The following is a 113,908-nucleotide window of genomic DNA, read 5'->3' on the forward strand; positions in this document are numbered from 1 at the left end:
GATGCCTTTTCTAGCCTCTTTACACCGACTTTACTCATCTGCTTTGGTTAAACTGATTAGAGACTGTCAACATCATATAAATTGTGGGGTTAAGTTACTGTTATAGATTGGATATGATAAATTCTCTTACACAATTCAAATCTCATGTTCCCACTAGAAGAGTACATAGGAAAGTACTATTGCACAGTTTTTAAACATCCTCATCCTCATTTATAGTGCTTTGATATTAGTTACTGCTCAGTCTGTTTCGTTCAATTTCCAGCAGTTAATTAGTCCTATATAAGCAGGGCCATATTAACAGCATCATAGGCCTGGTGCTGAGGATTTTGGTGGGCCTTTTTACGGAAACAAAATGAAAATGCAAAAATGTTTTGCTAAAACAAATTAAATATACTCTCACCAGTAATATCAGCCGTGCAGCCTTTGAGCAGCAGCAACACCCCCAATACCACCTGCTATGCGGTCTCTCAACAGCAGCAACATAGGAGACCACATTTCCAAACTGCCATTCAGGGAGAACCCCCCCTTCCCAAAAAAAAAAGAGGGGGGATGTAGTCTCGGGTTGATGGGGAAATAGGTGGCGGGGGGTGATTTTTCAGGCAAATGGCACTTAGCACTTAAAATCATCCTGACGCTATGCTTGATATGGCGTCGGGATGATCAAATTCCATTATTTCTATTACTACATTGTAATATGTAGTGAAATAGTTCAACTCACCATGATGCATTATCAGTGGGAACCTTAGCTTGTCACTTCCCACCAGATGCAGTGTGTCGCTTGCCACCATTGCCTGCTGCCAGATGCCACCCGCAGCCTGCCACCAGATACAGTGTGCCACTTGCCACCAGATACAATGTGCCACTTGCCATCAGCATGCCACCAGATACAGTGTGCCACTTGCCACCAGCAGCCTGTCACCAGATACAGTGTGCCACTGGCAGCCTGCCACCAGATACAGTGTGCCACTTGCCACCAGATACAGTGTGCCACAAGATACAGTGCCACTAGCAGCCTGCCACCAGATACAGTGTGCCACTTGCCACCAGATACAGTGTGCCACTTGCCACCAGCAACCTGACACCAGATACGGTGTGCCACTTGTCACAAGCAGCATGCCAGATAGTGTGTCACTTGCTACCAGCAGCATGCCACCAGATTAAAGCGGGATTCCACCCTAAAGTGGAACCTCCGCTGATCGGAACCCCCCCCCTCCGGTGTCACAATTGACACCTTTCAGGGGGGAGGGGGGTGGAGATACCTGTCAAAGTATTTTCACCCACTTCCGGGCATAGACTCCCACGGGAGTCTACGCCATTTCCTGCCCTGCCGCGCTGTCTGCTGGGACACACACGGGTCCCAGTGACAGCGCAGAGATTTCCTATTGCGCGGCGCAGCTCGCGCATGCGCAGTAGGGAACCGGGAAATGAAGCCGATTCGCTTTACTTCCTGATTCCCTCACTTCGAATGGCGGCGGCAGCAGCCGAGGCACGAGCGGTCGATCGGCCTCGGCATCGCTGGAACCCGGGACAGGTGAGTGTCCATTTATTAAAAGTCAGCAGCTGTAGTATTTATAGCTGCTGGCTTTTAATATTTTTTTGGGGCGGAATCCCTCTTTAAGTGTGCCACTTGCCACCAGCAGTCTGCCACCAGATACAGTGTACCACTTGTCACAAGCAGCCTGCCACCAGATAGTGTGCCACTTGCCACCAGCAGCCTGCCACCAGCAGCATGCCACTTGCCACCAGCAACCTGCCACCAGATACGGTGTGCCACTTGTCACAAGCAGCATGCCAGATAGTGTGCCACTTGCTACCAGCAGCATGCCACCAGATACAGTGTGCCACTTGCCAACAGCAGCCTGCCACCAGTTACAGTGTGCCACTTGCCACAAGCAGCCTGCCACCAGTTACAGTGTGCCACTTGTCACAAGCAGCATGCCAGATAGTGTGCCACTTGCTACCAGCAGCATGCCACCAGATACAGTGTGCCACTTGCCAACAACAGCCTGCCACCAGTTACAGTGTGCCACTTGCCACAAGCAGCCTGCCACCAGTTACAGTGTGCCACTTGCCACAAGCAGCCTGCCACCAGTTACAGTGTGCCACTTGCCACAAGCAGCCTGCCACCAGTTACAGTGTGCCACTTGCCACAAGCAGCATGCCAGATATAGTGTGCCACTTGCCACAAGCAGCATGCCAGATATAGTGTGCCACTTGCCACAAGCAGCATGCCAGATACAGTGTGACACTTGCCACCAGCAGCATGTCACCAGATACAGTGTGCCACTTGCCACAAGCAGCCTTCCACCAGATACAGTGTGCCACTTGCCACAAGCCGCCTTCCACCAGATACAGTGTGCCACTTGCCACAAGCCGCCTTCCACCAGATACAGTGTGCCACTTGCCACAAGCAGCCTGCCACCAGATACAGTGTGCTACTTGCCATCAGCAGCCTGCCACCAGCAGCAGTGTACCACCAGATACAGTGTGCCACTTGCCACAAGCAGCATGCCAGATACAGTGTACCACTTGACACAAGCAACATGCCACCAGATACAGTGTGCCATTTGCCACAAGCAGCCTGCCATCAGATACAGTGTGCCACTTGCCACAAGCAGCATGCCAGTTACAATGTGCCACTTGCCACCAGATACAGTGTGCCACTTACCACCAGCAGCCTGTCACCAGATACAGTGTGCCACTTGCCACCAGCAGTGTGCCACCAGATACAGTGTGCCACTTGCCACCAGCAGTGTGCCATCAGCAGCCTTCCACCAGATAGTGTGCTACTTGCCACCAGCAGCAGTGTGCCACCAGCAGCCTTCCACAAGATAGTGTGCTACTTGCCATCAGCTGCCTGCCACCAGATACAGTGTGCCACTTGCCACCAGCATGCAACCAGATACAGTGTGCCACTCGCCACCCACAGCCTGTCACCAGATACAGTGTGCCACTTACCACCAGCAGCCTGCCACTGCCTCCAAGACTCTGCCCAGATGGATAGAAGAGACAGGGCCTGCATAGTCAATCAAATCCCTGGAGCCCCCACCCCTCCTGAGCTGGGATGGTATGGCTGTATGTATGTATGTCAGGAGTTTTGTTTAGACCAAGTTGTACAGGGTTGTGTGTGCAAGCTTTTGGGCTCACACTGGTGTGCTGCAGTTGGCTGCACTGCTCATGTATCTGCAGTTTTAGCTGCAGTCCTATTGATTTATATCAGGTTGCAGGTTTTTGCTGCATTTTCTGACAGTGTGCCAAAGATGCAGCATGCAGGAATTTTGGTGCGCTTTCAGAAAATGCAGAAAAAACAAACAACCTAATAGAAATCTATAGGACTGTGGGTAAAATGCAGGAAAACTGTGGATACACCAGCAATGGGCCAAAACACAGCAAATCAGTGTGAACCACCTAAAAGCACAAGGGACCACCAAGCACTGCCACAGGCTGATGACACAATTCTAAACACTTTGGCTGCAGTTATAACAGCTACTGCTGGAGAAAAAAGTTAAAAACGAGGGAAAGGGATATAAGAGTCCAGTCACTGAGCTCACATTTGAATGGTCCCTGGAGGCTCATCACTCAGAGATATCCTGTTCACCTTCTATCTGCCGGTGTTTCCCACCCACACGGCTCCATCACTGCACAGACTTCACAGAGGGGGAGGGGAAAGGCAGAGCCGACTCAGCCTCTTCCATTTGTGTAGGGGGGGAACTGTGCACTGTGACATTGTAATAACCACAGTGAGCAAACACAGATGCAGCCAGACACCCCTACATTTACGCATACTTCTCCTGTCCCATAGAAGTTTATGGACAGGAAAAAAAAAATCGGGCTTATGCTGCTGGCTGGGTGGGCCTATTTTAAGGCAGGGGCCTGGAGCTGCAGCTCCATCAGCCCCTATGTTAATCCGGCCCTGTATATAAGGTTTTCCAATGCAGAACTCCCCTCCCCCCTCATCACACCCGTAGGACTACGGTTATTAGGATTTGTTTTCGGTTATCCTGCTCTGAGGAGACCAATGAACTAGTATCATCCTCTGTATGATACCTAGAAACAGTCAAGCTAGGCTATGTTTAAATGAGATATAAGGTGTAAAGGTGGTCCAACAAGGCCCAAGGAAAATCGGAAAGCATTATTAATATTTTTTTTTTCTTGCATTTTTTTTATTTATTTATTTATTTTTGCATTTTTTAAGCCATCATAGGTAAAATTGGCCTTTAATTTTAATTTCAGTATTAGTGTTATAGTATACCACTTTAGTGGAATCATCATAATGGTTATGTCTCGTTCTTATGGATGAAATACTAGAAAACTTTATTGAATTACATTACAGTCAAGACATTAAGTGAGACTCGCATTTTATAATTGTTAGTTTTGCATTATTACTTGTGCTGTTTTCCTAGTTAGTGCTTAGGTATGGCTATTTTACTTCCAGCACTTGATAAGTCCATCCCAGGATTCTACCTTAAACTATCCCCACCTATCCTCACGCCCACTGGAATGTGGCTGTGAGAGATTGTTATATTTCTTCCACCGTTGTGGATATACTAAGGAACGTGTATGGGTTTATACATAGGTATAGTACCAATACAATTAGACACTACACAAGTAGTTGGGAGATACTAGTTTGGTTCAAGAAAGCCCAAAATACTCCGACTGCACTAGAATTATTTTATTACATTATTTTTATTTTATTTTTTATTTTATTTTGTAATTTTATTTATTTATTTATTTATTTTTATTTATTTTTCTTTTTTTTCCTGTTCTGTACTTGTCTTCTTAGGTTAAGATAATCTTTAATATTAAGGTTAAAGTACACCAAAGACACCTTATTAATGGTATATTGGTAAGGACATTCTGGTGTGGCAAATATTTCTAATTTTACACTGTCTATTCCATACACCCACTAATATTTCCTGTTAGTTGTTCTATATATAATAGGATTCAGAGCTGGGGTTTCTAGTTCTTTCCAAAGAAGTATAAGTTTATATAGGCGTGATACTGCTATGCTTTATAAATTTACAATTTATTTATTTATTTATTTTTATGTGAGAACATCTCAGTATTTTTATTTGCAGATTCCACAAAACAAGTCTCTACTCGCATACACCATGTCCTGATTTGCGTCACTCTTGTAGTTGCTTGGGTTTATTATCATAATTAGATATTTATTACTTCCACACCCATGCCAAATACATGACCGGTATCAACACAAATTTTCCTTAGTTTCTCATATTTACACCTTTATAGGCATTTGGCATTGATAACAGCGGATTACCATGTCACTCATTCTCCTGTTCTCCGTGAGGTTTTATCCAACCCCCACACAGTAGCTTGGACCAGAGTTGGCCTGTGTTATGTAGGCTTTCTCTGGCCTTGCTCTGTACTTCGCCGATTTTACACAGGTCTTGGGTAGACCCCATAACCTGCTCGGTTATTGCTTCAGACCTTTCCCCACATTACACCATCTTAGCCTTATCACATAACCTGGTCTATTCCCCTTCCCCCTTTCCCCTATTGCCAAAGTTAATCCAAAAAGAAAGCTACTAATCAAAACATACAATGTCTCTTGCAGGAAGGCACGGCCCTCCTCCCCAGGTCAAGCTATATTCTTTAAACATAAGGGGTCTTAACACTCCAGAAAAAAAGATCTCAGTTGTTTATGTTACTAAGAAAAGCTAAAGCGGACATTGTATACCTCCAAGAAACACATTTTAGATCAGATAATATCCCCAAACTTTTCAATCCAGAGTATCCAACAGTATTTCATGCCACTAATCCAGACTCCAAATCAAAGGGAGTATCTATTCTGATATCTAAAAAATGCCCATTGCAGATCCAAGATACTTTGATTGATACTAATGCAAGATATATTTTTTTAAAGGCAAATTGCATTACAAACTCATTACTTTGGCCAATTTGTACGCCCCTAACAAACAACACGTTCCTTATTTCCGCGATGCCTTACAAAACCTTAGTACATTTCGCGCAGGCATGCTCATTGTCGGGGGTGATTTCAATTTGGCCTTGAACCCCTCACTTGATACGTCCTCAGGTGCCTCCTCTATCACACACAGGGCTCTTCGGGCTATAAAAACACAGCTATCTAACCTGGAGTTACACGATACTTGGCGCACATTGAACCCTAACTGTAAAGATTTCACTTTCTATTCCCCTCCGCATCGTAGATACACAAGAATAGACTACTTCTTCTTATCACAACCAGATTTGGATCTACTTCATCAAGCTACAATTGACCCAATGGTAATTTCAGATCATCACCCTATTTCTGTCACAATCACATTTTTTACATCCAACACTAGACAATCAATCTGGCGAATGAATAGCTCTATTTTAACGGATCCAGTAAATGTAAAGCGTATAAATGATCGCTTGTTGCAGTATTTTCAGGAGAATGATTCCTCCGAAATTACCCCGGTTACCCTTTGGGCGGCACATAAGTGTGTCATACGGGGAGAACTAATTTCTATAAACGCTCAATGTCAAAAAGCTAGACAAGCTCTGATATCCACATTATCGGTTAAAATTCATTCCCTGGAAAGACAGCATAAACAATCATTGGCTGATCAAACTTTTCAAGAGTTATTAAAAACTAGGTAAGAACTTCCAGAAGAACTAGGGAAATCCATACGTCGCAAATATGCCCTATCACAAAAAACCTTCTATGAGTTTGGGAATAAATCCAGCAAATTTCTAGCTAAAGCCCTGCAATCTAAAAAAGAAAATACTACCATTCATTACATAACGGACCCCAAAGGGAATAAAATAGAATCATCCAGTGGAATTGCAAATCAATTTAAACAATTTTTTTCTAAACTTTACAACATACAATCCCATTCGCAGACAGGCTCAAACAAGGACAGGATAAGATTAATACAAGATTTCCTTACACAATATGGTCCACACCCTATCACTGAAGAGGAGGCAGATGATTTAGATAAACCTCTTACCAGGGAAGAAACGCTGGAAGCCCTCAAAATTATGAAGCCAAACAAAAGCCCTGGCCCAGATGGCCTTCCAGTTAGTTACTATAAAACATTCACTGAAGTTCTCATACCAAGGTTCTTAGAGACCTTTAATTCCCTAGATACCCTCTCAGATAAAAATAAAGATCTTTTAGAAGCCCATATAGTTATGATACCAAAACCAAATAAAGATTCATCTATAGTTTCTAACTACAGGCCCATTTCTTTAATAAATGTTGATGTGAAACTTTATGCAAAAATTTTAGCTAATCGTATACTTCCTCTACTGTCCTCTTTGATTTCTCTGGACCAAGTGAGATTTGTCCCAGGCAGAGAAGCTAGGGACAATACCTTGAAGGCACTCAATATTCATCATTGGCTGACATCTTCCAACACTCCTGCGTTTTTCCTTTCCCTCGATGCGGAGAAAGCGTTCGACAGAGTGGCCTGGGACTATATGACGGAAGTCTTACGCAAAATAGGTTTCAAGGAACGCATGATGAACTATATCTTAACCTTATATTCATCCCCAACAGCAAAAATCAGAGTTAATGGTCTTCTTTCGGATGCTTTCTCCGTGTCGAATGGAACTAGACAGGGTTGTCCCTTATCCTCCCTTATATTTATACTAACCATGGAACCTATTCTAAGCAAAATTAGAGCCAACAGAGATATTAAAGGAGTTGAAATAGCAAATACTCATTACAAATTAGCGGCTTACGCAGATGATATTCTTCTTTTTCTTACTGATCCCATCATAACAATTCCAAACTTATTGAAGGATTTTGACCTTTTCAAAAAAATCTACAACCTCCAAATAAATTTATCCAAATCGAAAGCACTCAACATTTCTCTGTCAGATTCCATTGTATCGCAATGTCAGTCCAATTTCCCGTTTGGCTGGGATGCATCAGCCATAACCTACCTAGAGATACAATTACCATCAAAACTACCTGATCTTTACAATAAGAATTTCGCCCCCATTTTAAAAACCATACAGAAGAACCTTCAAGACTGGAACAAAGGCAATTTTTCCTGGTTTGGTAGGGCAGTGATTATAAAAATGAATGTACTCCCTAGACTCTTATATTTACTCCAAACACTTCCTATAAAACTACCGCCAGCTTTCTTCTCCACATACAAAAGATTATGTTTAAAATTTATCTGGGCAGAGAAACCATCACGGGTCAAATGGGGTAAGCTAGTGTCCCCAAAATTGAAGGGGGGAATAGGTCTTCCAGATATTCAAAAGTATTACTGGGCTTGTCATCTGACTAGAATATTAGATTGGCATTTACATCACAAGACAAAGGCCTGGATAGGTATGGAAGAAGCTGTCCTCCATTTACCAATGTCTTATTTACCATGGATCAATCCACAAAAATTAACACATGAGGTCAGATCACATCCTCTAATAGCTCCCACGTTACAAATCTTCCATTCAGTTCGCAAGAAGCTACACATTGCCTCAGTTCCGGGCCCACTAACCCCAATTGACCAGAATCCGGACTTCCCTCCTGGTATTTCGCCTAAATCCGATGCTGACATATCTGCAGTGGAACCCATGAGAGCTAAATCCTTCTATCACAATGGTCAGGTATTATCTTTTCAAGAAATTTTAGCTCGTTTCCCTGGAATGAAGATTCCTTTCTTTAAATACCTTCAAATAAGACATTTTTTGCAAAGCTCTAACTCCCAATCTCTGTGGTATAGAGACCATACGCCGTTTGAAAACTTATGCTCCAAAACAGACCCTCAAAGACACCTCATTTCATTTACCTATTCTTTAATGTTCCCAGATGCTTCTTTCTCAAATGACACCACATGTAAGAAATGGGTTAAAGAACTGTCCTTGGATTTAACACATGAGGACTGGCAAAACATATACACACACATACATTCAGGCTCCCTAAATGTTACCGCTCAAGAAAATGGATACAAATTATACTCTAGATGGTATAGAACGCCTGACCGAATTCACAAATTCCATTCTACTATCCCTCCCACATGTTGGTGATGTAATCTAGCGCACGGTTCTCTTCTCCACATATGGTGGGATTGTCCTTTAATCCAACCATATTGGAAGGAAGTCCATAAGCTCATCACTAAAATCACAACCTATACCCCAGACTACACGCCAGCTCAATACCTCCTGCATCATACATCTATTCCGCAATCGACTTATAAAAGATCCCTCACATTACATCTTATAAATACAGCAAAGCTTTGCGTCCCCGTTCATTGGCGTTCTTCCTCTCCCCCCACTATTTCTGAATGGCTCCGCAGAGTAGAGAAAATAGCTGAAATGGAGGGCTTGATCTCTCAAGCGAAAGATACTCATACTAAATTTTATAAAACGTGGTCATTTTGGTCACATTTTAAGTGCTCGACTACATATAACACCCTAATATCTGTCCCTGTTTAGCTTGACCTGGGGACCCCAACATAATATAATAGAATAAATTACATTTCACTGCTTTTATATAGCAGCTTGTACTCAATTCTGGATACTAATCCCTTATAAGGTAGACAACCATGTTGGTTGTAGCTCAGATTAAAGCCATACAGACCACTACCTTATATATAGTCTGATGTTAGGACTCAAATTATTTTCGCGCACAGTTTGATCCCATTAGGGGTGCGTGAGATAATATGGAATTTACAGATTCATTGTTACTCTAGTTTGTTACACCTTTTTTTGGTTTCTTATGAGATATAGGTATGCGACTAATATGACTCCATATATACGCATGTGTTGTTTAAATCAATTTTATCCAGCTTGGAGTAATTTCATCTATATGATAGATATTTACAAGTGTGTTTTTTTTTTTTTTGTTTAATTTTTTTTTTTTTATTGATCTATGCATTTCTATCTTATGCCAAATATCAATTCATATTGTTGCTTTATTTTCAAATTCTGTATTTCATAATTACAATAATATTCAGATTTATGTTTTACTATGTGTATGTAACATGCAATCTTTGTTTTATCAATAATAATCAATAAAAACATTGAAACACAAATAATATACTGCATATTTCAGTACTATTTAGGCAATTATATCGTGCTCTAAACATTATTTCCATGTGCAATTCTCCAGGTTTTAGCAGGGTAAGCCCTTGTACACATGGTCGGACATTCAGATCACCAAATCCGTCGGATAATATCTGACAGATTTTGTCTGAAACTGGTGTTGCCTACACACGGTCGGACAAAGTTGTCGGAATTTCCGGTCGACAAGAACATGGTGACATAAGCCGCGTATGACGGGACTATAAAAGGGAAGTTTAGCACCACGTGCTGCACCCTTTGGGCTCCTTCTGCTGATCTCGTGTTTATCGCGTGTTAGTAGAAGTTTGATTAGGGACGATTCGCACTTTTCATACTTGTGCTTCAGATCGTTACTGCTCTACAGCAGTGCTTATTGTCAGCTCGTTTCTGGTTTTCAGTTCGTTCTTTCAGGCCTTGCTGTTTATCGTTGCTTTCTGTTAGTCCGTTCTGACCAGCCAACCATATTGAAGCCATGTTTCGTGTACATACTTGTCGTGGAGTTTGCGCTGTGCAGGGGCTTGGTGTTGGGCTTTTAGCTTTGACACAAGCCCAGTCCATGAACAGGGCGAGGAGGAGTTCATGGAGCAAGAATTGGTTGCATTTTTTTTTTTTATCAATGACTTTCAATGACTGTTCTCTGTATTACGGGGAGCTGACAATTCATTATTGCCGCGAGTGCTTTTAAATGACTTTTTTTGGAAAGGGGCGTGGCTGGATGTGTGACGTGGGAGAGTGAGATATGAACGGAGGAGCGTGTGTATCTCCTCTCTGCCGTGCTTGGTGTACCTGACCGGACTAGAGACTGCCGGAGATAGCCAGAGACTGCCGGGCGGCCGGAGCGGGCTGTAGCCCGAGTGGTATGGCGTGGCATTAGGAGCGGCTGTAGTGGCTGAATCGGCGGCTTTTCTCTCTTTCCCCCCCCCCCTTGTGCTGTGAGCAGCTGCCCGAATGGGATGAGCACTGTGCAGGAGGGGAGAATCTGAAGCTATGACATGAGAAGCTATGATAGGCTGGGTAAAGCCATTAGGATTGCTAATCCATCCACACAGATCCATCCATCTGTGCTTTGATGGCAGCAGTGGCAGAGTCAAGTGGTGAGAGCAAACATGGAGGAAAAGGCTATGAATATAGGTGATGTGTGAGAGGGTATAACTGGGGCTCATTGGACTAGTGAGTGACTTTCTATACATTAAAAAAAAAGAAAAAAGAGGGGACATATCTGCTATCCAGAGAAAGGGGTGTGAGCAGGAGCTGTGGGAAAAATCCAAACTGTTTGAAATCAGGACAAAGTAATTATCACAAGTCTCTTTGTATTGTTCCTCTATTCAATTCAAATGAAATACTAGGGTTGCGAAAGCACTTGCGACTTGGATAAACACATCTATTCCAGGGCTATAACAATCATAATTAGAGATGGACGAGCTTCCGCTGGGACGTTTCCTGAACGCGAACCACGAACGCGGCCGAAAGTTTGCGAACCGCAAAGTTCGCGGCAGGCCCCATTGACTTCAATGGCAGGCGAACTTTAAAAGTCCTACAGGTCATATTTCCAGCCACAAAATAATTACTAGCTGTGCACACATAGTCCCACCACATGGCCACTGACATAACACATGTATGAGGTGAATCTGGGATCGACAACTACAAGCATTCTTTTTTTATATGTGAAATTTTGACAATTCAGGACTCAGTAGTGCATGAAGGCAATGGAGGAGAGGAAAGGTCAGGGTAGGCTATGACGAGGGTGCAGGAGATGATCACCAGCACCGTGATATAGAGCACTGACACCAGCACCGTGATATAGAGCACCGACACCAGCACTGTGATATAAAGCAGTGCACCAGAACCCTATATATTGTACACCTATACCAGTCCTTACAAGGACCTTTGTGGACCAAGTAGCTAGTGATTTTCAGACTGTACCTCAGTCCCTACACTGATAAAGGACTGCTGCAGAATAGGGCAGCAGTCAAGTATAATATTCTTTCTATATTTGGAAGAAAGTATATTATACGTGTACAACCCTATATACTGTACACCTATACCAGTCCTTAAAAGGACCTTTGTGGACCTAATAGTAATAGCTAGCTAGTGATTAAACTAACTGTCCCTGCTGCACACAGCATCCTGTCCCTCCCTGCACTGACAAAAGACAGTCTGCTGCAATCACCAGCACAGCAGTGCACTCAACCCTATATACTGTACTACACCTATAACATACCAGTCCTTAAAAGGACTTTTGTGGACCTAATAGCTAGCGATTTGTGTCACTACAGTCTCTCCCTGCTCCACACAGCGTCCTGTCCCGACACTGAAATAAGACAAAATGTAAAATGGCCGCCAGATCAGGTCTATTTATAAGGTGGGGGAATGTCCAATTGTCCATGTGCTGAAATGTCTCTATTGACTGTCCTGTACCCCATGATAGATGTGTCATCATGGGTCAAAGTTCTTTCACACTGTAAACACATATGTCCGCCGGGCGAACAGCAGCAATAGTCCGCCGATCGGGCGAATCGCGAACACGCAAAATTCGCCACGAAACAACCGCCAGGGGCGAACAGTTCGGCCATCCCTAATCATAATTTAATACCAGTGAATATTTCCGGGACATTTTATGCTCCTGAAAATCGCCAGGGCCGCTATAAGCAGTAAATTGCAGGACAATTTTTTTGTGACTGGGGATAAGGGGCCATCCAGGTCTTGCGCTTTTAAAAACAGGACAAACCGTGAAAAGTAGCTCTCACGCCTTACTATTTGGATGCTGTCCGAGGCCTTGTTGGACATTATTCAGTAGTTTGGCCCTCTCCCTGCTCCTTTTTTATTTTTTTGTGGCCTCTGCGGCTGTAGTCTGGACATTACATTGCTACTTTGCAAATTTATAGCATTGAAACACTTTTGTGCTACTTCCGTATTTTGGAATTGCTAAAGTTGTTAAAGGTCGCAGACATCGCAGACCTCTGCACAATATCCCCCTTTTTTTCTTTTTCCTTTGCTGAAAAATAGGTGCTGGTTCAGCACTTGTTTATCAACGTAAGCAATATGACTAGAAAGAGGGGAGAGGAGCAACCACATCAGGAGAATACCGGGTTACAAACAGCACGTTCGGTGAAAGAGACGGAAAAGGGAAGCCAGGCTGCAGCGGCCGCAGCAGCTAATCTTAAAAGGTTTGCTCATACCCTGGAAAATTCTCCTAATAAAGAGCCTCAGCAGCCAAATGTAAAGGCTCAATCCTCTCAGGATAGAAAAAGCCAAGGTAAAGCGCAGGGCCAGAAAAGTTCTGCATCAATAGGGATAAAAATGACAGGTAATAATAAGACAGTAAGTGGGAGCTCAGTGGTTGAACCAAACCCTCACACCCCTTTAGCAGAACAGGAAGAACCGTCACTAAAGGATATGCTTACCGCTGTTAATGCATGCAAGAGTTCACTGAACAGTCTATGTGAACAAATTGGGGGAATAAAGGAGGAACTGCTCTTGCTGGGCCAACAACTGCAGAAAACCACTGAAAGGACCACGGCCTTAGAAAGATTGAGTTTAATGTAAGATTACTTTTTCCCTTTAAACAGGAAATTAAATCAATACCAGAACAAATGGCTCTTAAGATTTCAAAATTGGATGAAATGGAAAACAGGGTACGTAGGAGTAATTTTACGAGTGGTGGGACTTCCTGAGGGGCGTGAAGGGCCCCATCCTGTTGAGTTCCTGGACAAGTGGATTAAAGAGGAGGCTATTTTTTCGCCTTTGTTCGCTATAGAGAGAGCACACAGAGTTCCAGCCAGAGCTCCACCAATCGGTGAGCATCTCCGGTCAATGCTCTTAAAGTCTTTTAATTATAAGGATAAGGAAACTCTTTTGAGAAAAGCCAGGGAGAAGGTGAATATTTTTTTCAAAGGTGTCAAGATATCATTTTACCCAGATTATTCTCCAATGTTACAAAAATGAATAACAGAGTTTATAGTGATTAAACATTCCTTGCAGAAACATAAAATCATGTACGCTTTACTGTACCCAGCCCGTTTGCGCATAACAGCTCTGGGGGGGGGGACAATTTTTTGATTCAACAGCTGAGGCGGCAAGATGGCTTGAGTAGAATAAGAAGAATCTACAGGATGTAGAACTTTAAGTGTAATATGGTTGGACTTTAGGATCAATTTCAGGGGGAGGGGGGAGATATATGTGTGGTGACACTATAATGTATGGGGCAGGTAATGCACATGCCAGATTGTTGTTTTGGATGGTTTGGTGGTGGGGGGGTGGCGGTTGGAAAGGGATGAATAAGAATAATCTAATAATGTTATGTAAGGCACCGGGGTGGTATCAGGGGATGGATGGGGGGTTAGGTTGGAGAAAAGCCATGCATTAAACCCTTGGGGCGAGCCTAGGTAGGCACGGGTTTGGGAGGTGGGGGTTGTGAGTGGGTGGAGAAGGTTGGATTGTGCAAAGGGGGAGGGGGGATGGAGATGGGGGGGGTACTTCAACCACATTAACATGAATGCACAGGATTGTCATAAGGAAAAAAAAAAATGATTTTTTTGATGTATCACAAAATGGGATCGGTATAATAATTCACTTGGTTGGTCACTTACTGGTGAAAGACATTCAGGTTTTTGGAGAAATATTTTCAAGTGGGTATAATTTGTTACTAAGGGAGGTGGGTTGCTCCCCAATCTTTGGTTGTCATTGTCTGCTAAGCCAGGAATATAACAGAATCCCTGCTGACACAATCTAGTACAGGGGTCTTCAAACTACGGCCCTCCAGTTGTTCAGGAACTACAATTCCCATCATGCCTAGTCATGTCTGTGAATGTCAGAGTTTTACAATGCCTCATGGGATGTGTAGTTCCGCAACAGCTGGAGAGGCCGTAGTTTGAGGATCCCTGATCTAGTAGTTTGAATATAGCCTCCTGGAATATCAGGGGGCTCGGGAACCCAGCTAAAAAATGGCTGTTTTCTCAATTATGGAGAAAAGTCGGGTGGACCTAGTTTGTCTACAGGACACACATCTAACAAAAGATACTATGGGGGGTCTTTATAGCAAGAAATTTTGTTTCCAATACCATATGGTTTATTCCTCCTACTGGAGGGAAGTGAGCATAATGGTCAGAACCGAGACGTGCTTTTCTCCTCAGAGAGCCATAATAGACAAGGATGGGCATTATGTTTTTGTGTTTATGGAAAATATTTATATCCCACCACCCTTTAAAATGGAGATCTTATTCAGTCTGGCAGAATTTTTGGAAGATAAAGAGGGTATACCAGTTATTGCGGTGGGGGATTTTAATGAAGTCCTCAATAAGAGAAAAGATAGGTTTCCACCCGGAATTCAATCAGATAAGGTCCCTGAGGGCCGTTTGGCCCAATTTATGGAAGAAGTGGGTATGTGTGATATCTGGAGAACTCGGAACCCAACCATGCAGCAGTATTCATGTTTTTCCAGCTCATATAATACACTATCAAGAATTGACATGGCGTTTGGAAGTGGCGAGGCGCTACAGCTAGTAAAAGGCATAGTTTACGCCCCAAGGAGAGTGTCGGATCATTCACCTCTAATATTAACAATCCAAGTTGAGGATAAAAACCTGCAAAGGGAGTGGAAAAAAAGTCAATTTTTCCTGGAGTTAATGGGGGAATCAACTGAGGTAAATGCAAAATTAAAAGAGTTTGTAACTTTAAATGAGGGGACAACACCAATAGGGGTGGTATGGGACACGTTAAAGGCATTTATCAGAGGGTTAATAATACAGCAGGTGGCAGGGATTAAGAGAAGCTCTAGGAAATGGGAAGAGAGTATTAGAGGAGAAGTGGTAGAGGCTGAAAAACAATACGTGGAAGATCCAACCCCTGAAAAACTGGAGAGATGGCTTAGGCCGCGTACACACGGGCGGACTGTATGGCCTACTTAGTCTGTCATACAGTTCGACAGACAATCCGTCCTACTTTCGAATGAACGGACTTGACCACACACGGATAGCCATACAGTCTGCCGAAAGCTTGCGCGATGACGTGTACAGCCCGTTCGACGGGACTAGAAAAGCCAGTATCCAATAGCTTTCTTTTTCGTACTTGCTTCTGGGCATGCGTCATTCTTAGTCCGTCGAACTAGCATACTGACGAGCGGACTGTCCGCTGAAACCAAAGTACGACGGGCAAAATTTCAAAAATTCCGAAATACTTAGTAGGACGGACTGCACGCTGAAAAAGTCCGCTGAAGCCCACACACGAGTGGACTGTCCGCTGAAATGTGTTTTGACGGACTAAGTAGGCCATACAGTCCGCCCATGTGTACGCGGCCTTAGAAGCCAGCAGAGATATAGAAATGTTGTTTATGAGAAAGGTTGAGAACAAGCGCCTCTTTCAGCGACAATCGGCTTTCGCTTATGGGGAGAGTGCAGGCCGTATGCTTGCTAGGTTGGTTAAAACCAACAACTCCCTGTCAGGGATAGTAGTGATCAGGATGCCGGGGGGGGGGGAGATTTCCTCTTGGACCCCTGAAATTCTGAAATAATTTAGGCATTATTATACAAAGTTATACAAATCCAGGCTAAGAGGGGGGGGGGATGGATAGATTCTTTAGGGGGGTAGAGGTACCAACACTTTCAGAACAAGCGAAAGAGGAACTAGAGAGCCCCATATCCTTGGAGGAACTACAAAGTGCTGTGGCCGGGATGGCCAATCAGAAGTCCCCGAGGCCAGACGGTCTTCCGATGGAGATTTATAGGCGGTATGGGGAGGTGTTGCTCCCAGAACTATTGAAGGTGTTAGAGGATGTGGCAATAGGAAGGAGGATGCCTATTTTGATGTCAGAAGCCACAATCGTATTGCCAAAAGAAGGGAAAGATCATATGGAAACCTCATCATACAGGTCAATATCATTGCTGTGCTCCGATGCTAAAATACACGCAAGAGTATTGGCAGCAAGGGTGAATAAGCATATACAAAAACTTATACACCCAGATCAATCTGGGTTTATATCGAATAGGTCTACCAGCGCCAATATCAGGAGAGTGTATCTGAATTTGCAGATTCCAATGTTAAATATGGGTTCACGGCCATAGTATCTCTAGATGCCCCTAAAGCTTTTGATAGCTTGGAGTGGGGTTACTTAAGGCGAGTTCTGGAGATATTTGGGTTCAGACCTACCTTTGTGGGCTGGGCAAAAGCACTTTATAGGGCCCCTAAAGCTAAAATAAAGATCAATAACGCATATTAGCGGGGCTAATTCCTGCAATAAAACTAGAGTATATGGGAGAGGTTGCAGCGTCGTGGCACCAGCACCATTGCCTAAGGCCCAATTTTTCTGCCCCTGTTTAACAGGGGCATTTAATTACAATTTTTGATGCAATGCTTTGCAGCAGGGCTAATTCCTGCAATAAAACTAGAGTATATGGGAGAGGTTGCAGCGTCGTGGCACCAGCACCAGTGCCTAAGGCCCAATTTTTCTGCCCCTGTTTAACAGGGACATGTAATTACAATTCTTGATATAATATTTCACAGGAGGGCCCCTTCCTGTGCCCACCCAGAGTAACTGTGAGGACTTATAGTGTTGTGGCACCAGCACCACAACCACCAAAGGTCAATTTTTCTACCACTGTTCAACAATGGCATGTAATTACAATTCTTGATATAATCGTTCACCGCAGAGCGCTCCAGCGCCCACCAAAAGTCACTTTGAGGGCTTACAATGTTGTGGCAAAACCAACACCTTGTTCCGCCATTTCTGCAGAGCATATAGGGCAGGCCCCTACTTTCAAACATCCAACTTACAAACATCTCCTACTTGCAAATGGAAGGAGACAACAGCAAGTGAGATGAAAAAAGATGGACGACAAAACAAATTATACAGGGGTGATAACCCTTCCCTATGTTTTCCAAAAAGCTTAAAAATGGATTTTTTGACTGGAGCTACACTTTAAAAATGTACCAGTTGAAAATTACAAACAGATTCAACTTAACACAACAAACCTACACAGTCCCTGTCTTGTTTGCACCGCCTGTATACTGCTGTTCTGAGTATATAGGGCCTGGGGGCCACACGCATTTCCTTTTTTTTAATATGGGTACGGGGTTCCCTTAATATGCGTACAAGACCCAAAGGGGCTGGTAATGGGCAGGGAGGGCTACCATTTTTCTCAATGATTTTCAACCATATTGCAGGAACCAGATATAACATTAAAACCGCAAGCAGTTTTAAATGATATTATTTCCGTTAAATGTAATTTTGTGCAGGGACTGTTCTAAACACGGGAAACACGTGGCACTTCACAGGCATACTACAGACACCCCCCAGGCACCATATTTAAAGGAATATTTCACTTTTTTTTTTCACTTTAATCGTCATTAAAATCAGTGCTCCCGCCAAAACGGCCATTTTTAAAAACATTTCAGGCATTGACCCATGTCCCCTGGGGCAGGAGTCAGGTCCCCAAACCCTTTTTAGGACAGTATCTTGCATATTAGCCGTTAAAATTAGCACTTTTCATTTCGAACGTTCGAGTCCCATAGACTTCAATGGGGTTCTAAAGTTCGTACGAATTTGGGGTCCGTTCGAAAGTTCTGGTGCGAACTGAACAGGGGGGTGTTCGGCTTATCCCTACTTATAGCCATTTATTTGTAAAAAAAATTAATTCCAAGAAAAAAGCACATAAAATGAAGCCGGTACGCCAAGCTGCACTCCACCCGCGCTCCATCACGATAGCGCAAGTGACATGTCACGCACTATGTAACTCAATGCATTTCATCAGCATGTCTGACATCATCAGGGGTCATGTGACCCCCTGATGATGTCAGACATGCTGACGAAACGTGTTGGATTCCGTAGTGCGTGACACGTCACTTCCACTATCGTGTTGGAGCGGCGGGTGGAGCGCAGTTTTTTTATTGCAGTTTAGTGTAAATACGAGATATGAGGTCTTTTTGACCCCAGATCTCATATTTAAGAGGTCCTGCCATGCTTTTTTTCTAACACAAGGGATGTTTACATTCCTTGTAATAGGAATAAAAGTGACACCATAAAAAAAAAGAACATTGTAAAAATAAAAAATAAAAGGTAAAATAAATAAGACATTTTATTATTTGTTTTAAACGCGCCCCGCCCCGCCGAGCTTGTGTGCAGAAGCAAATGCATACGTGAGTAGCACCCGCATATGAAAACGGTGTTCAAACCACTTATGTGAGGTATCGGCGAGATCGGTAGAGCGAGAGCAATAACTCAAAACATGCAACCTGTAGAATTTTTTAAACGTCGCCTAAGGAGATTTTTAAGAGTAATGCCGTGTACACACGGTCGGAATTCTGGCCAGAAAAAGACAGATGAGAGCTTTTCATCGGAAAATGCGACCGTGTGTACGCTCCATCGGAATTTAGCTGTCCGAATTTCCGCCAGCCAAAAATTTATAGCATGTTCTCAATTTTCCAGACGGAAAAACTTCTATCGGTAATTCCCAACGTGTGTATGCAATTCCGACACTCCAAAAAATCACGCATGCTCACATTCAACTACGAGATGGGAGCTATTGGCTACTGGCTATTGAACTTCCTTTTTCTAGTTCCGTTGTATCTGCTGTACGTCACCGCGTTCTAAACTATCAGTGTCATGCTTATGCAATAGTTTGCTTACCTGTTCCCATGTGTTCATCTAGAGACCAGCCGACCCTCACCTGTCTGCTTTTGTAATCCATCCTCTGGCATGACTCCACCCTAGCTCCTATCAGGGAGCTCTATATTAATCTGTGCACTGCAGGCCAACGCTGCTGATCAACCTTTGTGTGTTAGCTTCCTGTTACCTGCCGTGTGCTCTTCTGTTGTTCCGTTACCAACTTTGGCGTGTCCTTGACTATCCCTGTTTGCCTGTGATCCTGACCTTTTGGCGTGTCCCTGACTATTCCTGTCTGCTTGTGGCCCCCGACCTTGGCTTTGTCCCTCACTATCCCTATCCTCCTGTTGCCTACTGTGGGTGTGAACTGGGGGACCCTGGGGGTCGCGACCTGGAGCCAGTTGAAGCCAAGTCCATCCTCACCACTAGAGGTGCTGGTGAACATCTGCTGGCTCTTAGACTCCGCGCCCCAGGGAATCTTACACTCTAACCCCAGTGGGATCTGTCCCCCATCTGCAGCAGTCAGCCGTAGGGTCCACAACCTTGCGGTGCACTCCTGATCCCTACGGTGTGCATCTGTCACCTCGCCTCAAGGTGACCCTACAATACGAATTTGGTGTCACCGTGTGTAGGCAAGACAGCTTGAGAGGAATTCCGTCGGGAATACCATCAGAGCTTCTTCCGATGAGAATTCTGATCGTGTGTACGCGGCATCAAAGTTTGTCACCGTTCCACGAGCTGCACAATTTTGAAGCGTGACATGTTGGGTATCAATTTACTTGGCGTAACATCATCTTTCACAATCTAAAAAAAAAAAATGACCTAACTTTACTGTTGCCTTATTTTTAAATTCAAAAAAGTCTATTTTTTCCAGAAAAGGTGCGCTTGTAAGACCGCTGCGCAAAAACAGTGTGACAGAAAGTGTTGCAAAGACCGCCATTATATTCTCTAGGGTGTTAGAATTTTTTTTTAATAATTTTTGGAGGTTCTAAGTAATTTTCTAGCAAAAAAAAAATGTTTTTAACTTGTGAACAACAAATGTCAAAAAGAAGATTTTCTTTCACTTTCTCTTTTGCCTCTGAATAAAACAGAAGAGATGTATGATGAGAACAATCATTTAGTGTACGGAGCTCAGGGTGAGAAGCCATAGAAAATCAGCCGGCTAGGCGAACAGTAAGAATCTGAGAAGCCACTGTAAGTAATATGAACTGTATTTGTATTTAACAGATTTATTTGAAAGAAACTGTTGAGTTAAAATAACGCAGCTTATAGACGAAGCCAAACAAAACAAAAGACAGTGAGTGTTAAGTGAGGTGCCGACTATAAGAAAATTGGGCAAACAATCGTCCGATTTTCCTCGTTGGTTCACAAGTTGCAATCGAGGGAAGGAAATATTGGGGTTGAGTTACTAAAACTGGAAAGTGCAAAATCTGGTGCAGCTGTGCATGGTAGCCAAACAGCTTCTTACTTCAGCTTGTTCAATTAACCACTTCAATACCAGGCACTTAAACACCTTCCTGCCCAGACCAATTTTGAGCTTTCAGCGCTGTCGCACTTTGAATGACAATTGCGCGGTCATGCTACACTGTACCCAAATGAAATTTTTATCATTTTTTTTCCCACAAATAGAGCTTTCTTTTGGTGGTATTTGATCACCTCTACGGTTTTTATTTTTTGCGCTACAAATAAAAAAATACCGAAAATTTTGAAAAAAAAAAATGTTTTTTTTTTGTTTCAGTTTTAAAACTTTGTAAATAAGTACGTTTTCTCCTTCACTGATGGGCACTGATGGGGCTACACTGATGGGCACTGATAAGGTGGCACTGATGGGCACCAATGTGGCACCAATGAAGTGGCACTGATAGGCGGAACTGATGGGCGACACGGATGGGCGACACGGATGGGCAACACGGACGGACACTGATAGGTGGCACAAATTGGCACTGATAGCTGGCACGGATGGGCGGCACGGATGGGCGGCACGGATGGGCATGGATAGGCGGCACAGGTGGGCATGGATAGGCAGCACAGGTGGGCATGGATAGGCGGCACAGGTGGGCATGGATAGGCGGCACAGGTGGGCATGGATAGGCGGCACAGGTGGGCACTCATAGGCGGCACAGGTGGGCACTCAGGCGGCACAGGTGGGCACTCAGGCGGCACAGGTGGGCACTCATAGACGGCACAGGTGGGCACTCATAGGCGGCATCGGTGTTATAGTAATGGATGCCAATCAGTGCCAAACAATAATGCATGCCAATCAGTGATGCCCATTGTGGGCACTGATTGACATCCATTATGGGCACTGATTGGCACCCATTGTGCTGACTGGCATCCCTGGTGGTCTAGGGAGGATTATGGATTTTATTACCTTTTCCCTGGTGGTCTAGTGGTGTCCCTGGTGGTCCAGTGTGAGCATCCTCGGGGGGGCTGTGCTGATAATCGATCAGCACAGACCCCCCCTGTCAGAGGAGCAGCCGATCGGCTCTCCTCTACTCGCGCCTGACAGACGCGAGTGAGGGAAAGCCGATCACCGGCTCTTCCCATTTACACTGTGATCAGCCGTGATTGGACACGGCTGATCACATGGTAAAGAGTCTCCGTCGGAGACTCTTTACCGAGATCGTAGTTGCCGGGTGTCAAACTGACACCCCGCAACAACGATCGCCGCGATGCACGCCCCCGGGGGCGCGCAGCGGCTCATAATCCTAATCACGTCATATGACGTCCGGTTAGGATTATGAAACCACTTTGCCGCCGTCAATTCCCTATAGGGCGGGCGGCAAGTGGTTAAAGTGATTGTAAAGCTTCATGTTTTAAAAAACAAAAAAACAAAACAAACATATCATACCTTCCTCCACTGTGCAGCTCATTTTGCACAGAGTGGCCCTGATCCTCCTCTTCTGGGATCCCCCAGCGGCCCTCGCGGCTCCTCCCTGCATCAGAGAACCCCCTAGGAGAAGCACCGAGGGGGGTTAACTTGCGGGCATGCTCCCGAGTCCAGAATTTGCGTCCACAGACATGAATGCAGGACTCTGCCCCACCCCCCCCCCGGCGCCAGGCGTCATTGGATTTCATTGACAGCCAATGACTCCACTGCTATCAATCTATCCAATCAAGAGCTGGGACCTCATGCAGAGAGGGAGAGCATGTCTCCGCCGAGTGAATGAAGGGGCTCAGGTAACTAAAGCTGGGGGGGGGGGGGTGGTCACTGCCAGAAGTTTTTTCACCTCAATGCATAGGATGCATTAATGTGAAAAAAACATGAACCTTTACAACCTCTTTAAGCTTTGACAAAAAATCTAGAAGCTGATTGGTTTCTATGAAGAGCTACACCAGACTTTGCACCCTCTAGTTTTAGTAAATCTACCCCAATATCCGACAATTCTTGTAAGAGAAAGTCTTTTTTTTGTTGCTGTTGTTGTTGTTTATTGTTTCTGAAGATGCACAGGATTTCCCTTTCCGATTTTATTTATACGAAAATGGAACACATTAAAAGAAAAATAGTTTGTTCTGTTCTCATGCAGGAAAAATTTTGGCGTTTGGCCCTTCGGAATTTTTTTTTTGCTTGGCACATCCGAATCGGCTGTCGAAATTTGTGTACACACTATCAGAAAATCGTACGATCGTTCCTCAGACCAAAAAGTTTTCCTGATTTTCTTATGTTGTGTACAAGTCTTTAGAATGCTTGCATTATTTTTATTATTATTATACAGGATTTATATAGCGCCAACAATTTACGCAGTGCTTTAACAATATAAAAGGAGACAATATAGTTACAATACAATAAAATACAAGAGGATTAAGAGAATCCTGCTCAGAAGAGCTTACAATCGAATAAGCATTAGAAAAAAGGTGCGTCACCGGTGCAAAAAGAAAACAAATATATAGTTTGTGACTTTATGGAAGATATTATATTAAAAATATCAGAAATATAAGATCTGCTGCAGTTATAAATGCCCTACCAATATTGGGGGGGGGGGGGGGTAATATTGCGGTAAAAGTGTAGCTGCATTGATCCTAAAGTGATTATATATCTTACCACAAAAACGTGAACAATTTTTATCTGTGATTCATAAACAATTGTTAATAAATTCAATGATAAAAACTATATATATATATATATATATATATATATATATATATATATATATATATATATATATATATATATATATATATATATATAAAATCGTTTTTGTGAAGAGAATAAATATAAAAACATGTATTTATTTTTCATTTTTTTGTTTATTTTTATCTTTTTTTTTGTATTTACATTTTATTTTTTATAACTTTAGTTTCTGTAGATATACACACACATATATATTTATTTATTTATTTTCCCCTTACATTTTACTTTTCCTAAAGGCCATAAATAAGAATTACGGTGTAGTCTAAATAGATACATTTGCAATATTGATAACATATAGCGATAAATCAACAAAAGGGATTTGGTTTTTAAAGTTTTAATGATTTAGTCCCTTTTGGATGCAAGCATATGTGCAATTATGTAATGGTTTAAATGAGAAACAAATGAGTATCAGTGGGAGAAATAAGTTCTGGTTCCATTTGTAAATATAACAAGGGGCAAAGAGGAAATTACTACGTCTAGGAAAAGGTGTCAGTAACTAAAATGGTGGACACACTTCTGGCATGGGCATAACACCAGTAAATAAGATGGTGGCGTACTTCCGGTTTTCCTAGAGAATCGATTGGTTAATCAATTGCCAGTAAAGGCATGAATACCAAAATAAAGATGGCGGCTCCAGGTTCCCGGTGACGGATGATTGTATGCGAAACGCGTAGAGGATTCTGGGTAAATGCCAACCCAACTCGCACCAGATCGAGGCTTGGACTGCACGACAAACCCGGGAGAAGGAACGGCAGTAGTTAGCCCCAAAAATACACTGCTGGAAAGACTTAGTGCCGGTCTAAAAGGCACTGGATTTGTGAATGCACATTTTATATATTTTCCTTATTGATTTAATAAATTTTAATGCATGTTGAGCATTGATGGATGTCTGCTTTTTATGAGATACCAAGACAAGTGTTGGTCATCTTCCTTTAAAAAAGTAATTAGTTAAGTTACAAATCACTTCTCCCAAAAAGTAATTGCGTTAGTAACTCGGTTACTACATTGGAAAAGTAATTAGTTACTCAGCAAAGTAACTAACTTTTTTTTAATATTCTAAAGACGGGATTAGCGAAGGAAGTGAATGTCGCCAGCCCCATCAACGAGATTGACACCTCGCGAGCCCGTCGCCTGGTATGGATTTAAAGGGGAACCCCTAGACCGAAAAAACGGCACGGAGGTCCCCCAAAGTCCATAGCAGATCCTTATCCGAGCGAGCAGCCCGGTCGGTCAGGAAAGGGGGTGGGGACAAACAAGCGCCCCCCCCTCCTGAACTGCACCAGGCCGCGTGCCCTCAACATGGGTGGGTGCTTTGGGGAAGGGAAGCCCTGCGGCCCCCGCACCCCAAAGCACCTTGTCCCCATGTTGATGAGGACAAGGGCCTCTTCCCAACAACCCTGGCTGCGGGCGGGGGGGGTTTATCAGAATCCAGGAGTCCCCTTTAATAAGGGGGCCCCCAGATTCTGGCCCCCTACCCTATGTGAATGAGTATGGTGTACGATGTACCCCTACCCATTCACCTGGGGAAAAAAGTGTTAATAAAAAAAAAACACAACACAGGTACTTTGTTAGACACAAGTACTTTATTAGACAGCTCCGGGGGTCTTCTTCTGACTTTGGGGGTCTTCTCGCCGGGCTCCTCTGCTATCTTCTGCTCTTTTACCACTAGCTCTTTTACTAGCGGAGGAGCCCGGCTTTCTCCTTCGTCGCTGCCAATGTCTGGGGATCTTCTTCTCACTTCGGGGGTCTTGTCCCGCTCTTCACTTCTTCTGCGGAGCCTCCGCTATCTTCTTACAGCTTTTTTACTAGCGTTGGCCCGGTCTTATCGCTGCCGCTTGTTGCTGTCGCCGCCTTCTTCTTCCTTCTGATGTTGACATGACGATCTCTCCGGCCGTAATGGCAGGGACACTTTGTGCGGCGACTTATATAGGCATAAGGGGTGGGGTTATCGGGTGATGTCACATGGTGACCCTGCCCCTTATGATGTCACAGTCCCAGGGGATGCTGGGACTGTGACATCATAAGGGGCGGGGTCACCGTGTGACATCACCCGATCACCCATTATGCCTATATAAATCGCTGCACAACGCGTCCCTGCCATTACGTCCAGCGAGAGTGTCATGTCAACATCGGAAGGAAGAAGAAGAAGAATAATAAGAAGGTGGCGGCGACAGCAACAAGCGACAGCGACAAGACCGGGCCAACGCTAGTAAAAGAGCTGTAAGAAGATAGCGGAGGCCCGGCAGAAGAAGTGAAGAGCGGGACAAGACCCCCGAAGGTGGAAGAAGACCCCCGAAGTCGGAAGAAAACCTCCGGACGGTGGCGGTGATGAAGGAGAAAGCCGGGCTCCTCTGCTAGTAAAAGAGCTAGCGGTAAAAGAGCAGAAAATAGTGGAGGAGCCCGCCGAGAAGACCCCCGAAGTCGGTAGAAGACCCCCGGAACTGTCTAATAAAGTACTTTAAAAAACTGTTTTTTTTATTAGCACTTTTTTCCCCAGGTGAATGGGTAGGGGTACATTGTACCCCATACTCATTCACATAGGGTAGGGGGCTGGAATCTGGGGGCCCCCTTATTAAAGGGGGCTCCCGGATTCTGATAAGCCCCCCACCCGCAGACCCCGACAACCAACGACCAGGGTTCTTGGGAAGAGGCCTTTGTCCTCATCAACATGGTGCTTTGGGCCCCCCTTCCCCAAAGCACACCCCATATTGAGGGCATGTGGACTAGTACGATTCAGGAGGGGGGGGGCGCTCGCTCATCCACACCCCCTTTCCTAACCAGCCGGGCTGCATGCTCAGATAAGGGTCTGCTATGGACTTTGGGGGGACCCCATGCCATTTATTTCAGCTTAGGGGTTCCCCTTTAAATCCATACCAGGCGACGGGGCTCGCGAGGTGTCAATCTCGCCGATGGAGGCGGCGACATTCACTTTCTTCGCTAGTCCCGTCTACCTGGAGTGATGTTCAAAATGAACAGACTTTACTCTGTGTGTGGGCAAGTCCGTTCATAGATATAAGGAGTAACTATTGACAACCAATTTGGGAAATGTGGAGTGGAGCGGTTAACCCAGCATAAAGCAAAGGCGGAATTTATTTTGATTTCATTTCAGAAGGTGGTGGTGTTTCACCAATTGGTGAAAAGTTTCCTAATCACGGATGTGAATTTGTGCACGTAGGATTCAAACAAGAAAAATTGTTTACGTTTTTGTGTTAAGATATATAATCATTTTAGGATCAGCTACACTTTTACCGCATGAATGCTTGCATTGACAGTTATTTGAGGTTTTCAGTATATGATTCAACTGCAAACTTTCTGTTTCTTTTGAGAATTAAAGAGGAAGTTGGGACTTTGCAAGACCTTGCTGCTATTGTGTTTATCCGGGGTCTCCAAACTGCAGCCCGGGGGCCAGATGTGGCCCTTTGCCTGCCTTTATCTGGCTCTTGGGGCACTTATTCATCTCACTGATATGAGACACTAAAATTTAGCTTGTACAGCATTTGTGAATATATTGTAATGTTTTAGGTTATTGTTTTCTACTGAACTCTGATAAATTCTGTATATTGAGTATTTTTTTTTTTCTTTAATCAGATTGTATTTATTAGAAAAATATTTGTTTTGTATAAATTAAAGACATATATACAAATGACAATATATTTGCTTTTCATATGCAATAGTCTTATTCAAATCTTGGATCCAGTCAGATATTGTCGGTGGAGAGACTGAAACCCATTTAATAATAATCATACTTTTGGCAATAAACGAGTACTTTTATTGAATGCAGTTAAGAAACAGGAGAACAAAATACTATAGATAGTAAAGTAAATAAAACACTTGTGGAATGACTGCCACCCCAAACAGTCATCGTCAAATGTAAATCAGTGGCGGCTGGTGGTAATTTTTTTGGGGGGGCAGCCGCACCCACAACACCCCCCGGTCCAGTCGGTTGGGTCAGGAGCACTTACCCCATCTCTGGCGGGCATCGATTTACCCAGACGACAGGTGGTGGGCATCACAGTTGGCTTCCCCATCTTTCCTCGGGGATCATGGTTGGCTTACCCCTCTCCTGCTCTCCACGGGGATCACAGCGGCTTCCCCCTCCCCTGCTCTCTACAGGCATCATGGCGGCTCCCCCTTCCCCTACTCTCCACGGGCATCATGGCGGCTTCCCCTTCCCCTGCTCTCCATGGGCATCATGGCGGCTCCCTCTTTACCTACTCTACACTGGCATCGTGGTGGCTTCCCCTGCTCTCTGTGGGCATCACAGCGGCTTCCCCTGCTCTCCGCGGGGACCACAGTGGCTTCCCCTTCCCCTGCAGGCATCACAGTGGCTTCCGCTTCCGCTGTTCTCTGCAGGCATCACAGTGGCCTCCCCTGCTTTCTGCAGGCATTATGGCGGCTTCCCCTTCAACTGCTCTCCATGAGATCTATTGCTATTGCCAGAGGTCTATTTTTGTTGGGAATGACCTATTTGTTCCGGGGGGTGGGGGGGGGGTTCTTGTTGCTGGGGCATGTGCAAGATTCCAATCGAACAAATTCCTGTAAATGGCAAGATGTAAATGGATGCTGTAGGAATGAGCGTTTGGAGACTGGTATAAGTCAAAGTATTTATCACCAGCACACCGTGGGTCTTTGGAATACTGTCTGAATGATTATTTAGGTGATCACATCGCAATGGTAAAGTGCAACGCCTGGGGACCATGCGGGACCGCTTTGTCAGATTCTATCTGTCACCTGCTGGTGATGTATTGTTGCTGGTGTTCAATGTTGCTGGGGGGTTATTGTTAGAGGGGTATATTGTCTATGGGGGAAATTATTGTTGCAGGGAAGAATCTGTTGTTGTTGGGAAAAATATTGTTGTGGGGGGGGTCTATTGTTACTGGGAAGGGGGGCTATCTATTGTTGTTGGGGGTGATCTCTTGTTGCTGGAAGGGATCTATTATAGCTGGAGGGGTCTATTGTTGTTGGTAAGAATCCATTGTTGCTGGGTGGGGGATCCTTTTGTTGCTGGAAACTGCTTCCTCTCTTTCCTGATCAGGTTTCAGCATCTTCACATGAAAGGTTCTTTTGATCCTTTCACCTGAACATTGGGCGACTAAGTAAGTGATATTGCAGAGCTGTTCTATAATCTTATAAGTCTGCTTTTATCACTCCATTTGGCCTGTTCCAGTTTAGGGTCATGCCATTTGGGATGAAAAAGCATCCACCACTTTCCAGCGATAGATTTCAGGATTTTACCTGCTGCCATCTAGATGACATTTCCATTTACAGTAACACCTGGGAATACCACCTCGGCCACATAGGGATAGTATTAGAGCAAATAAGGGGGGGCAGGACTGACTGTTAAACTGGAAAAATGCAAAATCGGTATGTCTGAAGTTCAATACCTGTAAGAACGGGTGGGGTATGGTAAACAGAGACCTGAGCCCACTAAATTTGTAACAGTAGCCAATTGGCCCATGCCATGTAACAAGACTCAAGTGTTAGCCTTTATAGATACTTCCGGGTACTATCGTAAGTTTGGCCCTAATTATAGCGCCATCTCCAAGCCCCTGACTGACCTGACTCATTAGAGTCTTCCCCAACAAGTCCTATGGTCCCCGGAGTGTGAGGCAGCTTTCCAACAACTTAAAAAAACGCTGATCCAGGAACAGGTATTAGCAGCTCCTGACCCTTGACTAAAGCCTTGAGGGCTTTAGTCAAGGTAGAGGGAATTATGAATAGTTCCAAATACCAGTCAATATTGGCAGAACACCTTCAGGCTTCTGCTAGAAAGCTGAACATGAAGAGGAACTTCATCTTTCAGCATGATAATGACCCAAAGCGTACATCCAAATCGCCGCCTTCCCATTTGTCTCTGCCACCTTCCTGCCTCCTCCCCCCAAACATTGAGCATCAGCCAATACTGCTAGACTGTTTGTCTCCACTGCCTTCCCACCACCCTCAAACATTGAGCACCAGCCGCCACTGCTAGATTGTTACTTTAAGCCAGTGGCAGAGTGGGAAAAATGCTGTGTGCCTGGCTATGTGTGCTTTCATTGGGAGGAAAGGGCTCAAGTTCACAAGTGGCTTCTTAGGGGGTGTGCTACACACAGCTTACTGATCAATTAAACCTACAGTATCTAAGGGGCCAGTGGCCAACTCCCGAGCCTAAAAATAAGCCTCTGAGGCCGCGTACACACGGGCGGACTGTTCGTCAAACAGTTTGAGAAACAGTCCGCTCAAAATTAGCATGAACGGACTTGGCCACACACGACGAACGAACAGTCCGCTGAAACCTTGCGCGATGACATATACAGCACGTACGACGGGATGAGAAATTCGACGTCCTATACACTGCAATGCAACCTTCGCTGTGAAAATCCTTTCTGAGCATGCGCGCAACTTAGTTTGTCGAACAAGCCTACACACGAGCGGACTGTCCGCTGAAACCAAGTTTCAGCGGACAGTTTTTCGGAAATTCCGAAAAACTTGGTTCAGCAGACTGTTCGCTGAAACTGTCCGCTGAAGCCCACACACGAGCGGACTGTCCGCTGAAACACTGTTCAGCGGACAAAGTTGAGCGAATAGTCCGCCCGTGTGTACGCGGCCTAAGCGTGTCCCAAGAAAGCATACACCCCACCCAACTTAAGGAGGCTGAGAAACCTGTGGTCTACAGGCCAATTAAAAATGTACACTCATGCCCCCAGAACCTGAAAAACGTGCCAGGGCCAACATGACTAAAGCGTACCGAATTATGACAAACAGGCCAAACATAAGTAGGATCGAGAAAAACAGATGAGGAGACTTGGCACTTCCCAAGCCAATTAAAAACTAACATCTCAACCCACTAAGACCTAAAAATAAATAGGTAAATGCTGCAGTGGCGAACGAGACCTAACAATCTGAGGAAATGAGCGATAAAGAGAACGAAACACCAGCAAAACCTGACCTACCTTCGACCATGAAACTCTTTACCTTAAAGTGGAAGTAAACCCATCGATTTAAACAGTTAAAAAAAAAAAAAAGGCATGCTGGGAATGCTAACTGCACATTGGCTGTGCTCTCAACCAAACTATCAAACCATCCAATGGCTGGTGTCATAACTGATCACATGTGCAGCACCATAGCAGTTGAAGGTTAAACAGAGGCAAAGATGGCAGCTTCCTTGGCTGAAAACGATAGGGGAGTTTACTTCCACTTTAAACGTACAAGGCTTCATTTCAGGGTCTGGAGCCCAATGCCCACCCTGAAATGAAATGTACGAATGGGACTGAAAACGTGTCAGACCTTTGAACCAAAAACGAGCATCTGAAGCAGAGCAAATAATACTACGTAACCTTACCTACGAGACCTGAAAACGTCAGGCAACCGAGCGACTGTTACAGCATGATGCATGATCGTGACATGACGTGACTAAAGGAGGAGACCTTGCCACTGCACAAGTCGATTTAAAACGAAACATCTCAAACCGTTGACACCTACAAACATGGTGGGTGATTCCGCAGTGGTGTGACTACCCTCCTAAAATCCCATTAGGCCTGAGAAATGATAATGACACCTGTACGTGCAAGACCTTACCCAACCCAAACCGGCCTCCCCTTGTGCATCCAACACCAAGGAAAACCTGTGTGCTCCCAGGAGTGGAACTCGCACCCCAGTTGTGGGTGACCAATCTCATGACACTTACTGAAACACACTGAAACAGAAACACAGATTTGGCGAGATGTAAGCACCTTGGTCAACGTCCTACAACTACAGATGTATGCATAAAAACCCGCAGAGACATGTTTGAAAGAAATCGTGTAAATATCGAGACGCAGACTGCACACACAAGCCCGACACCCCTTCCCGCCACCCCCTGCCTGCCCACATACATGACAGAGTGGTGCCCACAGGGAAAGCCATGTGCGACAAAACCGCACCGATGCACCTGCAGCACCACCTGTCAGAAAGTGGACACCAGCCCTCACCTAATCCCCACCTGCGCTGACATGTGTGTCACAAGTCCCCTCCCCCGCAGAGACATGTGTGGCACAAGTCCCATCCCTCCCTCTTACAAGCACCAACTCCCCCTCTCTATAAATAAATGAGCAGCCCCCACCAATCCTGACAACTCCCCCCCCCCCCCCTTTGGCGTCAGCCCATGCTATACCTGTCCTGTGCTTTTCATCGTAGTATATTCCGATTGTGTGTATGCCCCATTCGAATTTGATGTAAAAAATTCTGACGGACCAAGAAAGAGAGCATGTTCCAAATTTTAAATCGGGAAAACCGCTCGTCTGTCTTACAATAAAAATATTTTCCAAAAAAAAAAAATTTCAAGCAGCTCAGTGTCTGCTCCTTCAAGTCTTTATGCTTTTTTTCAGTATAGGCTTAGTTAAAGAGGGAGTAAAGCCAGTTTCAAAAAACACTTACATTCCCGGCATGCCGGAAATGCTAACTTTCACATTGTTTGTGCTCTCAACCAAACTTTCAAACCATCCAATGGCTGGTGTCATAACTGATCACATGTGCAGCATTATGGCAGTTGAAAAATTATTAGAGGCCAAGATGGCGGCTTCCTTGATTGAAAACGATAGGAGGGTTTACTTCCACTTTAAAGAAGTAGCAATTCAGTTTTCAAAAACTTTACAAACTATAAAAATAGCTGATAAGTTTCTGAATTTATCTGACATTCACAAATATGGAGAAACGTTGTATTCTTCCTTTTCAGATTTGTCACAATGTCAGACCGAAGAGAAAGCACAACAGACGCCAACATTGACACAAGCAGAGAATTAATCACAAATTTCAGCTTCAATGACTGCAAGTTGGGCAATCAGGGCTATAATCGGGTTCTGCTGCAGCTGTTTGGTTTGCCGGGTAATGGCAAGTCATCCTTCATCAATTCCTGTATATTTGTTCTTGGAGAGAGAAAAACGTTTGAGAATTGGGCAAAAGAAGCAAAATCAATGGGTGGAAGCCCCACATGTAGAATTCCCCATAAGCTCACAGAGACCATAACAATGGTTGACAACCGTGGAATGCCGACATTGGCCGATCATGAGACTGGAGAAATTTAAGCTCAGCTCGGTAAGTACATTGTAAAAACTGTGCAGTAAAGTGTATCTAAACCCAAGAGCAAAATGTAATATATTGTAGCTAATCAGCCCTTTAACCACTTTAACCACTTTGACCACTGGGCACTTAAACCCCCTTCCTAACCAGACCAATTTTCAGCTTTCGGTGCGCTCACATTTTGAATGACAATTACAGTATTTATCGGCGTATAACACACACCACAAGTTCAGGAGGGAAATTTTAAGGAAAAAACTTACATTTAAATGCCCATCAATGCAGCCTTATCAGTGTCCATCTGCAGCCTTGTCCATCATTGCACCCTTGCCCAGTGTCCATCTGCAGCCTTGTCCATCATTGCACCCTTGCCCAGCATCCATCTGCAGCCTTGTCCATCATTGCACCCTTGCCCAGCGTCCATCTGCAGCCTTGCCCAGTGTCTTTGCAGCATTGCCCAATCTCTTTGCAGCATTGCCCAGCCTCATTGCAGGCTGATTATTTAAAATTGGCGCCGATCTCCGCTGACTGTAAGCAGAGGAGCGAGCGCCGCCAACATACACAAAGCTGAGTGTACTCGGCTAGGCTCAGCCCCATCTCACAGTCCCGCCCTATGATGGACATAACACAGGTCCAATGGTGGGACTGGGCAAGGCTGTGAACGGAGCCGGGCGCCACCGAGATACACATAGCCGAGTTTACTCGGCTAGGCTCGGCTCCGCTCACAGTCACACCCAGTCCCTGTGTTATGTCTATCATAGGACGGGTCTGGGCGCAACTGTGAGCGGAGCTGAGAGGAGCCAAGCATACTCGGCTATGTGTATCTCGACGGAGCTCAATTCCCAGCTCACAATCAGCGGGGGATCGGCGGGGATCAGCGTATAACACGTACCCACAATTTTCCCCTGATTTTAAGGGGTAAAAAGTGCGTGTTATACGCCGATAAATACGATACTCAGTCATACAACACTGCACCCATATGAAATGTTAGTTCTTTTTTTTTACACAAATAGAGCTTTCTTTTGGTGGTATTTAATCACCGCTGGGTTTTTTATTTTTTTGCACTATAAATCAAAAAATACTGAAAATTCGGTAAAAAAAAAAAAGTCTTTGTTTCTGTTAAAATTGAGCAAATTAGTAATTTTTCTTCATAAATTTGGACCAAAATTTATACTGCTACATATCTTTGGTAAAAATAATCAAAATTGGTGTATATTATTTGGTCGGTGAGAAAGTTATAGGGTCTACAAGCTATGGTGCCAATCTCTGAAAATTGATCACACCTGAAGGACTGACGTCACTTCCGCCCTGAAATGGTATGGAGACGGATGGGGGCCATCTTCAACTCACTCGTCTCCATGTCACTGACACAAGAGGATCCAATCACCTCTGCCCCTGCCGACAGCTCCGGAGCGCGGTGGGTGCCATCTTTCCCTCACTCATCTCCATACCTAACACGGAAGAGGACATGATGAGGGTCGTAGCTCGGTGACATGAGGATGAGCTCACAGTGTTCCTCCTCACTTCTTGTTAGAGGCACTGAGCTCAATGGACAGCTGGGAGCCTTGGACCAATGGTAAAGTACCATTGGTCCAAGCTGTCCAGTAAAAATGCTGCAGTGGAGGCACCCCTCTCACTGCAGTGTCATAGAAGGGGGCGTGTGTCTAAAAGACAAATACTTCCTTCCAGCCCAGCCCTCTTAAAGCGTTTGTTAACCCCCCCAAAAAATAATGTATTCTGCTCCTTTTAAGCAGGTTATATGACACAGTGCTTGTCCTGTGCCATTTGGCCCCCTGTAACACCTTATTTTTTTAAACACTTTTTTTTTCATGAATTAAAAAAAAAACACTGTTAGTCTAATGTGAAAAATGATGTTACGCCAAGTCACGCTTTAAAATTGCGCACACTTGTGGAATGGCGCAAAACTTCAGTATTTAACCACTTCAAAAGCAGGCACTTACGCACCTTCCTACACTATACTCAAACACATTTTTTATCCTTTTGTCCCCACAAATAGAGCTTCCTTTTGGTGGTATTTTATCACCTCTGCGATTAAAAAAAGACCAAAAATTTTCTTTGTTTCTGTAAATTTTTTTGTAAATAACAAAGTTTACTTCTTCAATGATGGGCACTGATATGGCTGCACTGATGGGCACCGATGAGGTGGCACTGATGGGCACTGATGATGGGCACTGATGAGGGGGCACTGATGGGCACTGATAATGGGCACTGATAGGCGGCACACGATGGGCACTGATAGGTGGCAACCATAGGCAGCACTGATGGGCACTCATAGGCGGAACTGATGGGCACTCATACGCGGGAGTGATGGTTACTTATCGGTGGCACTGATGGGTACATATGGGTGGCACTGATAGGTGGAACAAATGGGCACTGATGGTCACTGATAGGTGGGCACTTATGGGCATGGGTGGGCACTGAGAGGTGGCACTGATGGACACTGATGGGTGACACTGATGGGTGGCATTGCTAGGCATCACTTGTTTGATCTGGACCATGATGTTCCCAGTCAGTGCCTATTTGTGGGCACTGATTGGCATCTATTGTGCCCCATCAGGAGAGCCGCCAATCGGCTCTCCTGTACTCATGTCTGTCAGAGGAAAAGCTGATCACCGGCTCTTCCCGTTTACATTGTGATCAGCCGTGATTGGACACAGCTGATCAAGTGGAGGCTCTTTACGGAGATCGATGTAGAGGGTGTGTCAGACTGACACACCGCACCGCCAAACGCTGTGATGCACGCCCCCATGGCTTTTATCCTGCAGGACGTCATATGACGCCCAGTTTGGATAACTAAACCACCGCCCGGCCGTCATTCTGCTATAGGCCGGGCGGGAAGTGGTTAAAAATCTCCATAGGTAACGCTTTCGATTTTTTTTACAGGTTACATGTTTAGAGTTACAGGGGAGGTCTAGAATTATTGATCTCGCTCTGACGATCGCGGCATATGTAACCTGTGTGTATCCGGCTCTGATGGCAGCCAGTGCCTCACCAGCCGCTCACGTCACCGCACGTCCCCGGTTCCTTGTGTTTGTCCTATGCAGCTGTGCTTCAGCTTCTGAGTTTTCCTCCACTTTAGCTCTCAGGGATTATTAGATTTTTGGCCGTGTAGAGAAAATACAAGTACAATTTCCTTCTGAAACTTTACAGCTGTTTGAAAATAAATGATGATTTCTTTGTAGGGAATTTGGTGCCGCTTGATGAAGAGGTTGAATGGTGTAAAGACTATCAGAAAAATTTGAACAGAATATTGGAGCTGAACGTAGACTCTGAATTTGGAAAATCGGATTTCATTGTGCCGATCTTTGTACACAGGTAAGTAGAACAAGTCAGGAAAGAATGAACAATTTTTTTTTTCATGTGCCTTATGCCCCATACACGGAAATTCCGCCAGCAAAAGTCCAATGAGAGCTTTTGATCGGAAAATGCGACCGTGTGTACGCTCCACCTGACTTTTTCTGGCGGAATTTCGGCCAGCAAAAGATTGAGAGCAGGTTCTAAATTTTTCAGTCGGAAAAAGTTCCGATGGAAAATTTCGATCGTCTGTACAAATTCCGACACGCAAAATTCCTACCCATGCTCGGAAACAATTTGACGCATGCTCGGAAAGCATTGAACTTCATTTTTCCGGCTCATCGTAGTGTTGTATGTCTTGGCGGTCGAAAGTTCAGAGAACTTTTGTGTGACCGTGTGTGGGCAAGACAGCTTGAGCGGAATTCCGTCGGAATTTCCATCGGAAAAACCATCAGAGAATTTTCCCAACCAAAATTCCGATCGTGTGTATGGGGCATTAGAAGGGGTACAGTATGTAGATGCACTAGGACACTGTACAATTCTGGAACAGTATTAGAGTAGTGACATGGCCGGCCAAGGTTGTATTTATATATCTACATCTGCAACCTCTTGAAACTATTTAAAGTCGAACTACAGTATATTAGTATCACATGAAAAATACTTAATATATATATTTTTTTATTATTGAAACCAATTAAAAACATATAAGAACATGAAAACTGTTTGAAAATTTTCATAGAATGCACATACACTATGTCAAAAGTATTGGGACACCTGCCTTTACACTCTCATGAACTTTAATGGCATAAAGCTGTTATAGCTACAAAGGGCGGAGCTAACTCAATATTGAACCCTACGGACTAAGACTGGGATGTCATTAAAGTTCATGTGCGTGTAAAGGCAGGTGTCCCAATACTTTTGGCAATATAGTATATTTATAAACCTCCACATGCTCTATCCTTACCCCTATTGATCAGCTATATTGGCTTATCATTCTGTCATCTTGAGTAGTACATTACCAGACTCAAAGAAAAATAGTGTTATAAAGATACTCATCGCTCACTGAAATTAGGATAGTTCTACAAATTCTTTCATCTTCAACCTTTTTTAACCTCTTCACATACACACTATAGCCGAAAGATGTCCATGGGACTCGGCTGATCGACAAATCTCAGTAAAGGGCCAATCCTGGGCCATTTGCCACGTGATCAGCTGCCAGCCAATGACAGCTGATCACATGATGTAAACAGAAGCTCGGTAATTTTTTTTCCCCTCATGCTAACAGTATGAGGGGAACAAAATAAGACAGTTACTGGCTTTTGTAAACCTGACATCAGTCCCTCACACTGACAGTCACTGCTGTTAAGCAGTGCCCACCACTGCCACCTACCGGTGCTCACCAGTGCCACCTAACAGTGCACTGCTCACCAGTGCTGCCACACAGTGCCCATCAGTGTCTCATCATCAGTGCCACATATCAGAGCCACCTATCAGTTCTGCCTCATCAGTGCCTTCTGATCAGTGTCCATCAGTGCTACCTCATCAGTGCTACTTATCAGTGCCACCTTATTTGTGCCCATCAGTGCAGTCCCATCAGTGCAGCCTCTCAGTGACCATCAGTGCAGCCTCATCAGCGCCTATCAGTGCCACCTATCAATGCCACCTTACAGTGCCACCTCTCAGTAGTGCCTAGCAGTGGCCATCAAGGCCACCTATCAGTTCCGCCTCATCAGTTCCTCCTGATCAGTGTCCACCATTGCTGCCTCATCAGTGCTACCTTTCAGTGGCGCTTTATCAGTGCCGCCTCATCAGGGCACATCAATGAAGTAAAAAAATTACCTGTTTGCAAAATTTAATAAGAAACTCTGAAAACCAATGTCAGTTCAGGCACTGCATCATCCCGACCACAGAGTCTGGATCCGTCATGTGCCTGGACTGACACCCGCCTCAGCCTCTATGCAAGCTGCTGAAAGCCTGGAATGGCCGCTCTTGCCTCCTTCACAGCTCGGCGCTCCAGTGAGCGAGGAGGGGGCAGAGTAGAGAGCTGTGACTGACAGTCTGCAGCTCTCTGCTCACGAAGCTGTGAAAACTGAGTGATCGGCAGTGTTTGATCGCTCAGTTCTCAGTGTAGAGGCACTGGGTGACAGATGCAGCATCGGATCGTCCCAGTGCATGATGGGACGGTGACGTCACAAGGACGTCACAGGGGCGTCACACGGCGCACCCAGTATTACACCAGGAGAGCGCATCGAGACAATATAGGAGGAAGAACAGAGGGACACAATTAACAACACAACCAGTGATCTCCCCCCTCCTCAGCCTAGTAGGCAACAAACTATAGTAGAAGTAGACTGTCCGGCTCCTACCCAGTTCTAGAGGCCAATGTGATCAGCTCTTTCAACTAACACGTTGAGTTCAGAATCAAACAAACCAAGAATAGCCTTTACATATATCCTGGGAGATATTGTGGATAAATATTACTGTCCCATTTTAAGTAATCCAAGATATAGTTTCTCAGTCACGCTGTGCCTAAAACTGACTCCTGTCACAACAGCCATACAGGAGAAGGCATCCAGCTAGACACCACATCTGCATGGGTCGGACCGCTGTCTCCTATGGCAACAATCTTGCAGTTTCTAACAAAGGTTGCAGTGAACTTCTTCTACAATCTCCTATTGTAGATCTTCACTTAACTGAGCTCCCAGTCTTTCACTAGACTAACCAATCCACTTGCCACTGGATCCTCAAGCATGACCCCAGCTTCCCTGCTGGGTCCCTAGATTGGCACTCGGATACTCTTCAAGCGTCACCCCGCTGGCCTGCTTGGTCCCTGGCTTGGCGCACAATACTGCTCTGCAAGCATCACCTCCACTGGCTGGGTCCTTGGCTTGGCACTCGCTGATGTGTTCCCACTTCTTCACCATCCCCGGTTAGTGAGAAGACTGCTCCGGTACTTGCTTCAGTTACTCACCGTGGTCCCTTAGTGGCGACAGCTTCCCTTCTACCTCCGACCACAACAGGTTCTACGACCGGTAGCACCATTACTTCTGCTTGGACTGCAAGCCGCAATCCCAACCCTGCCCTTCTCTCTTGCTTCTGGATAAGCCCTCAGACAGCCTAGCTGCCAGATGTGCCCAGGATAGACCTCAGGCTTCTGGCATAGCAGCCCGGGGCAGCACAACACACGTCCACCCGGACAGCTGTCCAGGTGGCACAGAACCCGGATCACCTGACTCCACCCAAATAAATAGGCTCTCCCAACACGCCAAGGGATCCAAGGAATTCCCTGGCCATTGGCTGAGATACCCTATCTATTCCTAATCTGTCCTTGCAATGCCCTTGTCTTATCTGATGTCAACATCTACAATGCACCCAGTAACAGAAGAGAGAAGTGCAGCAATTCCAGAATTAGAGAGGGATCAAATGATCTTCTAACAATTGGCCAAGGCGACTACTGCCTGGCAACTGAATTGAATAGCAATCCTGCCTAAAGATCAGGGTGCTACAGAAGTATTTGTGTTGCATGCGCGGCCCTCTCATATGATAAAGATTCTCACATACACTATAAAGCAAGCAGGCATTGGCAAGCCAGTATTACCTGTTTTTCATAAAATAATAGTCTTATACTAAGAATATAGAAATGATATCAATGTTGATATGTACATGATAATGGGATTTTTATATACAGCTTACCTGTAAAATCCTTTTCTTGAGAGTACATCACGGGACACAGGAGCTTCATTACATAGTGGGTTATATAGGCACCTCTGGTGATTGGACACTGGTTGACCCTAATTAAAGAGAATTCCTCCCCTATATAACCCCTCCCATCTGGGAGGCACCTCAGTTTTGTAGCAAAGCAATAAGAAACCACGTAAAACCCAAGAGGGACGGGAGCCTTGTGTCCCGTGATGTACTCTCAAGAAAAGGATTTTACAGGTAAGCTGTATATAAAAATCCCATTTTCTTGATCATACATCACGGGACACAGGAGCTTCATTACATAGTGGGATGTCCCATAGCAATGCTCAGGTTGAGGGGAGGGAGACACAGATCATAAACATAGACCGCCAGGGACCTGAGGACCTAAACTGCAGCCTGCAGTACACTGCGCCCGAAGGTGATATCCTCTTGCCCTCTGACATCCACCTGATAGAATCTGGTGAATGTGTGGACTGATGACCAAGTCGCAGCCTTACAGATCTGAGCCAGGGAGGCCTGGTGATGCACTGCCCAAGAAGCACTGACAGCCCTAGTAGAGTGCGCTTTCACCTGAAAAGGAGGAATCTTCCCCTTTAAGCCATAGGCCTGAGAAATAACTTGTCTGATCCACCTTGAGAGAGTGGACTTTGACGCTGCCTGACCCTTTCTGGGGCCTTCCGGCAGAATAAATAAACAATCAGTTTTCCTTATCTGAGAAGTTGCCTGAAGATAAACACTGATTGCTCTAACCACATCCAAAGTGTGTAAAGACTCTTCCTCTGTGGACTGAGGGTCCGGAAAAAAGGATGGTAGGATTACATCCTGATTCAAATGGAAACCCGAAACCACCTTAGGTAGAAAGGACCTGTTGGGGCGCATAACCACCCGGTCCTTATGGATAATTAAGTACGGCTCTTTACTGGAAAGAGCTGCCAACTCTGATACTCTTCTAGCCGTGGATATGGCTACTAAGAAGACCAGCTTTTTAGTTAGGAGAGCTAAAGAAGCCAGATGCAAAGGTTCAAATGGTTGCCCCTGTAAGGCCGAGAGAACCAAATTCAGATCCCATGGGCATACCGGAGGTTTAACTGGCGTTTTTTTCCGCGTAGCCCCTTGGATAAAAGCCCGTACCAGGGAATGTGATGCAAGCGGTTTTTGAAAAAAATACCGACAGGGCTGAAATCTGCACTTTGATAGTGCTTATGGCCAAATTCATTTCTAGGCCTGACTGGAGAAAGGCCAAGATTCTGTTAATGACATACTTTCTAGGATGCCATTTCCTGAGTTCACACCAGGAAACATATGTCCTCCAGATCTTGTAATAAATACGCCTGGAGGCCGGCTTTCTGGCATTCACCAGAGTAGAAAGGACTGGCCCCGAAAGGCCACGGTCTCTCAGAATGTGGGTCTCAGCAGCCAAACCGTCAAATTCAGACTGCGTAAAGCAGGATGGTAGATTGCATCCTTGCAGAGGCCTTGAGTGGAACTGGGCGAATGGGACGGCCTCGAAGGAGGCGACCATCTTTCCCAATAGTCTCATGCACAACCGAATGGAGGAAGATCTTCTGCCCAGAATCTGACGTACCAGATCTCCAATGGCCAAGGCCTTTAGCCATGGAAGAAACACCCTGCCCTGAGCGGTGTCGATAATCATACCTAGGTATTCCAACCTGGTAGTCGGTTGTAGGAACGACTTTTCTAGGTTTATAATCCAACCTAGGCATTGTAGATGTTCTAGCGTTTTGGTGACGCTGCGACTTAGGAACGCTGCAGTTCTCTCCACGAGAAGCAAGTCGTCTAGATAGGCCATGACGGCTATACCCTGAACTCTTAAGATTGCTAAGAGGGGGTCCAGAATCTTTGTGAAGACTCGAGGGGCTGTAGCAAGCCCGAACGGCAAGGCCACAAATTGAAAATGGCGCCGCTCTACCGCGAACCTTAGAAATTTCTGGTGTGCGGGAAAAATTGGCACATGGAGATATGCATCCTTGATATCTATTGATGCCATGAACTCTCCCCCTTGCAGGGAGGAGACCACAGTGCGGATTGACTGCATTCGGAAGGTCTGGATGTGTAAAAACCGGTTCAGATCCTTCAGATCCAGGATAGGTCTGACACTTCCATTTGGTTTTGGAACGGTGAAGAGATTTGAATAAAACCCTGAACCCTGATCTTTCGGGCTCACTTCTACTATCACACCCTGGGATAGTAATTGATCTAAGGCCAGGAATAGCGGTTTTTGCCTTACTGGATCCCTGGGGATCCTTGACCTTAGGAAACGAGAAGGTGGAATCTCCTGAAACTCTAGCTTGTAGCCCAGAGATACTGAAGAGATCACCCACTTGTCCTGGATCTCTTCCCGCCAGGCGCCTGCAAACTGCAGGAGCCTTCCCCCCACTCTGCCGAGCGGGGGCGCCCCTTCACAAGGAGGTTTTGGGGCTCTGCTTGGCAGGCTTTCGCCCCCAAGTCTTTTTCTGTCCCTGGGCTCGGCCTTGAGCCTTTCTAGTAGAGGAGGACTGAGAAGGCCGTCGCCACTGTTTAGAGCTTGATGCTTCGGGAGAGAGAGCACGCCTAAATGAAGGACGCTTGCTCCTTTTGACTGGAAGGAGAGTAGACTTACCTCCTGAAATATTTTGGATGAATTTATCTAATTCTTCCCCAAACAAACGCTCCCCTTTAAACGGGAACCCAGTCAAATGCTTTTTGCATGACAGCTCAGCAGCCCAATTCTTTAGCCATAGGGCCCTACGCATGTGAACCAACATGAGGGACAAACGTGATGCTTGTTGGACAGAATCCAAAATCGCATCAATTATGAAACACAGGATGTGAGGCAATTCTGCATAATTTTCTACTTCCTCACTGGGAAGGAGCCCAAACATCTGTTTAACCTGTTCCTTGAGGAACTGACACAACCCCACGGCTGCGACTGTAGGTTGCACCACAGCGCCAGCTATGGAAAAGGAGGTTTTTAATAAGGTTTCCAGCCTTTTATCAGTTGGATCCTTGAATACCTGCGCATTATCCAAAGGACAAGTTAGGTTTTTATTCACACAAGAAACAGCCGCATCGACAGATGGGACCCCCCACTTCTTGGTGAAACTTTCCTCCACAGGATAATGCATGGAAAACCTTTTGGGAGGAGTAAACAGTTTATCGGGATGTCCCCAATCCTCATACATCAATTTATCCATTAAAGGATGAATTGGGAAGGAATAGGCAGTCTGTGGGGCTTTCCTGACTCCCAGGGAAGAAACAGAGGATGTAGCGACTTCAGCAGCAGGCATTCTGAATGTGGTACGCACCAATTCAGTATAATACTGCACCTGCTTTCTGAGTGCCTGGGAGGAGGGGACTGTCTCCTCTTCCTCTGACTCATCCGACTGCTCATGATCCCTATCCAAAGATAGGGATCCCTCCTCATTTTCAGAAAAACTATCCGAGAGAGGGATTTCAGCAGAGGGAGGGGATCTACCCCTTTTCCTGCTATCTTTTAGGGAAGCAGAAATAAAATTCATGATTCTCCCTTCAAAACCCTCCAATGTAGCCCTAAGGGAGTCTTCAGTGACATAAACCGGGGCTGCGACATTAGGAGAGGCTGCAAAACCTGACAGGTGCACTGACTCGTCTTGAGAGGCTGGCTCCAGTCTTGCAGAGGGGGATGGTAATTTACAGGCACTTTTGGAACCCCTGGACCTAGGCGGTGACTTGCCAGTGCTCTTATTACCTCCCCCTGAGACCCTCTTACGAGGAGACATAGTACTAAGCTACAAAGCAGAGGTACTAGTACAAGTGCGATCACTGTTGCGCTTAAAGTCTCACAATAAATAAATATATGCTTAAACTGCACAACCTGACGCTGAGTAGGTGTCTTAAGGTTTGCCTGGATCCAATCCCCACGGATGCTTACTGCCCACAGCTCCTGTGTCTCCAGTTACAGTCCCCTGACGCTCTGGGCTTTTAAAACTGCCGCTTGGCGCCTGCGCAGTACAGCGCCGTGCACACAAACGTGCACGGCTCGCAACCACACCCCCCCTCCTCCATAAGGCCGGGAGCGCGCCCGGCACGCGTGCACGCGCCCGCGAGCGTGCACGAGGACAGCGGAATCCGGGGGGGGAGGAGAACCCAAAATGGAGCAGCGTGGGACCCCTGAACTACGTGGGACCCCTGTTTACCTTCATCTGTGGCAGGGACTGCAATGGAGACGTGAGTAGCTGGAGAAACCAGGCTTTCACTGAGCGTGTTGTATTGAAAGGCATGTAAGTATGCATCAGGCTGCTCTTACTCCCTCTAGTGGTGGAAACCAGGTAAGACATACAACTACTCACAATGAAGAAATCCATTCATATATTTTAAATATACAGGATATCTTCCCTTACCTGTCCCCGCCGCAGGAATTGCTGAAGCAGACCAATTCCAGCCTTCACCCATCACGGCGGGTATTGCTAGCCAACCTTCAGGTATATCTGGGGCTCTTATGAAAAGAACCTCCCACCTGGGCCATGTAGAAAGCTCTGCCAGAAACTTTCGGGCGCTCTGTATAAACAGTACCCCAAGTCTGGTTTTCCCAGAGCCCAGTCTTCCAATGGAGAGGACTTACAGGCAAAACCTTGCTTCTTCGGCAGACGAGGCCCGGGTACCATACCATCTTGGGAGTCAAATATCGGCCCGAGGTATGGATCCGGTTTGTTGTAGCCCTTCGGCCCTCGCAGGGACCTGCATAGAGCTAAGTTTTACGTGACCATCACCCAGACACTGGCGAAAAAACTGAGGTGCCTCCCAGATGGGAGGGGTTATATAGGGGAGGAATTCTCTTTAATTAGGGTCAACCAGTGTCCAATCACCAGAGGTGCCTATATAATCCACTATGTAATGAAGCTCCTGTGTCCCGTGATGTATGATCAAGAAATATAAGTTTATACTCATAACATAAGCATTCAAATTTGTTAAAACCAATTGTGTACCAATAAACACATTTTATTGTTTTATTTACTTGTGTAGTGTAAGCAACAAGATCCCACGGGAGCTAAATGAATACTATAGGATTATGTTGGAAAACGCACGAAAACTAACAGCTATGGTGTCTCAGCAGAGCTATTTGCTTTCAATAACAAAACGCAGAAAATGCTGTCACTTGCTAAATTGGACTTCTTTTCCTCATGCTAGAGAACTGAGAATTAGTAGTTATAACATATATTCTTTGCACACAAGTGTACTCTACCATATAACATTTCTCTCCAGGGGTTAGGAAAATCCTCCCTCTCTCTGTTCATACTGCTTACTGGAAGGATTGCGGGCAACGAGGCGCATTCCTCCATATTTGGTGGGAGTGCCCCAAGTTGCAGCCCTATTGGCTAGACATCAGGACACAAATGAAAGCAATCTTAGAACTTGAGCTACCTGACTCCCCATTGGAGCTTCTGCTGCATGTCCCCCCTCCCCAACCCTCCCAGCCATTACCGTAAATCAGTACTGCCATAACTTTTGAATGTGGCTAGGCGACAGATTCCAGTTTACTGGAAATCCGCTCAAATTCCAAGTTGGGAAGAATGGATACGTTAACAATATTATGGCTGCGGAGGAATGGATGGCAACATGTAGGGGTAGACATGACACGTTCTAAAGCAAGGTTCCCAACTGCTGGCCCTCTGATGTGGCCCGCCACGTCTTTCTCTGAAATGGCGGGTCGGCAAGCCCAGATCGTGGGTTCCCGACCCGCCATCTCCGAGCATCAGTGCAAAGAATGGAGCCACCGCTAGAGGAAGCAAAGCTTCCTGTATAGTGCTGGCTTCTTCACAGGTGGAGTGATACTAAATGTACTCCACCTGTGACAGGAAGCATTGGCTCTGATCTCTACTCCAGCTGTATGCTTCTGTCACACTGATGCTCGGGGAATGGGATGGCGGGTTGAGACACGGGAACTAGGGATGAGCTTGATGTTCGGGTCGAATATGAGTTTTACTTGAACATCGGGTGTTCGCCCGTTCACTGAATATCGAATATTATGGTGAGTTTGCAGGAAATTCAAGCACCCACGGAACACCCCATAATGCACTGTGAGATCACAGTGCATTGCTGTATGATGATTGGCCAAAGAATGCACCTGACCTGCATGCTTTGGCCAATCCCAGCACCCTCTGCCAAGAGAGCCAAAATTGGCCAAAGGCAGGGTGCTTTGGTCAGTTATAGCTCAGGGGGACTTAGTCCACACCCCACACTATATAAGGCTGCCTGCCTGGCAGCCCTGTGTAGTGTTGTTGGTGTGGACAGAGAGATAGCTTGATTTAGATTAAGCAGGCAGGTTATTCAGTTAGCGTCAGTGTATTTACTATATATATATATATATATATATATATATATATATATATATATATATATACATACAGTCAGTCTAATATATATACAGTATCTCACGAAGGTGAGTAGACCTCTCACATTTTTGTAAATATTTTATTATATCTTTTCATGTGACAACACTGAAGAAATTACACTTTGCTACAATGTAAAGTAGTGAGTGTACAGCTTGTATAACAGTGTAAATTTGTTGTCCCCTCAAAATAACTCAACACACAGCCATTAATGCCTAAGCTGCTGGCAAAAAAGTGAGTACACCCCTAATTGAAAATGTCCATATTGAGCCCAATTAGCCATTTTTACTTACCAGGGTCATGTGACTCGTTATGGTTACAAGATCTTAGGTGTGAATAGGGAGCAGTTTTGTTAAATTTGGTGTTATTGCTCTCTATCTCTCGTACTGGTTACTGGAAGTTCAACATGGCAAAGAACTCTCTGAGGATCTGAAAAAAAGAATTATTGCTCTACATAAAGATGGCCTAGGCTATAAGAAGATTGCCAAGACCCTGAAACTGAGCTGCAGCACGGTGGCCAAGACCAAACAGAGGTTTAACAGGACAGGTTACACTCAGAACAGGCCTCGTCATGGTTGACCAAAGAAGTTGAGGTCACGTGCTCAGCGAGTGCTGCCAGCATTACTGCAGAGGTTGAAGGGGTGGGGGGTCAGCCTGTTAGTGCTCAGACCATATGCCACACACTGCATCAAATTGGTCTGCATGGCTTATATCACAGAAGGAAGCCTCTTCTAAAGATGATGCACAAGAAAGCCCTCAAACAGTTTGCCGAAGGACATTGATTACTGATTATTGGAACCCTGTCCTGTGGTCTGATGAGACCAAGATAAACTTATTTGGTTCAGATGGTGTCAAGCGTGTGTGGGGGCAACCAGGTGAGGAGTACAAAGACAAGTGTGTCTTGCCTACAGTCCAGCATGGTGGTGGGAGTGTCATGGTCTGGGGCTGCATGAGTGCTGCCGGCACTGGGGAGCTACAGATCATTGAGGGAACCATGAATGCCAACATGTACTGTGACATACTGAAGCAGAGCATGATCCCCTCCCTTCGGAGACTGGGCCGCAGGGCAGATTTCTAACATGATAACAACCCCAAACACACCTCCAAGGTGACCACTGCCTTGCTAAAGAAGCTGAGGGTAATGGTGATGGACTGGCCAAGCTTGTCTCCAGAACTAAACCCTATGGAGCATCTATGGGGCATTCTCGAACGGAAGGTGGAGGAGTGCAAGGTCTCTAACATCCACCAGCTCTGTGATGTCATCATGGAGGAGTGGAAGAGGACTCAAGTGGCAACCTGTGAAGCTCTGGTGACCTCCATGCCCATGAGGGTTAAGGCAGTGCTGGAAAATAATGGTGGCCACACAAGTTTTTTACACTTTAAGCCCAATCTGGACATTTTCATGGGGTATACTCACTTTTGTTGCCAGCGGTTTAGACATTAATGGCTGTGTGTTGAGTTATTTTGAGGGGACAGCACATGTACACTGTTATACAAGCTGTACACTCACTACTTTACATTGTAGACAAGTGTAATTTCTTCAGTGTTGTCACATGAACAGATAAAATACAATAATTACAAAAATGTGAGGGGGTGTATTCACTTTTGTTTGATACTGTATATATACTCTGCATCCAGTCAGTGTAGCCTAGAGATCTACATTCTACAGTGCATTCTGTGGTGTACTATTTCTAATCTACTTCAGACAATGTATTTGATATACTGTGTATATATACCGTAGTGCAGTTGCTATTACTTTTCTGGTGGTGTACACAGTACACAATACAGTGCAGCTGTAGTGCAGATGCTACTCCTTTTCTGGTGGTGTACACAGCACACAATACAGTGCAGCCATAGTGCAGTTGCTACCATTTTTCTGGTGGTGTAGCTTAAGGGCAGCCACCCTACTGCATCACACCGCAGAGCTCTGCAGGTGCAGGGCAGTGCTGACTCCCCGCTGATTTTGAAAAGTTCCTTGGTGTGGGAAGTTTTTGACACGTGTGCAGCAGATCGCACCTTTGCTGTTTGCAACCTATATCTGAAGCGGATCAACCGTGGCCAGAACAGCAGCCACTTGGGCACCACATGCTTGACCAGACATATGACGACCTCCCATGCAGTCCGTTGGCAACAGTACTTGAAAGACTCACATCAAATAAAAAGACAGACTTCTCCTTGCTCCTCATCTGGGATCTCCAACCCCACTATACCTCCGGTCCTCTAAAAAACCTGCACTGAGAGGAATGAAGGTATAGCAATAGGTGTCCTAAGTACTTGCAGCCAGTCTGCTTGCCACCAATCTGCTCAGTACACCTTCATCTGATTTTAGCAGGCAAATTTCCCTACTCCAGTTGCTAAACCGTAAAAAGAAATTCTGTCCCAGCTATCCACATGCTCAGCATCTGAATGCTAGCTTGGCCAAATTGCTAGCACTGGAACTGCTGCCTTTTTGTGAATTTGTGGAATGTGCTGTACCTCAGTGGCAGGTTCCAAAATGCCATTTCTTTTAACGGAAGGCCATTCTGGCTCTCTACCAGCATGTGGAAGGCAATGTTTTGACTCGTTGGACTGGTCGGTCAGCAGTAAGGTGCATATTATCGCTACACGGTCTAGCAGGCATGGGCAGGGACGTTACCTTTCCTTCATGGTGCACTGGGTAACTCTGCTGGCAGCTGGGAAGGATGCAGGACAGGGTTCAGTATTGTTGGAGCTTTTTCCACCACCACGCCTCCAAAATGCTAGCAGTCATTCTGCCACAGCTCTCTCCTCCGCCCCCTCCTCTTCTTCTTCCTCTATGGCCTCTTCTTCAGATTTCTCCTTTGAACCAGCAGTGCTCCTTAAGCAGTCAAGGGCCTACACAAGCACTTAGGCAAAAAGATGCCATGCAGTCCTTGAGTTGGTCTACTTAGGGGACAGGAGCCACACTGAGGCAGAGATTCTGTCAGCTCTGCAGGGGCAGGCTCAGAGGTGGTTGACGCCATGCCAGCTTCAGCCAGGAATGGTTGTATGCAACAATGGCACCAACCTTCTCTCCTCCCTCTGACAGGGACACTTGACCCATGTATCATTTTTGGCATGTCCTGAATTTGGTGGTGCAACGGTTCTTGAGCAGGTACCCAGGCCTACAGGATCTCCTGAGGCAGGCCAGAAAAGTCTGTGGTCATTTCCGCCAGTGTTCGGCTGGATGACATTCAAAGGGAATGCAACCTGCCCACCAACTGCCTCATTTGTGACATGCCCACCAGGTGGAACTCAACGTTGACAATGCTGCAGCAGCTGCACTTGCAGCAGAGGGCCATCAATGAGTACCTGTGTGAATATGGCACCAGGACAGGGTCAAGGGAGCTTGGCTTTTTTTCACCACGCCAGTGGCTATTGATTAGGGATGAGCTTCGTGTTCGAGTCGAACGTACGTTCGACTCGAACATTGGCTGTTCGTCCGTTCGGTGAAATCCGAACTCTTGGTCCGTTCGCGTCAAAATTCGTGTGGCGCGCACGGCCCACAATGCACTGCGATGGCGCAGTGCATTGCTGGCTCATGATTGGCCAAGCATGCACTGTGACCCCGCATGCTTGGCCAATCGCAGCGTCAGCAGCGAGGAGAGCCATGATTGGCCACAGGCATCCTGCCTGTGGCCAATCATAGCTCAGGCTGTGTAGTGCACGCCCCAAACTATATAAGGTCGACTTTGAGGTGGCCTTGTGTAGTGTGTTGGCATCTGAAGCAGTGGGTGTTCTGTGTACCTTCCACACAGTACACACCGATCGTTTTTGGCTGATTTCCTATCTTGCTGTTGTGTAGTGGTTATTGTCTGTGCCCTGACCGCAGTATACACCACTATATTCACCTCACCTATATAGCTAGTGATCTATCTTTAACCACTTAACAACCGCCCATTGCCGATTAACGGCTTCAGGGCGGTTGTTTAACTCTGAGAGGCCGTTAATTAACGGCCTCCCAGAATTCTGCTCTCGCGTGCCCCCTGGGGCGCACACTCGAGAGCATCCATGACCGCCGGGTCCACAGGACCCGGCGCATCACGGATCACGGTAAACGGCCGCTCGTCGCGGCCGTTTACCACGTGATCGCTCCGTCAAATGACGGAGTGATCACTTGTAAACAAACAATGTTATGACGCCGGTTCCTCCCTCCCCTCTCTGTACCGATCGGTACAGCGGAGGGGAAAGAGATCGGTGTCAGCAGCGATGTGGGCTGCATCTGCAGGGCCCACATCGCTGCTCACCGAATTTAACCCCTCAATTCCCTGCCAATACTCTGCAATACCAGTGCATACTCTGCAGTACCCTGCCATTACTCTGCAGTACCCCCCATTACTCTGCAGTACCCTGCCATTACTCTGCAGTACCCCCCATTACTCTGCAGTACCCTGCCATTACTCTGCAGTACTCCCCAATACTCTGCAGTACCCGCCATTACTCTGCAGTACCCCGCCATTACTCTGCAGTGCAGTACCCTGCCATTACTCTGCAGTACTCCCCAATACTCTGCAGTACCCTGCCATTACTCTGCAGTACCCCGCCAATACCCCGCCAATACTCTGCAATACCCTGCCATAAATTGCCATACCCAGCCATACTCGGAGATACCCAGCCATACTCGGTGATACCCTGAAATACCCAGCCATAGACGCCCCCCACCCCTCACCGCCCTCCGGTGCTTCTACCAACTCGCCAGTACGATCAAAGCCAGAATCTTTTTTTTATTTTTTATTTCAGGCTTCCCAGCCTAGAGGTGAGATGTGGGGTCATATTGACCCCCAGATTTCACTGTAAAGAGGACCTGTCACCCCATATTCCTATTACAAGGGATGTTTACATTCCTTGTAATAGGAATAAAAGTGATCAAAAATATATTTTTGGGGAAAAAAATGTCAAACTAAAATAAATAAAGTAAAATGAACAATAAAAAAAAAAAAATAATTTAAAGCGCCCATGTCCCCATGTGCTCGCATGCAGAAGCGAACGCATGCGTAAGCCCCGCCCACATATGAAACCGGTGTTCAAACCACACATGTGAGGTATCGCCGAGAACGTTAGAGTGAGAGAAATAATTCTAGTCCTAGACCTCCTCTGCAACTCAAAACATATAACCAGTAAAAAAAAAAATTAAAGCGTCGCCTATGGGGATTTTTTAAGTAGCGACATTTGGCGCCATTCCACGGGCATGTGCAATTTTGAAGAGTGACATGTTTGATATCTATTTACTATTATAACTTCATCTTTCACTTTATGCAAAAACTGGGCTAACTTTACTGTTTTTTGTGTTTGTTTTTTAAGCACAAAAACTGAAAACTTATATCAAATACTTACCGTAATTTTCCTTTCCTGATAGGCTCCATGGCAGCATACGTGTGGGTAGCCCCGCCTCCACGATTACCCAATAGGACCCAACTCCCATAAATCTTTGCTCCCGGCTACTATCAGGCCGCGTACACACGGGCGGACTGTTCGCCCAACTTTGTCCGCTGAACAGTGTTTGGGCGGACAGTCCGCTCGTGTGTGGGCTTTCAGCGGACAGTTTCAGCGGACAGTTTGACAAACAAGGTTTTTCGGAAATTCCGTAAAACTGTCCGCTGAAACCTTGTTTGAGCGAACAGTCCGCCCGTGTGTAGGCTTGTTCGACAAACTAAGTTCCGCGCATGCTCAGAAGGGCTTAACACGCCGAAAGTTATAATGCAGTGTATAGGACGTCGTATTTTTCGTCCCGTCGTACGTGCCGTTCACGTCATCGCGCACGGTTTCAGCAAACTGTTCGTTCGTCGTGTGTGGCCATGTCCGTCCATGCTGATTTTGAGCGGACTGTTTGCCGAAACTGTTTGACAGACAAAGTTGGGCGAACAGTCCGCGCGTGTGTACGCGGCCTCAGTGTTCCGTAACTAGCCAACTCCAGACATTTGGGAGGGAACTCCTGCTGCCATGGAGCCTATCAGGAAAGGAAAATTACGGTAAGTATTTGATATAAATTTTCCGTTTTCCTGAAAGGCTCCATGGCAGCATACGTGTGGGAAATAACTCGCCAAACACACCTGGGTGGGCAAAATGTCGAGCAAAGAACAAAAGTTTATTTAGCATTGTCAACCGACAAAACTTGCAAACCAAAATTAACAGAAGACAGAGCCGCTGGCTCTACACAGTAATGAGAAACAAAGGTATTAATGGAAGACCAAGAGGCTGCTCTGCAAATAACTTCAGGCGCCACATGACGAGAAGCTGCCCATGACGTTGAAATACTCCGTGTTGAATGAGCCGTTAATGCCTCAGGAGGAGCCAAGCCCTTTGCTCTGTATGCCCTCTGAATGATCTGAACGATCCAGGTAGAGATAGATCTAGCCGAAGCTCGCAATCCTTTATTCTTGCCATGAGGGAGAACAAAAAGAAATTTTGTTTGTCTAAAAGGAGCTGTGACTTCCAAATATTGTTTAAGCACGTGTCCTACGTCCAGAGGATGAACATCCTGACTCTCTGAGTTTTTGAAAGTGGGAAGCACAATTTCCTGATTCTCATGGAAGACCGAGGTTACTTTGGGATTCGATCCCAACATAGGAATCAATACTGCCCTGTCTGGAAAGAAAGTCAGAAAAGGTTCCTCCGAACCTAGATTCCTAATCTCAGAAACTCTCTTGGCTGAGGTTATAGCTACCAAGAAGATGGTCTTGAGAGTGAGATCCCTTATGGACAGAGGCTCTGTAGAATCCTTTCCAAGGTTTGAAAGAAAATCCAGCACTAAAGGGAGGTCCCATTTAGGAAATCTTGGTTTTCTTTGGGGTCTGAGCCTGATAGCTCCCTTGAAAAATTGTCGTACCAGTGCATGGTTTGCCCCAGAAATACCCGTAAAGGCTGAAATAGCCGACACTTGGACTCTCAATGAACTGATAGCTAAAGGTAAATCAAGGCCTGTTTGGAGAAAGCTTAGTATGTCTTGTACTGTTGGAGAACTGCAAGAATTTTCTCTGGAGGACATATGGGCTGAAAACTTGGACCATATGCGCTCATATACCCTATTAGTACTCCCGCGTCTGGAATTGCGAAGGGTTGGAATGACTTCTTCCGGACAACCAAGAGCTTCTAGCCTTTCCCTCTCAAAAACCATATCTTGAGGTGCAGACATGATGGGCATGGATGTAACCTTGTGCCTTGAGATAGCAAATCCGGCCTGAGAGGCAGGGGAACTGGCTCTTGATAACTGAGGAGCAGCAGTAGAGGGAACCAAGGTCTGTTGGGCCAGAATGGAATCACTGTGAGAATCTCCACCTTCTCTGTCCTGAGCCTCCGAAGGAACTGCAGGATCACCGTAACTGGAGGGAAGGCATAAGCTGTCTGAAACTTCCAATGTTCTGTGAGGGCATCTATCCCATATGCCTGAGGATCCCTGAACCTTGAGTAATATTTCGGAAGCTTCCGATTGCACGGGGAAGCGAACAAGTCGACTTCCAGGGACAATCCTAAGGTCAGGAGCCAATCGAATACTTCCCCGTGTAGGGACCATTCGTTGTTGTCCAACTCGACACGCAATAGGAAATCCGCCTGAACATTCTGCACCCCTGGGATGTAGACTGCAGAAAGGTTGGACAAATTCTTCTGAGCCCAATTCATTATCGGCTCCATCTCCTGTAACAGAGACCAGCTGCGAGTTCCCCCTTGCTTCTTTATGTAAGCCACCGCGGTTGTGTTGTCCAACCTTAGCATGACCGAGGCATTCGCTGTCAGATGGTGGAATGACCGAAGCGCCTGGAAGGCTGCTCTTAGCTCCAGAACATTGGAGACGACTCTTTGTGATGGAAATGTCCACCTGCCCTGAGCGACATCCGAAAGGCAGTGAGCACCCCATCCTCGGTTGCTGGCATCTGAAGTTACCGTGACCCATGAGATGGGAATGATCGAATGGTGGTTGCGCAGGTTCTTCCCCTGCAGCCACCAAAGAAGAGATGTCCTCATGGCTGGAGTGAGGAATATGCGCTGTGTCTGGCTGGATAAGTCCCACTGTTGTAGAAACCCCTTCTGAAAGGGACGAGTGTGCCACTGGGCCCACTTTGGGAATGGTGGCTGACATTGTGCCAATCACCTTCAGACATTGGAGAGCCGAGAGATGGGATGATGCAAGGGCTGCATGAATCCTGTCTCGTATGACTCCAACCTTCTCTTCTGGAAGGGCGATAGTACCTTCCACTGTGTAGAACTGCGCCCCTAGGAAAACAAGAGACTGAGTTGGATCTAGGTGACTCTTCTCTAAGTTCAGAAGCCACCTGAACTCCTGTAGAGTGGAGATGACTAGGTCTTTGTGCTCCAAGAGCTGCTCTCTGTTCTGGGATAGCAGAAGAAGGTCGTCGAAATAGTGGAGGAGACGAACACCTTTGACTCTGAGAAAGGCCACAACTGCCAAAACTTTGGAGAAGACCCGTGGGGACGTTGTTAACCCAAAGGGAAGACATGTAAATTGAAGATGTTGATTGCCCACCGCAAAGCGGAGGTACTGTTGAAACTCCTTTGCCACGGGGACATGGAAATAAGTGTCCTTCAAGTCGACTGATATCATCCAGTCCCCCAGATACACTGACTGCTGGATGGTAAGCAGAGATTCCATCTTGAACTTCTCTTTGCGAATGAAGGAATTGAGATGGGTCAAATCTATTACCGGCCTCCATGTGCCGTTTTTCTTTTGAACCAGAGGGGAATACATGCCCTCTCCACGTTCTTCTTCTGGAACGGGAACCGCTGTGCCTTGATCCAGTAAAGAGTTCACGTAGGTCAATAGGACTTGTTTCTTCTCTTTTGATTCTGGAAGATTTGTGGGAATAAATCTTAGCCTTGGGGTGCTGATAAAACCCCACTTGTGACCTGAGGAAACTGTTTTTACTGTCCAAAAATCCCGAATTGAGGCCGCCCAAACATGCCTGAAGTGGAGAAGACGAGCCCCCACCTGACAAGTTTGAGCAGGCCCAATTTCAAAAGGATTTCGCAGAATCCTGCTTGCCGGACGAACCCCCTTTTGAGGTATTTTTGAAAGAAGACTGCCTGGATCTCCATGACCTTGAGAATTCTCGACCAGGTCTATAGCTCCGCGCCTCCCTGGCACGATCAGGGCCTTGTCTTCTAGGAAATGGACGCTTTTGATTTTGAAGACGTCTGTCCTGGGGAAGAAACCCAGATTTCCCACCTGTAGCCCAGGATATGGCAGTATCCAGCTTGTTACCAAACAAAGATGACCCCTCAAAAGGAATATGGCACCAGGCCTGTTTGGATGCTGGATCCGCCAGCCATGGACGTCGGCGTGCTGAGACCGCTGCTAACATATCCCGAGATATCAGGCGAATAACATCAATAGATGCCTCCCCCAAAAAGGCGGACGCCATCCTGATTTCTTGAATAGGGGAGTCTTTGGCTGTTTCAATAGAAATACCCCTCAGGAATTCTTCTACGGAATCAGCCCAGGATTCTATGGCCTTAGATACCGCTGCCATTGCAAGCACTGGTTTGCAAGCCATTCCAGAAGTCAGGTATATCCTTTTAAGGTCTGAATCGATCCGCCTTTCCAAAGGATCTTTAAAAGATACCGTATCCTCTAAAGGTAGGGTTTCATATTTCACCAAACGCATGAGCGCTGCATCCACCAGTGGTGCTGACTCCAGGTGCTTCACATCTTCTTCTTTAAAAGGGTATAACTTCAGGATTTTTGACTGCATGGAACCCTTTTTATCCATCTTGCTCCATTCCTCGGTGATAATGTCACCCAACTCTAAAAGGAAAGGAAAATATTGTCGCTCCTTATTGAGCTGTTTAAAGAATTTTCTCTGCTTTGGTGGGGAAGTAACAGGGTCTTCCCACTTCAGAGCCTCTCTCACTGTTTTGACCAATGAAGGCACCAGTCCATAGTCAAATCCTAAACCAGGATCCTCACAGTCAGATTCACTGTCTGAGATGGGAGCAGATAGGCGACTTGGTTGAGAGGATTCCCATGTCTCCTGCAATAGGTTCTCTCCGGTTGGAGGAGCCAATAATTCTGACGGGGATTCACACAGCTGTAGAGCGTCCCTCTCCTGCAAGGACTCCTTCACAACCCGTCTTACTAATGACTCCAAACGCTGGTCTGCACCATCCCTTTCATCTGCAGCTTTGGAGAAGCAGTGATCGCATAAGGATTTGTCTGATGGAACAGGCATCCTGCACCCCCAGCATGATTTTTCCGTATGCCTGCTGGAGTGAGCAGCAGGGGGGTGAGAATAATTCTTGTCACGCTGTTCAGACCTTGACCTATGCTGGCTAGACCTTGAGGAGGATTTATGGCGGTGTGATCTTGATGATCCACTGCGTCTAGAGGTATTAGGCTGTGGATCAGACCCAGAAGGGCTGTAAAGATAAAACAGACAGAGAGAGAAAAAGATACACAGTCAATCCTACCTATGCCAAAAACTCTCTCCATTATATAGAAAAAAACATGAATACTAGCAACCTACCTAACATGAGCGGGCTGGTCACTAGGAGGCAGTAAGGCGTCCATATTCCAAAATAAACCAACAGTTTAAGAAATACTGCAACCAAAGAGAAAAAAATAAAATACATTTTTTTTTTTTTTTTTAAGTAAGCATTTCCCTAGCCTAAGGGACATGCTCTTACCTTAAACCGCCGCACTGACAGCCCCGGGAAGTCGCTGCGACCACTGCAAACATTCCCAGGGTTCTGACAGCTTCCAAAGGCTTTTAAATTTGGCGCCCGTGACGTCATTGCCGACGTCAGACGCGAGGCGCTCGCGCGCATGCACGGGAACCAAGCCTCGGTCTCACACTGGGTTCGCACATGCGCAGAACGCCTGCATAATCCGGAAGTAGGAGAGAGGTTTGCTGGAACGCAGAAGCGACCGCAAACAGCATAGAGGAGACCGCAAGACAAACAAAAGGAGAAAATACACACAAATACAATGCTGCCATGGATAGACAAAAGGCTCACCACTCCACCAACGATCACCTGGCCGAACGGACTGGGACACACACGCCGCACCTCCAAGCAGATAATGGTCACCCATAGCAACGGGACACAGACCGTGCGCACTCAGGTAGGAAATCCTTTCTTCAGCGCTACTCTGCAAATACTCTCCATACCCTGCTTAACAGTCAGGGCCTATCGGAGGAAAAATTCTCAGTCAATCAGCCAATCGATCGTCGTGAAGTTTTGTTTCCAGGAAAGAAACCATCTGGTCCTACTGGGGAGGACAAAAAAGGAACACTGATAGTAGCCGGGAGCAAAGATTTATGGGAGTTGGGTCCTATTGGGTAATCGTGGAGGCGGGGCTACCCACACAAATGCTGCCATGGAGCCTTTCAGGAAACTGTTTTTTCCCCCAAAAAAACGCGTTTGAAAAATTGCTGCGCAAATACCGTGTGAGATAAAAATTTGCAATGACCACCATTGTATTCTCCAGGGTCTTTGCTAAAAAAAAATATATAATGTTTTGGGGTTCTCTGTAATTTTCTAGCAAATAAATGATGATTTTTACATGTAGGAGAGAAATGTCAGAATTGGCCTGGGTGCTCCAGAATGCCTGATGGCGCTCCCTGCATGTTGGGCCTCTGTATGTGGCCACGCTGTGTAAAAGTCTCATACATGTGGTATCGCCGTACTCGGGAGTAATAGCAGAATGTGTTTTGGGGTGTAATTTGTGGTATGCATATGCTGTGTGTGTGAAATAACCTGATAATATAACAATTTTGTGGAAAAAAAAAAAAGGAAAAAAAATCTTGATTTTGCAAAGAATTGTGGGAAAAAATGACAACTTCAAAAAACTCATCATGCCTCTTACTAAATACATTGGAATGTCTTCTTTCCAAAAAGGGGTAATTTGGGGGGTATTTGTACTTTTCTGGCATGTTAGGGTCTCAAGAATTGAAATAGGCCGTCAGTACTTCAGGTGTGATCAATTTTCAGATATTGGCACCATAGCTTGTGGACTCTATAACTTTCACAAAGATCAAATAATATCCACCAATTTGTACTTATTTTTACCAAAGATATGTAGTAGTATAAATTTTGGCCAAAATTTATGAAGAAAAAATTACTAATCTGCTAAATTTTATAACAGAAACGAAGAAAAATTCATTTTTTCGCAGAATTTTCGGTCTTTTTTCTTTTATAGCACAAAAAATAAAAAACTGAGAGGTGATTAAATACCACCAAAAGAAAGCTCTATTTGTGTGAAAAAAAAGACAATCATTTCATATAGGTCCAGTGTTGCATGACTGAGTAATTGTCATTCAAAATGTGAGAGCATCAAAAGCTGAAAATTGGTCTGGTTATTAAGGGTGTTTAAGTGCCCAGTGGTCAAGTGGTTAATAATAGAGCTTGCAGTCAGTAGTGTTAGGAGATAGTGCGTGCTGTCTACGTGCTCTGTACCCAGTACATACCGCTATAATATAGGGCAGGCCCCTACTTTCAAACATCCAACTTACAAACATCTCCTACTTGCAAACGCAAGGAGACAGCAGCAAGTGAGATGAAAAAAGATGGACGACAAAACAAATTATACAGGGGTGATAACCCTTCCCTATGTTTTCCAAAAAGCTTAAAAATATTTTTTTTGACTGGAGCTACACTTTAAAAATGTACCAGTTGAAAATTACAAACAGATTCAACTTAACACAACAAACCTACACAATCCCTGTCTTGTTTGCACCGCCTGTATACTGCTGTTCTGAGTATATAGGGCCTGGGGGCCACACGCATTTCCTTTTTTTAATATGGGTACAGGGTTCCCCTTAATATGCGTACAAGACCCAAATAGGTTGGTAATGGGCAGGGAAGGCTACCCATGCCATTTTTCTCAATGATTTTCAACCATATTGCAGGAACCAGATATAACATTAAAACCGCAAGCAGTTTTAAATGGTGTTATTTCCGTTTAATGTCATTTTGTGCAGGGACTGTTCTAAACACGGGAAACAGGTGGCACTTCACAGGCATACTACAGACACCCACCAGGCACCATATTTAAAGGAATATTTCACTTTTTTTTTTCACTTTAATCGTCATTAAAATCAGTGCTCTCGCCAAAACGGCCGTTTTTAAAACTTTTTTTTGCATTGACCCATGTCCCCTGAGGCAGGAGTCAGGTCCCCAAACCCTTTTTAGGACAGTATCTTGCATATTAGCCCTTAAAATTAGCACTTTCTATTTCGAACGTTCGAGTCCCATTGACTTCAATGGGGTTCTAACGCTCGTAATGAACGTGGGGTCCGTTCGAAAGTTCTGGTGCGAACCGAACCGGGGGGTGTTCGGCTCATCCCTACTATTGATCAAGGATGCATGCGCTGTCCTGTCACCATTTGAGGAGGCCACAAGGATGGTGAGCAGCGACAATGCATGCATCAGTGATACTGTCCCTCTTGTCTTTCTGTTGGAGCACACGCTTTGTGGAATAATGGACAGGGCACTTGAGGCAGAACAGCGGGAGGAAGAGGAGGACTTCCTTACCACTCAAGGCCCCTTTTATCCAGATAGCATTCCTGTGGGCCCACCAAACACACAGGAAGAAGCGGAGGAGTAGGATTGTGTCAGCATGGATGTAGAGGATAACACTCAGCAGCAGTCTTCAAGTGATGGTTTTCAGTCCCCAGAAACCCAAGGAGTCGTACATGGTTGGGAGGAGGTAGTTCCTGACAATGTCATCCTCAACGACCCAGAAGACTCGCAATCAAATGCGTCTGCAAACTTACACTGCATGGCATCCCTGATTCTGCAAAGCCTGCGAAAAGACCCTAGGATACATGGTATCAAGGAAAGGGATCATCTCTAGCTGGAAACCCTTCTTGATCCACGTTATAAAGGTAAGGTTGCAGAACTCATCCTGCCTTCGAAGAGGGAGCAGAGGATGAAACATCTTCAGGAGGCCATGAAGAAAGGTTTGTGCAATGTGTTTCCAAACCCTGGGAGGTTACAATTTCCTGGTGTTGGACAACGTGTTGCTGAGGCTTCATTCAGTCAGAGAAAGAGAGGTGGAGAAGGAGAAGGTGGCCGGCTGACCGATGCCTTTAGACAATTTTTCAGTCCTCACCACCAAGGTCTGATCGGTTCAAGCAACCATTGCTAGGGTCTGCATTACATGGTGCAGGAATATCTTGGAGCAAGAGCAGACTTGGAGACCTTTCCAACAGACCATCCACTGGATTATTGGGTCTTGAGGATGGACCACTGGCCAGAACTTGCTCAATATGCAATTAAGCTACTGGCCTGTACTGCATCCAGCGTTCTTTCTGAAAGCACATTCAGTGCTGCTGGATGGTTTGTAATGTATCATAGAGTGCGCCTGTCCACAGACTCCTTTGATAGGCTCACATTCATAAAAAATGAAACAGTCTTGGATCAGCAGCAGCTATCAAGCACCTGATGCTGATGTAACAAATTTATTTTTCTATGTATGTGGGATATATATACATATATATTGTGGCAGCATGCAGCTAAAGTCACCTGGTTGTATCCAGGATGGGAAATATGTGTGCCCTAGATTCAGGCTTTATGCAGACTTGTACAATTAGAGGGGAAGAGTTAATGAGCCCAGCTGAAGTAAGTGGGCTCAATAAGACCTCTACAAAAAACCCCAGCATGCTTAGGGAGATGCTCCATCCTGGAACCAGTTTTGTGTTGTATAGACTGGGGAGTGTGACACCTGTTCTGTGCGGTGAGTTAATGCCTGTGTGGCAAACCTCTACAACAGAGACGGGGACTGGTGCAGCACAAGGCTGCACTCAGTTGTTAGACAGGGAATCTAAGTGTGTAGTTAGAGGTCAAGCTGACCAGGATTTATTTTCATGTTTTATTTTTGTTTGGCTGTTATATGTATCACTGCATGTAGCATAAATAAACCACATCTTTTGTTTTTTGCACCTACAACGCTGTCTGCTGTGCCTGATTTTGTGTTGTGAACCCATCCAGGGGGTCACACACACCCGCTGCCGAGCTAACCCCTCACAGTTGGTGGAGAATTTTGGCAGTTTTTTTTCAATTTTTTTAAAGGCCAGCATGGAGGAGATACTGAGACAGCTGGCTCTAGCAAATGCAAATCAGCAGCAAACAAATGCGGCTTTACAAAAGAGCCTTGCAGCCCAGCAGAAAGCTCACTTGCAGAGTCTGGAAGCTCAGCAACAAGCACAGCAGCAATCTGAAGCCCGCTTTATAGACCTGTTGCAGAAGCAAGAGCAGAGTTTTCAACAGAAAATAGAGACATTAATACAGCAACGTCCGCAGACCAATGAAGCAAGTGGTTACAATAATACCACATCCTTTGGTGTGAGCCGTTTATTGACAAAAATGACTGGAGAGGATGATCCGGAGGTGTTTTTGACCACATTTGAAAGGACTGCTGAAAGGGAAAAGTGGCCTAAGGAGCAATGGGCTGGACTGGTGGCCCCTCTGTTAACTGGGGAATCGCAGAAAGCTTATTATGACCTAGAGCCTGACCAAGCAAAAGACTATGTGGTGCTAAAAACAGAAATATTGGCACGGCTGGGTGTCACCCTGGCCGTCCGGGCTCAGCGTGTGCATAATTGGACTTTTCAGGTTGGAAAACCCCCCAGGTCTCAAATGTATGATCTCATTCACCTGAGCAGGAAGTGGCTGCATCCAGAGACTTTGACCGCACCAAACATTGTGGAACGTGTTGTTATGGATCGTTTCCTGAGAGCTCTTCCTACTGCCATCCAAAAATGGGTAAGCCATGGAGACCCAGAAAATGCAGATAAACTTGTGGATCTGGTTGAGAGGTACTTGGCTACAGAGAACCTGACCACCTCTTCCAGGGACTCACGGACTTTCCACCCTAAGACCAGATCATCCCCAGTGGCGGGTAAGATGACTCCAAGGGGTGAGGGTGGAGAGAGTGAGAGGGTGGGAGTTCTACCTAAGGTCTGGCGGGAGCAGCCCAGGAAGCCCAGGCTGCAAGAGACAGCGAAAAAGATTATTTGCTACCGCTGCCGGCAAGAGGGACATATTGCAGCCAATTGCCCCGTTGTGGATGAGCCTATGCAATGTGACTTTATAAGGGAGAGACGTCAGTCGCTGTTTGCGACAGTTGCATGCACTGCCATTCGGGGATCTGAGAAACATTTATGTAAAATGTGTATTAATGGTAGAAATGTTGATGTGTTGCTGGATTCAGGTAGCCTGGTAACATTGATAAAAGCTGAATTAGTTACTACAGAGGTCTCTGGGAAGAACAGGGTGGCTGTTATTTGTGTGCATGGGGACACCCGAGAGTATCCTGTAACTTCAGTATTTTTTTGAGACCCCCAAAGGTATCCTCTCTCATCAGGTGGGGTTAGTGTCTCACTTACCACATGATGCTATTGTGGGAAGGGATTTTCCAAAATTCTGGGAACTCTGGGATTGTCCTGAGCCCCCCACTGGTGCCCCTATAAACCAGGAAGATGACCAGAATTCCTCTGGGAGTGGTGAGGACTCTCCTGAATTTCCCTTGTCGGTATTGGCGGGGAAACTCGAGAAACTGGGGAGGAGCCAACATCCTCAGATGAAAACATGCCGTCTGTGGAGTTTTCGGATCTTGAGGTTCACAGGGAACATTTTGCCACAGAACAGTTAAAAGACCCCACCCTAATAAAGGCACGGGAAAATGTGGTGAAAATAGATGGCGAGTTAGTGAACCCAGATAAGACTTGCCCTTATCCTTACTTCACTATGGAAAGGGACCTGCTGTATCGAGTGGCTCAAAGGGCAGAAGAAACCATTGAGCAACTTGTAGTGCCCAAACCTTACAGGAAGTTGGTGTTAGAATTGGCTCATGGGCACATTCTGGGAGGTCATCTGGGGACAGAGAAAACCAGAGAGAGGGTATTGCAGAGATTCTATTGGCCTGGGGTCATGAAGGAAATAGAAAATTATTGGTCCTCCTGCCCTGTGTGTCAGAAGTCAGCACCTATGCCACATTTCCGTAACCCGCTGGTACCTCTTCCTATCATTGAGGTCCCCTTTGAAAGGATCGCAATGGATTTGGTAGGTCCGATAATGAAGTCCGCCAGGGGGCATCAGTACATTTTGGTTATATTGGACTATGCCACCCGTTATCCGGAAGCAATTCCTCTCCGAAATACCTCGGCCAAAACCATAGCCAAAGAGCTATCTCTTGTTTTTAGCCACGTGGGTATTTGTAAGGAACTGCTTACGGACCAAGGTACACCCTTTATGTCCCGGGTTATGAAAGAATTATGCAAGTTGTACAAAGTGACGCAATTGCGTACATCTGTGTATCACCCCCAAACAGATGGGTTGGTTGAAAGATTCAACAAAACCCTTAAACAAATGTTAAAGAAGGTGGTGGATAGAGATGGAAAGAATTGGGACTGTCTAATACCCTATCTAATGTTTGCCATTAGGGAGGTACCCCAATCCTCTACGGGTTTCTCACCCTTCGAGTTGCTCTATGGGAGACACCCAAGAGGGCTGCTGGATATCGCCAAGGAAACTTGGGAAAATGAGAGTTCTCCTCACAGGAGCGTGATTGAGCATGTCGCCCTGATGCAAGATAGAATTGCACAGGTAATGCCAATTGTAAAGGAACATTTAACCCAAGCGCAGTTAGCACAGCAGAGAGTGTACAACCGTGGGGCCAAAACCCGTACTTTTTCCCCGGGGGATATGGTCTTGGTGCTAGTCCCTACGGTTGAAAGCAAATTTCTGGCCAAATGGCAAGGTCCATATGAAGTAATTGAAAAAATTAGTGAGGTGAACTACAGGGTTAGACAGCCAGGAAGGCGAAAGCCGGAGCAGATCTATCACGTCAATCTGCTGAAAGCCTGGAGGGATAGGGAATCCCTAGTCGCAGAGACTTTGTCACAAGTACAGCCTGATTGCTTAGTTCCTGAGGTTGGAATAGCAGACACCTTATCGAAACCCCAACAACAGGAGGTTAAAGAGTTTGTACTTCGTAACAAAGAGATTTTCTCTGAGCTGCCGGGACAAACATCTGGCGTAGAGCATGACATTATCACCCCGCCAGGAGAAAGGGTAAAACTAAAACCTTATAGAATAACAGAGGCCCGGCGGGAGGCAATACGTAGGGAGGTTCAAAGGATGTTGGAATTGGGTGTGATAGAGGAGTCCCAGAGTGACTGGTCCAGTCCTATCGTACTAGTGCCCAAACCTGATGGGAGCTGGCGGTTTGGTAACGATTTTCGACAATTAAATAAAGTTACAAAATTTGACACCTACCCCATGCCGCGTATAGATGAGTTGATTGTCCGGCTGGGAACAGCCCAATATATGACAACTCTTGATCTCACCAAAGGGTATTGGCAAATTCCCCTGGCCGAGTAGGCCAAGGAGAAAACTGTGTTTGTAACCCCAGATGGGGCATTCCAATATAAGAGAATGCCGTTTGGGTTACAGAATGCACCGGCAACATTCCAGCGGAAAATGGATACGATTCTGAGGCCCCATCAGAAATATGCTGTAGCTTACCTGGATGATGTGATTATCCATAGCACAGACTGGGTCTCACATTTGCCAAAAGTACAAGCAGTCCTAGACTCTATCCGGGAAGCTGGGTTTACGGCCAATCCAAAGAAGTGTACCATTGGACAGGAGGAGGCCAAATATCTTGGGTACACTATTGGGAGGGGGTGATAAAACCCCAAGTCAATAAAGTCGAGGCCATACAGAGTTGGCCACGTCCCAACAGCAAGAAACAGGTACGAGCCTTTCTGGGAATCGCTGGCTATTATCGACGATTCATTCCCCATTTTGCTTCTCAGGCTGTGCCCCTCACCAACCTGACAAAAGGGAAAGAGTCTGTTATGATTAAATGGTCCCCAGAGGCTGAAGAAGCATTTCAGTCCTTAAAAACAGCCTTATGAAGCCAGCCCGTGTTGTACTCACCAGACTTCTCTAAGGACTTTGTTGTACAAACTGATGCATCAGACGTTGGGTTAGGAGCAGTGTTATCCCAGGTCTGGAACGGGGAAGAGCACCCAGTCATTTACCTCAGCAGGAAGTTGAAGTCCCATGAGGTAAATTACGCCACGATTGAGAAGGAATGTTTAGCAGTGAAGTGGGCTCTAGATTCCCTTCGGTACTATCTGCTAGGTAGGCACTTTGACCTGGTGACTGATCACGCTCCTTTAAAGTGGATGGCTCAGAACAATATATATATATATATATATATATATATATATATATATATATATATATATATATATATATATATAATATTATTTTATTTTTATTTTTTGAGGGGGGTTAACAGTAAGTTAAGTGATTTATTTTTGCTGTCTAACAGGTGCATTGAGCTTATTCTATTCAAAATTGGAGAAAAAAAAAAAGATATGGCTATATACACACTTTGGGGTTGATTTAATAAAGGAAAATAGACTGTGCACAGTCGCACTCTGCAAGTGCAGTTGCTCCAGAGTTTAGTAAATGAGTAGAAGCTCTGCTGACTTTCATCATCCAATCATGTGCAAGCAAAAATACATTTTCTTTTTTCCTTGCGCGTGATTGGGTGTTCTTTGCAAAGTGACGCTTTACCCCATTTACTAAGCTCTGGAGAAACTGCACTTGAAAAGTGTGACTACATTTGCAAAGTGTACACCCTGCCTTTAGTAAATCCCACCCCTTTTAATGGTATTAAGTCCCTACCTTATTACAGTTGCAGAAAAAGCTCCATATCCCATATCCTAGATTTTTGTGTTTTTATATTTTTTATCTTTTTCTTACTTTTGTCCATTTATTTGCATTTTCAGGAGTCACTCCGGTCATTTTACTGACTCAGAAATCCAAAGGAGGACAGAGAGAGATGCGTTCCTTTTTCGAAGATATAGGAATTGCACCACAAAAAATCTACGCCACTGAGAATTATACGGAGGAGGACCATCAGAAACTCAGAGAGAAGGATGAACAGATCCTGAAAATCCTCTCTCAGATTCTAGAGGATGTCAAGTTTGCCTTGAGAAGCGAAAGAGAAGCAACAGCTGAAAAAAAAAACGGATGGCATTTGTGTTGAAATACTTAGGCGAGATAAAAAAAGAGGAAAAACCAATACTTCCTTCTCCACCACCGCCGCCAAATGAAAAAGAATGTGTCATCTCATAATCTCACATAGGCAGCAGCAACAGTGCAAGATCAGATAAAAGTTATATTACATCCTAGCTAAGCCCTTATACACTATATGACAAAACAAATCGGTGTACCCCTGACCATCACACCTGTAGGCATAGCTCCCAACTGTCCCTAAATTTCGAGGGACTGTCCCTGATTCGGAGCAATGTCCCTCTGTCCCTCTTTCCTCCTTATTTGTCCCTCATTTTGGTCTGATCTATATAGTTTTATATAAAATGCACTTTTTATCTTTCAAAACGTGTTTCCCAGTGATAAACCTTTCATCCAAATTCTAAATTGCTGCATTTGTAAATTTTAAAAGCCAATATAAAGAAATAGTAGTGGTAAAAAAAAACAAAAAAAAAACCCTTGTGGATTTAATTAACCTTTTTGTTTTATTTTTTATGAATTCTCCTTTAAGGGGGTGTGGTAGGGGGCGTGTCCTGTGCCTACATACATTTGCTCGTAGGTGTCCCTCATTCCCATCTCAAAATGTTGGGGGTATGGGTATTGCCGTGTACACACAAGCAGAATTTCCGACAGGAGCTTTTCATCATATATTCCGATCGTGTGTATGCCACATCGGACTTTTTACATAGAAAATTCTGACGGACCTAGAAATAGAACAAGTTCTAAATTTTTCAGACGGAACTAATTCCTATTGGGAAAAACGCTCCTCTGTATGCTGTTCCGATGGACCAAAAACGACGCATGCTCTGAAGAAAGTACGAGACGGAAGCTATTGGCTACTGGCTATTGAACGTCCCTTTTCTAGTCCCGTCGTACGTGTTGTACGCCACCGCGTTCTTGACGGTCAGACTTTGGTGTGACCGTGTGTATGCAAGGCAGCTTGAGCGGAACTCCGTCGGAATTCCGTCTGAGAAACCTTCAGAGTTTATTCCGACGGAAAAAACACTCGTGTGTACACGGCATAAGAGTTTATTGGACATGCATGGTCATTAATATAGAGTTGCCCCTTGCCTTCTCCTCTCTCCTTTGTGGCTAAATCATCCTCCGCTCTTCTGGGAAGACTTTCCAGAAGATTTTGGAGGGTGTCTGTGGGAAAACGGTCAGGTACTGATGTTGGATGAGAAGACCTGGCTAACAGTGGATGTTCAATTAATCCCAAAGGTGATCAGTAGGGATGAGCTTGTTGAACATCCTATTCTATAACCATGGACATTAGAACGTAGGCAGTCCCTGTCTTTTTTTTTTTCCAGAAAAAAGTTTTGAGGAATAATAGGTATGCAGCGGCGGCCCCGTGGGGTCGCTGCGTGTTTCAACATCCACACATTTCACCCTGCTGGTCAGACATCCATTTTGGCACACTTTCCCAGACAATCAACAGTCTCTTGCTTGTTTTGGTTGTGTTTATTAGGGGATTAAACTTGGAAGGGGAAAAGGGACATGAGATGCCCAGATAATGAATACTTCTTAGCAGAATAAAGTAGTTGCGTCTAGATCTGACAGTCCCTTTCTCTGCACATCTCCTCCAGCACAATACTTGAGATCATTTGCTTCATTTCACTGTCCAAACCTTCACATTGGGTCCTAGAGTCTTTTCTTGACAGCCCTTTGCAGGCCACGTCTGCAGTACCCCCTTGAGATAGTAACTGATTTGATTGAGAAGAGTAAATCAGTAAATTGATCCCAGCAAGTCCAATGGCACTACATCCAACTCCTGGCATGTCTCTTCCAGAGCTTCCCACTGTGCTTTCCACTCACCGACACCGGATCCCTCCTGAAATGACTTTATCCGGACATGCTCCCAACTGTCTCTTCCAGCTCCTGTTCCAGGACACCTCTCTATGACCGTGTAAAGAGAGGCAGCCTCACAGCTCCCAACCCGCCCCCCCCGAAAGGGGGTTCCCTCACACACAACAGTCTAACACTCCATCATCCAGTTCACCCAGTCGAAAAACTCAGTCCGCAGCAGGCTGACCATGGGTATATGTAGGAGGCCTGCCCCCTGCTAATCCTAGTTGGGGATTGGTCCGGGCTCCCACATACACCCCATGTCACCCCAGCTCTCTGCCCTACCCCTTTTCCAGAACCTTCTCCCTGGAAACAGAGGAGGTGCCCAAAAACTGAAGTACATGTCAGTCACCTGCTGCTATACTAAACCACTCCCCTGCCTCCAGATCAAAACAAACAGGCCTAGCTCACAGCATAGGCCTGCCTAAATTTACCTGCACTGGCAGCTTACACAAAATCTACATCTAGCGATTACCTACCTAAGGTAGAGGGTGCTACACTTGCCCCCTCACCACAATACAGCTTGTCCCCAGCTATGAAAAAAATAAATAGAAAAATGGCTCCTGGGCCCCGGAGCAAGAGCATCCCATGTTACATTTAGTGTCCCTTGTTCCAAAGTGTCAGCTAGACCCCTTTAACACTGGGGCGCTTTTCAGGCACTTTAACGCTTTAACGCTAAAAAAAAGAGCCTGAAAAGCTCAGGAAAATCTATTACCATTAAAATCAATAAATACTTTTACACTGGGGCAGTGCGCTGGCAGGGCAGTGAAAAAATGCCCTTCTCCATTGAAATTAATAGAAAGCTCTTCAAGAGCACCTAAAAATCTCTTCAAAATCACTCAGTGTTTTACTGGCAGTTTAGAACCGACTCAGTGTGAAAGGGACCTAAGTGTCTGATTGGCCAACGCAATATCGCAGTTCTGCTATAATTCGCCGATTGTCGCTGTTAATAGTATAACATATATAAATAAATAAATACAATTCCAGAATACATCCCATAGTTTGTAGATGCTATAACTTTTGCTCAAACCAATTAATATACGCTTACTGGGATTTTTTTGTTTTACCAAAAACATGTAGCATAATACATATTGGCCTAAATTTATGAATACATTTTATTTTTTTTTTATTTTTTTTTTATTGGATATGTCTTATAGGAGAAACTTTTTTTGTTTATAGCGCAAAAAAAAAAAAAAAGAAAAAAATGCAGAGGTGATCAAATACCGCCAAAAGAAAGCTCTCTTTGTGGGAAAAAATGACATACATTTTATTTGTGTACAACCACGTCGCATGACCGCGCAATTGTCAGTTATAATAATGCAGTGCCGTATCGTAAAAAAAAATGGTCTGGTCATGAAGGGGCGGGGGGGGGGGGTAAAACCTTCTGGAGGTCAAGTGATAATAAACATGTAACCCTTGCAGTGGGGTGGGGGCACTGCAAGAGTTTATTTTTATTTTTTTAACAATCTCGGAGTTCAGCTTTAAATTCTTTCCTGCATTCCTTTACTACTTTCTTTGGGTAGTCATCCAGGTTTATATATCATGGGGTAAAAATTAGTTATAACATAAGCACAGAATTAAAAAAAGGGATTTACATTCATCAAATATTAAAAATTAAAAAAGTGGCGGTTAAAAAAATAAAGAAAAAAAACGGCATGGGCTCCCCCCCCAGTTCATGCCAGGCCCTTCAAATCTGGTATGGATTTTAAGGGGGACACCACGGCAAAATTTAAAACAAAAAAACAACGTGGGGTCCCCCCCAAAATCCATACCAGACCCTTATCCGGGGCAAGCAGCCTGGCAGGTCAGAAAAGAGGAGGAGAAGGTCCCTCCTGGACCATACCAGGCCACATACCCTCAACATGGGGAGTGGGTGCTTTGGAACGGAGGGCTCTGCCCCCCACCCCAAAGCACCTCCTTGTCCCCATGTTGATGGGTTTAAGGGCCTCTTCCCAACAAGCCTGGGCTGTGGTTGTTGGGGTCCACGGGCAGAGAGTTTATCGGAATCTGGAAACCCCCTTTAACCCCCAGATCCTTGCCCCCCCCATCTGAATGGGTATACAGTATATTTTACCCAGGGGCGGACTGACAACTCATGGGGCCCCCGGGCAATAGGAGATTATGGGGCCCCCGGGCAATAGATTGATTTTTTTTAAAACACTGATTTTTTACATACTTTCCCTGGTTTTATTGAGGCTGGCAACCCTGATGGGGCCCCTTAGGGGCATGGGGCCCTCAGGCAGTGCCCGAGTGCCTAAATGGTCAGTCCGCCCCTGATTGTACCCCTACCCATTCACCAAAAAAGTGTCAAAAAGGAATAAAGACAAGAAACTGTTTTTGACAAGTCCTTTAATAAAAAAATTAAAAAAGTGTCTCTCGATGTACATCCATCGTCAATCACAACGCCCATCGGACCCAAAAAATGGAGAAAAAAAAACACTTTGCCACCTGGGAGGTCTCCCGCCGTCTGCCGGCCCTGCACTTTGACAGTTCTTATATAGGCAAGAGGCAGGGTCACCCGGTTAAATCATCCAATACAAAGGCACCACCCCCTTCTGATGAGGGGCAGAGCTCCCCTCCCCCAAAGCACCCACCCTCCCCATGTTGAGGGCATGTGGCCTGGTATGGCTCGCCCCCCCCCCCTTTCTTGACCTGCCAAGCTGTGTGCTAGGAGAAGGATCTGGTATGGATTTTGTTTTTGGGGGGGCACACCATTTTTTTTACGTGGATAAAAGATAGGTATAGATATAGGCTAATGGTCTAGTTACATTTTATCTATATACTTGAAGAGTGCCACGTCCCAGTGAAAATTATACAAAGAAAAGGGATGAGAAACAAAAGGGACTGGAGGGCAACCAACCCCCGGGACTTTTATGGCGGCACTAAATATATTTAAACCATATATAAAATCATTGAAATTTTTATTTAATATACAAAAGACATTTTACAAATGGTAGCGGCTGCGACGGGAGCGCTGTGTGGGCGAACAATGTGTGCCCAGGTGGATAGATATATTTTACACACATTTCTCGTGCCTCTGCAGATCCTTCTGGGGATGGAAATGGGGGATCCCTAAATGGGGGCTCTTGCCGCGGTTCGCTGGTTTGATAAGCAAAGGAGGAAGAGATTATCTGTCCTCATTCCAATGTTAATTGATATACCCAATTTACGATATTAACGACAAATAATACAAGTAACTTGTCTGATTATATGGGGTAAGACTTCAGTTTTATATATATATATTTTTTATTATTTTCTATTTCTATATTTATTCTCTTGTTGAAAAGTAGATATATCTCATGGTCCAGTTGCTGGTTCCCCCCTTTTTTTTTTTTTTGTGTTTTACAACCCAATCTGCATTTTCCTTAGTAGGAAAATTACACCATTTATGCACTAAGTATGTGAATAAATTTGGGGACACCATTCTTGGAAATGATTTAATTGCTCCCTTTTTTGACAAACAATTTGTAGATTTACTATTGATATGCAAATTATGTCCTTATGTTTAAATAAAAAAATATTTCTCTGGTGATGGTTTCGCTGCAGTTAGGGCCGTTTTTGTTAGACTGGGGTGAATCCATCACCAGACTAATGTAATTATGATATGTCAAACCATACAGGTGGACATTTCCTATGCCTGTGTTCCGGGCTTACTATATGTACAAAAATGCTATATATGTGTATTGAAACAAATTTTCTTCTATAATTTCAGTTTTCTTTTTTGTTTGCTGCAATTGTCCTGAGGAAGCTCTGAAGAGCGAAACATGTAGGAAAGAAACAATGCAGTTTAAATTACATAAGAATGTGGTAATGGATGGAGCTGCATAAGCCCACATACCAACTTTCTGTATCTGTATATGCACTTTGTCACTTTGTATGTTTATTGGATGTCATTGTCTATTGTGTTTGTAAAATGTCTTTTGTATATTAAATAAAAATTTCAATGATTTTATATATGGTTTAAATATATTTAGTGCCGCCATAAAAGTCCCGGGGGTTGGTTGCCCTCCAGTCCCTTTTGTTTCTCATCCCTTTTCTTTGTATAATTTTTTTTACGTGGTTATAGACAGGTAGGGGAAACTTTTTTTTTTTTTTTTTTTTTTTATTCAATAGCCGGTGCCAGCAATTGTAATTACAAGTCATTTTAAATGGGATTTTTTTTTTCTTTAGAAAAGTCATTTTTGCTGCAGCATGTTTTATGCAAGCTACAGATGCTCCACTTTATACGCCTACCAAGGACACCCCCCAGGAACGATATTTAAAAGTGGAACATTTTTATTGTTCCACTTTAAGCATTATTAAAATCACTGCTCCTAAATTAACTATACTTTAAAAAAAACAATCATTGGTAAATGTCACCCAGGGCAGTACCCGAACCCCCATAACCCTTTTCTGCCCAATCACTTGCATAGAAGCCTTGATTATTCCTGTTTGGCTCCCATAGACTTCAACAGGGTTCGAGTTAGAACATTTCGGGTGTTGCAAACTGAACAGGGGGAGTGTTCAGCCCATCCCTGCTGCAAAAGTAAAGGACACTATCTTGGTAAAGAGGTACCACGTATAGTATAAAAGAAGCCCTTATATGTTTATACATTTATATATATATATATATATATATATATATATATATATATATATAGATTACTGGTACTGGTTCTGCTCACACACCATTCAAAACCCTTTTCCTTGACTTATCATGAGCGCTAATTGATCATTACGGTGACATGAGGCATTGAAGCCTTAAATCCATTCTAAGCAAGTATCATCAATGTATAGATGCCCTTCTGTATGTGCTAATATTCCAACAATAATTTGTGGTCTTTACAGGAATTCTTTTTTTTTTTTTTTTCGTTTTTGTGACATTCATTATAACTGTTTGTTTGAAACATCAGTTCTTATGATTTGTATCTTTTTTTTCTGCTGCACTTAATAAAACATTGTGGATCTTCAGCCTGAGCCTTGGTTTCCTGAACAGGGTAGAACCCAAGCTATGGTCCTCATTAACAAAAATCTGAACATCCATAAATTATATGGATTGTTGGTGACATTTCATGGTGAACTTATGAATGAAATCATTACATTCTAATAAATTCAAAAGAATATTAAATTCCTCTTCGGTGCCAGTCCACACAAGAAGAATATAATCTATAAATCTTTTCCATATTTGCACCTTGTCAAGATTTTCATGTAGTGACTCATCGTAGAAGAGGCTCTGCCCCCCCCCCATAAGGTAGAGGTTTACATAAGAGGGGGCACACCTGGTCCCCATGGCTACCCCCTGTATCTGGAGGTAGTGAGAGCTTTGGAACAAAAATAAATTGTGAGTCAAAAGAAACTGCAACAAATTGAGGATAAACTGGTTCTAAGGTTCCGCCCATGTGTCTCTCTGGGAAATTAAACTTTCCACAACCCCAACCCCTCTCCCATGAGGGATGGAGTTGTAGAGGGCCTTCACATCAAGCGTAACCAACTATGAAACTTCAGGTATGCAAATCCAATTCAATACTTTAAAAAGGTCAATTGTATCTTGCACATAGGAGGGTAAGGAGAATACGTCAGGGCATAAATAATCATGGAGCAGTTGGCTGGCCTATTCCATAAGGCAACCATTACCTGACATAATGAGCCTGCCATGTGGCTGGTCCATACATTTATGAATCTTAGTTAGGCAGGGCCACTGATAAGCCAGTATGACTGGCCCTGCTGTACCGGGCCTGACCAGCAGGGGGGGCCCAGGCAACCTGAACTGCAAAGTAAATAAAAAAAAAAAAAGATTCTCCTCCACCGATCATCGTCCACACCCAACCCCCCCCCCCCCCCCCCGTTTGGTAAGGTTTTTTTTTATTAGAGATGTGATTAATCTGTTCTGTATGAGGCTGCAGGGGAGGGACTATTTGTTGTATTTCGGGCACGGAAGAATACGTCTTCTGCGCCCGCTCCTCCTGCTCCGCACACCGCACAAGTCCCGGCCAGCATATCCTATGGTGTTGCGGAGTGATATTCCTCTCTCTCTCTCTCCGCGTGAGAAGAAGTAGCAGAGTGAGAGGAGCAGAGAGAGCAGGGGCCGGGCGATCAAGCTATTGTGGACACTCAGGAAGAGGGAGAAAGTGATCTGAATGAATGAATGAATGAAATACTTATATAGCGCACAATGCGAACTGAATCGCCTCTAGGCGCTGATCTCTGCTGGAGCTAACACAGGTGAGGTGTATGCTTGCTTGGGGAGGGCGGGGGGGCTTGAAGTTCAACATCTACTACTACTCTGCAATACATACTCTGCAATACATACTCTGCAATACTCTGCAATACATACTCTGCAATACATACTCTGCAATACTCTGCAATACATACTCTGCAATACATACTCTGCAATACTCTGCAATACATACTCTGCAATACTCTGCAATACATACTCTGCAATACTCTGCAATACTCTGCAATACATACTCTGCAATACTCTGCAATACATACTCTGCAATACATACTCTGCAATACTCTGCAATACATACTCTGCAATACATACTCTGCAATACTCTGCAATACATACTCTGCAATACTCTGCAATACATACTCTGCAATACATACTCTGCAATACTCTGCAATACATACTCTGCAATACTCTGTAATACATACTCTGCAATACTCTGTAATACTCTGCAATACTCTGCAATACATACTCTGCCAATACTCTGCAATACATACTCTGCAATACTCTGCAATACATACTCTGCAATACATACTCTGCAATACATACTCTGCAATACTCTGCAATACATACTCTGCAATACATACTCTGCAATACTCTGCAATACATACTCTGCAATACTCTGTAATACTCTGCAATACTCTGCAATACATACCCTGCCAATACTCTGCAATACATACCCTGCCAATACTCTGCAATACATACTCTGCAATACTCTGCAATACATACTCTGAAATACTCTGCAATACATACTCTGCAATACTCTGCAATACATACTCTGCAATACATACTCTGCAATACATACTCTGCAATACTCTGCAATGCATACTCTGCAATACTCTGCAATACATACTCTGCAATACATACTCTGCAATACTCTGCAATACATACTCTGCAATACATACTCTGCAATACTCTGTAATACATACTCTGCAATACTCTGTAATACTCTGCAATACTCTGCAATACATACCCTGCCAATACTCTGCAATACATACCCTGCCAATACTCTGCAATACATACTCTGCAATACATACTCTGCAATACATACTCTGCAATACTCTGCAATACATACTCTGCAATACATACTCTGCAATACTCTGCAATACATACTCTGCAATACATACTCTGCAATACTCTGTAATACATACTCTGCAATACATACTCTGCAATACATACTCTGCAATACTCTGTAATACATACTCTGCAATACTCTGTAATACATACTCTGCAATACTCTGCAATACATACTCTGCAATACATACTCTGCAATACTCTGCAATACATACTCTGCAATACTCTGCAATACATACTCTGCAATACATACTCTGCAATACTCTGCAATACATACTCTGCAATACATATTTTGCAATACTCTGTAATACATACTCTGCAATACTCTGTAATACTCTGCAATACTCTGCAATACATACCCTGCCAATACTCTGCAATACATACTCTGCCAATACTCTGCAATACATACTCTGCAATACATACTCTGCAATACTCTGCAATACATACTCTGCAATACATGCTCTGCAATACTCTGCAATACATACTCTGCAATACATACTCTGCAATACTCTGTAATACATACTCTGCAATACATACTCTGCAATACTCTGCAATACATACTCTGCAATACTCTGTAATACTCTGTAATACTCTGCAATACATACCCTGCCAATACTCTGCAATACATACTCTGCCAATACTCTGCAATACATACTCTGCAATACTCTGCAATACATACTCTGCAATACTCTGCAATACATACTCTGCAATACATACTCTGAAATACTCTGCAATACATACTCTGCAATACATACTCTGCAATACTCTGCAATACATACTCTGAAATACATACTCTGCAATACTCTGTAATACATACTCTGCAATACTCTGTAATACTCTGCAATACTCTGCAATACATAACCTGCCAATACTCTGCAATACATACTCTGCCAATACTCTGCAATACTTTATACTTACCCTGCCAATACTCTGCAATACTTACCCTGCCAATACCCTGCCAATACTCTGCAATACTTACCCTGCCAATACTCTGCAATACTTACCCCGCCAATACTCTTCAATACATACCCCGCCAATACCCTGGCAATACTCTGCAATACTCTGCAATACTTACCCTGCCAATACGCTGCAATAAATACCCTGCCAATACTCTGCAATAAATACCCTGCTAATACTCTCCAAAATACCATTTTATTTATTCATTAATGGTTTGTATTACATATAGATATTAAAGAGGTCTGTTCTCATCTGAAAACAGTATTTCTTTTGGATAATCAAACCTATAACTGGCTGGAAAAAAACAAATATCACTTGTAGACAAACCTACACTTTGTTTCAAGGCGGGGTCTGGGGAGGGGCAATGGGTGGGGCCAGGGGTGGGGCTGAAGGAGGGACCAGGGGACGGGGCCAAGGTGGAGCTGAAGGGGGCCCCGTCAGGTAGGCTGTACGGGACCCCATGATTTCTATCAGCGGCCCTGTAGGTAGAGCATACAGTGTGGGGGTGCCTGGGTCACGATAATTCCAAAATTCCATGTGGATTTATCAATGACTCCATCAGTGTATGCTCAACCAATTTGATTTCTGTATTTAGTCTGAGTTTGTTCTACATAGGAAGCAAGGACACGTCTGTACCAGTCCCTGTTTTTTAGGATTCTAAGTACCATGGATTAACATTGCACAACATCCATCACCACTATATTTCCACCCTTATCAGATGGTTTCAATGAGGATAGGACCTCTAACTGTACCTTGGAAAGATTTGAAGCTCTGGTATTTTTACAGTTGGTTTGTTCTATTTCCTTAACAACTTACTGGATAAAAGCCCAGATGTTAGGGTTCCCTTGTAACAGGGGAAATGCCTGAGATTGCAGTTTGTACACATGTGGGGGAAGCTAAATAAAGGGTTGTGACTTTAAATGAAACATACACTTAGAAAATAAATAATTATTCGTAACAAGTTTATACCATATATTAATAAAAACAAGACACACCTATGCTACACCTATGTATCTTCCTTACAGTAAACATTCAGATATGTGCAACAATGGGCCTATTTTATGCCAGACTAGTTATTTACTTTTTTTATGTTATTATCTGTTTTTTAGCTACTTGCTTTGAATGATCATGCGTTATTATTTATGTGTGTATATATATATATATATATATATATATATATATATTGACTCTATATGTATATTTATGAAATTAATTTTGGACTCACGGTGTGGTGTGTCATGTTTTTATTAATATATGGAATAAACTTGTTACGAATAATTATTTATGTTCTGAGTGCATGTTTCATTTAAGGTCCCAACCCTTTATTTAGCTTCTTATCAGAATCAGGGATGGAGGTAATCTTGACTTTTTGTCACAGACCTCATTTAAAGTCCCACAGCCCTCTTTTTCATTTGTACACATGGTCCCTGGTGATGCGCATGCAAGAGTGCCTCGGTATTTCCATACCTGCCTCGGGTGTTACCTGTATGGCAGGGGTGTCCTATCTTTTAAAGAGCGAGGGCCACTTAAGCAACTTGGTAACCAGTCACAATGAGCGGAGTGGACAGATGACAGGTTAGGGCTACTCTATGGGCCCTCTGATGGAAGGGGATGAATTCCCTTCTATTTTTTTTTTTTAGAGGATCGGATTGGAGGCAGGCCGCTCTGCCGCTCTGCTGCTCTGTAGAGGTGAATTGAGGGTCCAATTGGGTAGGGCTGATCATGTGAAAAGGGCCTAAACTGCTTTGACACTGATATGCTGCGGTTTACCCACACCCCGGGTGCAGCATAGTGCACCTGTGTCTATCCTGCGGGTTAACTGAACTTTGCCATAGACTCTGCCTGTGGCAAAAGTCGGCGCTGTACAGGAAGCATCGGCTTATGGGGCTCTGCGCTACAGCCACTTTCTTTCTCTACCACCAGCTTCATTCACAACACTGCTGTGGTATGAAGGGTCTGCAACCTGCGATCTGGGCTTGCTAACCCACCATTCCAGAGCAGGAGGTCGCGGGCCACTTCAGAGGGCTCCACAGGCCACATGTGGCCACCGGGCCATTGGTTGGCCACCCCTGCTGTATGGGTTGACTCTCGGGAGCTGCGTGCCACAGCTCCCGTCACCCCATCACCAAATTGTGTATCTGAATTCATCATGTGCTTTTCTCCTGATGAGTGGTTCAAAAACCACAAAACGCGTCGAGCTACCAACTGCCGTGTTTCTACCATTATTTAATTGAGTCTCAAGTCATTACTGTATTACCTTTGTTTACTGACTCAGGGAGGCAATAGGTCCTGCAGGCCTTGTCATGCTAATTATTTTATCCAATCTTCTTTTGGTGAACTTCAGAATTTGATTGTTATTTTACTATGAGTTATCGATGTTATTAATAAGTTGTAATATTGAATTTTTGATATCAATGTTATATCTATGTACCTGCATTTTATGTATGTATTACTGTCATAATCAATTAAATTCCTATACATTCACCAATCAATTCTATTGCTACCTTGTACTTCATATAAAGTCCCGTCCCACTTGTTCTTCTCCTGTACACATGTGGGGGTGGGAAGTATGTTACTCCAGAGAAATCTAAACTACTAGAACTGGTGCCAGTAGGAGCCAACACCATTATAGGAGAAGGATCATTTGCAGTATTTCCCTCCTCCCCTTTAAGTGTTGCACTGCATTCATCGGCATTAGGGATGGCCGAACAGTTCACCCGACGGTCGTTTCGCGGCGAATTTCGGCTGTTCGCGGTCCGCCCGTTCGGCGGACTATTGGCACCGTTCGCCCGGCGGACTTCCGTGTTTTTACTGTGTAAAAGAACTTTGACCTGATGACACATCCATCATGGGGTACAGGACATCCAATTGAGACATTACAGCACATGGACACTTGGACATTCCCCCTAACCTATAAATACACCCGATCCGGCGGCCATTTTACATTCTTTCTTCTGTCACTATAGGGAGAGGTTGCTGTGTGGAGCAGGGAGAGATTGCAGTGACCCAAATCGCTAGCTATTTGGTACACAAAAGTTCTTTTCAGGACTGGTATAGGTGTTAGGTGTATATAGGTTTGCTGTGCTACTGATTGTTGCAGCAGCCTGAGTGTCTTTTGTCAGTTTAGAGAAAGGGACAGGGCGCTGTGTGCTGCTGTAGGGACAGCCAGATTAGTCATCATCATCATTAGCTGTTACTATCAGGTCCACAAAAGTGCTATTCCAGTAACAAGTTATTGTTCCAGCAGCCTCTGTTTTGCCAGTTTATATAGGGACAGGCAGGAAGCAGTGTGTCAGGCAGTGAGGGTCAGTTTAAACATTAGCTGTTACTATTAGTTCCACAAAGGTTCTTTTCAGGACTGGTATCAGTGGTACGGTAATAGGCTTGTACACGTATAATATTCTTTCTTCCAAATATAGAAAGAATATTATACTTGACTGCTGCCCTTCTGCTGCAGTCTGCTAATCATTCACAACTCACTTGTTCCACAAAGCTCTTTATCAGGACTGGTAACTTGGTCTGTGTAGGGTGCTACAGTACATAGGGTTGAGTGAGGTACAGTCTGCTTTTCTATAAGGACTGGTATCGATCCACAATACATAGGGTTGAGGTGCACTACTGCTGACCGCTGCCCTATACTGCAGCAGTCCTTCATCGGTATAGGGACTGAGAGTTTTGTCACAGGGTCATTTAAAAAATGACAGGCAGAGGAAGAGGCAGGCCCTTTCGCAGGGGTGGTATACAGGGGTGGGTTATATTTCTACTGGGCCTGCTTATTATGAGGGGCTCACACCGTCCCTGTGCTGTGCTGACTTCCTCCTGGGCCTGCTTATTATGAAGGGCTCACAACATCCCTGTGCGATGCTGACATCCTCCTGGGGCTTCTTATTATGAGGGGCTCACACCATCCCTGTGCTATGCTGACATCCTCCTGGGGCTGCTTATTATGAGGGGCTCACACCATCCCTATGCTATGCTGAAATCCTCCTGGGGCTGCTTATTATGAGGGGCTCACACCATCCCTGTGCTAGGCTCATTATGAGGGGCTCCCACCATCCCTGTGCTATGCTGACTTCCTCCTGGGGCTGCTTACGGTGCAGGTGTCAGTGATGTATATCACAGTGCTGATGTCAGTACCCTCTATTACGGTGCTGCTGTCAGTGCTGTATATCACGGTGCTGGTGTGAGTGCTTTATGTCACGCTGCTGATGTCAGTGCTCTGTATCACGGTGCTGCTGTCAGATGACTCTATCACGGTGCAGGTGTCATTGCTGTATGTCACGCTGCTGGTGATCATCTCCTGCACCCTCTTCTTTGCCTACCCTGGTCCCTGACCTTCCCTCTCCTCCATTGCCTTCATGCGCTCCACAGTCCTGAATTGTCAAAACAATTTCCCATATAAAAAAAGAATGCTTGTAGTTGTCGATCCCAGATTCACCTCATACATGTGTTATGTCATTGGCCATGTGGTGGGACTATGTTTGCACAGCTAATAATTATTTTGTGGCTGCAAATTTGACCTATAGGTTTGCGAAGTTCGCCTCCCATTGAAGTCAATGGGGCCCGCCGCGAACGTTCCAGTTCGCGAACTATAGCGGTCCGCGTTCGTGAAACGTCCCGTCGGAAGTTCGTCCATCACTAATCAGCATGCCATTCTGCTCCCAAGCTGCCATGCTGTGTCTGTACTGAATGAAACAATGATGTATACAGGGGGGATAATTTTACTGCACTCAACAAAGGTAATAATAGTTGGAGCTGTATCAGTGCACGGACAGCTCAGATTGCAGGCAGCACTAACTTTCTGTGCGGGGAAGATGGCGCTCTCCTGGATCTTCTTCCTCTTGATCTCCATCCCCAGGGAAGAACACTTCTCCTGCAAAACTGCCAGCTTTTCCCTCTGACTGTACTACATGGGAGTGGTTCTAGCACATGTACCCCTTCTATCTGTTGTCCAGTGCCCCCTGTATGTCCCTTTCCCCTGCACCACTACTAACTTCCCACCCATGGGGATGTTTCTGGATGGAGAGCAGGGAAAGGGCCAGTAAATATATAATTTATTTAATTGAATGAACACAATGAGTGATCAGTAACCATCACTTCTGTGTCCACTCATCACTTAAGCATATTAAACTGTGCTCCAATGAGCAAGAAGCTTCAGATCACTTTCAATTCATTCATCTTTGCAACTGAGGCTGCAAAGAAAGGAACTGATAAAATCTATTTCCTCAGTCCTGGCTGGGGGAGGAAGGGAGGGAGGCTGTATGGGGTCCTGTGATTTCTAACATCAGCCCTGTCTGGCACACAGCCTCCTTCTGAATCCTCCTCCCTCTGCTCCTGACCGACTGAGTACTAAGAGGCGCCAGACTGATACCCCCCTCAATGTGTGACACCCAGGGTGGACCACCCCCCCCCCCATTGGTACACCACTGCTACATACTCTAGCTCCAAATGACAAGAACAGTAAGTGTAAAGTAGGAGAGAGTGGAGAAATTAGAATAGGGAGGGAAGACCAGAAGGGAAGAGAAGAAAGAGAACTCTAATGCCGCCTACACAGGACCAGACTTTTCAACATCAAAGGTCCGACGGAACGATTCCGGCAGACCATTGGATTGTGTGTGGGCTGCAGCGGACTTTTGATTTGCAAAAATCCGACAGACTTTAGAAATGGAACATGTTTAAAATTTTTCTGCCGGAACTCTGCCAGACCCAGTTCCTACCGAGAAATCCGCTGGTGTGTATGGTAGTCCGACGGACAAAAACTGACGCGAGGGCAACTATTGGCTACTGGCTATGAACTTCCTTATTCTAGTCCGGACGTACGTCATCACGTTCGAATCTGTCGGACTTTGGTGTGATTGTGTGTGGCCAAGTCCGTTCATTCAGAAAGTCCGTCAGAACTCTGCCGAATGTCCGTCGGACCTAGTCCCTCGAAAAGTCCGGTCATGTGTATGCGGCATTAGAAGGCATTACAAGAGAATGAGAAAGGAATGAGAATGAGAATGAAAAGGAAGGAGACATGGAAGGTGTAACGACAATGAATAATGAATGAATAATAAAAAAAAACACACTAGGATCCACATGTATATAGTCACATCAGATCAAGCGGTTTGTCTATAAGACAGGCTGTCTCCGGGGCGTGGCTTGCGCGCGCACAGTGATGGACGTCTGAGCAGAGAGCTCCGCTATCCAGACCGGACAAAGAGCGACGAACGGGAGCTCGTTCCGCCGGTATCAGCCCGAAAGTGCCCTGCGTGATCCTCTCGATACACCGCCACAGCGATGTCCCGCAAAAGGATCCAGGAAAGAGGTCCGAAAAGATTGGAAACCTTCTCCTTCCAGCCCCGCCGCAAGGCCTAAGATGGCGCCGCCGGCACAGCTCGGACCTCCCTGAGCTACACGGATCTCCCTGGCGCCCATCCTCGCGACATACAAGCGGATCCTCAGACAGCATATTCGCCTGATTCATCTCCTTCAACCCCGGCCTCCCGGAGCCCAGTAAAGTCGAGGATGCGGATGGATCCTAACAACCAGGCCTCAGACGCAGTGAGTACAGGCCTCCATAACGAATCTGTTATATCTGACTTGCAATCATCAATAGCACAGTTCCCAAATACGGGACAGCCTGTGCTTGATACAACGATGAAGGATATGCTCTTGTCCTTGCAATCGTCACTTATGTCCAACATGTCATCCCTGATCAATAGATTCTCCTTGGAACTGAAACATATGGACAATAGAGTGCAGTTCATGGAGAACAAAATGGGTGAATGTACTGACACGGTCAATGATTTAGTAGACGCATACTCTGAACAAAGGGATGAAACTCTTTGGATCAAAGCTAAGCTCGCGGACCTCGAGGACCGCTCCCGAAGAAATAATGTCAAAATACGCGGTATTCCAGAGTCCATTCAGCCCACAGAGCTACATAACTTTGTGACTACTATGTTCTCCAGTATGATTCCCGAACTCACCCCTATTGAGCTCACTATTGATCGAATACACAGATTACCAAAACCACGCCACCTTGAGGCAGATATACCCCGAGACGTGCTACTACGGGTTCACTTCTTTCAGGCGAAAGAACAAATTCTACAGAAGGCTAGGGAGCACTCTCCTCTACCTGCACCATACTCCAACATCCAACTGTACGCAGACCTGTCAAAGTATACGCTGCAAATGCGGAGGCAATTAAGAACCCTCACTAAAGCACTGAACAACCACAAGATTAACTACAAATGGCGCCACCCAGCGACCATCTTGGCCACCCATAATGGCATTCCGCACACCATCTCCACCTTGGAGGGGGGATTGAAGCTTCTCCACGCATGGGGAATTCTACCTGATCCCCCACAACGTCCCCTGGGTCCTGACGGTCAGCACAATCCGTTTTCCTTTGGTCCCTCCCGGGAGACACCCAAGAACACCCATAGATGGATGTTCGGCCCGTACTTTAATGCCTAACAAACATATTTGTCCGGTCTGACTGTTGAACTTTCCCCACAACTTAGTCAGTTGCTCACAAGAGCGGTTTAGTACTGACTTACTTGTGCTTTTTGTTTTGTTGTTTTTCTCCTATACGTTGTTATACTTTGTTGCTCTTTTTTCTTTTATTTTTCTGCTTTATTGCCTACAGCTCATAGCTGCTGCTGTACCGAATATCCTAAAAGTGTCAGACACACACAGCCTCAACCTACGGAAATTTGTCTTCCAAGAAGCTTCACGGATCTTCACATCATATCTGCAACGCCGTTTTCTTCTTTCTCATCTCACCAGGACTTTCGATTTTGGTCCGCACACGGTCCACCTGTTCCAGCTGGTATCCTGAAATCTAAGTAGGAAACTTCAACCACTGTAAGTTCTCACTCTATTTTATTATTTTCTCCCAACACACCATGGGAATCACTATCCTCTCCCTCAACGCGAATGGCCTCAACCACCCTGCAAAGCACAACTCCCTTTGGAGATCTGCATTGGCGCATAACTGTGATGTTCTATGTGTCCAGGAAACCCATTTTGCCGCAGACGCCACTCCTAAATGTCAACACAGACTGTTCCCTCATATCTTTCACGCCTCTTCCGCTCAGAAGAAGCGCGGAGTTCTGATAGCTGTAAAGAACACTGTACTGTTCACCTTGCAGGACTTTATTGCCGACCCGGAGGGTCGATATATTATTTTGATCTGTACAATCAACCAGGTACATTACACCCTTGTTACCGTATATGCCCCTAATCAAGGTCAAATGCACTTCCTTAGGAAAACACTGAAGAGAGTGCGAAAAGTCCAAAAGGGACTCTTGTTAATTTGTGGTGACTTTAATATAGTACCAAACTTTACTATGGACTCCACAGCAGGGTATAAAAGATTTGCCTCTCCTTTAGAGTCTTTTATTGCATCTAACGATTTATATGATGTATGGAGGTGTTGTCATGCGAGTGAGAGGGACTTTACGTTCCTCTCGCCGCGTCACAACACCTACTCACGTATTGACTTGTTTCTAGCAGATAAACGAATACTTCAGAACACTTTAGGTTCCAGCATCCACACCACCACCTGGTCGGATCACGCCCCCATCTGCATCAACATCTCTGATGATACATATCATCCAGACTCCTTTATATGGAGAGTGAACAATTATCTTCTCACTAATCCTCAATTTTCCATCCCCATCAAACGACACTTGGAAGAATACTTTCAATTTAATCAATCCTCGGTGTCCGACCCGACGGTGGTGTGGAATGCCCACAAGGCAGTCATGAGAAGTGTGTTCCTCCAAATGGGAGCTAGGGCCAAAAAACAAAGAACCCAGAGACTAGACGATCTCACGACTGACATCGCTGCCACTGAAGCCCTAAATAAATCTAACCCCTCCCAGTCCCTTCAAGCCAAGATTTTTACCCTACGCAACGAGTTGCGGTCACTTCTTCTAGAGAGACATGAAAAGTTCTACAAATTACTCAAGGCTACATCATACTCCATAGGTAACAAAGCAGGTAAAATTATGTCACTTAAAATTAAAGGTCACAGGAACAAAACAAAAATCCCGTTCCTCTATCACCCACACACCAACGAAAAGCTCCTTAAACCGCAATCCATAGCTAACGCCTTTAGCTCATACTATCGAGATCAAACTTTCCTAAAAGACCTATCCCTCCCGTCTATATCTCAGGAACAGCTCTCAGTTTTAAATTCACCCTTTACGATCGCCGAGATTATATCAGTAATAAATAAGCTTCCTTCCTCCAAATCCCCAGGCCCGGACGGCTTCACTGGGGAATATTACAAACAATTCAAGGACATTCTAGCCCCCACTTTGTCCCAAACATTCAATCTAGCAACCTCAACCGCCTCATTCCCGACAGAGATGCTTACTGCCATGGTAGTGACTCTTCTCAAACCTGGTAAAGACCCTACTTCTCCTAAAAACTTCCGCCCCATCTCACTACTGAACCTTGACTTAAAAATTTACGCAAAGTTGATAGCCAACAGACTGGAAGACATTATACCCTCTCTAATTTCCCTGGACCAATCGGGATTTACCAAAGAACGCCAAACCTCTGATGCCACCAGACGACTGCTAAATATCATCCATCATGCCGAATCGACTAAGCTCCCCTCGATTCTCCTATCCCTCGATGCCGAAAAGGCATTTGACAGGGTCCACTGGGGTTACCTGTCTGAAATACTTAACAAATTTGGGATCGTTGGCCCCATACATGATGCTATCATGGCCTTATACTCTTCTCCCTCGGCCCGAGTGTTCTCAGCAGACGCTATGTCCTCACCCTTTCAAATTTCGAACGGCACAAGGCAGGGGTGTCCCCTCTCGCCGATAATTTTTAATCTAGTAATGGAACCCCTGGCTGAAAAAATCAGATCAAATCCCGACATCATTGGCTAACCGTAAAAAATCGGATCACGTTCAAGACCCTTTGCCTCACCCACAAATGCGTGCATAGAGAAGCTCCGCAATACCTAATGAAGAAAATAAATCATTACACACCAAACCGCAGTCTTCGATCAGCCAACAAAAACCTCCTCCTCGTGCCCAAAGCCCAGTATAAATCCAAGGGTGATCGGAGATTCGCTGTCCAAGGGCCTCGGCTATGGAATGCTCTACCAATCAACATCCGCCTGGAAGAAAATCACCTGGCTTTTAGGAAAAAACTCAAGACCTTCCTCTTTTAGCAGATGATCAAAGCTCGCCACAGCGCCTAGAGGCGATTCAGTTCGCATTGTGCGCTATACAAGTATTTCATTCATTCATTCATTCATTCATATCCCTCGCCGGTATAGACCACAAAATTAGTCTATTTGCGGACGATGTGATCCTGATGATCACTGATCCTGAACGTTCCCTCCCAGCAATCCAGAAGACGCTCGCCTGGTTCAGTTCTGTTTCATTCTACAAAGTAAACGAATCCAAATCATTTATATTAGACTTAGGTTTAGACGCGTCCACGAGCGTTCCACTTAAAGAACGCTTCCCCTTTTCATGGGCGGAGAATAGCATAACATATCTGGGTATCCAATTAACTAAAACCACAAAATCCCTGTTTGCAGCCAATTATATACTGATACGCACAAAGTTACAAAGCGACCTCACCAGGCTAGCGTCCTTCGAATTATCTTGGACGGGACGTTTAGCGGCGTTTAAAATGTTGCACCTTCCCCAAATACTATACCTATTCCGAACCCTACCCATCCCACTTCCCCTTAGCTACTTCAAATCTCTCCAGTCAATTTTATCCGAATTTATTTGGCAAGGTAAAAAACCTAGATGCAGGCACGCCCAACTAATTAAACATCGAATGGCTGGTGGTACAGGATATATAGACTTCCAAGACTACTATATGGCTTCCATTCTCACACAAACCAAGGCTTGGTCCCCAATCTCTCCTAATTTCACCTTATGGGGAAAAATGGAAGCATCCCTAATCCCAGGGGGGAATCTATCCTCCTGGCTATTTGCAACACTCATGGGAGCTAAAATCCCCAGTAAACTATCCCCGACCATAGTGGCAACTATTAAAACGTGGTCGCGATTCCTCCAATCACTATCCGCCCAAACTAAGGGGGTGTCAGTCCCTATACCTATAGAAACCCTGCATATACTGATGCAATCAACATCATTCGATCGTTGGAAATCAAAGGGCATAACCTCACTGTCAGACCTATTTGTTAACGAGACCGTAAAATCGTTTCCGACACTTCTAAAAGAATACATGCTACCAAACTCTGATATCTTCCTATATTTACGCACCAAACACTGTCTCGCTTCCCTTACCACATGGAAATGTACTCTTCCCCACGCCGCTTGGCTCTTCTTCAAATCTACTCTGGTACGCCAAAAAGGTATATCTCTATTCTACAAATTACTCCACCACAAATCCACATTTACACGATCAGCAGCAAATCTACACTGGGAAACAGCTTTCGACCGTCAATTCACATTGGAACAATGGGAACAGGCCTACCAATCCACTTATAAAGCTACATGTTGCGCTTCCTTATGGGAACTAACGTATAAACTGATGTACCGTTGGTATTTGACCCCCGACATAATCTCCAAATTTGACTTGACCAACGACGGTACATGTTGGCGGAAATGTGGCCATCACGGGAACCTACTGCACATCTTTTGGAACTGTCCCAAACTCAAGGGTTACTGGCACTCAGTATTCAAGCTGATCGCTGATGTTACCAAACAATCAGCCACAGAATCTCCCTACCTCGCCCTCCTGTCCTTGACTATTGAACAATTTCCTAACCCGACCAGAAACATCATAATCCACATACTCCTAGCAGCACGTTTGAATATAGCACGGAAGTGGAAGGACATTGATCCACCTACCCTAACAGAAGTAATTTGCACTACCCACGCACATTACATACATGAAACAGTACTCGCACTCAGACGAGGCCCCAAAACCCGACTTCTTTCTAACTGGCAACAATGGAAAGACTGGGTCAACTCCCCTAAGTTGATCCCACTATTTTACCCTTAATCTTTGAAACAAGCTCTAACGCAACCATAGGTGCAGGAGGGGATGGCTTTGCTCGAGCACAGCATAGATCCCTCAGGGGGTGCTCGGGTGGAACATCCTCTCTCTCCGACGTAGTTGAAGAGTTTAGCAGACGGTACTGACCCAGTCTTCCACATGACTAGTTTACCAGCTGGACCCGTGACTCTACTTTATAGCATTGAGGTGTTGATTTCTCCACTGTGTGTGTCCATCGGTATCTATGCTTTTCTGATTTACATAGCGGACGACGCTTATCTCGCCTTCCTAACGTCCTTCTATAGGTGGGATAAGTTATTATTTTATTGTCCTTTACTTAGTTCGAAGTCTGTTCTTGTTCTTTTTTATTTTTCTATAATAGCAAGGCGTACAACCACATCCTCAGATGTCTACATACACATTACTATTTCTCGAGTTGTCTTAGCAATGCCGCCTTTGTTGACTTGATGTACTATCTGTTCTACTATTGTACGTTACCTAATACTGTACATTCTATCCTGTTTATTCATTGTATAATGAAAACCTGAATAAAAATCTATTAAGGAAAAAAAAAAAAGACAGGCTGTCCCCCATGTAGAGACACAGATGGTCTCAGGAATGCTCACAGAGGGGGACACAACCACACAATATGATCAAATAATATGGTAAACTTTATTGAAAAATAATATACACATATCAAACAAAGTCCCATTTGTGTCACACACGGCTTCACAGATAGGACCTATACCTGCATAATATCAAAAAATCGATTCCACTCTAAAACCACCTTAGTCCGCTATACATAGAACATCCAGAAGTTATGGCTGAAATAAAACAGTCCTAATAAGGGACTCTCAGGTAGCCCAATGTCTCTGTATTCCTAGGGTGGAGATGTTATGTGGAAAGTTATAACGATCTTGATAGTCCTGAACGAAATCTATTCATAAGACCTAGAGAATCCTGCTGGGTGCATATGTAAAGCAGAGGCCTTCCAAGCACACACAGCTGAAATCAAAAGGAGCACGGCAATATTACAGTGAACTGTCCATACCACAGTCTGTCTTGTATCAAAGATTGTCTGTAGGGATGAGCTTGGTGTTTAAGTCGAACATATGTTCGACTCGAACATCGGCTGTTCGCACGTTCCACGAATACCGAACGTTATGGGCCGTTCGCGCCAAATTCATGTGGCGTGAACGGCCTACAATGCACTAAGCCATCCCAGTGCATTGCTGGCTCATGATTGGCCAGGCATGCACTGTGACCCTGCATGATTGGCCAATAACAACGCCAGCAGTGAGGAGAGCCATAATTGGCCATAGGCAGGATGCCTGTGACCAATTATAGCTCAGGGGCATTAGTACACGCCCCACACTATATAAGGCCGCCAGCACGGCGGCCTTGTGTAGAGTGTTCCGGCCTGCAGGGAGAGATGGATAGGCAGGGACAGTTTGTTCTTTTCTCAGGCATCTGCAGGAGTTAGTGGGTGTTGTGTGCCTCCAGCGCAGTATACACCTGTATCTACCCTTTATTGCTGTTGTTCTCTAATACAGCCATCTGCAGGAGTTAGTGGGTGTTGTGTGCCTCCAGCGCAGTATACACCTGTATCTACCCTTCATTGCTGTTGTTTTCTAATACAGCCATCTGCAGGAGTTAGTGGGTGTTGTGTGCCTCCAGCAAAGTATACACCTGTATCTACCCTTTATTGCTGTTGTTCTCTTATACAGCCATCTGCAGGAGTTAGTGGGTGTTGTGTGCCTCCAGCGCAGTATACACCTGTATCTACCCTTTATTGCTGTTGTTCTCTAATACAGCCATCTGCAGGAGTTAGTGGGTGTTGTGTGCCTCCAGCAAAGTATACACCTGTATCTACCCTTTATTGCTGTTGTTCTCTAATACAGCCATCTGCAGGAGTAAGTGGGTGTTGTGTGCCTCCAGCACAGCCCAATATACACCTGTATCTACCCTTTATTGCTGTTGTTCTCGAATACAGCCATCTGCAGGGGTTAGTGGGTGTTGTGTGCCTCCAGCACAGCACAATATACACCTGTATCTACCCTTTATTGCTGTTGTTCTCTAATACAGCCATCTGCAGGAGTTAGTGGGTGTTGTGTGCCTCCAGCAAAGTATACACCTGTATCTACCCTTTATTGCTGTTGTTCTCCTATACAGCCATCTACAGGAGTTAGTGGGTGTTGTGTGCCTCCAGCGCAGTATACACCTGTATCTACCCTTTATTGCTGTTGTTCTCTAATACAGCCATCTGCAGGAGTAAGTGGGTGTTGTGTGCCTCCAGCGCAGTATACACCTGTATCTACCCTTTATTGCTGTTGTTCTCTAATACAGCCATCTTCAGGAGTTAGTGGGTGTTGTGTGCCTCCAGCAAAGTATACACCTGTATCTACCCTTTATTGCTGTTGTTCTCTAATACAGCCATCTGCAGGAGTTAGTGGGTGTTGTGTGCCTCCAGTGCAGTATACACCTGTATCTACTCTTTATTGCTGTTGTTCTCTAATACAGCCATCTGCAGGAGTAAGTGGGTGTTGTGTGCCTCCAGCAAAGTATACACCTGTATCTACCCTTTATTGCTGTTGTTCTCTAATACTGCCATCTGCAGGAGTAAGTGGGTGTTGTGTGCCTCCAGCACAGCCCAATATACACCTGTATCTACCCTTTATTGCTGTTGTTCTCTAATACAGCCATCTGCAGTAGTTAGTGGGTGTTGTGTGCCTCCAGCACAGTATACATCTGTAACTACCCTTTATTTCTGGTGTTCTATAATAAAGGAATCTGCAGGAGTTAGTGGGTGTTGTGTTCCTCCAGCACAGCACAATATACACCTGTATCTACCCTTTATTGCTGTTGTTCTCAAATACAGCCATCTGCACGAGTTACTGAGTGTTGTGTGCCTCCAGCGCAGTATACACCTGTATCTACCCTTTATTGCTGTTGTTCTTTAATACAGCCATCTGCACGAGTTACTGAGTGTTGTGTGCCTCCAGCGCAGTATACACCTGTATCTACCCTTTATTGCTGTTGTTCTCCAATACAGCCATGTGCAGTAGTTAGTGGGTGTTGTGTGCCTCCAGCACAGCACAGTATACACCTATATCTACCCTTTATTGCTGGTGTTCTATAATAAAGGCATCTGCAGGAGTTAGTGGATGTTGTGTGCCTCCAGCACAGTATACACCTGCATCTACCCTTTATTGCTGGTGTTCTATCATAGAGGCATCTGCAGGAGTTAGTTGGTGTTGTATGCCTCCAGCACAATATACACTAGCCAATTGCTGGTTTTCCCATCTCCCTGCAGGCCATTACTATGTTTGGAAGACCAACAAGGAGAGGCAGACAGTCACGAGCCAATAAAAGAGGGCATGCAGGCTCTGTGTCTAGAGACAACAGTTCTGGTCGTGTACATGGTGCATCATCATCAGCATGTGGCCATGGGACACGCTTGTGCTTTTTTTGTCAGCTGGACGTGTTGAGCCGCATCATGCCGAAGACTTGGTAGAGTGGATGACCAAGCTACTCATCCTCCTCATCCTCTCTCACCCAGGCTCAGAGTACTAGCAAAGCAGCTGCCAACTTATCCTCTTCCCTCATCTCAATGTCATCATCAGTCACTCCTTCCCTAGACCCACCATGTCCTCCTGAGGAGTCCCCCGAACTGTTTGAGCACAGTGTTGGGTACATGCTCCATGAGGATGCCCAGCGTTTTGAAGGCTCTGATCATGATACTCAGCTAGAGGAAGGCAGTAGCGTGAGCGTTGGGAGAGGGGATGCTCAAGAAGGAGAACAATCTGGCAGTCATGTTCCACCAGCTGCAGCATACTGCCAGGTTTGCTCCAGCAATGAAGAGGGAGGGGATGATGAGGTCACTGACTCCACGTGGGTGTCTGATAGGAGAGAGGAGGAGGAGGAGGCACATCTCCAACGAGGAAGGATGCCCTCCAGGGGCCAGCTTAGGAGCAGCACACCGACTGAATCACACCGCAGAGCTCCGCCTGTGCAGGGCACTGCCTCTGCGCGTTATTCCAAAAGTTCTTTGGTGTGGGCCTTTTTGAGACGAGTGCATCAGATCGCACGGCTGCTATTTGCAACATATGTCTCAAGCGTATCTCGCGTGGCCAAAACATCAGCTGCTTGGGCACCACATGCTTGACCAGACATATGTTGACCTGCCATGCAGCTCGTTGGCAAGCGTACCTTAAAGACCCACACCAAAGAACAAAGCGGACCTCTCCTTGCTCCTCATCAGCTGGGATATCCAACCCCACTAGACCTTCAGTCCTCTCTGAAACCTGCACTGAGAGGAATGAAGGTGTAGAATTAGGTGTGTCACAGCCAAGTACTTGCAGGCACTCTGCTAGCAGTACACCCACATCCGATTGTAGCAGGCAAATTTCCCTGCCCCAGCTGCTGGACCGTCGAAAGAAGTTCACTTCCAGCCATCGACATGCCCAGCGGTTGAATGCTAGCTTGGCAAAATTGCTAGCACTTCAACTGCTGCCTTTTCAGTTGGTAGACTCTGCCCCTTTCTGTGAGTTTGTGCAATGTGCGGTTCCACAGTGGCAGGTCCCCAAACACCACTATTTCTCACGGAAGGCGATTCCGGCTCTCTACCGGCATGTGGAAGGCAATGTCCTTGCCTCGCTGGACAGGGCGGTCAGTGGTAAGGTGCATATTACCGCTGACTCATGGTCCAGCAGGCATGGACAGGGACGTTACCTATCTTTCACGGCACATTGGGTCACTCTTCTGGCAGCTGGGAAGGATGCAGGACAAGGTGCAGTAGTGTTGGAGGTTGTTCCACCACCACGCCTCCAAAATGCTACTACTGGTTGTGACACACCTCTCTCCTCCACCCCCTCCTCTTCTTCTTCCTCCATGGCCTCTTCCAGTGCTCTGTCCTCGGAACCAGCGGTGCTCCGTAGGCGTTCAAGGGGTTACTCATGTACGCAGGCAAAAAGATGCCGTGCTTACGCTGGTTTGTTTGAGGGACAGGAGCCACACTGGGGCAGATATTTTGTCAGCTCTGTAGGGGCAGGCCGAGAGGCGTTTGACGCCACGCTAGCTTAAGCCAGGATTGGTGGTTTGCGACAATGGCACCAACATTTTCTCCGCCCTCCGACAGGGACAACTGACCCATGTGCCCTGTGTGGCTCACGTCTTTAACCTGGGCAGGTACCCGGGCTTACAAGATGTCCTGAGGCAGGCCAGGAAAGTCTGTGTTCATTTCCGCCGATCATTTAATGCCAGTGCTCGGCTGGCTGAGCTCCAAAAGGAATTGAACCTGCCCAAGAACCGCCTAATCTGTGACATGCCCACCAGGTTGAACTCAACGATGGCCATGCTTCAGTGGCTGCACATGCAGCAGAGGGCCATCAATGAGTACCTGTGCGACTATGGCACCAGGACAGGGTCAGGGGAGCTAGTTTTTTTCTCACCACGCCAGTGGGGCATGATCAGGGATGCATGCACTGTCCTGTCACCGTTTGAGGAGGCCACAAGGATGGTGAGCAGTGACAGTGGATGCATCAGTGACACTGTACCTCTTGTCCACATGTTGGAGCATGTGCTGCATGGAATAATGGACAGGGCACTTGAGGCAGAACAGAGGCAGGAAGAGAAGGACTTCCTTGCCTCTCAAGGCCCCCTTTATCCAGACAGTGTTCCTGCTGTCCCACCCATCACACAGAAAGGGGAGGAGGAGGAGGATTGTGTCAGCATGGGGGTGGAGCCTGGCAATCAGCATCAGCAGCAGCAGTCTTTTAGGGATGATTTACAGTCCCAAGAAACCTGTGGGCTTCTATGTGGCTGGGAGGAGGTAGCTGTGGATCATGTTGTCTTTAGTGACCCAGAAGACTCCGGACCAAATGCCTCAGCTAACCTATGCTGCATGGCCTCCCTGATCCTACAAAGTCTGCGGAAGTATCCTCATATTCTTCGGATCAAGAAGAGGGACCATTACTGGCTGGCCACTCCTTAATCCACGGTACAAGGATAAGTTTGCGGACCTTATATTGCCATTGCAGGGGGAGCAGAGGATGAGACATCTTTGGGAGGCCTTGCAGAAAGGTCTTTGCAGCGCGTTCCCAGAGACTGGGAGGTTACAAACTCCTGGTCCTGAACAACGTGTTGCTGAGGCTTCCATCAGTCACAGAAGGAGCGGTGGAGAAGGTGGTTGTCTGACTTATGCGTTCAGACAATTTTTTAGTCCAAAGCCGCAAGGTATGATGGGTTCCAGCAACCATCGCCAGCGTCTGATTTACATGGTGCAGGAATACCTAGGGGCAAGGTCAGACTTGCACACCTTTCCCACCGACAATCCTCTGGCTTACTGGGTCTTGAGGATGGATCCCTGGACAGAGCTTGCACAGTATGCAATTTAGCTACTGGCCTGTCCTGCATCCAGCGTTCTTTTGGAACGCACCTTCAGTGCTGCTGGTGGCTTTGTAACCGATCACAGGGTGCGCCTGTCCACCGACTCGGTTGATCAACTGACCTTCATAAAGATGAATCAGTCTTGGATCACCATCAGCTACCAAGTACCTGAAGCTGATGTAACCGAATAATTTTTTTGGAGATGTCACATCCCTTCAAGACTGCCTATAACAATGCTGAGTGACTGTCCTGTTATGTTGACTGACTAACATCTTCCTCCTCAATGATCCTGCTGATATCTTGGAAGAACATTTTTGGTTCTGGGTTTCAGACGCAGCAGGCTGGTGTAGGATAACCATTCACTTGTTGATTCCTGCTGTACTCTGTGGCTTGACTGAGGGATTCCTAAACATAGCAGGGATTGTTGCAATGTCTGAGTTTTGGCTTCTTCTTAAGTCAATGATGTCAGTGGTAGGTCAAGTCAAGTTCCTCCACCCAAAACTCGCTCATCTATGTCTTTATGGACCTTGCTTTGTGCACTGTTTGAACAGAAAGGGGCATCCCCAAACTGCTCCCACAAAGTTGGGAGCATGAAATTATGCAAAATGTCTTGGTATGCTGACACCTTATGAGTTCCCTTCACTGAAACTAAAGGGCCAAGCCCAACACCTGAAAGACAACCCCACACCATAACCCCCCCCCCCCCCCAAAAAATGATTTGGGCCAGTGCACAAAGCAAGGTCCATAAAGACATGGATGAGCAAGCTTGGGGTGGAGGGACTTGACTGGCCTGCACAGAGTGCTGACCTCAACCCGATAAAACACCTTTGCGATGAATTAGAGTAGAGACTGCAAGCCAGGCCTTCGCGTCCAAATCAGTGCATAAAACTCACAAATGCACTTCTGGAAGAATGGTCAAACGTTCCCATAGACACACTCCTAAACCTTGGGGACAGCCTTCCCAGAAGAGTTGAAGCTGTTATAGCTGCAAAGGGTGGGCCAACTCCATATTGAACCCTACGGACTAAGACTGAGATGCCATTAAAGTTCATATGTGTGTGTAAAGGCAGGCGTCACAATATTTTTGGTAATATAGCGTATATGCAAATTGGATGTGGGTTCTCTGCATCAAATTTGCAAGATAGAAGTACGTGACCAGCTCTCAATGCAGCCGGTTCACACAGCTCCAGGGTGGCTGTGGTCTGCATGTGGAAAGGGTCTTGTGTGGCTTTGTTTCTGATTCAGGTGCGAATTCTGGCAGAAATTCAGACCTGGTTCAGACCTGAATCGGTGAACAGGGACACTGTATCTCATTCCCTAAGCTAAGTGCACATTCTCTGCTCCCTTATGTAAATCCATCCCAATGTGTTTGTTCTGAGACTTACATTGGCTTTTCCAATTATAAGCTACAGATAAGTAAGACAATTAGTTTTCATGTGTTTTGTACCTGATGATCAGCAGCATTCTCAAAGAGGAAGGGTTAATTTATAAACAGGAAACCACTGAGTGCCGAAATGTCTGAGGTGAACATGTTCACATGGAAATATTCAGAGCATTTCTTCAAAGAGACACACAACATAGTTCTGGTAGAAAATCCTGCAAAGATTTTATGTTTTTAAACAATATTGCTCAACTTGACTCCCCGCAAGAAGCAGAAACATTTACAAAGGTAATCAACATAAATAGCCTGGATTATTTTCCTCACCTTTTAATGCATTTCCTCAAAATACATGACAAACCCTGTAGAATGAAAAGTATGACCCAGGAGGAGGGATAGACAACCAAATAGGCTCCAGATATTCTGTAATACTGACAGTTTTTACTTCACACCATTGTGACATTGTGACAGAGCTACATCTCATTGTTTGCCATCAGTACGCCATCAGCAAGGTCAACTACAAAGGATAGAGAACAAAGAAAAGGTGAGCCCTACAGAGTCCCTACAATCAAGCAACACACCTGTGAGGGACATGAAACCATATTAGGATGGAGGAGACATTATATAGGCAACTAGGAAAGAGTCAACGCAAGATGTCCCCCAACAGAATGCACAGTGGGCAAAGTGGTGTGCTATAGAGAAAATATCACCATTTCCTACTCCTATATATACCCCTCCTCAGTACCAGGTTTCTGTCTAGTAGGGTCTATAACCATCGACCCTTACATCCGCTTGAAGGCAGGTGCAGTTTATTTTCTCCACTGTAGGTGGCGCTCATCCGCAGTGACAATGCAGGTGGAGGAGGAAGTCAAGAGGAACCTAGTTTCTCTACGGTTTCCTTGATCAATAAGGGACAACAGCCAACTCAATACTGGCACCCCATGTGACCTTGGTGGCCATCTTGGGTCAGGCAGAGCCTATCTCTAGGGTTTGGAATGCATTTTGCATGTGGTATTGTAGGGACAAGATACCCATCTGTCAGAGACAGTGTTTAGCATCTGAGAAAGATGCAGGAACATGACATCCTTCCTTCATTGGCCAGGCCCTGAATTCTGCTCCTTGAGACAGATACTGTTGGCTTCCCTGAGATTACCATATTCTGTCACCCCACTGTTCCCAGTTGGGTTGTCTCCTCGCATGACCTGTTGTGTGTTGTACTCTTGTTACAATACATTTCTATTTTTGCATCTGAAAAACTGATGTTTTCTGCCCACCGCATCACACTGCACTTACCCACACTCTTCCGAGCACCAACGTGGTATAAAAGCCCGGACTGGCCATAGGGCACACTGGACATGTGAGCTGGGGCTGAATGTCCTGGCAGGAGCAGCCTGTTGGCGAGCAGACCATGTGACCACGTGGCTGCGGTCTGGACGGGGCTGATGCGGGCTGCAGTCTCTGCTTGCCTCAAGCTGTGAAGCCATGCCTGTGTCTCCTCCATCTGGTTCCTCTGCAGCAACTGCATATGCACCGGATTAAGGCAAAACATGCACAGAGCAGCACCCTAAGAGGTAACTAAACTCAGTTAACTCTTTACATGTTAAATGGTTGGCAGGGACATAGGCATAACACAAGCTCAGGCACCTTGATATCCGAATGGGGACACAGTCATGAGTCATCATTATTAACAGTGGCTGTAGCATGAAGATTGGGTGGGGGGGTTTGGAGGTCTGTCATTGGAGGGAGAGGGTGGTATTTGGGGGGCTTGGGGATCTGTCAGTGGAGGTTTGGGGTTGGTAGTTGGGTGGTGAAGATCTGTAAGCAGGGGCAGTGGTTGGGGGTGGGGTTATGTCAATGGTGGGGGGGGGCGGTAGTTGGGGTGGGGGGAGGGCAATAGGGGGGTCTGTCAATGTTTTATTTGGGGGGAGCAATAGTTGATGGGGTTTGTGTTGCAGTGCAGGGGACCAGCTCTGTGGGTTTCTAGTTTCCGCCCCCCCCCCAGTCCCTGGAGGTAATGGATGCTTGGTCTGAAATGCCCAGGCCTGTTTTTTTCTCCCAGTCCGGGCCTGCCCACAACCACCACTTAGGGTTTTTTAGGGCAGAGGCCCATGTTCTCATCAACATGGGAACAACTCTCTTTGCCAGGGTAGGTCCCCTCCTGACAAGGCAACCACCACAAGTTGAGAGCCTGTGGCCTGGTAGGGTTAAGAGAGGTGGGACAGATGATCATCCCCCATTTACTGGCCTGCCAGACTGCATGTTCAGATTATGGGTTCTGATATGGACATTTATGGGGACCTCACTCTTTTATGGGGGAAGTCTGCACAATTTGTTTTCTATTCTTGTTGTAGAAAAAAAAAGCCAGCAAATAAAACGTTATTCTTGGCTTAAAAAAAAGAAAAAAAAACGCAGCACACAGAGGTCCCCCGAAATATATAACAGACCCTTCGAGGTGCTCTATTTGTTGTGGGGGATGTTTGGGGTCTGTGCGTTGTTATTTATTTTAGAATAAGAATCCAGGAGAGATGTCATTTGCCAACAATTTAAAACTCTTTTTTTCATTTGCATGTCAGTGCTTCGAAAAGTCATTGCTCCCCCTTGCCTTTTATCCCAGAAAATGGGCATTTTCATTTGATAGATGTGGCTCCTATGAATTTCAATGTGGTTTGGATATCACATCCCTACTTCTTTTAGGTTCACCAAACCTTGCTGGAACTGAAACCAGGGCAGTTTGTCTCACCACTACACACAACCACCACTAAAGTGAACTGCATGTTCCAAACAAACATAAGGGAGGCGTAAAGGAGAGGTTGAAAGTTCACAGAGGACACTATAGGCGTACCTGAACCTGCGAATGGACTGAAAATTTGCGCAAACTTTAGAACCCCATTAAAGTCTATGGGACGCGAATGTTCAAAATCAAAAGTGCTAATTTTAAAGGCTAATATGCAAGTTATTGTCCTAAAAAGGGTTTGGGGACTAGGCTCCTGCCCCAGGGGACATGTACTGTATCAATGCAAATTTTTTTTTAAAAAACTGAAGTTTTTTCGGGAGCACTGATTTTAATGATGATTAAAGTGAAAAAAAGTGAAATATCGCTTTAAATATCGTGGCTGGGGGGTGTCTATAGTATGCCTGTGAAGTGCCACGTGTTTCCCGTGTTTAGAACAGTCCCTGCACAAAATGACATTTCTAACGGAAAAAAGTCATTTAAAACTGCTTGCGGTTTTAATGTAATGTCTGGTTCCGGCAATATGGATGAAAATCAGTGAGAAAAATTACATGGGTAGCCCCCCTTCCCATTACCAGCCCCTTTGGGTCTTGTACGGGTATTAAGGGGAACCCCGTACCCAAATAAAAAAAGGAAAGGCATGGGGCCCACAGGCCCTATATACTCAGTAGACAGGCGGTGCAAACAAGACAGGGACTGTGTAGGTTTGTTGTTAAGTATAATCTGTTTGTAATTTTGAACTGGTACATTTTTAAAGTGTAGCTCCAGTCAAAAAATATATTTTTAAGCTTTTTGAAAAACATAGTGAAGGGTTATCACCCCTGTAACATTTTTTTTTTGCCGTCCGTATTATTTTCTGTAGAAATTTGGGCCTAAGGTGTTGGTGTTCCAACAACGCTGTAAGCCCTCAAAGTGACTCTTGGTAGGCGCTGGAGAGCCCTGCTGTGAACGATTATATCAAGAATTGTAATTACATGCCATTGTTGAACAGTGGTAGAAAATTTGGGCCTTTGGTGGTGGTGGTGGTGCTGGTTCCATAACACTGTAAGTCCTCACAGTTACTCTTGGTGGGTGCTGGAACGGGTCCTGTTGTGAAATATTATATCAAGAATTGTAATTACATGCACCTGTTTAACAGAGGCAGAAAAATTGGGCCTTAGGCACTGGTGCCACGACACTGCAACATCTCACAGAAACTCTAGTTGGAGAGTGTCAGGGCTGGCTTAGCCCTTCCTCCTCTGGGCTGGCCGCTCAGCTGTCAGCTAATTACCAGCTCTCTTCTCTTTCCACAGTTACCAGCTGTTTCCAATGATGCTCGTCTGACCTGCCTATTTAAAGCCTTCCAGCTCACTCTTTCCTTTGCCTTCACGTTGGTCACATCACAAGGAACCATCTCCTGCTGTTTGTTTCTATACAGGATTTCTGACATCCCTCCTGGCTTCTTATCCTGCTTGCAGTTGCTCTCCTTGGATCCCTGACTTCAGGCCTGGCTGATTACCCGATCTGGTTAATGAACTTTGGACTGGCTGACTACTCGATCTGGCTACTGGACTCTGGCTATGCTTGACTACGCTTTTTTCTATTTACCTTTTTATTTTTATTAATAAACACGTGTGATTTGATTGTACTTCTGTCACAATCTGTTTCATGGTTTCTGACAGAGAGCCCTGCTGTAAAGTATTGCATCAAAAATTGTAATTTCACGCCCCTGTTAAGCAGTGGCTGAAAAATTAGGCCTTAGGCACTGGTGCTGGTGCCACGACACTGCAACCCCTCACAGATACACTCTAGTTGGAGCGCAGGAAGGAGCTCTGCTGCAAAGCATTGCATCAAACATTGTAATTACATGCCCCTGTTAAACAGGGGCAGAAACATTTGGCCTTAGGCACTGGTGCCACAACACTGCAACACCTCACAGAAACTCTAGCTGGAGAGCAGGAATGAGCCCTGCTGCAAAGTATTGCATCAAAAATTGTAATTACATGCCCCTGTCAAACAGGGGCTGAAAAATTGGGCCTTAGCCACTGGTGGCGGCGCCCAGAACCAAAAATGTTCTTCCAAGCTATCAGCAGGATCATTAAGGAGGAAGAGGATATTCACTCAGCATAACAGGATAGTCAATCAGCATCAGCATAGGCAGTCTTGAAGGAATCTGACATTTCAAAAAAAAATTATTTGGTTACATCAGCTTCAGGTGCTTGGTAGCTGGTGGTGATCCAAGACTGATTCATTTTTATGAAGGTCAGTCGATCAACCGCACCCTGTCAGGCCTGGCTGATTACCCAATCTGGTTAATGAACTTTGGACTGGCTGACTACCCGACCTGGCTGCTGGACTCTGGCTATGCTTGACTACGCTTTTTTCTATTTACCTTTTTATTTTTATTAATAAACAAGTGTGATTTGATTGTACTTCTGTCTCAATCTGTTTCATGGTTTCTGACAGTACGCAAAGGCCATGAATTCAGAAGATACAGTCAATCCACTTATTGTTTTTTTTTTTTTTCAGATTGGATGAGCAAGATCATCGCATGGATCAGTTTGCCTTGGCTTTACAAACGCTCCTGAATCGCCCGGCTCACCTGGAATCCCCCACGGTGGCTGCTCCGGTACAACCTGAGTCGCAGGCCGTCCCTGCTGCTGTGCCAGTCTCTGTGCAGGCACGCGCCTCGAGTATTACCTCTATAAGAGGTATGTCTGGTTCCGCTCCGCTTCCCCAGCGATTTGGGGGCGATACAGTACAATGCAGAGGGTTTCTCAATCAGGTTGAGATATACTTTGAAATGCTGCCCCAGGCGTTTCCCACAGACAGAAGCAAAGTAGGTTTCGTGATATCTTTGCTTTCTGAGAGAGCCTTGGCCTGGGCTAACCCTCTATGGGAGATGCAAAAACCTGTTGTCTTGAGTTACCCTCAGTTTGTGGCCTCCTTCAAAAGGGTTTTTGATGTTCCCGCACGCTCCACTTCTGCTGCCAAGTGCCTCATGTCCATCAAACAGAGTATGAGAACTGTTGCCGACTACGCCATTGAATTCTGTACTCTGGCAGCAGAGGTTGCTTGGAAAAATGAGGTCCTCGTGGCTGCTTTTTCTCATGGTCTCTCGGATTCCATTAAGAATGAGTTAGCAGCCCGAGATATACCCACTGAGCTGGAGAGCTTGATCTCGTTTGCCATCCTTATTGACTCCAGACTCAGAGAAAGACTTTCCCTTAAGGAGCTCTTGCGGAAGCCTCCTGTACGTTTGCCTCCGAGCTTTGTAGTCCCACCCATGCCTCCCTCACCTTCCATGCCTCCTGGTACAGAGTTAGTCAGTGAAGATGAACCCATGCACCTGGGCTTCACGCTTCTCTCTGCAGATGAGAGAGCCTTTAGGACAGTGGCGGCTGGTGCTCAAAAATTTTGGGGGGGCACAAACAAACTAAAAAAAAAACCATCAATTGCAGCCACTGTGCCATCATACGCATCCATTGTGCCCAAACGTATCCACTGTGTCATCAAACGCAGCCACTGTGCCATCAAACGCAGACACTGTGCCATCAAACGCAGACACTGTGCCATCATATGCATTCATTGTGCCCAAACGCAGCCACTGTGCCATCAAAAGCATCAACTGTGCTATTAAACCCAGCCACTGTGTCCAAATGCAGCCACTATGCCATCAAACACAACCACTGTGCCATCAAAGGCATCCACTGTGCCATCAAAGGCATCTACCATGCCCAAACGCAGCCACTGTGCCCAAACGCAGCCACTGTGCCCAAACACAGCCACTGTGCCATCAAACGCATCCACCGTGCCAAAATGCAGCCACTGTGTCATCAAACGCAGCCACTGTGCCATCAAATGCATCCACCGTGCCCAAATGCAGCCACTGTGCCATCAAACGCATCCACCGTGCCCAAACGCACCCACTGTGCCATCAAACGCATCCACCGTGCCATTACACACAACCACTGTGCCATAAAATGCATCCACCGTGCCCAAACCCATCCACTGTGCCCAAACACAGCCACTGTGCCATCAAGCGCATCCACGGTGCCCAAACGCAGCCACTGAGCCCAAATGCAGCCGATGTGCCCAAACGCATCCACTGTGCTCAAACACAGCCACTGTGCCATCAAACGCATCCACCGTGCCCAAACGCACCCACCATGCCCAAACGCACCCACCATGCACCCACCATGCCCAAACGCACCCACTGTGCCATCAAACGCACCCACTGTGCCATCAAACGCATTCATTGTGTCATCAAAATCATTCACTGTGCCATCAAACACATCCACCATGCCCAAAAGCAGCCACTATGCCCAAACGCAGCCTCTGTGCCCAAAACGCAGCCACTGTGTCATCAAATGCTGCCAGGTGCCCACTGGTGACCAGGTCAGGGACTGTGTACTGTGACATGCTGTGTATACAGTGGGGGAGGGGGTATCTTAGCATGCAGTCAGCTTCCTCCCATGTCTCCATGTAGCACACACACAGGCAGACATGTACAACCCCCCCCCCCCCTCAGGACTTGTTCACAGTCCCCTCACAGCCAGGTATGAGTCTTCCAGCACAGACACACATTCCAAGCAGGGAGGTTAGGGGGGGGGGGAGTGGAGAAAGTAAGACAGTATTGCCGCGTACACACGGTCGAACTGTATGACGTACTTAGTCTGTTGAAACACATTTCAGCGGACAATCCGCTCGTGTGTGGGCTTCAGCGGACTTTTTCAGCGTGCAGTCCGGAGTACTAAGAATTTCGGTTTTTCCAAAAATCTTTCCGTCGTACTTTGGTTTCAGCGGACAATACGGTCGTCAGTATGCTAGTCCGACGGACTAAGAATGGCGCATACCCAAAAAGGATTTACAGGGCTTTGCTGTGTCTTGGACTTCCTATTTCTAGTCCCGTCGTACATGCTGTACGTCATCGCGCAAGCTTTCGTCGGACTGTTTGTGTATCCATGTGTGGTCAAGTCCGTTCAGTGGAAAGTACGCCGGATTGTCCGTCGGATTGTATGACGGACTAAGTGCGTCATACAGTTCGACCGTGTGTACGCGGCATAACACAGACACAGTGCACTTGTTCCCATCCCTTACTCTCACAGTCTTATCTGAGGCTGCCGTTACACAAACACTTACTGTGATCCATGACATCCACTGCTGCTGGCCGTTCCATACACTCACTGTGATCGTGACCGGTCTTAGGGAAGTAAAGTTGGAGATTAAAAATGCTGCTGTCACTCCATAGGCACTGATAATAAAAAAAATAATAAAACAAATGTGTTACAGATACCCCCCGGAGCACAGCAGCACTTACTTTGCTGACTGTGCCCTCTCTCCTCTCCTGCGGTGTGAGCGAAAACAGGAAGTGACATCTGAGTCAGATGTCAATCAAACCGCCGGGCCATAGTACTAGTTACTATGAGCGCTGGGCGGAAGCTAGTGGCACTTCGGAAAGCGCCCCAAGGCGGGATAAAAGCCCGCAAATGAAGCGCCACGTCTGCAATCTTGTGATTGCATTGACGTGGCGCTTCCATAGTGCACTGTGTCCGGCGCTCTTACACAGTGCACTATGTTAAAGGACTTTTTTTTCTTAAAGGGGCAGTTTTAAAAAACATTTTTCTTTTTTTATTACACAGGAGGGGGGGGGTGGCGCCCGGGCGCCCCCTATAGACGGGCCGCCACTGCTTTAGGAGGAGGGAGAGATTGTGCCTTTATTGTGGCCAGGCAGGTCACTTTTTGAAGTCTTGTCCTACCCGTCCAGGGAACGCCTGAACCTTGAGGTCCTGTCATGGACAGACCTTAGGTGGCATTGTTTCATCCCCAGTTATCCAGAAGGATAAGCCCCTGGTTTTGGTCACCCTTTGTTGGGCTGAGTCATGCATCGAGATACAGGCTCTAATCGACTCTGGGGCTGCAGGCATGTCCATTGATGCTGCATTTGTTTCGCAGCACTCGATTCCGCTGCAGCTGCGTGACACTCCACTTGCCATTGAGGCTCTTGACGGGAGACCTTTACAACCTGCCCATGTGACTCATGAGACGGTTCCATTGTCCATGGCTGTAGGGGCTCTTCACCATGAGATAAACCAATTCCAAGTTATTTCCTCACCCAGATTTCTGCTGGTTATTGGTTATCCTTAGTTACAGAGGCACAACCACTCTTTTGATTGGCTCCGTGCTGAGGTTCTCTCCTGGTCACCACAATGCAGTGAGACATGCTTCCTGAAGGTATCCAAGGTCCTGTGCACCACTTCACCCCCCCCCCCCCCACCCTGCCGGAGGAGTACCATGATTTTGGCGATGTCTGTGATAAAGGTCAAGCCGGTAGTTTGCCTCCACACCGCCCTTATGATTGCGCAATTGACCTTCAACCTGGTGCCATACCTCCTCGTGGCTGGGTTTACCATTTGTCGGTCTTGGAGGATAAGGCCATGGAGGAGTATGTTGCTGACGCACTTTCTCAAGGTTTCATCTGCAAATCCTCGTCTCCTGCTGGTGCTGGTTTCTTCTTTGTGAAAAAGAAGAGCGGTGAACTGAAACCTTGTATAGATTATAGGGGTCTCAATCGTGTCACGATTAAGAATGCCTACCCGATTCCATTGATTACAGAGTTATTTGACCGCCTCAAGGGAGCAACGCTTTTCACAAAGCTTGACCTGAGAGGGGCAAACAATCTTGTGCGCATTAAGGAGGGTGACGAGTGGAAAACTGCGTTTAATACCAGAACAGGCCATTATGAATACCTGGTAATGCCTTTTGGCCTTTGTAATGCCCCGGCAGTTTTCCAGGAATTTATAGACAATGTCCTCCGAGATTGGTTGTAATTGTGTGTGGTGGTTTGTCTCGATGATATCCTCATATTTTCCAAGTCCCTGGAGAGCCACCACACAGATGTCTGTCGTGTACTTCAGAAACTAAGAGAGAACAATCTCTATTGTAAACTGGAGAAGTGAGAGTTCCATCGTGAACAGGTTACATTCCTGGGCTATGTCATTTCCACTGCTGGTTTTTCGATGGACCCAGAGAAACTGTCGGCAGTCCTACAGTGGCCTCGACCCATGGGTTTACGTCCTCTGCAGCATTTCCTGGGCTTTGCCAACTACTATCCGAAGTTTATTCGTAACTTCTCGTCTCTGGTCAAGCCTTAGCCACTTAACCACTTAAGGACCGGAAGGATTTGCCCCCTTCCTGACCAGGCCATTTTTTGCGATACGGCACTGCATCGCTTTAACTGACTATTGCGACATTGTACCCAAACAAAATTGACGTCCTTTTTTCCCCACAAATAGAGCTTTCTTTTGGTGGTAATTGATCACCCCTGCGTTTTTTTTTTTTCCCTGAGGCACCCAGACAATGTGCCAAGCAGTCTGTCACAGGGACCCTTACGAAAGTGGTTTTCAAAAGGCATCAAGCACGTTGGGCACTCAGTGTAGTGAGATTAATCTTGAGAGATAATGCTTTATTTGGGCATAACAAAAAAGTTCCCCTGCAGATAACTTCAGATAAGGAAGGGATTTGATCCCATCAATAGTTAAAGCGGATGTCCAGGTTTCATGTCACTTTAAATAGTTTGTTTGGACCAACTTGGTCCACACAAACTATTTCCCTCACTAAGTTCTGCAGTGTCTCTAAGCAATGTATGTACGGCATGTAACTCCAGCTACATAAACTACACAGTACTTGGTTCCCATAGCTCCCAACTGTCCCTGATTTGGAGGGAGTGTCCCTGATTTGGAACAATGTCCCTCTTTCCTCCTTATTTGTCCCTCATTTTAGGCTGATCTATATAGTTGTATCTAAAATGCACTATTTATCTTTCAAAACGTGTCTCCCGGTGCTAAACCTTTCATCCAAGTGTTTCATTTGTAAAATTACAAAAGCCAATATAAAGGAATAGTAGTGGTTAAAAAAAAAAGCACTTGTGGGTTTTACTTAATTTTTGGATAATTCTCCTTTAGGGGGGCGTGGCAGGAGGTGTGTCCTATGACTACATACTTTTGCTAATAGGTGTCCCTTGTTCCCAATCTCAAAAGGTTGGGAGTTATGGGTTGCGACTGTGAGACACAGACTTCCCATCTCCCACACAGCCTTTCATAGGCACCTTTGTATTACTGTATGTGAATGAATACAAAGCTTCCTCCGATTGGCGAAGTCTGAGACTGTGATATCATTGGCCTGCCCCTCCCACTCAGCCAATCAGAGGAAGCTTTGTAGTCATTCACAAATTGCTCTGGTGTGAGATGGGAAGTCTCTGTCTCACAGTCGGAGCCAAGCACAGTGTACTGTTGGTGACTGAAGTTACATGCAGTGCATACAGTTCTTAGAGACACTGCAGGACTTCGTGAAGCAGATAGTTTTTTTTTTGATCAGCTTGATCCAAACAAACTATTTCAAGTGACATGAAACATGGACATTAGCTTTACCAAGTCATAGACATACTTAACCCCTCTCGACCACCACCATAGGCAGGGAGGAATACAGGGGTATTGAAGAGTCCCAAGAGAGGTAGATGCAGGAAAATGAAATTACAAGATTATATCCCAAGTCCCAAACTTGAAGGGTATGTTGCATTGAGGGGTCAGAGTTTGGGCCTATGAGAGGAGGGAGTGCAGATTACGGTGTAAATAGGGAAGGGCGAACATTCCACTGTGGTGAAGTGGGTGCAAATTGGCATTGTGTAAGTGGCATGGAAAGAGACAAGAGGAAATATTTAGATTATTATACCAGTTTTTAAGGGAGGGTATTGCAAGGCCCCCTGTTCAGTGTCATTTTAAAGTGGAAACAAAATTTTTTTGTGTTTTGGCAGACATTTACTTTCTGTCCTTGTGACAACCAGCGTGCAAGCCATAAAGCACTTATTGAGAGTCCAATACAGTTAAATCCAAAATGTTTTAAGGGTTCAGAAGGTCCCCTTCATCATGTCTTGACAGATGCTGAAGAAAAAAACATATACACTGCAAAGGAGAAGAAATTTATTATGGGCTGGGTTACTGAAATAATATATAGCGCCACATCCCTTTATGAATAAACAAGTATTGAAAGGATTTTGTGGGACTTTTAAGGCGCAATGATAACAAATAGAATATAGAAAAATAAACATTTAATAAATTAAAATAGAATGAATACATAGAATAAACATTCCTAAAATAGATCACAGTATATACAAAACGAGATGCAAAGCTGATTAGTCTCTACATGTTTCGCCATACAGTAAGGCTTCTTCAGGAGAACTTTCCTGGCCTGCCTCAGGACATCCTGTAAGCCCATGTACCTGCCCAAGAACCGCTGCACCACCAGGTTAAGGACGTTAGCCACACAGGGCACATGGGTCAGTTGCCCCTGTCGGAGGGCGGAGAGGAGGTTGGTGCCATTGTCGCAAACCACCATTCCTGGCTTAAGCTGGCATGGCGTCAACCACCTCTCGGCCTGTCCCTGCAGAGCTGACAAAATATCTACCCCAGTGTGGCGCCTGTCCGCCCAAACAAACCAGCGCAAGCACTGCATGGCATCTTTTTGCCTGTGTACTTGCGTAGCCCCTTGAACGCCTATGAAGCACCGCTGGTTCCGAGGACAGAGCACTGGAAGAGGACATGGAGGCAGAAGAAGACGAGGGGGTGGAGGAGAGAGGTGTGTCACAACCAGTAGTAGCATTTTGGAGGAGTGGTGGCGGAACAACCTCCAACACTACTGCACCTTGTCCTGCATCCTTCCCAGCTGCCAGAATAGTGACCCAATGAGCCGTGAAAGATAGGTAATGTCCCTGTCCTGTCCAACACTGTGCTCAAACAGTTCAGTGGACTCCTCAGGAGGACATGGTGGGTCTAGGGAAGGAGTAACTGATGATGACATTGAGACGAGGGAAGAGGATGCGTTGGCAGCTGCTTTGCCAGAACCCTGAGCCTGGGTGAGAGAGGATGAGGAGGATGAAGAGGGCTTGGTCAACCACTCTACCAAGTCTTCAGCATGATGTGGCTCAACGTGTCCAGCTGCTGAAAATAAGGACAAGCGTGTCCCATGGCCACGCGCTGATGACGATGCACTGCGTCCATGACCAGCACTGTTGTCTCTAGACACAGAGCCTGCTTGCCCACCTTTATACACACTATATTACCAAATGTATTGGGGCACCTGCCTTACACATGAACTTTAATGGCATCCCAGTCTTAGCCCACGTACACATGGTCAGAGATTTTGCCAACCAAATCCGTCGGATTTTGCCCGTCGGATTTAGTCCGATGGATTGTGTCCGAAACTGTTGCATACACACGGTCGGGCCAAGTTGGCGAAAAATACGATCTTTCAGAACGTGATGACATAATTTCGTTACGATGGGACTACATTCAGACTAGTAGCCAATAGCTTTGATGTAGGAATTTGATCTGAGCATGCGTGGCACTTAGTCCGATGAAAATGCTCTACACATGATCGAATTAGGTCCATCCGGCCCAGTTGGTCGGGAAATATTTCCAACATGTTGGAAAATTGGGTCGGACGGAGATTCGGATGGAATCAGTCCGATGCATACCACACACAGTCGGATTATCTGACGACACGGTCCGATAAGACTCATTCCGACAGATTCTCCGACCGTGTGTACAAGGGCTTAGTCCGTAGGGTTCAATATTGCGTTGGCTCACCTTTTGCAGCTATAACAGCTTCAACTCTTTCCATAGACACACTCCTAAACCTTGTGGATGGCCTTCCCAGAAGAGTTGAAGCTGTTATAGCTGCAAAGGGTGTGGCTGCACTACTGCTGATCTCCTGAGCTCCAGTGAGGCCTACTGATCCAGGGAGCTTGATTACTCCCTATACCCAGAGTGGATGCAGGAACCTGGGGTGGACCCAGGGGAGGATCCCCCAGATGGCCAGAGTACCGGTCCTCCCATACCAGTGTTTGAGGACCTGGGAAATGGCCCAGCTAAAGGTGAAAGCCTGTCGGCCTACAGAAAGAAGGTCTGCGCTAGGATTGCGAGAATCGCCAAGGAGGAAGAGGTTTTGGCGAAATTAAAGTTGGATTTCAAGCATAAAAAAATTGCAAATGACCGGCTTCACAGCTCTAAGAGAAAACAGATGCGACCTGAGTTGATGGCTTTGGAGGCCAAAATAGAAAAACAGAGTCGGCTGGTGGCCACATTAAAAGAAACCAGCGGTGCTTTCAAGGAGAAGTATGGCAATGATGATCGCTTCCGTACAATGCGCAGAGGGGCCATAGAGGCCAGTGGAGGGCAGGCATCACCAGAGTGTGAAGATCCAAGGTCAGTGCAAACCAAAAACATTCCTGTGGGCTTGGATTGTGTTTCTGGCCAGCATGCTGGAAAATCTTTGCTTCCTGTGCCAAGTATCAATATGCCGGCAGAAAATGGGGAAAGCTCTGGTGCACAAGCTGCAGGTGATCAGCAGTCAAATGTTTTGACTGGTAATCTGTCATCAGGCCAAGGAAGTTCTGTGCCCTTCTCACCGCAGCAGGAGGCTATGGAGCAAGATGATCCATCTGAGCCTGTGAAGGGAACAGGTATGTTAAAGTTCATTTCAGAAATTGAGTCACCTTTGCATGGTTGCAAGTGTGCCATGTCTGAATCATCTGAGGATGAAGAAGAGGATAATGATGTCCCCCCAAAACCTTTGAAACATCAGATGACAGAAAAATCTGGTTTTGTTCATGACTTGCCTGAACAACATAATGGAGGTGTAGTTCCTATGGATGGTGCAGTAGAGGGCAGTGGAGAGCAAGCGCATCTCCTGGCTGAGACTTCCACCTGTGTACAGCCAGTCAGTGAAGGGTGTGCAGACTCTGCTGTGAAGAGTGCTGATAAGGACATCTCCACTGTTGGTAACCCTTTTGTTATTGGTAATGAAGTAAGAATTACCAAGGGTAATGTAAATATTTCTTTGTCAGAAGTCTCTATTCCATCTGTTCCTGACAATAATGTTGTTACTGCTTTATCTAAAGTGGGGTCTGTAACTAAAAGTGATGTAGGGGATGTTGCAAGGAGTGCAATTATTTCCTATGCTGCAGCGCTGGCTGCACCTGTCCCAAGGGTAAGTGGGGCCAGTTATTCTGCAGTCGCTAGGGGTGATGTGAGTGAAGGTCCAGCTGCTAATCTAACACCATCTGGTAGCTCCTTTAAACGCCGCAATGTGGTCCAATTGAGGTGGACTGGAGAAGGCCCCCCCCCAAATAGGAGAGATGTGGTGGACCGTATTCTGGGGATGGGGTTCAAAGCGGAGGAGATTTTTGCACTTATCAGCCCGGTTGGGTCATATGAGTATGATCTCTCCTTTGTCAAGGCGGAAGGGTTAGATATCTTTTGGGAGAGGTATGAGCAGAGGTGGAAGGAGTCCCCAAGATGGGCAGGTTTGTCACCCAAAGTAATTTCTCGCCAGCCATTATATAAGAACGTCACCATTCTAGTACGTAATGAGTCTATTCCTGCTGCGGATCTGGTGGTGTGGTTGGGGCGATATGCGGATGTCCAAGCCCCCTTGAGGAAAGTTGTGGATGATAGGGGGATATGGACAGGAGGATGGACAGTGTTAGTAAAACTGCATGTCACGGGTAATGTTGTTAAGCACATCCCTTCGTCTGCCTTTATAGGTCGCGACAGGATTGTTACCTTTTATGCAGGCCAACCAAAGCTGTGCCATCGCTGTGGGGAAAAGGGGCATTTTTCCAGTTCATGTTCTGTGCAGAAATGTTCCCTCTGTCAGGGCTTAGGGCATGTTGCAAAAGACTGCAATAGTATACGTTGTAATCTTTGTAACAAGTTAGGTCACCCCTATAGCCTCTGCCCTGAAGCCCTCCATAATCAGCCGGAGGTTGTGGAAGAACTGCTGAGGATGGAGGAGGAGGAACGTGGGGAGCAGCAAGGGGTTGGTGGAACTGTTTCAGCTAGTCCTGAGGGACCCCCCCAGGAGTCAGTTTCCCAACCTGAAGGTGTGACCCCTCTTGTGTCTGTTCCCCAGTCTGTGCTCCCTACTGTGTCCGTGTCTACTTCTGTTTTGTGTTCTTCCCCAGTGTTTCAGGTGCCCAGTGTTCCGAATGTAAACAAGTCATCCAGATTGGCTGAGGCTGCCAAAGGGGCAGATTCATGCAGATCTGAGGTGGCAGCTTCATCTGGACCTTCCCTAAGGCAGCGTAAGACCTCTAGTGGGGGTTCTAAGGTGAAGAAGGGGGAAGTTATCACTGCTAATGACTTAGATGAGGTCTTTCAGGGTAATGTTTCAGGGGAGGAGGGAGAGTGGACCAAGGTGGGGAGAAGGAGGAATAAGGTAGTCCTGACCTCTGCCTCCTCGGTTTCCTCTTTAGAGGTAGATGACCTACCTCTGGGAAACAAGTTTGGGTCCTTATCTGAGGGGGAGGAGGTGTCTTCCGTGTCTCAGATGGAGGAGGATGAGGTAGAGTGTTCCTTAAAGAGATTAAGGTCTCCAGTAAGGGGGGAGGGAGCTAAGGCTAAGAAACGCCTACCTCAATCATCCTGATGGCAGTTCCCTCTCCGATAAAGGTGGCAACGATTAATGTTGCCAGCATAAAATCTGTAAGGGCTCGTGATATGGCCTTATTTTTGCTCAGCGAGATGGATGCTGATATTTTATTTTTGCAAGAGACCCGGCTAAACAGCCTTGCCGATGTCCAACTGGCAAAGAGGGAGTGGAGGCGTGGGCCCTCCTTCTGGTCTCTTGCGGCTGAGCCTTACAGCGGAGTTGCAGTACTTTTTACTGGCATGGTAACGTGTCGGCGGGTTATCGAGGTAGAGATTGGAAGGTGTATGGTCCTGGACGTCTCTGTGAAGGGGCATGATCTGCGTTTAATAAATATTTATGGACCACAAACTAGATGGGAGAGGAAATGCCTCTTTACACAGATTAAGCCTTTCCTTTTTACATCTCGGCAAGTTGTCTTTGGAGGTGATTTTAACACCGTTACTAGGCCCAAAGACAGGAAAGGCTCCACTGACAGTCTGAGATATGATAGTGTCTTTCTCAATACGATAGCCAGGGAAGCAGGTCTGGAAGATGCGCATATTAAGCGTTGCCCAGACAGCACGGGGTACACGTTTAAGCGAGGCAGTTGTGAGAGCAGGATAGATAGGTTTTTTTTTTAAGGGGGACTCTGCCTTTTCGGCTCCTGAGTGTCGTATGGTGGAGTTCTCTGATCACCTTTTGCTGTCTGTTATTCTCAATGCTTCAGATATGCCACCTAAAGGAAAGGGTATTTGGAGGATGAATTCGGCTCTGCTGGATGATGAGGAGGTAAGACAATCCTTTGAGGCTTTTTTTCAGGCTCAGGTAACCATCCTGGATTTCTGCAGCAGTAAGTCGGAGTGGTGGGAGCTTGCCAAAAGCCGGATTAGTGGGTTTTTCAAGGCCATAGGAAAAAGGAAACAGCTTGGTAAGTACATTGCCTACCAGCAGCTGCGGAGAAAACTTGATCGCCTTGTCTCGAGTGGTGGAGATTCAGGGGCAATCTCTGAGGTGAAACTTCTCCTTAGGAAGTATCAGTATGACCGGCACGCTTCTTTGGTTCTGGAAAGGGACTATGGGAAATATCACTCGCCCGACCCTTATCAGAACTGCAAACAAAGCGCAGCAGTTAAGACGGTTGTTGGGCTAAGGGACAGTACGGGCTCTTTGACAAAATCCAGGTCAGGGATCCTGGAGGTCTCAAGGTCTTTTTATGTAGATCTTCTGGGAGAGAAGTACCTCGATCGGGCAAGGATGTCGAGTTTTCTGGATTCTACACCAGGTCTGGGAAATAACATTCCGTTGGCAAGTTTGACAGGGGAAATCACAGCAGAAGAGGTAGTCAAAGCTATAGATGGTCTGGCTATTAAGAAAACCCCGGGGCCAGACGGATTGACGGCTGAATTTTATAAGACTTTCAAATCCAGCTTGGTACCTTATCTTGTGGAGGTATTTAATGGCTGTCTACAGGAGGGTTCATGAGACAATCTGCTGTGATTCTGTTGTCAAAAGGCAAGGACCCCTTGATGATTGAGAATTGGCGCCCCATTAGCCTTCTCAATGTCGATAGAAAGATTCTGGCAAAGATAGTTTTCTGGCGCTTGTCGTCAGTAGCAGACAAACTTCTTTCTCGTCAGCAGCACTGTTCTGTCCAGGGCAGAAGCACTTTTTCAGCGGTGTTAG

General features: G+C 45.7%; 1 long non-coding RNA gene across 1 annotated transcript; it reads left to right on the top strand.

Moving 5' to 3' along the window:
- Positions 1-20,702: 20,702 nt before the first annotated feature.
- Positions 20,703-69,497, top strand: LOC143923376 (uncharacterized). Its single transcript, XR_013261721.1, has 4 exons — positions 20,703-20,827; positions 32,458-32,816; positions 36,002-36,134; positions 65,938-69,497. It is a non-coding gene; the product is annotated as an uncharacterized LOC143923376 (long non-coding RNA).
- The last annotated feature ends 44,411 nt before the right edge of the window (positions 69,498-113,908 follow it).

Source organism: Lithobates pipiens, unplaced genomic scaffold, assembly GCF_037356315.1.
Source record: "Lithobates pipiens isolate NorthernLeopardFrog02 unplaced genomic scaffold, aLitPip1_a1.2 Scaffold_22, whole genome shotgun sequence".
In the NCBI taxonomy this organism is placed as follows: Eukaryota; Metazoa; Chordata; class Amphibia; order Anura; family Ranidae; genus Lithobates; species Lithobates pipiens.